Source organism: Phyllobates terribilis, unplaced genomic scaffold, assembly GCF_046119375.1.
Source record: "Phyllobates terribilis strain yellow unplaced genomic scaffold, ASM4611937v1 Scaffold_3__8_contigs__length_932513732, whole genome shotgun sequence".
Classification (NCBI taxonomy): Eukaryota; Metazoa; Chordata; class Amphibia; order Anura; family Dendrobatidae; genus Phyllobates; species Phyllobates terribilis.
In genome coordinates, this window is record NW_027362763.1 from 358,506,895 (window position 1) to 358,651,073 (window position 144,179).

The 144,179-nt window shown below is 47.7% G+C and overlaps 1 long non-coding RNA gene across 1 annotated transcript; it reads right to left on the reverse strand.

The window, feature by feature from the left end:
• Positions 1 to 5,295: 5,295 nt before the first annotated feature.
• LOC141258123 (uncharacterized) lies at positions 5,296 to 67,618 on the reverse strand. The gene is made up of 3 exons (XR_012318205.1): positions 67,174 to 67,618; positions 66,936 to 66,986; positions 5,296 to 5,567 (listed from the first exon to the last, which is right to left on the reverse strand). It is a non-coding gene; the product is annotated as an uncharacterized lncRNA (long non-coding RNA).
• Positions 67,619 to 144,179: the final 76,561 nt, after the last annotated feature.

A 144,179-nucleotide genomic window follows, 5' to 3' on the forward strand; every position in this document is an offset into this window, starting at 1 on the left:
CCTGCCTGCCAGGGACATGCGGAAGTGAAGCGTTCTTCACTTGCATTTCCGCATGCGGTTTGTCAAGCGCTTTCCAAGCAATGTTAGCATCACTTGGAAAGTGCTTGACAACTTGGTCACACTATATAAATGCATGCAAAAGGCATGGATTTATATAGTGTGACCCGAGAGAATGTCAAAAAATAAAAAAATAAAAATATACTTACCCTCCGATGGCCCGCGCTGTCTTGCTTCGCTCGATCCCGGCTGCCGGCAGCGGTAGAGTGAAGGACCTGCCGACGTCAGCGTCGCGTAACCCGTCACATGACTCTGACGTCAGCGCAGGTCCTTCATTCCATCGCGAAGTGCCGGGAAGCAAGGAGGAGCGCAGCGCGGGCCGCCAGAAGGTAAGTATACATTTATTTTTTATTTTATTTTTTTTTTACTGCTTTTTTAATGGTACCTGGGTGTGGATGAGACTCTCCTCTCCTCCACACCCGGGTACCATCCGCACATTAGAACGCGCCAATTACGCAAGTACAGATGCAGTCTTGCGGAATTGGCGCGTTCTAATGCAAGTCAATGGCGGCGAAAATGCAGCACTTCCGCAAAATAATTGGTAGTGCTGCGTTTTTTTCCGCAATGATAATCCGCAGCGGAAATTTCCGCAGCATGTGTACATGCAGATTATCATTGGGGGACATGGCAGGCCTTCTACCATGCGTTTTTAAGCGTTTCTGCAGCGTTTTTGCCGCTGCGGAAACGCTTAAAAAACGCATCGTGGGCACACAGCCTTAGGCTAGCATGAGTTTCAGCATTAGGACACATTTCCGCCCATCACAAGCCCAGATCGACTGCTGAAGGATAGCAATACATATCACTGACTGGAGTGGTCTATCTCGAGGGATTAAAAGTTATCTCTATTTCCCCCAATCACATTTGCTACCTCGAGGTTTGAATTTCGAGCTGCACATGCTGAATACTGGTATCAAGTATTTATAAATTGCCTTTAGATGTAATCCATGATTTTAGAATGTGTTAGAGCATGATATTTCTCTAATCTCATCACTGTGTATCCCTAGCCTCAATGCGCTTTGCCTACCCTATTATTAGTGGACACATCAGGAGACTGACACTGTATTTTAGCACCAGAGTATTTGAAAGAAACTCTGCTAGCCACGAGATGAGCCGTGCACGGTGGCACAAACGCCAAACATCTATAACTAGCAGCCTGACCCCAAAATGATGCGCACCAGATACCGGGTATCAAATTGGGGTATCAAATATGGTTAAGGGAAATAGAGTTATTCCTCCTACAGGCTGCCTGGCAATCCCAGCGTCAGCACCCGGCACACCCGGGCAAATGCCGGGGCCCTGAGCAGGCGGGGGAACCCACTCACCGTCGGGCACCCGGGCGTGCTATGGGACCCCTGAGCAGTGCCGGTGCGGTGCCTGTGCCAGCGCCCACCACCCCCGCTTGCTCAGGGCCCCAGCAACCGACACAATACTTACCTCTCCCCGTGCCTCCGCAGCAGGTCCTGCATCTTCCGTGGCTGCTGCACTGTGACGTCTCAGGTCAGAGGGTGTGGTGATGTCTTTACACCGCGCTCTCTCCTGAGCCGTCACAGCGCAGAGCGGGAAGCCGGCGGCAATGCTGAGCAGTCCAGAGCAGCGGCAGCAGGTGAGAAGTGAGGTGAGTATTTGATTTTTTTTTTTATATATGTATGGAGGCATGGGGCATTATAAGGGGGGGGGACAAGTGACATCCTGCATGGGGCATTATATGGGGGAGGCAAGTGACATCCTGCATGGGGCATTATATGGGAGGGATGCAAGTGATATCCTGCATGGGGCATTATATGGGGGGGAGAGGTGACATCCTGCATGGAGCATTATATGGGAGAGGAAGTGACATCCTGCATGGGGCATTATATGGGGGGAGAGGTGACCTCCTGCATGGGGCATTATATGGGGGAGAGGTGACATCCTGCATGGGGCATTATATGGGGGGGGAAACAAGTGACATCCTGCATGGGGCATTATATGGGGGGAGAGGTGACATCCTGCATGGGGCATTATATGGGGGAGAGGGGCATTATATGGGGGGTGACATCCTGCACGTGGCATCATATGGGGGGGTGGCATCCTGCATGGGGCATTATATGGGGGGAGAGGTGACATCCTGCATGGAGCATTATATGGGGGGGGTGACATCCTGCACGGGGCATTATATGGGGGGGTGACATCCTGCATGGGGCATTATATGGGAGGAGAGGTGACATCCTGCATGGAGCATTATATGGGGGGGTGACATCCTGCATGGGGCATTAAAAGGGGGGGAGAGGTGACATCCTGCATGGGGCATTATATGGGGGGAGAGGTGAAATCCTGCATGGGGAATTATATGGGGGAAGAGGTAAAATCCTGCATGGGGCATTATATGGGGGGGTGATGAACTCCTGCACGGGTCATTATATGGGGGGAGAGGTGACATCCTGCATGGGGCATTATATGGGGGGAGAGGTGACATCCTGCATGGGGCATTACATGGGGGGGTGACATTCTACATGGGGCATTTTAAGAAGGGGGGTTGGCAGTGACACCCTGCATGGGGCATTATATGGGGGGGAGTGACATCCTGCATGGGGCATTATGTGGGGGCCAGAATTCTGTATGGAGCATTATATGGGGGCCAGTATCCTGTATGAAGAGTTATAAGGGGGCCAGTATCCTCTATGGAGCGTTATAAGGGGGCCAGTATCCTTATGGAGCGTTATATGGGTGCCAGTATCCTCTATGGAGCATTATATGGGGGCCACTATCGTCTATGGAGCGTTATATGGGGACCAGTATCCTGTGTGGAGCGTTATATCTGGACCAATATCCTGTATGGAGTGTTATATGGGGACCAGTATCCTGCATGGAGCATAATATGGGGTCCATTATTCTGTATGGAGCAATATATGGGGCCCATAATACTGTATGGAGGACTATGTGGTGCCCATTATACTGTACGGAGGACTTTGTGGGGTCATTATTCTGTATGGAGCAATATATGGAGCCCATAATACTGTATGGAGGACTATATGGGGCCATTATACTGTATAGAGGACTATGTGGGGCCATTATACTGTATGGAGGACTATGTGGGGCCATTATACTGTATGGAGGACTATGTGGGTCCATAATACTGTATGGAAGACTATATTGTCCGGTCTGCACTGTGCACTGCGAGGATTCGCTGATTTCTGAGCTTTTGTAGAATTTACAATCGATATCGCTCATGTAATGTAAAAAGTGAAATCTTTGGCATTGTAATATATATATATATATATATATATATATTTATATATATATTTCTCTGCGGTATCTGTGCATCATGAATCGTGGTATGTTTTAAAGGGGCCCACTGAAACTCTTTCGCCCAGGGCCCACAAAAATCTGGCTCTGCTGCCTGGGTTATATAATTGCAACAATATATCTACAGAAAGAATTTTCGAATTAATATAATAAACTCCCTTGTGCAATATTTGTGTGGCGCCCCTGCGGGTCCAGTTGCCACAGAGGTACTGCATTTCAGCCAGAGGTGTGGTACCCCACTCTCAGGTAAGGTGGGAGCACTACCCGGGACCCAAACACTCACATCCAACACTACACCACTTCTTAAGGGAAGGTCCAGATAGCTCCTAAAGGAGAGCACAGGCCTGGTCCCTGTTAGGAAGGTGGAACTAAGTGGAGGAGGTGAGTGGAGGAAGTAGTTTAGGGGAGCACTGACAGAGGAGTATAAAAGCAAGGGTAGAAACATCTAGAAGGAGTTGAGAGGAGTTCAGTGGAGAGTGAGGAGTAGGGCCCAGTCAGAGAGGCCCAGGAGAAGAGTGAGGAGAGAACACCGGAGCAGTGAGAGGAGCTCCAGAGATAGAAGGGATCCTAGGGGCACGGCGAGTGCGGGATGCCACCGGTGCGCCTGAGATCATGCTGATCATGGAGGGATCAGGCCGCAGAAGGGGACTGGCCCCAGACTAGTGGAGGACTATAAGATTCAGCTAACAAACTGGAGGTTGCGGTATCTTCATGTGCCGTAACCAACAACCACACACATTCGCTGAAAAGGTGGCCATATAGGACAAAAGGGGACAGACCGGACATCGCCCAACAATGCCAGGGGCCACTGTCTCGGGACACTGTGTGTGAGGTGCAGGGCAGGAGAGAGAGAGAGCCAGCGCAGAGAGACGACCTGGGAAGGTACATAAGAAAGGGGTCCCGTTCAAGTGCACCTAAGTTATCTGAGAGTTGGCTGGATCACTTCCCCAGAGGACACAGGACGACATGAGCGATTATAATCTAGCAATTGTAACCTGGAGCCTCTTGATAACTGTGAGTAAATACTTGAAGACTACACCCCGCTGTGTCATTGACTTTATTGCTGCGTCACCGGCCCTGCACTACACTGTCCCTGCCAACAACATCTACCTCATCAAGTCCTATATACTGCCCTTTAGCTTAGCTCTACCCGTGGAGAGCTGAACCATCTTTGCTGCATCACCAACAGCCTCAGTGGATCTGAACAGCAGCGGCGGCCACCTATAGCCGGATACCACGGGTGGCATCACAAACTTTATTCCCCTTTTCTTTATTTCCCAATTGACTTTACATTGATTGACCGCCCTGGGTCACGGACCGGGTCACTGCCGCCGTGACTACCCCAATAGAACCAACCGGCCCGGCTACCGAGTACCCCACAGCCCCAGGGGGCGCGTCAGTTGCACACTGGTAAGGTGGGGACTCATTGAGAAACCATTGCTGCCTTTATCTATGGCCTATAATAGATGCTGCTGATATGGGGAGTTATTATAGAGGGTATTGGTGGCGGTATAATATTTAGTCACAATGATATCCACTATTAACCATATATCTGCTATCGATATACTGCCATATATTATTATCCAGTAGGCAATACCTCACTCTTGGGTGTCAAGTATAGTTGCTGGCTAGACTTGCATACAGCACGGTGGAATTGGAATATACAGTTGAAACCAGAAGTTTACATACACTATATAAAAAGACACATATGCATGTTTTTCTCAATATCTGACATTAAATCGAAATAAACCTTTCCCATTATTAGGTCAATTAGGATTACCATCATTTTTAATATTTGCCAAATGCCAGAATAATGAGAGAGAATGTTTTAAGGCATTTTTATTACTTACTGCAAAGTCAAAAGTTTACACAGATTTCATTAATATTTGGTACCATTGCCCTTAAACTGAATGACTTGGGTCAAACGTTTGGGATATCCTTCCACGAGCTTCTTACAATAGTTGGTCAGAATTTGGGCCCATTCCTCCTGACAAAACTGGTGTAACTGATCCAGGTTTGTAGGTCGCCTTGCTCGCACCTGCCTTTTCAGCTTTGCCCATAAATTTTCAATAGAATTGAGATCCGGGCTTTGTGATGGCCACTCCAAAACATTGACTTTGTTATCTTTAAGCCACTTTGTTACCAATTTTAATATTGTAAATAAAAGTCAGTGATATTTTTTATTTTTTGGTGGATTTCTTGAGTTTTGTAGGTGCTCATTCAGTGACCTAAAATAGTAATTCAACATACTTAATGCTACAAGTTTCCAATAGATGACATCACAAGCAATCATAACAACATGTAAACAAAATCAACTCAAATAGAGAAACCAATCGTCCAACCTCATGAGCATGTAGATAGAAAAATTATACAGGAGAATTATAGAACAGTTTTCACGTTTAATATATCAAATAAATCCAGATACACTGTATATTATGACTTAATAGGCTTTTGCCTATTTATTCCTCCTATGGATTGAGGGAATCTGCACCGTCTAACAAAAACAGAAAGGCTGGAGTGTTGTACTGCACTGTGACAATTATAATAAATGGTTGATTTTAGAATTAGAATTTTAGAATTTGATTGCACCTGAGGGCTGGCTGGCAGGGATGAGTGAACTCGAACTTTAAAGTCTCGAACAGAGACTTTTTACCAGAAGTCCATTTTACTCTTCAGGTTCGGATGCCGAATAAAGTTTGTTAAAAGGCTGCATCGCAGCCAATCAGCAAGCTTTTAGGCTGTGGGCACTTCCAGAGCCATCGCAGCCAAGTATTGGCATGGCTATGATTGGTCGGCGTACCACGTGGACCAGGCCTGTATAACCGCCAGATCACGGACAGTGTTAGATTCTGCGTGTGTGCCAAAAAGTCTCTGTGTGTGAACTCTGCACCCATCTCTGTGGGAGTACCTGTGTGGTTGCACTCTTTGGGAGGCCCCAAAACATTGGAAATGGCAAATAGAATGAACAAACAGTGATGGATTATAACAATGGTTGGGTGCATCTGGTATGATTCTCTATTCAGCCAAATTTACCGACAAGTCCTATGGGATCCATGCCTGGTTAATTTTAATAAATTCTTGCCCATGTCTGCTGTGGACAGGTGGATGTGTTTGTAAGTGATCACGCCACATGCTAAACACACAGGGGTGGACCTACCGCCCGTGCAGCCGGTTCATTGAACGGGGGCCCCCGAGGGAGAGGGGGCCCCTCCAGCAGGGCCGCCATCAGGGCATGACTGCCCTGACTCCAGCATGGGGCCCGGCCAGTCGGGGCCCCCTCGGAGCACCGTTGGGGCCCCCCTCTTGTGCATCTCCTCATGGGGCCCCCCGCAGGACCCCCCATCGTCACATGACCCCCCGCCGTCACATGACCAGAGATGTCCCTGAGCTCAGAATGGGCCCCCGGCCCCATGCTGAGCGCAGGGACATCTCCGGTCATGTGACGGCATCGGCACAATACTTACCCCTCCCCGTGCCTCCGCAGCGTCTTCCGCGTCCTCTGACTGTGACGTCTCAGGTCAGAGGGCGCGGTGATATGTTTACACCGCGCTCGATCTCTCCTGAGCTGTCACAGCGTAGAGCGGGAAGACACTGGAGTCCGGATCAGCATCAGGTGAGAAGTGAGGTGAGTATTTGATTTTTTTTTTTTATGTATGGGGGCATGGGGCATTATATGGTGGTGGTGGTGGTGGGGGGGTGACATCCTGCATGGGGCATTATATGGGGGGGTGACATCCTGCATGGGGCATTATAAGAGGGGAAGGGGGGAAGTGACATCCTGCATGGGGCATTATAAGAGGGGAAGGGGGGAAGTGACATCCTGCATGGGGCATTATAAGAGGGGAAGGGGGGAAGTGACATCCTGCATGGGGCATTATAAGGGAGGGGGTGTGACATCCTGCATGGGGCATTATAAGAGGGGGAGAGGGGAATTGACATCCTGCATGGGGCATTATAAGGAGGGTGGGTGTGTGACATACTGCATGGGGCATTATAAGGGAGGGGGTGGTCTGACATACTGCATGGGGCATTGAAAAGGGGGAAAGTGACATCCTGCAAGGGGCATTATATGGGGGGGAGAGGTGACATCCTGCATGGGGCATTTTATGGGGGGTAGAGGTGACATCCTGCATAGGGCATTAAAAGGGGGTGTCATCCTGCATGGGGCATTATAAGAGGGGAACAGCCTGCATGGAGCGTTACATGGGGGCCAATATTCTGTATTGAGCGTTATATGGGGGTCAGTATTCTTTATGGAGCGTTATATGGGGGACAGTATTCTGTATGGAGCGTTATATGGGGGACAGTATTCTGTATGGAGCGTTATATGGGGGTCAGTATTCTGTATGGAGCGTTATATGGGGGCCAGTATTCTGGATTGAGCGTTATATGGGGGCCAGTATTCTGTATTGAGCGTTATATGGGGGCCAGTATTCTGTATGGAGCGTTATATGGGGGCCAGTATTCTGTATGGAGCGTTATATGGGGGCCAGTATTCTGTATGGAGCGTTATATGGGGGTCAGTATTCTGTATGGAGCATTTTATGGGGGCCAGTATTCAGTATGCAGTGTTATATGGGGACCAGTATCCTGTATGGAGCGTTATATGGGGACCAGTATCCTGTATGGAGCATTATATGGGGACCAGTATCCTGTATGGAGCATTATAAGGGGGTCAGTATCCTGTATGGAGCATTATATGGTGCCCATAATACTGTATGGAGGACTATACTGTCCGGTCTGCACTGTGCGCTGTGAGGATTCGCCGGTTTCTGAGCTATTGAAGAATTTACAATAGATATCTCTCATGTAATGTAGTAAGTGAAATCCTTGGCCTTGTACTATATATATATATTTCTCTGCGGTATCTGTGCATCATGAATCATGGTATGTGTTAAAGGGGCCCACTGAAACTCTGCCGCCCAGGGCCCACAAAAACCAGGAGCCGGCACTGGGGGTAAGTAGTTTTATTTTTTTTAAATACAATTAATTAACTAGGAGTGGGGGGAATCAGAGATGCACGGGGGGATGAGAGATGTGCGGGGGGGGGCCCTTCATGCCCCCTATGAAGGGCGGGGGGAGGGCCCAAAAAAATTCTTGCACAGGGGCCCACTACAGTCTGTGTCCGCCCCTGTAAACACACGTTCCAACAATACACTTGCAGCAGGGCAGGCCAGCACCTCCAAGGCATAAAGGACAAGCTCAGACCATGTGTCCAATTTGGAGACCCAAAAGTTAAATGGGGCAGACCCATCGACCCGTCACTCTTTACGTAAAGACGTGTGGACACATACTCTTGTTAGGGCGAACATTTTGGTATGTTCACTAGCTGCCTGCTCCTGGCCTAATGTATATGATGAAGTGCACGCAATAAAGAATAACATCAGACACACACACAGTCGGATGTAAGCTCTCCTTGATCAGCTATGGCACAGCTCCAAGTGTGTTTATTCAACCCGAACATAGACTTATATAAACACTGCATGTGGGCTTGGTTAGCCCAGAATGTGAGTAACCCGATGTATTGATTGGTTAGTCCAGGGGGCGTGGTCCATGAGGTCACCAGGGGGCGTAGTCCATGAGGTCATCAGGGGGCGTAGTCCATGAGGTCATCAGGGGCGTAGTCCATGAGGTCATCAGGGGGTGTAGTCCATGAAGTCATCAGGGGGTGTAGTCCATGAGGTCATCAGGGGCGTAGTCCATGAGGTCATCAGGGTGGGTTGGTCCACGAGGTCATCAGGGGGGCGTGATCCATGCGATGTGTCGCTCTGTGGTTGGTTAGTCCTTCTATAGAATGCAGCTTCCTCCCAGAACAGAGCATGGTGTGATGAGACAGGAAATGTCAGCCATCTTTTGATCGAAATAACCTTATGTAAGGTGAAATAATACACTTTGTGGGTCTTTTCTTTCAATCTCCTATGTCTTGAGGTTAATTAAGTATTTGAGCCTATGGCTCTCCTCAACAGTCCCCCCTAAATACTTTATTAACCTTTTGTCCCTACTGTGGTTCCCTCACCCATCAGTGCGTGATCACCCCTCTTGCTTGAGTGATTGCGACCTGTTGTGCTCCTACAAATAAGTACAGAATGGCACAACACACAAAATAGAGGATATGTAACATTATGTAGAAGGTTCTGATGGAGGCATAAACTTCTTGCAGTGGGAGGCGTGTATCCACGTTGGTCTTCCTTCAAGTTTGACTGAAGTAGGAGTGGTCAAGAGCACTTGGTAGGGACCCTCAAATCTCAATTCCAGGGATGTATTTCTGGTGAACTTCTTTACCAGCACGTAGTCACCAGGTTGGAAAGTGTGAGTACCTTCACTGAAATCTGGATCTGTTATGGATGACAAAACTCGTGCATGTGTTACTGACAATTCTTTAGTAAGGGCAATGACATAATTTACAAGAGTATCACTTCCTAAGGCTAGATGTTGTGGAAAATATTGACCCAACCTTGGAGGCCCCCCAAAAAGAATCTCATATGGTGTAAGTTTAGTGGGACCCCTCGGAGTGTTTCTGACTGAATATAAGGCAATGGGCAAAATGTCTGTCCACGGAAGTTTGACCTCCTGACTGGCTTTCGGTATTTTGTTTTTCAAGGTGCCATTTAGCCTTTCTACTTTACCACTGCTCTGGGGGTGATACGGAGTATGTAAACCCAAATCGTCCCCTACCAATGTCCATAGTTCCTTAGTCAGTGCTGCAATGAATGCGGGTCCTTGGTCACTCTCAATTACCTCTGGGATTCCATATCTGCACACTACCTCCGTCATCAGTCTCTTAACAGTCACTCTGGCAGTAATATTGGTTACTGGATAGGCTTCAGGCCATCCCGAGAATATGTCAGTCATTAACAGTACATACTTGTACTACCCTACTTTTGGCATTCGAATATGATCGATTTGAATCCTTTGAAAGGGATAGAGTGGTTTAGCCAAATGTTTCTGAGTAACTTTCTGAGGCGGTGCTGGATTGCATGTTGCACACACAAAGCAGGACTTGCAATATTTTTGGGTGACAGTAGAAATCCCATGTGCCATATAAGTCTTCCAAATCAAGTCATTCATCTGATTCTTGCCTCTATGGATGATACTGTGTGCCCATTCTGTCACCGAGGGGTACAGATTATGAGGTAGACAGATCTTTTTGTTCTTCCTCCTGACTCCATCTTCATCTTTTTTAGCTCCTGCTTCTTGCCACGACTTCTTTTCATCATCCAGTGTCTTGTCTTGATGTAAATGGATAAAACTTCATAAGAGAGATTTAAGACCCTTCTTCAGTGTCTTGAGACACGTACACCGCTGCTTTCTCTTTTCTAAATAAATCCTGGTCATGTGTAACCATGGCATATCCCGTATGGAATCTTCCTGTTTCATCTGCAAATCTGGAACCATCGGTGAAGAACGTCAGGTCAGCATGCGGGAGTGAGTCTTCAGACACATTTCTCTTGGAGGCAGCTTCTTCCTGCATCTGTTCGAGACAATCATGATCCTCTGAGTGTGTAAAGGCCTAGAGCACCTAGAGCATCAGTATCATCATTCACATCCCCCCTGGAAAGAAGAAGTAGCGTGGACGGGTTGAGGATGGTGCAGCGGACAAGAGTGACATTATCCAGAATCAAGAGGGAATATTAGAGTCTCATATGACGCTGCAGCGACAGATGTTTAGGTTGAGCTTGGTCAAGAATAGCTTTTATGTCGTGTAGAGCCATTAAGAGAACCGGATGTCCTAAAATGATATCAGAAGTTTTGTCCAGAAGCACATGTGTAGTATGAACGGCTCTGAGGCAAGTCGGGGATGCTTGAGACACCGAGTCCAGGCGGGCAGAGTAATAGCCGATGGGTCTTGTTCTTCCCCCATGTTTCTGTGCTAGGACTCCGGAAGCATGTCCTGATACTTCACTGACAAACAAGTAAAAAGGTAGTTGATAATTTGGGATTCCAAGAGCTGGTGCAGACTATATGTCCTGTTTAAGAGCGTAGAAGGCTTCCACGGATTTGGGACGTAGTGGAAAAGTTGAGTTCTTGAGGTCATCGTACAACTGTTGCATCAGCTTTGAGGCATCTGGAATCCATTGGCGACAATATGTGATACATCCTAAGAAAGCTTGTAATTGCTTAGGTCCTTTTGGTAGAGGAACAGTCTCAATAGCAATTTTCCTTTCACCCGTTAGATGTTTCAGTTTGGGAGAGAGACAGTGGCCTAAAAACACAACTTTGGGCTGACACCACTGGATTTTGTTGACGGACACCTTGCAGTTTTGTTGTGCAAGATGAAGGAGAAGACTGAGACTCGACTCTTCAGCTGTCGCCTGATCTGGACAACATAGTAGGAGGTCATCCACATACTGAAGAAGGACAACTTGATGGTTAGTCTCTCTCCATGGCTGTAAACAAGAGGCAAGCGCCTGAGAGAAATGACTTGGTGAGTTCTGTGCTCCTTGTGGTAAGACCGTCCAGGTGTATTGTGATCCTCTGTAAGTGAAGGCAAACAGGTACCAATCTTCTGGATGCAGTGGTACGCTGAAGAAAGCACTGGCCAGATCGATGACAGTGAAACATTTTGCATCTGATGGTATTTCTGACAACAATGTATGTGGATTGGGCACAATGGGACTTTCTAGTACGGTTGCTGCGTTAACAGCTAGGAGCTTAAGTCGTTGGCAGAACTGAACACCAGAGTCCCATGTGGTGTCACTGACAAGTCAGGCATCATTAAATGCAGTGTCCATAACAGGCCAATATGCATCGCCTGCTTTAACATTTGCCAGGGAAATGAGATCTTGCCATGTGGCAGAGTAATTCCTTTGGATTTGAAGCATGCTTCTATAGAAAGGCATCGGCTGTTTTTCTAGATCTGGGAGTTGGTTCAGCAGAGTAGCAGCTTGCTGGGGTGTAAACTTGACATAAAGGGTGGGCTCCTCAGACGTGGGCGTTGGCACGGTTGGTGGTGGCACCTGAGGTGGGAGTAGAGATGGCACTGTAAGTACAGGTGTAATGACTTGTGTATGAGGAGCAGGAGGAGGTAACAGTCCTGGAATGAGGGGCTCTATTTGGGCAGCTCCTATATCATGGGGTGGAGTCCAGGTGACACAGGCCGTCTTAAAAGCTTTAACAGTCCTGTCCTCATTTCTAATTAGCCTGATTTCAGAGAGGCAGCAAATGCTTGAGGGGCTACACTTGTTCATCATAATTCCAACAATCTCCCTTGCACACGCATGAACAGGGAACCCGAGGAGGCCAACACCAATGGCAGGAATTGTCAAGGTCTCAATCTGCTCACTAATATTCGCTTACTCTAAGATACGAGTTATTGCCGCGCGTAGTTGTCGAGCACTGACATCTGGATGAATAGGGTCAAAAGTAGGGATTAAAGCTATCTGACCACGCGACTCAACAAAGATTCGACTGTCAGTTTGAATAGTCGCCCCTCCTGCTTCCACTATAGGTCTAGCCACACCTCTGTTGTGCTCTAACCGAGGGTTGGCATCATTAACAATAGCGTCAGTTTCCATTGTCGTTATGTCACCCTTACCCACCGCTAACAAGGGTTCCTCAGGAAATTCTTTTTCAAAAATGGGTTGCCAACATTCCCTCCCCTTTGTGCTTCTTGTGATGTTGGTGCCCCCCCCCCCAGATTGAGCCCCTCCTTGATTCAGTGACCACCGTTCCATACAGGTGTGCGCTCGGCTTGGAGAGGGGCTGTGAGGTACTGGGAATAGAGTTAGGTAGACTGCCTGAGAGTGCTGTTGTAGCGGAAGTGTTGGGAGGAGAGGTCGCTGCTTGAAGTAACTCATGTGGACGTGCGGCTGAGTTGCCAGTGGAAGTGACAGAGGAAAGGGTCGGTGCTGGGGATGATCCAGGTGGGAGAATAGCTGGGCTCACGATGGCAGTGTTAGGTGAAAGGGTCGGTGGCCCACTCGACACCGTTGTGACAGGGAACATGGGTAAAGCCTGTTCACTTCCCGAAGGAATATAGTACTGGCCATTAGTGGTCATTACTGGGTAAAAAGGATCTGGTCTTGTGGTGTGTAGCATTTGCCTAGTATGTTCACCTCCGAAAGTCGTGTGCATATTCCTGGATTGTGCCTCACTCGATTTAGCCAGATCTATGTCAGTTACATGATGATATGGCTCAGTTCGTATGATCTGGGGCAACGTTCCAAGATGGACGCCACCGGAGGCAGCACATGTGCCATCCACAAAATTGCCAACGCCAGAAAGAGCACTTTTGCTATCCACAAAATGGCCGCCGCCAGAAAGAGCACTTTTGCCATCCACAAAATGGCTGCCGCCAGAAGGAGCACATTTGCCATCCACAAAATGGCTGCCGCCAGAAACAGCACATTTTCCATCCACAAAATGGCTGCCGTCAGAAACAGCACATTTGCCATCCACAAAATGGCTGCCGCAAGAAGGAGCACATTTGCCATCCTCAAAATGGCTGCCGCCAGAAACAGCACATTTGCCATCCACAAAGTGGCTGCCACCAGAAACAGCACATTTGCCATCCACAAAATCGCTGCCGCCAGAAGGAGCACATTTGCCATCCACAAAATGGCTGCCGCCAGAAACAGCACATTTGCCATCCACAAAATGGCTGCCGCCAGAAACAGCACATGTGCCATCCACAAAATGACTGCCGCCAGAAGGAGCACATGTGCCATCCACAAAATGGCTGCCGCCAGAAGGAGCACATGTGCCATCCACAAAATGGTCACCACCAGAAACAGCACATGGCAATATGCCACCATCACCACCATTATACGGCGGTGGCCGCTCACAGGATACATTTTTATAATACACATAACTCAAAACTCTGTCTTTTTTCCTTTCCTCTTCTACCCAATTTTCTCTATACAAACTTTCAGAGACTCTTTCCCATGCCCTAGCAGTAGACAACAATCCATCATCTTCCACACAACTTCATAAGCTTTTTACATTGTTTAACATGACTTTTCCCTTCACGAGTCGCAACTAATGGACACGGGTCTAACTTGCCATCTGAATTTGGCTTAGTGCCAATACGACAAAACTGCATTAATTTCTCCATCTTTCTCTATATAGACCAAGATAAACACAAAACAAACAATAAGACGGGGGAGAATGACTCAAACCTGAGATTCTAAAGGAAAACTGAGTCTGCAGCACACACTTTCTATCTCTCCATCCTGCCACGTAGTCCCTGTCTGATTTCCATATATATATAAAAATAAATAAATAAATAAAACATCTCATATTAATCCAATTACCAGGCCCCGTACCGAGTCACTCACTCTAGGTTACGTGCCGAAACTCAATTTACTAACCAGGCCCCGTACCGAGTCACTCACTCTAGGTTACGTGCCAAATCTCCAATTACCAGGCCCCGTACCGAGTCACTCACTCTAGGCTACGTGCCGAAACTCAATTTACTAGGCTCCGGGCCGAGTCACTCACTCCAGGCTCCGTGCTGGTACCAGGCTGAGTCACTCACTGTAGGCCACGCCGAGTCACTCACTCTAGGCTAAGAACTCCTACTTTCTGCACCAGAACTGAAAATCGTATCTCAGGCAACAAACGTGAACTGTACCACAGACAATATCCTTTACTTCTCCAAACACCGCTCAAAAACCCACTTGCTCCCTTTAAATACCAGTCAATCTCCCCTCAACATGACACATAATAGGCAACAGGCAACTGAGCACGTGACGGTTCTTCCGCAATTAAATGGCCAGCAGTGGAGAGACCCTTCTGCCGTCTTACAGATACCTTGAAAACCGGACACAGTCAGGCAATCTGCACAGGATACCCCGAGGAACACAGGAAAAGACTACAGATTATAAAAATCAGCAGACTTATCGTGTTTGGTTATGGAGGTGATCAGTCTCCTGGCTCGGGGGAATTCAGTGCGTCCTGCCGTTCCACTCGCCGGTCCTCAGGGTGTAGGGCTTCTCCTTCTGCTGGCCCCACGTTGGGCGCCAAAAATGTTAGGGCGAACATTTTGGTATGTTCACTAGTTGCCTGCTCCTGGCCTAATGTATATGATCAAGTGCATGCAAGAAAGAATAACATCAGACACACACACAGTCGGATGTAAGCTCTCCTTGATCAGCTATGGCACAGCTCCAAGTGTCTTTATTCAACCCGAACATAGACTTATATAAACACTGTATGTGGGCTCGGTTAGCCCAGAATGTGAGTAACCAGATGTATTGATTGGTTAGTCCAGGGGGCATGGTCCATGAGGTCATCAGGGGGCATAGTCCATGAGGTCATCAGGGGGCATAGTTCATGAGGTCATCAGGGTGGGTTGGTCCACGAGGTCATCAGGGGGGTGTGATCCATGCGATGTGTTGCTCTGTGGTTGGTTAGTCCTTCTATAGAATGCAGCTTCCTCCCAGAACAGAGCATTATGTGATGAGACAGGAAATGGCAGCCATCTTTTGATCTAAACAACCTTATGTAAGGTGAAATAATACACTTTGTGGGTCTTTTCTCTCAATCTCCTATGTCTTGAGGTTAATTAAGTATTTGTGCCTATGGCTCTCCTCAACACTCTTCCACCATGTTGTTGAAACGCTGCCTCCTGCTAATACGGACCATATCAGATGCGGATGCTGGATGTTGTGGCTTCAGTGACGGAAGTAAGGATGGTACATTGTTTTTGTAGCGGGGATCCAGCAGGGTGGCCACCCAGTAATCAGCACTGGTAATAATCTGGGCAACTCAGCGGTCGTTGCACAGGCACAGCAGCATGTATTGGCTCATTTGTGCCATAGGCAATGACAAGCTGTCCTCGGTTGGAGGTGTATCTTCTGTGTCCTCTGTATCGTGTGTATCCTCTGTATCCCCCCAGTCACCCTGCAGTGATTATTATTATTATTTATTATTATAGCACCATTTATTCCATGGCGCTTTACATTTGAAAGGGGTATACATAGCAAAAACAATTAAAGTAATTATGAACAATACAAGGAGATCTTTTGAAGATCGGGGGTTGCGTGCAGGTAAGTACAGGGAGACTAGGTCACAGATGTACGGAGGAGACAGGTTGTGGATGGCTTTGTATGCCAAGGTGAAGAAATGGCAGCAGAGAGACCCCGCAGAATCCCAATCTTGCCACCCCCTGTGAAGAAATGGCACCAGAGAGATCCCGCAGAATCCCACCGCTGCCACCACTTGTGAAGAAATGCCCCCCCCCAGAGATCCCACAGAATCCCAAAGCTGCCACCACTTGTGATGGATCCACACCCCACCACCCGCCTGACGTCACAGTTACTTCAGGCGGAACACATGATATTGATCTGCCCCTTGCACAAACGTGATGCCCGTGAGCTGCTTTGAGTGCCACCCTACTGTGAACACGGCTCCTCCTCCCAAACTGACCCCTGACTGGATAGTTGCATACCTGTTCGATGTTGGTACAGTAACCCACCCTCCGAGCAGCAGCAGGGTGAGAATGCTGAAAGTGCTCACAGATGGCCCAGATTTTCTACAGCAGATCTGACATCTCGGGATAATTTTTCAGGAAGCTCTGCACCACCAAATTCAGCACATGTGCCAGGCATGGGATGTGTGTCAAACTGGCTAGGCCGAGAGCTGCTATGAGATTTCGCCCATTATCACACACCATCAGGCCGGGCTTTAGGTCCGGCGGCACCAACCACTCATCGGTCTGTTGTTTGATCCCTGTCCACCGCTTTTGTGCGGTGTGGATTTTTCACCCAAATAGATGAATTTCAGAACAGCCTACTGTTGTTTCCCCCTGGCTATGCTGAAGTTGGTGGTGCAGGTGTTACGCTGACTGGATGAGGAGGCTTTGGAGGAAGCAGAGTAGTAGTAGGAGGTAACATGGACAGAGAAACATCCAGCAATCCTCGGTAGTGGTAGGACATGCTCCAAAACGCTTTTTGCCTCAAGGCCAGCCACCATTACATTTACCCAGTGGCAATAAGCGAGATATAATGTCCCTGCTGGTGCTTACTGGTCCACGTATCGGTGGTTATGTGGACACCAACACTGATGGCGTTGCGCAGTGTGCACCTGATTTTATATGTAACATGTTCGTGCAGAGAAAAATAGTGGCGATTGGGAAACACATACTGTGGTTCCCGTGATCCCAACGTAATGTATTCCTTTCTAAATCACTTGTAAGCGAGAGGAAGAGGCCGAGACCGCAGCAGTAGAAGGAGCAGGAGGAGGCTCAGATTTTCCCTGTTTTCTCAGAGGTCTACTCCACTGCAGCTTATGCTTAGCATTCAGATGCCTCGTCAACATTTATGCCTTGCTTCAGTCTCTGCTGGCATAGCATGCAAATCACCCGTGTCTTGCCAGGGAGCTCCTTTGAGCTGGCTTCGGTGTGCTCAGTTCATTGGCGCGGTGGGCAGTAGCAGCCGATGCACCCTGCTCCCTTTCTTTGCTGTGCAGCTGGGCCAGCATGACCACCTCTTCCTCCAAACTGCCCACATGACTCGGATGGCCTTGACTCCATGTGGGGTCTAGGACCTCATCATCCCCCATCGCATCATTGCACCTCTCCAGTCTGTCCTAAAGGGCGGTTTCACACGTCCGGATATTTCCGGTACCGGAAAAACCCATACTAGAGATATCTGTGTCCCGTGTGTCTGAGTGTCCGTGTGTGGCACACTTGTGGCAACCCGTGTGCCACATCAGGATCACACGTACCGGTGCCTGGGAATCAGTGTACAGTTCGCTGCCTTCATCATTGTCCCTTGCTCACGCTGTGATCAGCACGAGCAAGAGGCAATGTTGGGAGTAGTAGTCTGCTCCCGATGTGTCCCTGTGTAAAAATAAGACTAAAATAATAAAATCCTTATACTCACCTGTCCGGAGATGTCCCCCGCTGTAATCCTCTGACCACTGACGCCGAGGAGCCGCTGAGTGCAGCTCTGGGGCCCATGTCACCACACGTACCGGAGATAATGACATGTGAAAGAGCCCTAACTCTGCTACCCGACTAATCCACCTCTCTCCTCGCTACTCCTCTGCTTCTCCTCTCTGCAAATCCCTTCATTGGCCCCCAATTCCACAACATATCCACTTCAAGCTACTAACACTGACCTTCAAAGCCACCCACAAGTTGTCTCCCCCATATGTGTATGTACTAATCTAATTGTAACGGGGCCGGGTGGTGGAACCTCTGTGCCTTGAAACAAGGAGGGACCCCGAGGGGCAGGTGTTATTCTGGGGATGACCTTGTAATAGAGCAGGTGGCTCCCACGGGTCAGGTAGCTGGGACTGACCGGAGTAGCGGGTGGACACAACAGGTAGGTAGCAGTCTCTGGGTGAGTAGGCGGGTGGTCACGGGAAGTGACGGAAGAGCAGGTAAGAGTCTCTTGGCTGGCAGGCAGGTGGTCACGGCAAGTGATGGCTGAGCGGGTAAGAGTCTCTTGGCTGGCAGGCAGGCGGTCACGGCAAGTGACGGCTGAGAGGGTAAGAGTCTCTTGGCTGGCAGGCAGGCGGTCACGGCAAGTGACGGCTGAGCGGGTAAGAGTCTCTTGGCTGGCAGGCAGATGGTCACGGGAAGTGACGGCAGAACGGGTAAGAGTCTCTTGGCTGGCAGGCAGGTGGTCACGGCAAGTGACGGCGGAGCCTCCAGGTAGGCTAGCAGGCGGGTAGCAGGTGAGCGCTCCCAGGTGAGCGGGCTAGCAGGTACGGCAGGTAGCAGGCAGGTAACTGGCAGGTGCTTCCTGGTCCGCAGGTGGACTTGCCCATAGACAGACTGGCGGATGCAGGAGACAGACTGTCGGGCTGAAGAGAAGACAAGCAGGCAGACAGGACTGGTAGTCAGGCTGGCAACGGGACCTGAGGGCTGAAGCAGAGGTGAGTATGCTTTGCAACAACTTTGCTCGGGCACCTCCATTTTGGAGGAGGTGCCTTATATATGGGAGGTCCTCCGGCTATTGGCCGGGGACTCCTTAGGACGGCGCGCGCGGTCCCTTTAAGAGAGGGGGAGCGCGCGCGCCCTAAGCACAGTGCCCGGGAAGGAGCGCGCGCCGGCAGCAGCGAGGAAAGGAGCGCTGGAGGACGCAGTGCGCTGAACAGGAAGGTGAGAGGGACGGCGTCTCTGCCTTGCAGGAGGCAGAGATGTCGATGCTACAGTCCCCCCCCCCCACTTTAGCCCCCCCCTTTTTTAGGCCAGAGAGAAATTTATCAAGGAGAAGCGGAGCGTTGATGTTCTCCCTGGGTTCCCAAGTTCTTTCCTCAGGACCAAACCCCTTCCAATCCACCAGAAAAATGGTTCTCCCTCTTACCCTCTTGGTGGCCAGGATACTCTCCACTTCAAAGACGTCCTCAGCAGAAACCGGAGTAGGAGGAGTACCTGGATTGTCGGAAAAAGTGTTAAGGACAACGGGTTTGAGGAGGGATACGTGGAAGGAGTTGGGAATGCGTAGGGTGGCCGGGAGTTTTAATTTGTAGGCCACTGGGTTAATTTGCCTGAGGACTTCAAAGGGTCCGATGAATCGAGGACCCAACTTGTAGGAGGGTACTTTGAGCCGCACATGTTTGGAAGAGAGCCAAACCTTGTCTCCCGGAGGGAATTGAAGCGGATCCAGACGTCTCTTATCAGCATATCTCTTCATCCGCTCGGAGGACAGAAGAAGAGCGGACCTGGTACTCTCCCAAATAGTAGAAAATTCGCTGACAAGAGACTCCGTGGCACGGTTGTCCACAGAAGCGGAGACAGGAACTGGAATCCGGGGATGTTGGCCACCGACTATAAAGAACGGGGATTTGGAAGAGGATTCGCTCTCATGATTATTATAAGAGAATTCGGCCCATGGTAGGAGATCCACCCAATCCGAATGGTGGGCATTAACGAAGTGCCGGAGGTAGCTGGTCAGGATCTGATTGATCCGCTCCACTTGACCATTGGACTGTGGGTGGTAAGCGGAGGAGAAATCCAGGGTGACGTCTAGCAGCTTACATGTGGCTCTCCAGAAGCGTGAGGTGAACTGAACCCCACGATCCAACACGATGTGGAGGGGTAGGCCATGGAGACGGAAGATGTGGCGGATAAAGTCTTTAGCCAGCTCGGGTGCAGATGGGAGACCAGGCAGGGGAATGAAGTGGGCCATTTTAGAAAAACGGTCAGCGACCACCCAAATGACTGTACAACCGGCAGAAACAGGAAGATCGGTGATAAAGTCCATAGCAATGTGCTGCCATGGAGCAGCAGGTACGAGAAGGGGCAGGAGATGGCCAGCTGGTAGATGTCTGGGAACTTTGTTACGGGCACAGGATGAACAGGCCGCGACGAAGTCTACAATGTCCTTACACAGGGTAGGCCACCAGTAATGCCGGGTAATGAGCTGGAAGGTCTTCTTTTGGCCAGCATGGCCAGCTAGTTTAGAAGAATGTCCCCAGCGAAGAACCCTCTCCCGATCTGGTACTGCTACAAGCGTCTTACCGGGTGGAAGACGAGTCAGATCCAAGGGGGCCACATTCATCACCTTGGAGTGGTCAATGATGTGCGTAGGCTCCTCCTCTTGATCGGAGGACAGGAAGGACCGAGACAAGGCATCGGCTATGACGTTCTTGTCCGCCGGGCGGAAATGAAGTATGAAGTCGAAGCAGGCAAAAAACAACGACCACCGGGCCTGGCGAGGATTAAGTCTCTGGGCATTTTGGAGATATGCCAGGTTTTTGTGATCCGTGTAGATGATCACCGGGTAAAGAGCCCCTTCAAGCAGATAGCGCCACTCCCCCAGTGCCAATTTGACGCTAGCAATTCACGGCCTCCTATGGAGTAGTTGCGCTCAGACGAGGAGAAGATTTTGGAGAAGAAACCGCAGGTTACCATTCTCCCGGTAGAAGATTTTTGGGTGAGTACCGCTCCGGCTCCGGAGGAGGAGGCATCAACCTCCAGGTAGAATTGTTTATTGCAGTCCGGACGGTGCAGGACGGGGGCAGAGGCGAAGGCTCTCTTTAAGGAAAGGAAGGCCTCCTCGGCTTCAGGCGACCATACCTTGGGATTTGCCCCCTTACGGGTTAGCGCAGATACAGTCATATGAAAAAGTTTGGGCACCCCTATTAATCTTAAGCTTAATGTTCTATAAAAATTGGTGTTTTTGCAACAGCTATTTCAGTTTGATATATGTAATAACTGTAGGATACAGTAATGTTTCTGCCTTGAAATGAGGTTCATTGTACTAACAGAAAATGTGCAATCTGCATGCAAACAAAATTTGACAGGTGCATAAGTATGGGCACCTCACCAGAAAAGTGACATTAATAGTTAGTAGATCCTCCTTTTGCAAAAATAACAGCCTCTAGTCGCTTCCTGTAGCTTTTAATGAGTTCCTGGATCCTGGATGAAGGTATTTTTGACCATTCCTCTTTACAAAACAATTCCAGTTCAGTTAAGTTTGATGGTCGCCAAGCATGGACAGCCCTCTTCAAATGATCCCACAGATGTTCAATGATATTCAGGTCTGGGGACTGGGATGGCCATTCCAGAACATTGTAGTTGTTCCTCTGCATGAATGCCTGAGTAGATTTGGAGCGGTGTTTTGGATCATTGTCTTGCTGAAAGATCCATCCACTTTGTAACTTCATATTTATCACTGATTCTTGAACACTATTGTCAAGAATCTGCTGATACTGAGTGGAATCCATGCGTCCCTCAACTTTAACAAGATTCCCAGTGCCAGCATTGACCACACAGCCCCAAAGCATGATGGAACCTCCACCAAATTTTACTGTGGGTAGCAAGTGTTTTTCTTGGAATGCTGTGTTTTTTTGCCACCATGCATAACGCCTTTTTGTATGACCAAATAACTCAATCTTGATTTCATCAGTCCACAGGACCTTCTTCCAAAAAGAAATTGGCTTCTCCAAATGTGCTTTTGCATACCTCAGCCAACTCTGTTTGTGGCGTGCTTGCAGAAACGGCTTCTTTCGCATCACTCTCCCATACAGCTTCTCCTTGTGCAAAGTGCCTTGTATAGTTGACCGATGCACAGTGACACCATCTGCAGCAAGTTGATGCTGCAGCTCTCTGGAGGTGGTCTGAGGATTGTCCTTGACTGATCTCACCATTCTTCTTCTCTGCCTTTCTGATGTTTTTCTTGGCCTGCCACTTCTGGCCTTAACAAGAACTGTCCCTGTGTTCTTCCATTTCCTTACTATGTTCCTCACAGTGGAAACTGACAGGTTAAATCTCTGAGACAGCTTTTTGTATGCTTCCCCTGAACAACTATGTTGAATAATCTTTGTTTTCAGATCATTTGACAGTTGTTTTGAGGAGCACATGATGCCACTCTTCAGAGGAGATTCAAACAGGAGAACAACTTGCAAGTGGCCACTTTAAGTAGCTTTTCTCATGATTGCATACACCTGGCTATAAAGTTCAAAGCTCCATGAGGTTACAAAACCAAAAAAAGTGCTTTAGTAAGTCAGTAAAAAGTAGGTAGGAGTATTTAAAACAAGAAAATGATAAGGGTGCCCATACTTATGCACCTTTCAAATTTTGTTTGAATGCAGATTGCACATTTTCTGTTAGTACAATAAACCTCATTTCAAGGCAGAAACATTACTGTGTCCAACAGTTATTACATATATCAAACTGAAATAGCTGTTGCAAAAACACCAATTTTTATAAAACATTAAGCTTAAGATTAATAGGGGTGCCCAAACTTTTTCATATGACTGTATTTGAGCAGTCCGGGATTAGAAGTGTGGGATGAAAAGACGATAGTAATTGGCGAAGCCCAGGAATCGCTGTATCGCCTTCAATCCCTCTGGACGGGGCCATTTTAGGACGGTAGAGAGCTTCTCGGGATCCATTTGCAGACCTGTCTGGGAGATAACATAGCCCAAGAATGGAAGGGAGGTCTGGTCGAAGAGGCACTTCTCGTATTTGGCATAGAGGTGGTTCTGCCGAAGCCTAAGCAGGACCTGACGAACATCCCTCCGGTGTGTGGGGAGATCCGGAGAGAAGACCAAGATATCGTCCAGGTATACCACTATGCAGGAGTACAGGAGGTCACGGAAGATGTCGTTGACGAGCTCTTGAAAGACAGCGGGGGCATTACAGAGACCGAAGGGCATCACAAGGTACTCATAGTGACCGTCCCAGGTATTGAATGCTGTCTTCCACTCTCTCCTTGACGGATACGGACCAGGTTATATGCTCCTCGTAGATCCAGCTTGGAGAAGATCCTGGCGCCCTTGAGACGGTCAAACAATTGTGAGATGAGCAGCAGAGGATATTTGTTTTTTACAGTGATTAGATTGAGTCCTCTGTAGTCAATACAGGGACGTAGCGAGCCGTCTTTCTTTTTGACAAAGAAGAATCCGGCTCCAGCCGGGGAGGTAGATTTTCGGATAAATCCCCTAGCCAGATTTTCTTCAATGTATTCAGACATGGCCCGGGTTTCAGCCGCAGACAATGGGTAGATACGCCCACAAGGGAGGAGTGGCGCCAGGTACCAGGTCGATCGGGCAGTCATATGGCCTATGGGGTGGCAACGTCTCTGCTTCCTTTTTACCGAAGACGTCTGCATAGGGTCAGTATGGAGCCGGGAGACCCGGTAGATTAGCTGGAGTAGGCGGAGGGCGAGCTGGGCGGACCGGAACCTGGCTGGTCTTATGGCAGTCTGGACCCCACCGGAGCACTTCACCGGATCGCCAGTGGAGATCTTCTCTGAGTGCAGCATTCCCACCTGCAGAGTTAAGGGTTCAGTGACGAGCAGGATGGGCACTGGAAGGAGTCTACCATCCACGGAGGCAACAGACAAAGGTTCAGTGAGAGGCTTGGTGGGAATACGGTATCTCTCTACCAAGGACTGGGAGATGAGGTTCCCAGCAGCTCCAGAGTCCAGGTGGCGATTTCAAAGTGCTGATCCTCTCCCCAGGAGAAAGAGACAGACAAAGTCAGGGAGGGAGAGGACTTACTTTTGTCTAGGACGACCTCTCCGAGCGATCCTAGACACCGGCGTTTCCCGGCCTCTCTGGGCAGGAACGGATCAGGTGCTCCTTGCTGCTACAATAGAAACAGCTCCCCTCGGCCCGGCGTGACTCCTGGCGGGATTTGTCCAACTTGGTCTGGTCGACCTGCATGGGCTCGGGTGAGTGCGCCCGGGGAGTGACTGAAGAAGAGACAGATCTCTGGAAGTTAGGAGCAAGGCGGGGAAACCTTCTCTCAAGGGTGGTTTCCTTGGTACGTTCCTGGAACCGGATATCAATCCGGGTAGCAAGTGACACCAGGCCGTCCAGGGTGGTAGGGATGTCCCGACCGGCAAGTTCATCTTTAATCCGACCGGAAAGACCCTCCCAGAAGACGGACAGCAGGGCCTCGTTATTCCAGGCAAGCTCAGAAGCGAGGGTATGGAACCGTATGGCATATTGGCCTACTGTGAGACTCCCTTGGGGGAGACGTAGCAGAGAGGAGGCTGACAAGGTCTTTCATCACGGTTCATCGAAGACTTTCCGGAAAGCAGTGAGGAAAGCTGACAAGTTGGATACCAGGGGATCCCCTCTCTCTCATAGGGGATTTAGCCAAGCCAGTGCTTCCCCAGTGAGATGGGACATGATGAAGGCCACTTTGGCCCGGTTGGTGGTAAAGTGATGTGCCAAGAGTTCAAAGTGCAGGGTGCACTGGTTAATGAAGTCTCGAGCCAAGGCGGGATCTCCACCAAAACGAGGCGGTGCAGAGAGCCGGGGACCCGGACCGGGTACCATGGCATTGATGGGCAGCGGTGCTGCCGGGGCGTGAGTTGTACGACTGGAGGCAGGTCCAGGTGGAGCAGTCAGTGTGTCCAGGCGGGAGTTGACATTACGCAGGTGGTTCAGGATGGATTCCTGTTGGGATCTCTGACATGAGACTTCGTGGAACAGGTCAGAGAGCGAGGGAGCTTGGGTGCCACCGGGTTCCATGGCCCGAGCAAACTGTAACGGGGCCGGGTGGTGGAACCTCTGTGCCTTGGAACAAGGAGGGACCCCGAGGGGCAGGTGTTATTCTGGGGACGACCTTGTAATAGAGCAGGTGGCTCCGACGGGTCAGGTAGCTGGGACTGACCGGAGTAGCGGGTGGACACAACAGGTAGGTAGCAGTCTCTGGGTGAGTAGGCGGGTGGTCACGGGAAGTGACGGAAGAGCAGGTAAGAGTCTCTTGGCTGGCAGGCAGGCGGTCACGGCAAGTGACGGCTGAGCGGGTAAGAGTCTCTTGGCTGGCAGGCAGGCGGTCACGGCAAGTGACAGCTGAACGGGTAAGAGTCTCTTGGCTGGCAAGCAGGTGGTCACGGCAAGTGACGGCGGAGCCTCCAGGTAGGCTAGCAGGCGGGTAGCAGGTGAGCGCTCCCAGGTGAGCTGGCTAGCAGGTACGGCAGGTAGCAGGCAGGTAACTGGCAGGTGCTTCCTGGTCCGCAGGTGGACTTGCCCATAGACAGACTGGCGGATGCAGGAGACAGACTGTCGGGCTGAAGAGAAGACAAGCAGGCACACAGGACTGGTAGTCAGGCTGGCAACGGGACCTGAGGGCTGAAGCAGAGGTGAGTATGCTTTGCAACAACTTTGCTCGGGCACCTCCATTTTGGAGGAGGTGCCTTATATATGGGAGGTCCTCAGGCTATTGGCCGGGGACTCCTTAGGACGGCGAGCGCAGGTCCCTTTAAGAGAGGGGGAGCGCGCGTGCCCTAAGCACAGTACCCGGGAAGGAGCGCGCGCCGGCAGCAGCGAGGAAAGGAGCGCTGGAGGACGCCGTGCGCTGAACAGGAAGGTGAGAGGGACGGCGTCTCTGCCTAGCAGGAGGCAGAGACGCCAATGCTACACTAATGATATCTCCCACCACGTTTTCTCCAGTCCTCCCAAGACCTCCTTCACTCCTCCACAATCGTATGTTTCTCATCCAATCACCTGCGAGACTGCTCACGAATATTCCCCATCCTCTGGAATTCTGTGCACCAACCCGTCCGATTCTCCCCTACATTCGGAACTTTCAAGCGGAACTTGAAAACCTATCTCTTCAAAACAGCTTACAGCCTGCAATGACCCCGATGGCACCTCACCACTACCAGAGCTACTGCCTGACCAACCCCGAAGCTGCTGAAACCCCCAAACCTACTGTCTCCTTCACCCTTTATCCTATGTAAGGCTGCAAGGCTAGGGTCCTCTCCACTCTGTACCTGTCTGTCACTATTAGTTTGTTCATTGTAATTTCTATTTGTGTTTTGTAGGTAACCCCTTCTCATGAACAGCACCATGGAATCAATGGTGCTCTAAAAATAAATAATAATAGTCCCCCACATGATCTTTCACCCAGTCCTCACAACTGCCCTCTTTGCCGGTTGGCACACAGCAGAAAGCCGCAGCAGTTGGCACCTGTGTTTCGTCATCATCATCATAATAATCTTTTTATTTATATAGCGCCAACATATTACACAGCGCTTTACAATTCAGACTATATCGGCACTGTCCCCATTGGGGCTCACAATCTACACTGTGTGCAGAATTATTAGGCAAGTTGTATTTTAGAGGATTATTTTTATTATTGATGAGCAACTATGTTCTCAATCAACCCAAAAGACTCATAACTATCCAAGCTTAATATTTTTGGAAGTTGGAGTGGTTTTTTTTAGATTTGGCTATCTTAGGAGGATATCTGTTTGTGCAGGTAACTATTACTGTGCCGAATTATTAGGCAACTTAATAAAAACCAAATATAATCCCATCTCACTTGTTTATTTTCACCAGGTAAACCAATATCAGTGCACAAAATTTAGAAATAAACATTTCTGACATGCAAAAACAAAAACCAAAAAAATTAGTGATCAATATAGCCACATTTCTTTATGATGACACTCAACAGCCTTCCATCCATAGATTCTGTCAGTTGCTTGATCTGTTTTCGATCAACATTGCGTGCAGCAGCCACCACAGCCTCCCAGATAATGTTCCGAGAGGTGTACTGTTTTCCCTCCCTGTAGATCTCACATTTTATGATGGACCACAGGCTCTCTATGGGGTTCAGATAAGGTGAACAAGGGGGCCATGTCATTATTTTTTCTTCTTTTAGACCTTTACTGGCCAGCCATGCTGTGGAGTAGTTGGATGCATGTGATGGTGCATTGTCCTGCATGAAAATCATGTTTTCCTTGAACGATACCGACTTTTTCCTTTACCACTGCTTGAAGAAGTTGTCTTCTAGAAACTGGCAGTAGGTCTGGGAGTTGAGCTTCACTCCATCCTCAACCCAAAAAGGTCCCACAAGTTCATCTTTGATGATACCAGCCCATACCAGTACCCCACCTTCACCTTGCTGGCGTCTGAGTCGGAGTGGAGCTCTCTGCCCTATACTGATCCAGCCTCTGGCCCATCCATCTGGCCCATCAAGAGTCACTCTCATTTCATCAGTCCATAAAACCTTTGAAAAATCAGTCTTAAGATATTTCTTGGCCCATTCTTGATTTATCTTATGTTTCTTGTTCAAAGGTGGTCGTTTTTCAGCCTTCCTTACCTTGGCCATGTCCCTGAGTAGCGCACAACTTCTGCTTTTTGTTACTCCAGTAACGTTGCAGCTATGAAATATGGTAAAACTGGTGGCGAATGGCATCTTGGCAGCTTCACGCTTGATTTTCCTCAATTCATGGGCAGTTATTTTGCGCCTTTTTGTGCCAACACGCTTCTTGCGACCCTATTGGCTATTTGCCATGAAACACTTGATTGTTCGGTGATCACGCTTCAAAAGTTTGGAAATTTCAAGACTGCTGCATCCCTCTGCAAGACATCTCACAATTTTGGTCTTTTCAGAGCCAGTCAAATCTCTCTTCTGACCCATTTTGCCAAAGGAAAGGAAGTTGCCTAATAATTAAGCACATCTTATATAGGGTTTTGATGTCATTAGTCAACACCCCTCCTCATTACAGAAATGCACATCACTAGATTTACTTAATTGGGAGTTGGCTCTCAAGCCTATGCAGCTTGGAGTAGGACAACATGTATAAAAAGTATCATGTGATCAAAATACTCATTTGCTTAATAATTCTGCACACAGTGTAGATTCCCTATTAGTACGTCTTTAGATGTGGGAGGAAACCGGAGAACTCAGAGGAAACCCACACAAACATGGGGAGAACATACAAACTCCTTGCAGATGTTGTCCTTAGTGGGATTTGAACCCAGGACTCCAGCGTTGCAAGGCTGCAGTGCTAACCACTGAGCCACCGTGCTGCCCTCTCATCATCGTCAGAGATGTGCTGTGGTGGTCCACTGACTGTTTGCACTACTCCTCCCACGTACTACTCCTCAAACAGAACAAGTAGCTGGGCATCAGTGCACTCAATCTCTTCCACTTATGGGGTAGGACCAGTTGGATGGCCCAAGGAACCCCAGCCAGCGGAGTCATCAAAAAGCAGAAGTGGCTGCTGCATGACTCAGAACTCAGACTGCTTGGCTGATTTGCAATGGTGAGGTGGAAGACAGATGCCCACGGGCCGCATGTGCCAACTCTGCGCTTTCAGCAGGGGAACGGGTGGAAGGCAAAGCAAAGGAACTGAAGGCACTCTCAGCCATCCAATCTAAAACCAAAATTACTTGTTCTTGCCTTGTCATTTGTATAGTGGTACTTGGGCCTATGAAATTATGCAGAACGTCCTGTCACCTGCGTGCACCAGAGGAAGTTGTTTCATTTGGGCGCTGTAGTGCGGCGGTGTTCACACTGTGCGATAATGAGGCAGTGACTCAGTAAAGTTTAACTCAAATGTCTTTATTTTCCAAAAACTCATAAAGTAAAGGTAAGTGGTATCCTCTAGATCGCAGCCAGGTTGTAACACAGTCCATCTCCAAACTGGTTACCATGGGCGACTGCACCGCCGTTTCGCTGTCACGGGTGAGTCAGAGGTGACAGACAGTCGCCCTGTAGTTGGTTGCAGGAGATCTCTACGTTTGGCATTACAGACATCTTCTTAGAGGCTGTCTCTAGGACCCAGCGGCTATCTCCCTCTGGCTAACTAACACCCTGGCCTGGGTGTATAAATACCTGCTGTGTTTCAGAGGGAGGTGACGGCAATATTCATTACTACTTCTGAAGGCTTTAGCAAGAGCATTGCTTCATCCTCTCTGGAGCTTGAGGATGTGTGCGCATTTGTCTGTAGTCGTCTAAAGCTAAGCTAAGCAATTTCCCCCTGTTTGTTCACCCTTGTTGTCTATAGCGTTTAGTGGAGATCGGCTAGTGCTCATCTCCTCTTTTCCCTAGCCTTAGCCATATGCCAGGGAAAGACAGGGTGAGGCATGCGTATGGCGATTAGTGAAGAACCAATACATGGATGTTAGGGGAGACAGGGTGAAGCTAGATCAACCTAGGAGGTCTCCACTTCCTCCCTTTGCCTAGAGTCTGGGCTCCCCTCTTCCCTTTGTGTTGCACTAAGTCTTTTCCACACCTTGCGTGACAGTCGCACTGAGGTGCAACAGGAGTTTTGCTTTCCTTGTCTCTGTGTTTGCTTCACACAGACCTGTGTTGCAGAGCCACCTGCTCTGCAGCTTGCAGACAAATCACTGACACACCCAAACCTTTGCTGCAGGTTTTTAAATGGAATCTGTGATCACGGCCCACTTGTAAGACCCAGCTGGATGGAGTGAACCGCCCCACTGCCACCTGTAGTTCACTCCCAAAATAAAGCCCATGCCGGGTTTTCTTAAATCCATCTTAGCCAAATAGCTTGACCAAGTTCAAACTTTACTTTTATTTTGCACTGCAACCACAGCTGTTTCTGTGTTAGCAATGCACTCCAGCTGGTTCAATATGCCTCTATGCGCATCCTGGGAGATACATACCATCCCTCACATATGATCCCTCCCACTGCCTCACATAGCCCCCCCCCTCTGTTCAAACTTGTGGGGTTGAACACCTGTCACCATACAGGGTGTCCGTGACAGGGCATCCGCATTTTCCTGTGACTTCCCAGCCTGATGTTCCACCGAAAAATTAACATTTTGTAGGGAGAGGAACCATCTGGTGACTGGAGCATTCCTCTCCTTTGCATTTCTCATCCAGACAAAGGGCGAATGGTCCATTACCAAACGAAACTGTCGCCCGAGCTAATAATAGCGCAGGGACTCCAAGGCCCACTTAATAGCCAAGCACTCCTTCTCCACTACGCTATACAGTTATATGAAAAAGTTTGGGCACCCCTATTAATCTTAAGCTTAATGTTTTATAAAAATTGGTGTTTTTGCAGCAGCTATTTCAGTTTGATATATGTAATAACTGTTGGACACAGTAATGTTTCTGCCTTGAAATGAGGTTTATTGTACTAACAGAAAATGTGCAATCTGCATTCAAACAAAATTTGACAGGTGCATAAGTATGGGCACCTCACCAGAAAAGTGACATTAATATTTAGTAGATCCTCCTTTTGCGATAATAACGGCCTCTAGTCGCTTCCTGTAGCTTTTAATGAGTTCCTGGATCCTGGATGAAGGTATTTTTGACCATTCCTCTTTACAAAACCATTCCAGTTCAGTTAAGTTTGATGGTCGCCGAGCATGGACAGCCCTCTTCAAATGATCCCACAGATGTTCAATGATATTCAGGTCTGGGGACTGGGATGGCCATTCCAGAACATTGTAATTGTTCCTCTGCATGAATGCCTGAGTAGATTTGGAGCGGTGTTTTGGATCATTGTCTTGCTGAAAGATCCATCCCCTGCGTAACTTCAACTTTATCACTGATTCTTGAACATTATTGTCAAGAATCTGCTGATACTGAGTGGAATCCATGCGTCCCTCAACTTTAACAAGATTCCCGGTGCCGGCATTGGCCACACAGCCCCAAAGCATGATGGAACCGCCACCAAATTTTACCGTGGGTAGCAAGTGTTTTTCTTGGAATGCTGTGCTTTTTGCCGCCATGCATAACGCCTTTTTGTATGACCAAATAACTCAATCTTGGTTTCATCAGTCCACAGGACCTTCTTCCAAAAAGAAATTGGCTTCTCCAAATGTGCTTTTGCATACCTCAGCCGACTCTGTTTGTGGCGTGCTTGCAGAAACGGCTTCTTTCGCATCACTCTCCCATACAGCTTCTCCTTGTGCAAGGTGCGTTGTATAGTTGACCGATGCACAGTGACACCATCTACAGCAAGTTGATGCTGCAGCTCTCTGGAGGTGGTCTGAGGATTGTCCTTGACTGATCTCACCATTCTTCTTCTCTGCCTTTCTGATGTTTTTCTTGGCCTGCCACTTCTGGCCTTAACAAGAACTGTCCCTGTGTTCTTCCATTTCCTTACTATGTTCCTCACAGTGGAAACTGACAGGTTAAATCTCTGAGACAGCTTTTGTATCCTTCCCATGAACAACTATGTTGAATAATCTTTGTTTTCAGATCATTTGACAGTTGTTTTGAGGAGCCCATGATGCCACTCTTCAGAGGAGATTCAAACAGGAGAACAACTTGCAGTGGCCACTTTAAGTAGCTTTTCTCATGATTGCATACACCTGGCTCTGAAGTTCAAAGCTCAATGAGGTTACAAAACAAAAAAAAGTGCTTTAGTAAGTCAGTAAAAAGTAGGTAGGAGTATTTAAAACAAGAAAATGATAAGGGTGCCCATACTTATGCACCTGTCAAATTTTGTTTGAATGCAGATTGTACATTTTCTGTTAGTACAATAAACCTCATTTCAAGGCAGAAACATTACTGTGTCCAACAGTTATTACATATATCAAACTGAAATAGCTGTTGCAAAAACACCATTTTTTCTAAAACATTAAGCTTAAGATTAATAGGGGTGCCCAAACTTTTTCATATAACTGTATTTTTTCTCTGCCGGGGTAAGGTTTCTGCTCAAGTAGGTGACTGGATGTTCATCTCCCTTAACCTCTTGCATCAGTACCGCACCTAGGCCTACCTCTGGGGCATCCGTTTGTACGACAAAGTTTTACTTGAAGCTGGGGCTTCATGAACTGGACTGCTTTCATGGACTGGACCGCTTTCCACACTTGAGGGTTTCACCGTACTATAACCGACTTCTTACCATTTAACAGATCGGTTAGGGGTGCCGATCTCCCAGCAAAATTAGGTATAAACCGGCGGTAGTACCCAATGATGCCAAGGAACGTTCTCACCTGTTTTGTACTCAAAGGCCTGGGCCACTTTTAAATGCCCTCAATCTTGTTTATTTGGGGTTTGATAACCCCCCGGCCAATCACGTACCCGAAATACTGGGCTTCCTTGAGTCCTATCGCACATTTTTTTGGGTTCGCTGTTAACCCCGCGACTCTGAGTGAATCAAGCACCGCTTGTACCTGGGACAAGTGGGTATGCAGTAGATACTAAAGATGATGATATCATCTAAATATGCTGACACATACTCCTGATGATGCATTAACACTATGTCCATCAACCTCTGGAAGGTGCCGGAGCCCCATGTAATCCAAAAGGCAAGGCAACATAGTGATAGAGACCCTCTGGCTTTATAAAGGTGGTCTTTTCTTTTGCCGATTCTGTCAGTGGCACCTGCCAGTAACCCTTGGTAAGATTGCGCATGGTGAAGTACTGGGCCTGCCGCAGTCTCTCAATTAGCTTGTCTACCCGAGGCATTGGATAAAGGTCAAATTTTGACACCTCATTCAATTTCCGGAAGTCATTACAGAATCGTAATGACCCGTCTGGCTTCGGAATCAGCACAATGGGGCTAGCCCACTCATTCCTGGATTCCTCGATGACTCCTAACTGGACCATCTGCTTTACTTCAGCTGCGATGGCTAGCCTCCGGGCTTCTAACACACGGTACAATTTCATTTGCACCCTTACCCGAGGCTCGGTGACAATGTCATGTCGGATCACCGAGGTCCGGCCGGGCAGTTCTGAGAATATGTCTGTATTCTGCTGCGCCAGATTCCGAGCCTCCCGTCACTGCTGTTTAGTGAGAGCGTCACTTATCTTAACCTTACCCCTGGCTGCATCCCTGGCCAGAGACAGAGGGTTCCCCGACAGTACGACTGGAGTCGCATCCGTAACCAAACATTCCCGGCTTTTCCAGGCTTTAAGCAGGTTCACATGATACAGTTCCGGTTTTCTCTTTTTTCGGGCTGGTACACTATGTAATTTACTTCCCTCACCTTTCCCCATACTTCATATGGCCCTTGCTACTTGGCCATGGGTTTACTCTCTGCTGTGGGTGACTCGCCCACAGCAGAGAGTAAACCCTTGGTGGTGCAGATCTTTCGATGGGGCTTGGTTCAGGGCCTGTGCATCGGCCCCCACAGAGTCCATAGAGGAGGGCGCCGCCTCCTGGTGGTAGGTGAGAGCAGGGCGCCGGGGGTTTATAGCGCCACTTGTTGCGGGTTCACGGAGCACCCTTATGGCCCTGTCCTTAAATTGGGAAAAGGTCAGATCAGGGTTCTGAAAGAACATGAGGTGCAGCTGGGTCCTGTGGGAGCTAGACAGCAGACCTTCTATGAACTGTTCTGTTAATAGCTTTTCTGTATCCTGCACGCTGCCAGGGTCAGCTTGTTTGATGGCTCTCAAAGCTTCCTGCAAATTTAGGGCATAGTCTGTGATGCAGTCCTGTGCCCGCTGCTTACATCCGTAGAACCGCATTTTAATTTCAGCGGAGGTACGTGTATCAAAGGTACCCCGCAGCCGGGCCAGAATGTCCTTTACAGTCCTTTTCTCCTCAGTGTAACGGGTCTGGGAGGCGGAACCTCTGGGCTACAATACAAGGGGGCGGTCCTTGTAAGGGAGCGGGTGGCGACCAGGCAGGCAGGCCCAGGAGGTGACCTGGACAGTCTCTGAGTGAACGGGACAGTCTCTGAGTGAACGGGACAGTCTCTGAGTGAACGGGGCTGGAGGTCACGGCAAGTGACCGGGGCAGTCTCTAGGTATAGGGTTGGTACGACCTGTGGCGGCTGAAGATAGACAAGAGCTCCCAGGTGAGCAGGCGAGAGTCTCTGGATGCACGGGTGGTCACAGCATGTGACGGCGGAGCCTCCAGGAAGACCAGCGGACAGGCGACAGATGAGCGCTCCCAGGTGAGCGGGCAGAAGTCTCTGGACAGGCGGGAGGTCACAGCACGTGACGGCAGAGCCTCCGGGTAGGCAGACAGACAGGTAGCAGATGAGCGCTCCCAGGTGAGCGGGCAGGAGTCACTGGACAGGCAGGTGGTCACAGCACGTGACGGCGGAGCCTCCAGGTAGCCTAGCAGGCAGATAGCAGATGTGCGCTCCCAGGTGAGCGGGCAAGCTGGTCCATAGACAGACTGACAGGAGTTGGTAGGCAGACCGTCGGACCTCAGGCAGGCAGGCAGGTAGCTGATGTGCGCTCCCAGGTGAGCGGGCAAGAGTCTCTGGAATAGCTGGTGGTCACAGCACGTGACAGCGGAGCCTCCGGGCAGGCAAGCAGGCAGGTAGCAGATGTGCGCTCCCAGGTGAGCGGGCAGGCTGGTCCTTAGACAGACTGGCAGGAATGGTAAGGCAGACCGTCGGACCTCAGGCAAGCAGGCAGGTAGCGGAGAAGCGCTCCCAGGTGAGCGGGCAGGCTGGTCCTTAGACAGACTGACAGGAGTAGTAAGGCAGACCGTCGGACCTCAGACTAGCAGGCAGGTAACAAGTAATCAGGCAGGAATCTGGCAGGTAACTGGCAGGTATCTGGCAACGGGACCTGAGGGCTGAAGCACAGGTGAGACACTGGTGCAAACAACATTGCTCGGGCACCTCCATTTTGGAGGAGGTGCCTTATATATGATGAAGTCCTCCGGCCATTGGCCGGGGACTCCTTAGGACGACGCGCGCGGCCCCTTTAAGAGGAGGGGAGCGCGCGCGCGCGCGCCCTAAGCACAGGGGCCGGGAAGGAGCGCGCGCTGAGAACAGAGCGGGAGGAGGACGCCGGGAAGGAGCGCGCGCTGACAGCAGAGCGGGAGAGGGACGCCGGGCACGGGGCAGAGCGGTGAGGGGAGCAGCGTCCCTGCCTAGCAGAGGGCAGGGACGCCGGCACTACAGTACCCCCCCCTTTAGGCCCCCCCTTTTTTAGGCCAGACAGAAATTTAGCTAGGATGAGAGGGGCATGGATGTTCTCCCGGGGCTCCCACGTTCTCTCCTCAGGACCAAACCCCTTCCAATCTACCAGAAAAAAGGTCTTTCCTCTTACCCTTTTGGTGGCAAGAATGTTCTCTACCTCAAACTCGTCCTCAGCGGAAACCAGAGCAGGAGGCGTACCTGTAGACTTGGAAAAAGAGTTAAGTACCACAGGTTTGAGGAGAGATACATGGAAGGAGTTAGGGATCCGTAAGTTGGCCGGGAGTTTCAATTTATAGGCCACCGGGTTGATCTGACTGGTGACCTCCAGAGGTCCGATGAACCGAGGCCCTAACTTGTAAGAAGGTATCTTGAGTCGAACATATTTAGATGAGAGCCAGACCTTATCTCCTGGACGAAATTGAGGAGGATCCAGGCGTTTTTTGTCAGCGTGTCTTTTCATCCGTTCGGACGACTGAAGGAGTGCGGATTGGGTACTCTCCCAAATGGAGGAAAATTTGCTAACGAGAGATTCCGCAGCCGGGTTGTCCACCGAGGTGGAGACAGGAAAAGGAATCCGAGGATGCTGACCAAAGACTACAAAAAACGGGGATTTGGAGGAGGATTCGCTCTCGTGATTATTGTAAGAGAACTCGGACCATGGTAGGAGATCCACCCAGTCAGAATGGTGGGCATTAACGAAGTGCCGGAGGTAACTGGTCAGGTTCTGATTGATCCGCTCCACTTGACCATTGGACTGTGGGTGGTAAGCGGAAGAGAAGTCCAGGGTGACGTCTAGTAGTTTACAAGTGGCTCTCCAGAAGCGTGAGGTGAACTGTACCCCACGATCCGACACGATGTGGAGGGGCAGGCCATGAAGACGGAAGATGTGACGAATAAAGTCTCTAGCTAGCTCGGGTGCAGACGGGAGGCCTGGTAGGGGAACGAAATGAGCCATCTTGGAGAAGCGGTCAGCGACCACCCAAATGACCGTACAACCGGCAGAGAGTGGGAGGTCAGTTATGAAGTCCATTGCAATATGCTGCCAGGGGGCAGCAGGTACTGGGAGCGGAAGGAGGCGACCGGCTGGCAGATGTCTCGGAACCTTGTTGCGGGCACAGGACACACAGGCAGAAACAAAGTCTATTACATCCTTGTGCAGGGTAGGCCACCAGTAGTGACGGGAAATAAGCTGGAGGGTCTTCTTCTGACCAGCGTGGCCAGCCAGTTTAGACGAGTGACCCCAGTGAAGGATCCTCTCCCGATCGGGTACTGATACGAACGTCTTTCCGGGAGGGAGACGATTTAGACTCACGGGAGCCACCTGCATTACTCTGGCGGGATCGATGATGTGTTTCGGATCTTCCTCGAGATCAGATACCAGAAAGGATCGAGACAAGGCGTCTGCCTTGACGTTTTTGTCAGCCGGGCGAAAATGAAGGACAAAATCAAAACGAGCAAACAACAAGGACCACCGGGCTTGGCGCGGGTTAAGTCTCTGGGCATGCTGGAGGTAAGCCAAGTTCTTGTGGTCAGTGTAAATTATTACCGGGTGAAGAGCCCCCTCAAGCAGGTAACGCCACTCCTCCAATGCCAGTTTGATGGCCAATAACTCTCGATCTCCTATGGAATAATTGCGCTCTGAGGAGGAGAAGAGTTTAGAGAAGAAGCCGCAAGTTACCATCCTCCCGGAAGAAGATTTTTGAGTAAGTACCGCTCCAGCTCCAGAGGAGGAGGCGTCCACTTCCAGGAAGAACTGCTTGTTGCCGTCCGGGCGATGCAGCACCGGGGCGGAAGAGAAGGCCTGTTTTAAGGAAAGAAAGGCTTCTTCTGCTTCGGGCGGCCACTGTTTGGGATTAGTACCCTTACGGGTGAGCGCGGAAATTGGGGCAGTCCGGGAAGAGAAGTGTGGTATGAAGAGGCGGTAGTAGTTGGCGAAGCCCAGGAACCGCTGAATGGCTTTCAACCCCTCCGGTCGGGGCCATTTCTCGATGGCAGACAGTTTCTCTGGATCCATTCGTAGGCCGGTCTGAGAAATAATGTGTAACATACCTGGCGGCGTCCTTGCATGGTGGTCCATCTCCCACTGTGCAAGAGGGCGCACTTGATCTCCTGTCCAGAATGTCTCTCTGGCTTCCCTCCATGCTGTCTGTTTGTGTCTGTTTCTGCTGCTTAAGGGCGGCGCCCGATCACTTCCTGCCTTTTGTACCTGCTGTGGGTCACACCCCTTGTGCGTCCTCAGCCTATTGCTGTCTGTCACTTGGTATATAGCTCAGCAGCTCCCTTCTATCCCTGCCTGAGCATAGTGTTTCCTTCAGTGTGTGCTTGCACTCTGAAGGTGCCAGGTCCCGTCTCTTGTCTCCTGCTTTTTGTATCAGTTCCCGTGTCTGAACTGAGTCCTGTATGTCTCCTGCTTTGCGGTATCAGCTCCCGTGTCTGAACTGAGTCCTTTCTGTGTTCTCTTGTCTGTCCTGTCTGAACACGCTCCTAGCCTGTTCCTCCTGCCTTCTAGGGGCCGATTACCTAGACCCGTTCCTGTATCTTGTCTGACCTGTCTGAACTCGCTCCTAGCCTGTTCCTCTCGCCTTCTAGTGGCCGATTTCCTAGACCCGCTCCTGTGTCTGGTCTGTCCTGTCTGAACACGCTCCTTGCCTGTTCGTTCCGCCTTTTAGTGGCCGATTTCCTAGACCCGCTCCTGTGTCTGGTCTGTCCTGTCTGAACACGCTCCTTGCCTGTTCGTTCCGCCTTCTAGTGGCCGATTTCCTAGACCCGCTCCTTTGTCTGGTCTGTCCTGTCTGAACACGCTCCTTGCCTGTTCGTTCCGCCTCTCTGGGGGCCGTATTCCCAGACCCGCTCCTGTATCCCTCTGCAGTGTCGGTCTCCTCCGTACACTCAGTTCCAGTCTGAACTCTCTCCTGTCCTTTACCTGTTTTGCCTCTATGTCCGTTCCCTTCCTTTTTCTGCAGAGTCTGAACTCGTACCTAACTCCTGCTTGTTGTCTCTGCAAGTACTGTGTGAGTATCTGGCTCTGTCTTTCCCTTCCTGTCTGTTCCGTGTGTACAGAGCCCTGTCCTCCCTTCTCAGCCTTGTCTGCACTCTAGCTGTGCTTGCCTGTAACCCTCTGCCTGTATTGTTCCTGAGTCCCGGTGTGTACTGGGTCCTATCCCGCCTGTGTTCCTACCTGCTAGTGCCTCCCTGTCTGCACTCTAGCTGTGCTTGCCTTTACCCCCCTGCCTGCATACCCGCCTGCCTGCATACCAGTCGTGCCTGCCTATACCCTCCAGTCTGTGTGCCAGCCTACCAGCCTGTTCCTGTATTCCCCTGTGTGGGTCAACAGCCGTGTCCGGGGTCTGTCCTGGAGTAGCACCTGGTCCCTCTGCTCGGTTCCTCCTTGGTGCACTGGCGTCGTATGCCGTCGTGCGACCCTGGTCGGATCGGGTGAATACTTAGTCACGCCCCTCCAGGCATTCACTCTCCGGCACGGTCCAGTGGAATCACTACCAATCACACGCACACGCCGCTTAGCCCGGGCGTGTGCATAACATAATGTAGCCCAAAAACGGAAGCGAGGTCTGCTCAAAGAGGCACTTCTCGTATTTAGCGAAGAGGTGATTCTGCCTGAGCCTGAGCAGGACCTGACGAACGTCCCTCCGGTGAGTCTGGAGATCCGGAGAGAAGACCAAGATGTCGTCCAGGTACACCACTACGCAGGAGTAGAGAAGGTCCCGGAAGATGTCATTGACCAACTCTTGAAAGACGGCAGGAGCGTTACAGAGACCAAAGGGCATTACCAGGTATTCATAGTGGCCGTCCCGGGTGTTGAATGCCGTCTTCCATTCATCCCCCTGACGGATACGAACCAGGTTGTACGCCCCACGGAGGTCTAGTTTGGTGAAGATTCTAGCCCCCCTCAGACGATCAAATAATTCTGGAATGAGCGGAAGGGGGTACTTATTCTTCACCGTGATCTGGTTTAGGCCTCTATAGTCTATACAGGGACGGAGAGAGCCGTCCTTCTTTTTGACGAAAAAGAAGCCTGCTCCCGCCGGGGAGGTAGATTTCCGGATGAATCCCCTGGCCAGATTCTCCTCAATATATTCGGACATCGACCGGGTCTCAGCAGCGGATAGAGGATAAATACGCCCACGGGGAGGAGTAGTACCGGGTAACAGGTCGATGGGACAGTCGTATGGTCGATGAGGGGGTAATGTCTCTGCCTCCTTCTTATTAAAGACATCAGCATAAGACCAATAAGGAATCGGAAGTCCAGGTAGATTAGCTGGGGTAGGAGAGGGACGGACGGGATGGACGGGAACCAGGCAGGTCTTATGACAGTCTTGTCCCCAGCGAAGGACTTCTCCGGTTTGCCAGTCAAGCACGGGTGCATGTTTCTGGAGCCAAGGCAGACCTAGCAAGAGGGCGTGAGAGAGTCCAGGCAGAACATGAAAGGAGATACTTTCAGAATGCAGCATTCCCACCTGCAGAGTAATGGATTCGGTGATGAGTTGGATGGGGCGTGGTAAGAGCCCCCCATCCACGGCAGCCACAGACAGGGGTACAGCCAGAGGTTTGGTGGGGATGCGGTATTTCTCTACCAGGGACTGTGAAATAAGATTCCCGGCTGCTTCAGAGTCCAGTTGGGCTAGTTCGAAATAACGGTTCTCCCCGTAGACGATTGAAACTGACAACAGCAGGGATGGAGAGGATTTATTCTTGTCTAGGTGGACCTCTCTGAGCGAACCTAGACACAGGCGTTTCCCGACCTCTCCGGGCAGGCACGGATCCGGTGCTCCTTACTGCCACAGTAGAAGCAGGTCCCCTCGGCACGGCGTAAGTCCTGACGGGTCTTGACCATCTTGGTCTGGTCGACCTGCATAGGCTCAGGAGGGTGTACCTGGTTAGAGACAGAAGGAGTGACGGGTTTCTGAAAAGTAGGAGCTAGACGTAGTAACCTCCTCTCACGGGTGACCTCTCTGGCACGCTCCTGGAACCGTAGGTCAATCCGGGTGGCAAGAGTTATTAAGTCATCGAGAGTGGTAGGAATGTCCCGACCGGCAAGTTCATCTTTAATACGGCCGGACAGACCCTCCCAGAAGACGGAAACCAGAGCGTCGTTATCCCAGGCCAGCTCCGAGGCAAGGGTACGGAACCGTATGGCATATTGGCCCACGGTGAGGCTTTCCTGACGGAGGCGTAGCAATGATGATGCGGATGAGGTCTTCCGTCCGGGTTCGTCGAAGACTTTCCGGAAAGCCGTGAGAAAAGCAGGCAAGTTGGACACCAGGGGGTCTCCTCTCTCCCATAGAGGATTTAGCCAGGCCAGAGACTCCCCGGTGAGATGGGACATGATGAATGCAATTTTGGCTCGGTCGGAGTTAAACTGGTGGGACAATAGTTCAAAGTGCAGGGTGCACTGATTTATGAAGCCCCGAGCCTGGACGGAGTCGCCTCCGAAGCGAGGAGGTGCAGAAAGCCGGGGTCCGGGGTAGGATACCATGGTATTAGTGGGCAGCGGAGCTGCCGGATTGCGAGACATGGCACTGGCGGAGGTTGTCGGTGGAGCAGTCAGAGTATCCAGGCGAGTATTGACATTCCGCAGGTGACCCAGGATGGACTCCTGTTGGGACCTTTGACGGGACAGTTCATGACACAGGTCCGAGAGCGAGGGAGCTTGGGTGCCACCGGGTTCCATGGCCCGAGCAAACTGTAACGGGTCTGGGAGGCGGAACCTCTGGGCTACAATACAAGGGGGCGGTCCTTGTAAGGGAGCGGGTGGCGACCAGGCAGGCAGTCACAGGAGGTGACCTGGACAGTCTCTGAGTGAACGGGACAGTCTCTGAGTGAACGGGACAGTCTCTGAGTGAACGGGGCTGGAGGTCACGGCAAGTGACCGGGGCAGTCTCTAGGTATAGGGTTGGTACGACCTGTGGCGGCTGAAGATAGACGAGAGCTCCCAGGTGAGCAGGCGAGAGTCTCTGGATGCACGGGTGGTCACAGCATGTGACGGCGGAGCCTCCAGGAAGACCAGCGGACAGGCGACAGATGAGTGCTCCCAGGTGAGCGGGCAGAAGTCTCTGGACAGGCGGGAGGTCACAGCACGTGACGGCAGAGCCTCCGGGTAGGCAGACAGACAGGTAGCAGATGAGCGCTCCCAGGTGAGCGGGCAGGAGTCACTGGACAGGCAGGTGGTCACAGCACGTGACGGCGGAGCCTCCAGGTAGGCTAGCAGGCAGATAGCAGATGTGCGCTCCCAGGTGAGCGGGCAAGCTGGTCCATAGACAGACTGACAGGAGTTGGTAGGCAGACCGTCGGACCTCAGGCAGGCAGGCAGGTAGCTGATGTGCGCTCCCAGGTGAGCGGGCAAGAGTCTCTGGAATAGCTGGTGGTCACAGCACGTGACAGCGGAGCCTCCGGGCAGGCAAGCAGGCAGGTAGCAGATGTGCGCTCCCAGGTGAGCGGGCAGGCTGGTCCTTAGACAGACTGGCAGGAATGGTAAGGCAGACCGTCGGACCTCAGGCAAGCAGGCAGGTAGCGGAGGAGCGCTCCCAGGTGAGCGGGCAGGCTGGTCCTTAGACAGACTGACAGGAGTAGTAAGGCAGACCGTCGGACCTCAGACTAGCAGGCAGGTAACAAGTAATCAGGCAGGAATCTGGCAGGTAACTGGCAGGTATCTGGCAACGGGACCTGAGGGCTGAAGCACAGGTGAGACACTGGTGCAAACAACATTGCTCGGGCACCTCCATTTTGGAGGAGGTGCCTTATATATGATGAAGTCCTCCGGCCATTGGCCGGGGACTCCTTAGGACGACGCGCGCGGCCCCTTTAAGAGGAGGGGAGCGCGCGCGCCCTAAGCACAGGGGCCGGAAAGGAGCGCGCGCTGAGAGCAGAGCGGGAGGAGGACGCCGGGAAGGAGCGCGCGCTGACAGCAGAGCGGGAGAGGGACGCCGGGCACGGGGCAGAGCGGTGAGGGGAGCAGCGTCCCTGCCTAGCAGAGGGCAGGGACGCCGGCACTACACTCAGCGGGCCATGACTTTACCTCCCGCTGGGCTGCGCCAGTTAACTGCCCTGTCAGTATGCTAATCTTCTGTTCCTCTGTCAGGGGGTAAACTTGGAATAAACTGTACAGCCTTTCCTTGAAGTCAAGGCAGGGAGAATGGCATCACCGCTGCTGCAGCTGCGCTGGTGGTAGTGGGCGACTCCGCGTCCGACATCTTCCTCCCCCCTAGTTAAGCGTGGCCTACCTTCCGACGATCCTCTTCTGTAGGCCGCGACTCCGCTGGTGCTGCACCGGACGAGGACCTTGCGTCGCGTCGTGGTGACGTCAGCGTCGCTCTCTCTCCCTTCCAGGACGTTGCGCTGCGTCGGAGCGTAGGGCGGAGCTTCAGGTCTCGCGCGGTTTGGACGTCCACGCCCCTCTTCTTCCCGTGCGGCGTCCTGCAGATGGCGTCCGATGGCGGGAAAACGACTGAAGATGGCGGGAAGCGGCTGAAGATGGCGGGAGATGGCTGAAAATGGTGGGAGACGGCTGAAAATGGCGGGAAACGGCTCCGGATGGAGGGAAACCTCTTTTTAAGGTAAGTGTGAAGTCTTTTTCAGGCACACAATACCCGTTTGTGGCGGGTTGGTCACAATCCTGCCGACTACGCCAAAGCTGACTCACCCCCTGGGCCGTGGGGCACTCGGAGCCAGGCAACAGGGCAATAATGGGGGTAGTAGTGGCAACCCGGTCCGTGACTCAGGGTGGTCAGACCAGTGGCAGTCTTCTATATGTTTTGCAATGTCCGACTACGCCACCCGTGGATTGCGGTCAGGGCTAACCGCCGCTGCAGTGCAGACCGCTGGGGCAGGTGTAAATGTGCAGCACTGAATAGTACAACTCCGCACGGGAGGAGTGTGGCCCCAGGGCAGTATATAATGGATGATGGAGGGGATGATTCCAACAGCAATAGCCAGGAAACGGAGGCCTCTTAAACAGTTCAGGGTCTTTATTAGAACAGGTGAGACGACCCAAAAACAGTCCCGGCTAGAAGGGGGCCTGGATGTCTGAGAACAAGTGGGAAGCTGGCCCTGATCAGGGTCAGGGTGTAGGCCTACCGTGCTCTCTGCGCTCTCTCTGGCTATTTCCCTCCTCGTGATGTAATAGCCCACGTTTCTGAGCTTGCCGTGTCTTCTCGCCCGTATGGCTTGCAACTTGGGTCTCTTTCTACTCCCGGCCTGGTACGGCTTTGCTGGTCCCTTCTGCTGTGGCGGAACTTCCGGGCTTCTTAGGCCAGGGAACATACAATCCCCTGCGGACTGGTTATTTGATGTAGGACTTGGAATCCTCACAGCCTCAGACACCAAAGTCTGGTAGATTAGTTTCTCTATCTGCCAGGACAGGCTCGCTTCGCCTCTTGTCCCTGGCTCGTGGCTCTCCTACTGCCACATGGCCTCTTAGGCTGCAACACAACTGTCTGTCCCTGCTCTGGGACACCTCTTTCTTCAGAGACAGGTTGTCCAGTTCTCTCTAACCCTGCCCCCAGTTCCAGCTTTTATAGGGGCAGCCTGCTCCCCCTACTGACCTGGGACAGGAGCTATTGCATGCTAATGGTCCTTGACCAGAGAACCTCCCCCTTGCTCTCAGACATAGCTTTATTATACATTTGTGGAATCCAGGCCAGGGTGACACATTCCCCCCTAGTAAAATTTAGTACTCCGGGACTAAACAAGAAACAAGAGTAACATGCATGACCACAAAAACATTATAAGGCAGGTAGAAGCAAACGACGCCCAGGTTGAGTTCTTAAGGTCACAGTGTGGTCTGTGACCGGGTGTTCATTTCACCAACAACAACGGGGAGCTCTAACCAGGTGGGGGGTCTGCCGCAGCCCCAAGTCCTTGACAGTCCTTGTTCATTCCGCTGGTTAAGCTCCAAACATATTTACAGGGAAGTCCGGTTACTCACAGTTCATAACCTGTTAGTCCATGTTTTAACTGAAAGAAACTGAGAAAACGCGTAGTTACTGGTCATGCAGTTATATCTTAAACAATTCAACATTTTACAGGTTAGTTACAATTGCTATTACACTCTACACTCTCCAGCGAGCGGGTGTTTGCCCCTTAGTGCTTCGGATTGACCTACGTAACCCACTGTCTGGTGGTGGTCTAACCAGGTTTTTCTCACTAGCGCTCGGGGTGCAATCACTGGCTAGACTTACAGGCAGGGCAGGCAGCTGTCTGCGGGTCCTCTGGCTTACCGCAGGCATGGCAGGCTCACTGTCAGCAGAGGGTTGATTCTCCTGGGCTGCTGGTACAGGCTCTTCTGCCTCGGGAGCTGCTTGTTCTTCTTCACCTTCCTGCTCTGGTGTAGGTTGTTGCTGAATTGGTTGCAGGAAATGCAGGATGGGTACCACTATGGCATCGTTTATTCGAGTCCAGGACTGAGGGAACTCTCCGAGAACGGTGCTGATCATTTCTTCCTTGTCCTCTGCGGGTTCAAGGCCACTTTGATCCTCTTCTGCATTCCGTAGTTGCTCGGGGCACCTTTTTAGATGGTCTCTGGAGACGGTACTAGTGGTTTCTCCTCCATCCTTGGTGATCACGCACACCTTTGGGTTGTCGTGATCAGACTGCAGTACGGTGTAGGGTTCCCTTTCCCACTGGTCCTCCAGCTTGTGTAGCCTTCTCTTTCGCTTCAGGACCTGCTCACCAGGTTCTAGGGGACCAGCAGGGGCATGTTGGTTGAAGAGTCTTTCTTGCCTTTCTCTCACCTGGGCCAGGCTCTTCTCCACACGCTCCTGTACCTTCTTGTACTGCACTCGCCTTTCCGTATCCCAGTCCGCATCTGGGGAGGTGTCCTCGGGTGTTAGGACTCCCATCTCCAGGTCTATGGGCAGCTTACCTGGTCTGGCTCGCATCAGGTAAACCGGGGTGCAGTTTGTAGCATTCACCGGGATATGGTTGTATAAGTCTATCAGGTCCGGCAGTTTTTCTGGCCACAAGCTGCGTTCCTCCAGAGGCAACGTCTTCAGGAGATCAATGACTATATTGTTCATTTTCTCACACATCCCGTTGGTTTGTGGGTGGTAAGGCGTTGTCCGAATCTTCTTACAGCCATAGAGGTTGCAGAACTCTTGAAAGATTTCAGCCTTGAACGCTGGACCCTGGTCTGTCAGGACCTGTTCCGGAAACCCGTGTGGACGGCAGAAGTATTGCTGGAAGGCTCTGGCCATCGTTTGAGCTGTCAAGTCTTTTACAGGGACCACCACTAGAAATCGGGAATAGTGGTCCACGATTGTCAGGGCATAAACGTATCCTGACCGGCTTGGAGCCAATTTGACGTGGTCCAGAGCTACCAGCTCAAGAGGCTGTTGGGTGACGATGGGCCTCAAGGGTGTCTTCTGGCTGGTGCGGTCCTTCCTCCTTAGATTACAAGGGCCACAGTCTCTGCACCACTTCTCTACAGCCCCTCTCATGCCGATCCAGAAGAACCGGCCTCTTATCAGGAACTCCAGTTTCTTCCAGCCGAAGTGCCCCGCCCTGTCATGGTAAGCCTCCAGGACCATAGCTGCATCTCGCCTTGGGACCATGACTTGCCAGGTCAGCTCGTGCGTCCGGTGGTTGAAGAGTCTTCTGCACAGCTTACCTTCATAGAGGAACAGCCTGCTCTTCTCTTTCCATAGCTGCTTGGCTTCCTCTGGAGCATCCGGATCTAGACGGGCGTCTTCTCGGGTCAACAGGTCTTTCACCATGCAGATTGCAGGGTCACTATCTTGGGTCTCGGCCCAGCTGTGGTGAGGTAGGGGATTGATCATGACGGTTGTTAAGTCCTCCTCCTTCACGCGGTGGGAGTATTGAGTGGCTCCATACCGGTGAAACGCAGGGAGTTCTACCTCCTCCAGCTCTTCTGGGTCTTTACCTCCGTCAGGTAAGTGAGGCATTCTTGATAGGGCGTCAGCATTGGCATTGGTTCTGCCTGCCCGGTACTTGATAGTGAAGTCATAATTCGAGAGTCGCGCCATCCACCGCTGCTCTAGGGCACCTAGTCTTGCATTGTCCTGGTGTGTCAACGGGTTGTTGTCCGTGTACACGGTGAACTTTGCGGAGGCCAGGTAATGCTTAAACCGTTCTGTGACGGCCCACACCACCGCCAAGAATTCTAGCTTGAAGGAGCTGTAATTCTCCGGGTTCCTTTCAGTGGGCCTCAGCTTCCGGCTGGCATACGCGATCATCCTTTCTCTGCCCTGTTGGTTTTGCGACAGTACGGCTTCCAGCCCCACATTACTGGCGTCTGTGTGGAGAATAAAAGGCTAGCCATAATCGGGGTAGGCCAGGATCTCATCCCCTGTGAGGGCCATCTTCAATTGGCGGAAGGACTCCTCTTCCGGCTTGTCCCACTTGAAGGGTGACTTTTGGCTTCTGGACTTAGACTGCCATAGGAGGTCCTGCATAGGGGCTGCCATCTTAGTGAACCCGGGGATGAACCTTCGGTAGTAGCCTACCAACCCGAGAAATTGCCTCACTTCTTTGATGTTTGAGGGGCTTGGCCAGCTCTTGATTACTGTGACCTTGTCAGGGTCGGGGGCTACTCCTTCTGCACTTACCACGTGCCCTAGGTACTGGACCTGCGGTTTCAACAGGTGACACTTTGATGGTTTCACCTTCAGGCCATAGCCTGCCAGGGCTTCGAACACCTCTGCCAGGTGTTTTAGATGGTCCTCGTAGGTCTTCGAATAGACGATCACGTCGTCCAGGTAAAGTAGGACCATCTCGAAGTTTCGGTGCCCTAGACAGCATTCCATCAGCCTCTGGAAGGTCCCTGGTGCATTGCAGAGCCCGAAGGGCATACAGGTGAACTCGCTCAGTCCCATCGGGGTGGTGAAGGCGGTCTTCTCCTTGTCAGCCTCTGCCACAGGAACCTGCCAGTACCCGCTAGTAAGGTCCAAAGTAGAAAAGAAGTTAGCTGATTTTAGTGCGGCTAAAGACTCCTCTATTCTAGGCAGCGGATATGCGTCTTTGTGGGTGATACGGTTGATTTGTCTATAGTCCACGCATATTCTCATGGTGCCGTCTTTCTTTTTTACCAGAACCAAGGGGGCTGCCCAGGGGCTACAGCTATCTCTAATGACCCCGGCTTCTTTCATTTCCCTCAGCATGCCCTTTGCGTTCTGATAATGTGCTGGGGGTACAGGTCTGTGCCTCTCCTTTTTGTTGGTGGGTGGCTCCCCGTGGGGATGTGGTGTTCCACTCCCTTTACTCGGCCGAAGTCTAGCGGGTGCTTACTAAAAATTCTCTCGTACTCCTGAACCACCCGGTAGACTCCTTGTTTTTGGTGCAGGGGAGTGGAGTCAGCACCCACATGGAGTTTCTGGCACCAGTCCACCTTTTGTTTCTGGGAGCCATTACCCTCCGCCTGTGGAGATGGAGGCAAAGGCTCCACGGCCCTGATAGCTTTGTGTTCGACAGCAAACAGTTTGGCAAGTGTAGCGTACCTGGGTAAGTGTACCTCCTCTCCCCAATGTTGAGAATGCGAACGGGCACCCTCCCATGACAGACATCAACCACCCCTCGGCCTGCCAAAATGGTGGGCCTGCTGTCTGAGTACACGGGTTCTAGCATGGCTTGGTAATCTCTACCTCTCAACCCGATTGCAGTCCGACACCAGATCATCATTTCACTTTTGGGAGGCATGGAAATGTGGAATGGGTCACTCATTCTTAATCTACCGATCTCACCACCAGACAGTTCTACCTGCTGCCGTCTCATCAGGGCTTTTATCTCTTTGTTGAGGACTCTCTGTTGGCTGGAACTAGCATTCACCGCCACCTGTTGTAGAATTACAATTACCTCTGAAAGACAATTTTCAATCACGTTAGTACCCACAGTTATTTTAGGGTGACTTTCACGACGGTCAATGTCCACAATAATCACTCCCTGTGCCGGTAGTTCAACTTTACCAATCTTAATGGTCATCTCCTTGAACCCCATCTGCGGCACGGGCAAGCCATTGCTGGCGATGATGCTCAAGTCATTGTCTGGATACCGTGTTATATCAGCATCAGTCCAATACTGCTTAAAAAGTACATAAGGGATAGTAGTTACTTGCGACCCGGTATCCAGCAAGGCGCTCATGGGGATACCGTCCAGCACCACGGGTAAAACCGGGCGTCCCCCAACGTACTTATTACGCCAATTGTAAGGGCCTGGTGATCTTATGCCTGGGGGTTGGCCCTCTGCCCCAGGATGGACCCGTTTAAATTACAGTACCTGGAAACGTGTCCGCGCTGGTTGCATCGACGGCAAATGGGCTGTCCATCCTCCGCGTAGCGGTCTGTGGGCCTCCCTCGGAACGACGGGGTCCTCCTCTGTCGACGCCATGGGACATCCTCCGGACTTGAAGCCAACTCGATGGGTCTTGACGGGTCCACTTGAAACGCCTGGACGGTCCTGGTCAACGCCGCGACGCTCCTGGTCAGCTCCTGGACTTGGTGGTGCAGATCTTTCGATGGGGCTTGGTTCAACGCCTGTACATCGGCCCCCACAGAGTCCATAAAGGAGGGTGCCGCCTCCTGATGGTAGGTGAGAGCAGGGCGCCGGGGGTTTATAGCGCCACTTGTTGCGGGTTCACGGAGCACCCTTATGGCCCTGTCCTTAAATTGGGAAAAGGTCTGATCAGGGTTCTGAAAGAACATGAGGCGCAGCTGGGTCCTGTGTGCGCTAGACAGGAGACCTTCTATGAACTGTTCTGTTAAAAGCTTATCTGTATCCTGCACGCTGCCAGGGTCAGCTTGTTTGATGGCTCTCAAAGCTTCCTGCAAATTTAGGGCATAGTCTGTGATGCTGTCCTGTGCCCGCTGCTTACATCCGTAGAACCGCATTTTAATTTCAGCGGTGGTACGTGTATCAAAGGTACCCCGCAGCCGGGCCAGAATGTCCTTTACAGTCCTTTTCTCCTCAGCGGGCCATGACTTTACCTCCCGCTGGGCTGGGCCAGTTAACTGCCCTGTCAGTATGCTAATCTTCTGTTCCTCTGTCAGGGGGTAAACTTGGAATAAACTGTACAGCCTTTCCTTAAAGTCAGTTAGTGCATGGGGCTCCCCTGAATACTTGGGCAGCCAGGCCGCCCCAGGGATGTAAGGCAGGGAGAATGGCATCACCGCTGCTGCAGCTGCTCTGGTGGTAGTGGGCGCCTCCGCGTCCGACATCTTCCTCCCCCCTAGTTAAGCGTGGCCTACCTTCCGACGATCCTCTTCTGTAGGCTGCGGCTCCGCTGGTGCTGCTCCGGACGAGGACCTTGCGTCGCGTCCTGGTGACGTCAACGTCGCTCTCTCTCCCTTCCAGGACCTTGCGCAGCGTCGGAGCGTAGGGCGGAGCTTCAGGTCTCGCGTGGTTTGGACGTCCACGCCCCTCTTCTTCCCGCGCGGCATCCTGCAGATGGCGTCCGATGGCGGGAAAACGGCTGAATATGGCGGGAAGCTGCTGAAGATGGCAGGAGATGGCTGAAAATGGTGGGAGACGGCTGAAAATGGCGGGAAACGGCTCCGGATGGAGGGAAACCTCTTTTTAAGGTAAGTGTGAAGTCTTTTTCAGGCATGCAATACCCGTTTGTGGCGGGTTGGTCACAATCCTGCCGACTACGCCAAAGCTGACTCGCCCCCTGGGCCACGGGGCACTCAGAGCCGGGTAACAGGGCAATAATGGGGGTAGTAGTGGCAACCCGGTCCGTGGTTCAGGGTGGTCAGACCAGTGGCAGTCTTCTATATGTTTTGCAGTGTCCGACTACGACACCCGTGGATTGCGGTCAGGGCTAACCGCGCTGCAGTGCAGACCGCTGGGGCAGATGTAAATGTGCAGCACTGAATAGTACAACTCCCCATGGGAGGAGTATGGCCCCAGGGCAGTATATAATGGATGATGGAGGGGATGATTCCAACAGCAATAGCCAGGAAACGGAGGCCTCTTAAACAGTTCAGGGTCTTTATTATAACAGGTGAGACGACCCAAAAACAGTCCCGGCTAGAAGGGGGCCTGGATGTCTGAGAACAAGTGGGAAGCTGGCCCTGATCAGGGTCAGGGTGTAGGCCTACCGTGCTCTCTGCGCTCTCTCTGGCTATTTCCCTCCTCGTGGTGTAATAGCCCACGTTCCTGAGCTTGCCGTGTCTGCTCGCCCGTATGGCTTGCAACTTGGGTCTCTTTCTACTCCCGGCCTGGTACGGCTTTGCTGGTCCCTTCTGCTGTGGCGGAACCTCCGAGCTTCTTAGGCCAGGGAACATACAATCCCCTGCAGACTGGTTATTTGCTGTAGGACTTGGAATCCTCACAGCCTCAGACACCAAAGTCTGGTAGATTAGTTTCTCTATCTGCCAGGACAGGCTCGCTTCGCCTCTTGTCCCTGGCTCGTGGCTCTCCTACTGCCACACGGCCTCTTAGGCTGCAACACAACTGTCTGTCCCTGCTCTGGGACACCTCTTTCTTCAGAGACAGGTTGTCCAGTTCTCTCTAACCCTGCCCCCAGTTCCAGCTTTTATAGGGGCAGCCTGCTCCCCCTACTGACCTGGGACAGGAGGTATTGCATGCTAATGGACCTTGACCAGAGAACCTCCCCCTTGCTCTCAGACACAGCTTTATTATACATTTGTGGCATCCAGGCCAGGGTGACACATTGGCACAAGCACCAACACCCGATACCTTTCTTTAAAGGACCTGACCGTGGCTCTTTTATTATACATGCAACTCTGCGCTGTCTGGGCATCCATTAGATGCTCTTTTACTAGAGGCATGACCACCGTGATTTGATCCTGCATGCTTGCCACGCGGTCAATTACAATCCTATGCGGAGTTGGCTACTGTTCCCACATCTTCTTGGCTACGTCTCGCAACCCCATAGGATGCCTGCCATACAATAACTCAAAGGAAGAGAAACCTGTGGTACCTCGCGGACAGCGAACATCAAATAGGGCAGTAACATGTCCCAATCCCTCCTGTCCTTGGAGACCACTTTTTTTTTTAATAGATTTAAGTGTCTTATTAAATCTCACCACCAACCCATCGGTCTGTGGGTGGTACACCGATGTGCGCAACTGTTTAATCCGGAGCAGCTTACATAGTTCCCTTGTCACCTTGGACATAAAAGGAGTCCCCTGATCTGTAAGGATCTCCTTTGGTAGCCCAAGGCGGAGAACATTGCAAACAGCTTGCGGGCAATAAGTTTTGCCGAAGTGTGGCGAAGCGGTATTGCCTCTGGGTAACGGATGGCATACTCTACTACCACCAAAATATGTTGGTGGCCAAGGGCGGATTTTACTATAGGCCCCACCAGATCCATCGCAATCTGCTCAAATGGTACCTCTATAATGTATAGAGGTACCAATGGAAATTTGCAGTGGGTGTGGTAAGTAGACACTCGGGACATGACTGACAATACCTCTGCACCTCGGCATAAATCCCGGGCCAAAAGAACCACTGCAGAATACGTTCTTGTGTTTTCTTTACCCCTAAGTGTCCACCCAGCAGGTGTGGGCCATCTCTAGCACCGCCCAACAGTAAGACTGGGGCACTACCAGCTGGTCCACTACTTCATCCGGATTTTAGCAACCATATATAAAAAATCATGGTTGACAGCCATGTGGGGGCAAACCACCTCTGCACCCGGTTGCTGAGGCACCCCATTTATTTCTACCACCCTTTCTCTTGCCGGGCTAGAGTGGATCCTGGAGCTGAGCTGTCCCAAACGTACCAGGGGACACTTCCAGCTCTGGAATCGACGGAGTCTCCTCGACCTCTCCTGTCAACAGGTATCCCTGACTCGGGATCTTCGAGTTTCGCGCCCGGAATGACATTTACCCGGGGAGGGTTAAATTTGTTCTCCAACAGGGGCCAGAACAGGGCAAGTCTCTTTCCAAGACAGTCCCATAAGGAAGGGTCTTCACAACTCCCACCACATATTTCATCTCTCCACATGGGGTGGAAAAAGTAACCTCTGCTGTCGGGTACTCTCGGAGGTCCCCATGTATGGCAACAACACTGACTTTCCAACCATTGGGGCTGTCCTCGGCAGCCAATGACACATTGACAAGTGTCATCAGGCTCCCTGAGTCCAAGATGGCCTCCGTCGGGTACTCGTTGATGTGTACCTGGCACAGTTGGGGTTCACTGCGCCTCGTGTCTGCATTCGCAGTGCAGACTGTCTGGGCATACATGGACACCCGGCGAGAAAAAGCCACAGTCCATGGGTTCTACAGTCAGGAGACAGTTAGCAGGCACATGTCCGGGCCCTTGGCATCGACAGCATGTAATAGTGGAGGCACTGTTAGTCCTTGAGACCATTTTAGGGGAAACAGGTCTCTTGCCACCCTCACTCTGGGGTACCACCTCAGTATGGGCTCAGTGCTGACTGTCTCCGGCAGAGGAATGCGACTCTTTTCCCAGCTCCTGGGCTTGCAGGGTCCAGCGTGACAGCCGCAATGGGGCAGAGTCTCGTATGAAGTCCTGAGTGGCCGTGTACCGCTTGATCAGGCCAACCACCTGGTCTAGAGTGCCCGGGTCCCCGTGCCCCACCCAACGCTGTATAGCAGCTGGCAGACTTCTCACCAGCCGGTCGACCACCACCCTCTTTACCATCTGGGCCAGATTCAAGGTCTCAGGCTGGAGCCACCTTCCTTTTTACTAGCTGCAGCAAATCATATGCCTGAGACCTGGCGGGTCGGGCCTCCACAAAGGTCCATGAAAACACCGGTTGGACTCTCACATATGTACTAACCCCCAGTTGGGCAAGGATCTCGCCATTCAGCTTCCCATAGTCATGGACAACCTCCCTACTGAGGTCAAAGTAGGCCTTCTGCGCGTCTCCCACCAGAAACAGAACCAACACTTCAGCCCACTGGTCGGCTGGCAGGCACTCTCGCTCCACTGTGCATTCGAAGACTGTGAGGAAGGCTTCCATGTCGTCCTCAGGACTCATCTTCCTCAATGCTTCTCTTACTTTGTCCAATGCCTCACGACGGTTCGGTGTTGGTGTTGTCTCCCGTACAGCTGTAATCTGTTGCAGAATAAGATCATTAGTCTTCTGCTGCTGCTGATGCTGTTCCTGCTGTTGCTGCTAGAGATGCAGCTGCTGGGTGAGCACCAACTGCTTCAGTAGCTCCTCCATGTTGTCGGCAGGCCTGAGCCTGAAGTGCAACAGGCGTTTTGCTTTCCATGGCTCTGTGTTTGCTTCACACAGACCTGTGTTGCAGAGCCGCCTGCTCTACAGCTTGCAGACAAAACACTGACAACCCAAAACCTTTGCTGCAGGACTTTGAATGAAATCTGTGGCCATGGGTCACTTGTAAGACCTGGCTGGAGGGAGTGAACCGCCCCTCTGTCACCTGTAGTTCACTTGCAAAATAAAAGCCCATGCCGGTTTTCTTAATCCAATTTAGCCAAATAGCTTGACCAAGTTCAAACGTTACTTTTATTTTGCACTGCAACCACAGCTGTTTCTGTGATAGCAATGCACTCCAGTGGGTTCAATATGCCTCTATGCACATCCTGGGAGATACACTGTCCCTCCATATGATCCCTCTCACTGCCTCACAAGGTGTAGAAGGCACAGATCGACCACGCCCTCTCTCTCCCTGCAGTACCTACACCACCACCCCTAGCAACACGGCCATGTCCCCTATTTGATGCTCTCCTCATTCTTTGCACCCCAAAAAAGTGCAGAGTATTACACAGCCTGTATACAGAGAGAGAGTGGCAAGCAGATTATTACACTGCCTGTATGCAGCGTGCCCCCACAGAGCCTGTTTTCAGAGTACCCCTCAAAAGATAAATTAACAAAAAACACAAAAACAGTGTTGGGTCCCTCCTCCTGCAACTCTTCCACCTACACCTTTTCCTCAACCTACTCCTCCACTTAGACCTCCGCCTGCTGGTTCTAGATTGTTGTTTTTTTAAACTTCTGTTTTTTTAAGTCATTTTCCGATCTAAATTTGTTTGCAGGGCAATTGTCCTGCTCTTACCAACATTTTGCTTTATTTTGCAGCCCCCTTGCCCTTACGATGACCATTTTACAGACATTTTAAAGGGAATCTGTCACCCCCTGGGAGATATTAGACCTCTACTATGGGCATACAGGTTATAAAATGTAAATCTATACATACCTGTATGGCCCATAGTAGAGGTCTACTTGCAGAGAAATGTGTTTTTAAAAAATCTGTTTTCAGATGCTTGGTTTCTGGGGAACACCAAGGAATCCCCGCCTATCTGATTAGGAAGCCCAGAAATCGACACCTATCAGTTTATTTAGCATATTCCCCCCTCCCCTGCATGTCACAGGGCCCGGTGACGTGCACTCGTCTCACTCGCTTCCCGCGCATGCGCACATCGCCGCTATCATCAGGAGTGCTTTTTTTGCTCCCGGCCCCGTTTGTCTCTGCAGTGTTCTAGTGCAAAGGCGCCCGGAAGTCACAGTGACTACCCGTCGCCTATGCAGTAGAACACTGCAGAGAAAACCTGGGCCGGGAGGAAAAAAAAGTGCTCCTGATGATAACGGCGATGTGCGCATGCACGGGAAGTGAATGAGAAGAGTGCACATCACAGGGTCTCATATCTCCCAGGGGGTGACAGATTCCCTTTAAGTTCTCATCTTACACCTGCCTCTTGCCGATATCATACTCTTCTATAGCTCTGCTGCAATTACATTTGATTGACCCCTTGTGTTCTGACCCAGCTTCTGTTCCACATTTACCCTGCTGTTTAAATTTGTTTTCTTTTTTTTACTCTTCTGTTTGACATCTCTCTCTGTTGTATTCCCCTGAACTTGAACTGGGCTATCTACTGAGTACATTTTCAAAGTGCTCACATAGCAATATGTCAGCTTTGACTTCCTGAAGATAAGATATGGGTCTACAAAAAGAACAAAGATAAGAACAGGAAGGCACCAGGCTTTAGAGCATAACAAGCTGAGCAAACTCTTATACATATTTATGGGGAAAGGCTCAGTATAACTAGTAATTTATTCATTTAAACCTTTGATGGCCTTAGGAGTCCAGTGGGTGGTCCTGCAATATATAGGTGTGCATATTTATGCATCCACCATTTTATGATTATGACAAATATCGAATTTCAATTCGTTAAGGCTTCCATACACACTAGATACCTATTGGCCATACAATTGTTCGGCCTACAGCTATCTTTCCCGATTCCGCCATATGCAGGAACGCTTAGCTCAGCTGACTACTTCTGTGTTCTGTATGATAGTGTAACATCCCTGGCGGTGTGCTGGCATGGCCTACCATCTCCCATCATGCAAGACCGCTAACTTACCTGCCAGTCCAGGCTGTGCATTATGCTCCTCTACTTGCTGTGTGCATGTCTCTTGTCTGCTGGCTTAGGGCGGTGGCGCTGGAACTTCCTGATTCTTAAAGTTACAGTGTGCGCAGTCCTAATGCGCCCCCAGCCTATTGCTGTGAGTCACTGGATACTTAAACCTCCTCCACCCAGTGGGAGGTGCCTGAGCAACACTTTCTTACAGTGTGTTCTGTGCAACTGTGAGTTGCCAGGTTCTGTCCTGTATCTTGCCTGTTTCTGCCACCCTGGGGGCTGAGTACACAGGCCTGTACCTGTGTCATCTATCTTTCCTGTTCTGCCACCCTGGGGGATGAGTACCCAGGCCCTTTACCTGTATCTGTGACTTCTAGTCTATTTCTGCCACCCTGGGGGCTGAATGCCCAGGCTGGTTCCTGTCTGAACTGTGTCCTAGCCCGTTACCTGTTTGTCTCTATGTCCGATCCTTCCCTTTTCCTGCAGTGTCTGAACCAGTACCTAACTCCAACTCGTTGTCTCTGTACTTCTGTTTGTGAGTTCTGTGTCCACTCGCTACTTCATAGCAAGTACCTTGTGTGTATCTGGTTCTGCTTGTCCCGTTTCCCTGCCTCCGTATCTACCTCCTGTGTTCTAGCTATCTTCCTGTGTTTTCCCTGTCCCTGTCTGTTCCATGTGAACAAAGCCTTGCTCCTCTTTCTGTCCGCACCTGCGGCTCTGCTCCGCTTCCCCTCCGCACCTGCGGCTCTGCTCTGCCCTGCCCCGCTTCCCCTCCGCACCTGCGGCTCTGCTCAGCCCTGCAGTAATAGCAAAGTGAGGAGGGTTCCACTATTATAATGTAGAAGGATCAGCCTGACACATACAGTTTGTAAGTAATGACCAAAAAAAGGAAAAAGGAAAAAGACTGTATGCATAGGCAGGGATCACTATAAGTCAATATTTATTAGACAACGACCATATAAACAACACCACAATGTATTAAAAACACTTAAAACATGAATGCATTAAAGCATTGGTGCCGTCATATAATAAGTATGGCAAACGCAACTGATAAGATGAAGCATAAGTAGAAGGTCAGAAAATGGTGTAACTGAACCAGAAGGGGAGCCATCATCTATACCTGGGGGGTAAGTAAGCAACCAAAAGCCCCACGTGTATCGCCGCTACACAAGCAGCTTCATCAGGGGAGGCGATTGTGGTTAGTTTGCCTATTGGCCTTATATTTGTCTCAGCTTAATTTTACCTTGGCCTTTGTCTAGTAAATATTGACTTATAGTGATCCTGCCTATGCATACAGTCTTTTTCCTTTTTCCTTATTTTGGTCTGCTCTGCCCTGCTCCGTCTCCCCTCTGCACCTGCGGCTCTGCTCTGCTCTGCCCTGCTCCGCTTCTCCTCCGCACCTGTTGCTCTGCTCTGTTCTGCCCTGCTCCACTTCCCCTCTGCGCCTGCGGCTCTGCTCTCCCCTGCTCCACTTCCCCTCCGCACCTGCGGCTCTGCTCTGCTCCGCTTCCCCTCCGCACCTGCGGCTCTGCTCTGCTCTGCCCTGCTCCGCTTCCCCTCCGCGCCTGTGGCTCTCTTCCTGTATCCCAGTCTGTACTGGTCCCTATCCAGCCTGTTTACCTACCTGACAGTACCCGCCTTTCTGCATACCAGCCGTGCCTGCCAGTACCCGCCTGTCTGCATACCAGCCGTGCCTGTCAGTACCCGCCTGTCTGCATACCAGCCATGCCTGACAGTACCAGCCTGTCTGCATACCAGTCGTGCCTGCCAGTACCCGCCTGTCTGCATACCAGCCAAACCTGCCTGTTCCTGCATTCCCCGGTGTGGGTCAACAGCTGTGTGACCGGGGTCTGACCTGTAGAAGCACCTGGGCCACCTCCCACGTCTCTCCTCGGACCACGGATTAGATTAAGCCGCCGTGTGTCCGTGGTCGGATCTGGCGAGGTCCCTAGTCACGCCCCTCAAGGCATTCCTCACTTCGTGGCCCAGTGGGACCACTAACCATGCTCATGCTAAACAGTCAGGGTGTGAGCGTAACAGTTTGCTCAGGCCATGGTTCCCGTTGGCCCTTCGCTCTCAGAGACATTTGAATCCTTGTCTGGCGACTACATGCTCCAAGAAATTTTTTTTTCACAAGCTGAGGTCCAAGCGATTTACGCACCAGCCCAAATGGAGCTATCAGCACTCGTTCCTGCGGATCCACCATGGTACTATGGGGATCCAAAACAAAGCCGTGCGTTTGTGGAGCAATGCATGCTGCATTTCAAATTCTATGCTCACTATTTTCCCACCGATCGGGTTAAAGTAGTATTTCTGATGTCCTACCTAGCGGGTGATGCCTTGAATTGGATCACCCCACTATGGGAAGCAAGGGATCCTATCATCTCTGACCTACAGGCCTTCCTGGTGGCCTTTCTTATGGTCTTCGATGACCCTGACCCTTCTGCGAATACTTCTTCTCCCAATATCCTGGAGCAGTCTAGATGGGTGATGCGTGAAGTAAGCCCACCTGTTCCCCAGCTTGAAAAGGCAGCTACCCATGCAAAATCCACGGAGGATAACAGTGTTCAGCAGACAAAGCAGAATACTTCCCTTCCCAACTCTAAGAGGCAGTCCAGATGAGCCAGACATAGAGGAAAGCCGTCTTGTCAGGTACTGTCCTCCCAAAGACCCCCTGTTTCCCAGCCTGTAGAGGCAGCTTCCTGTGCAGAATCCATGAAAGTTGACTATGTTCGTCAGGCAAAGCAGAAGCCGGAACTCAGTCATGAAATTGGATTGCGGTATCGCTGCGGTTGTATGGAACACTCTAAAGGTCTTTGTTCTGCGAAGTTTGGGGAGTCCCAAAGTCTCGGGCCAGTAGGAGAGGCTGCCCTTGGCGTTAGTGTTTCCTCTCCACAGATGACTGTGACTGTCTCCGTGGCAAGTGAAGGCCTCGGATTAACCGGAAGTTTAAGGCTGAAAGCCATGAAGAGTCGGTGTCTGATCCCCGTCCGACAACTCCAGAATCCGGTTTGGGCATTGTCAGGGGTAGGACGAGCCCTACTCAGAAGCAGTCAAAACATGTCTGTACAAATTAAGCTCCAGATTGGAGCATTACACATGAAGAAGATCACATTCCAGGTGGTGTCTGTTTTACCCACAGGTCGTCCAGAGCCGAGATCTCTAGTGCCTGCTCAGGTCTGGAGATCCTGCATGGTGTTTCTTGTGGGACTGCTGAGATGCAAGGGGTGTCCGGTTCCCGTACCTTCAGGACAGTCAGCAATGTCTTCTCCTTCTTCACCAGATCTGGTAGTCGCTGACTCGCTGTGCGCTGAAGTCTCCGAAGGAAGGGAAGCGGAGGCGATGTCCCCACACAGTCTCGACGATTGTTCCAATGATCTGGCTTCAGGTACCACCCCGCCTCGTAGATGTGTCATCTCTGAGACCAGACTGAAGATGGTCCCGAAGCAAGGATCTTCCATCTCTAATAAGTCAGGCAAGAAGTCCATCAAGGCGATGGCTACCCCAAAGTCTCTGCACCCCTCCTACCAGACGACAGACCCCCAGTTGCCTCTTGAATCCTCCGGGGTGCTACCTGATGATAAAAAATGGAGACTTTCCTACACCCTGTTCCTGGTACTTCGCCCACTTCATCCAGTAAGCTTGGCAAAGTGTACGTTAAGGCGGTGGTTACCCCCGAGTCTCTGCACCCCTCCAACCTGGTGGAGGATCTCCATTTGTCCCTTGAATCCTTTGGAGTGCTACCCGATAATAACAAATGGAGATAGACTTTCCTATGTCCTGTTCCTGGTACTTCGTCCACTTCATCAGATGCTGAGGATGGCTCAATGGGAGGAAGCATCCTAGTCACCAAATGGTGAGACCTGTCTCGTTCCCTCTAGTAGACAGAAAAGGTAGTCTTCTTGAAGAGAAGTCTTGGGAGTCCATTGAGAAGGATCGGCCTCCAACTTCTCTGCAAAAAATCCTTGATAGCTAGAAGAAGAGGGGGCGTAAAGGCAGGGTACTGTAACATCCCTGGCGGCATGCTGGCATGGCTTACCATCTCCCACCATGCAAGACCGCCAACTTACCTACCAGTCCAGGCTGTGCACTATGCTCCTCTACTTGATGTGTGCATGTCTTTTGTCTGCTGGCTTAGGGCGGCGGCGCTGGAACTTCCTGATTCTTAAAGTTACAGTGTGTGCAGTCCTAATGCGTCCCCAGCCTATTGCTGTGAGTCACTGGATACTTAAACCTCCTCCACCCAGTGGGAGGTGCCTGAGCAATACTTTCTTACAGTGTGTTCTGTGCTACTGTTAGTAGCCCCTTAGTAGCCCCTTACCTGTATCTGTGACTTCTAGTCTATTTCCGCCACCCTGGGGGCTGAATGCCCAGGCTCGTTCCTGTCTCAACTGTGTCCTAGCCTGTTCCCTGTTTGTCTCTATGTCCAATCCTTCCCTTTTCCTGCAGCGTCTGAACCAGTACCTAACTCCAACTCGTTGTCTCTGCACTTCTGTTTGTGAGTTCTGTGTCCACTCGCTACTTCATAGCAAGTACCTTGTGTATATCTGGGTCTGCTTGTCCCGTTTCCCTGCCTCCGTATCTACCTCCTGTGTTCTAGCTATCTTCCTGTATTTCCCTGTCCCTGTCTGTTCTATGTTAACAGAGCCCTGCTCCGCTATCCCTCCGCACCTGCGGCTCTGCTCTGCCCTGCTCCGCTTCTCCTCCGCACCTGCGGCTCTGCTCTACCCTGCTCCGCTTCCCCTCCACACCTACGGCTCTGCTCTACCCTGCTCCGCTTCCCCTCCGCACCTTTAGCTCTGCTCTGCCCTGCTCCGACTCCATTCCGCACCTGCGGCTCTGCTCTGACCTGCTCCGCTTCCCCTCCGCACCTGCGGCTCTGCTCTGCTCTCCCCTGCTCCGCTTCCCCTCTGCACCTGCGGCTCTGCTGTGCCCTGCTCCACTTCCACTCCCAGCCTGTGGCTCTGCTCTGCCCTGCTCCGCTTCTCCTCCACACCTGCGGCTCTGCTCTGCCCTGCTCCTCACCTGTGGCTCTGCTCTGCTTCACTTCCCCTCAGCACCTGTGGCTCTGCTCTGCTCTGCCCTGCTCCGCTTCCCCTCTGAACCTGCGGCTCTGCTCTGTCCTGCTCCGCTTCCCCCCCGCGCCTGTGGCTCTGTTTCTGTATTCCAGTCTGTAATGGTCCCTATCAAGCCTGTTTACCTACCTGCCAGTACCCGCCTGTCTGCATACCAGCCGTGCCTGCCAGTACCCGCCTGTCTGCATACCAGCCGTGCCTGCCAGTACCCGCCTGTCTGCATACCAGCCGTGCCTGCCAGTACCCGCCTGTCTGCATACCAGCTGTGTGACCAGGGTCTAACCTGGAGTAGCACCTGGGCCACCTCTCACGTCCCTCCTCGGACTACGGAGTCGATTAAGCCGTCGTGTGTCCGTGGTCGGATCTGGCGAGGTCCCTAGTCATGCCCCTCTAGGCACTCTTCGGTTCGTGGCCCAGTGGGACCACTAACCACGCTCACGCCAAACAGTCCGGGTGTGAGCGTAACAGATAGATATGCTGAAAAGCTTTTCTGGTGATGGCTTAACTCCAGGAAATTCAATGGGCTGGATCCTTCTCTCTCCAGACATCATCTTTCAGAGAATAGTTGTGAGGCCCCAGCACATATTAGACTGTCACTCTGACTCGCCCCCTGGGCCGTGGGGCACTCGGAGCCGGGCGATAGGGAAACGATGGGGGTAGTGGTGGCAACCCGGTTCCGTAGCTCAGGGTGGTCAGACCAATGGTAGTCTGCTATGTGCTGTTGAAAATGTCCGACTACGCCACCTGTGGATAGCCGTTATTATGAACCGCCGCTGCAAGGTAATCCCCTGAGGCTGATGGTGTGTGCAGCTGAGATTGGATAACTCCCCACGGGAAGAGTGTAGCCCCAGGGCAGTGCAATGGATGGTGGGGGGGATGGTGCAGGGAGTCCCAGTTCCGGTAGTGCAGGAGGAGCGAGAAAGTACACAGACAACGTACTGCAGTCCAATGTCTTTTACTCACAGTTCATGTGCTCCGGGTCACTTCGGCACCAGTAGTGACCGCCCGAGCCGTGCTGCGTCCACCAGGTGTGGGGCTCGGTCAACTCCCAGGCAATTCAGGAGTCTGGCTCAGGACCCCCTTTTATCCTTTCTCTGGCCTGCCTCACCAGTGACCCACTTTTGTCCAGCTGCCGCGGATCTGCGCGGGTAAACGTGGGCCCCGTTCCCCGCTGTCCTATATGGTGCCTTCCTAGCAGGTTTGATGAGGTGTCGCACCAATAAATGATCACGACCTCCGGTCTTTGGCTGAGGGTTGTTTCTCCTCCACCAACTTGGGATCCGGTACCCTTAATCTGCCTGACCCTTCACCCTGTATTCTCATGGGATCTTAGGGTCCCTTCCACCTTCTTGTTTCTGAGCCTTTCCACACTTTGGATACTTCTCTTTCTGTTTCTGTTCCTTTCTGTTCCTTTCTTCTACTCCGGCCTTCACTCTAGGCCTGTCTCATGGAGCTGGGCCGAGGCTGAGCCACAGCTACCTGTCACATCTCCACTCTGCTTCTTCTCTGACTGAACTGACTTCTTCCACTCCCAGAACTAAGATGGTGCCCACCTTATATACCCTTCCCTAGTGTGTGAGCTCAGGTGACCAGCAACCAATGAGCTCCTTCCTATGCTCAGAAACCAACCCCTATCTGCTCCTACACCACTGGGTATTCCTCCCCCCTCCCCACTCCAGTCAGGGACATGGTCTGTCGTGCCTGCATTTCTGTCTAATGGGAGCACCGTTGAACTGTCCCTCGGAAATGGGGTGAGTGTGCTGTATGCAGCTAACTGAGCCCTGGTCCACACTCCATCCTTATCTGGGAGTGGAATATCACACCTCTGGCAGAGGTGCAATACCCCTGTAGCTGCCGAGCCCTCGGGGCGCTACATTCCCCCCTGGTAAACCACAGCACGTCCTCGGGCTGGAACAGAGCAAAACAATTAAATACAGGACATGCAAACTTTTTCAAAACTTTTCACATTAGGAAACAGACAACGCAGTTCAATTCCCTTCAGGGGAAACACTTTCTTCACTTGTTACACTATTATAAAACACTTTACTAACACTTCTGGAACTCTTTTGACATATAAACATTATAGAAAACAGTCACAGTACTATTTAGCAGCATATAAAACTTAGACGTTGCAGTCTTGTTATAAAACCAGTAGGGGGGGCTTTAGGAAGCGCAACTATTTACAGGGGATTGGCCGTTCCCAGTCCTCGGCCGGTTGGAAAGGGGAATGGCTGCTCTCAGTCCTCAGCCAAGTTAGGGATGTGGGGGGGGGGGTAACGTTCACACAGTCAACAGTTTCACAACAGTTCTTGTACCCTGATGGGTAACTATTTACACAGGTACTTTGCCACTCACTAGTAGCGGTGTCCTCCAGATGGTCCTTCCTCCTCCTCATACTGTTCTTCAGACCCGTCTGGGTCCTCTTGGCTTTCCTCTTAGCCATAGTGCTGCAGCTCCTCCTCTGTAAGCCGATGGACATGGAGGGCGTACGGTCCTTTTGCGCCCTCGTGTCGGGTAAAGGTGACCACATCACCTGGGTAAAGGTCACGTCCACGGTGTCCCTCGGGTAGATGACTTTCAACGTCCCTGCGGGTTACAAAGACGTCGCCGACGGTGTCTGGATCTCTTATAAAGCCCCAGCCGTTCTCCATGTGGAACTAGATCACGGTCCCGGTGGCTCGGGGACCGCGGGCGGCCCTGGGGTCTTGACGGGCTTTGCGCTTTTGCTCAGCGCTTCGGGCCTGGAGCCGCTCCTCCCTAGCGCGCCTCTCTCGCCGTTCCCTTTCGAAGGTCGCCAGCTGCTGTTGACAAGCCTCTAGCCGACGGACCGTGTCCGCCCGGGTCTCCTGAGTGAACCCCATTAAGTTCTCACCGGCGGGGTCCCACTCAAATTGAGAGTCTTCTAGTGGGAGCGGGGTGACCTCTACGGGCTCCGGAGCCGGTATCAGAGGCTCGCGCGGGGGCTGGGTTTCCCATGGCTGACCGCTGGTCAGTTCCGCTGGCCACTCCAGCGGCAGTCCATCCGGACCAGTATGATGGGCAAACAGGTCCGCGCCCAGCGGTGGTATAGTGGATGGACCCGGTTTGGGAGCAGCGCCCGGGGGCACTCGGCCCTGCAACCAGGCCGGGGGTCTTTTGGTTAGATCCGGTGGCAGCCCAGTCTGGGAAGGGGGCGCTGGTTGGGTAACGGCGCCCGGGTTAACTAGGCCTTGCGACCGGGCCGATGACGCTTCCTTCTTTATGGCACCCGGGGTCAAGAGGCGTGGCGCCGGGTGGGGCGTGGCCGCGGCGCTCGCCGCTTGAGGCCTAGCTGGGAGCAGTGGCGGCGCGGCAACAGGTGCGGTGAGTGGGGCTTCGGGTTCTGCAACGGAAGGCTGGGGCAGGCTTGCAGCTGCTGGGCCTGGGGTGGTAACGTCCCCTGTACTTGCCTCAGTCCTCGTGGCTCCCTCCGCGGCGTCGTCTCCGGCCCTCACTCCTCCTGCACCGTCCTCAGAGGCAGGCAAACTCCGGGGTGCGGGTGAGGCCTGTCGCTGGTGGGTTCCAGCCTGCCGGGCCAGTTCCTCCCTCCACTCGATGAGCGCACCCCGCTGCGCCCGGACCATCCTCCGCTCCAGGTTCTCCAGTGCAGCTTGCGCACGCTCCGGGTCTCTAAGGAGCTGGGCTAGGACCTCTGCCAGGCTGCAGGGGGGTTCAGCCTGCAGCAGGCTCCAGGCCAAAAGGTTGGTGTGGCTGAATGCGTCCATTCCCGGGTGCGGTCTGTCCAGACTGATCCAGACCGCGCCCTGCCCCACAGTTTTCTTCTCTTCCCACCCCCATTGGGGGTGGTCCCGGGGCAACTTGGTGACAATCACTTTCAGGGGCAGCCCCCCCACGTTGATAGACATTTCCACAGCCCCACTCATGGCTGTTGGGGGCGGGCTCCTTCTTTGGCGCCATTCTGGGACCTGGCCCACGATGGGAGGTGGCTTCCTGTGGTCTTTTGGCGCGCACATTATGGCGCTCGTTCTTCTGGGGCGGGCGCCATCTTTAACACAGTGAAACAGTCTCTTTTCAGGCATGCAATACCCGTTTGTGGCGGGTTGGTTACTATCCTGCTGACTACGCCAAAGCTGACTCGCCCCCTGGGCCGTGGGGCACTCGGAGCCGGGCAATAGGGAAACGATGGGGGTAGTGGTGGCAACCCGGTTCCGTGGCTCAGGGTGGTCAGACCAATGGTTGTCTGCTATGTGCTGTTGATAATGTCCGACTACGCCACCCGTGGATCGCGGTTATTATGAACCGCCGCTGCAAGGTAATCCCCTGAGGCGCCTTCCTATGCTCAGAAACCAACCCCTATCTGCTCCTACACCACTGGGTATTCCTCCCCCCTCCCCACTCCAGCCAGGGACATGGTCTGTCGTGCCTGCATTTCTGTCTAATGGGAGCACCGTTGAACTGTCCCTCGGAAATGGGGTGAGTGTGCTGTATGCAGCTAACTGAGCCCTGGTCCACACTCCATCCTTATCCGGGAGTGGAATATCACACCTCTGGCAGAGGTGCAATACCCCTGTAGCGGCCGAGCCCTCGGGGCGCTACAACTCAATCCCGCCTATGTCTGCAGGTTTGTCTAAGATATATAGAACAATGAAAACAATGTGGAACATGAAGCCCTGGCCTAGAGATTTTTCAGTTTTATATACTCCAAAGCTTATTCAGCGAATAATAAAAGGTTCTGCAACTTGTTTTCTTCTAAATATATTACTCAGGAATCGGATCTAATGAATATGGACTATTCTACCAAGAAAGGTTGTTGGCATTGTTGTCAATTTTAGGCTTCTTTTCTTGAGTGTAGGTTGAATATAAGTGTTAGTCTGGGTTGTTATTGACAACATTGACACTTTTCATTAGAACACTATTCCTGCAATTACCTCCTTTGTGTTGTAATTCCTCCCCACTTTAAAGTTATTTGCCCATAGTGAATGTAAACATTGCTTATATTAAGGGAACCTGTAGGCAGGTTTTAAAACCACAAAGTAATGTTATCATAGTAAAGTACCTGTAACGATAAATACTTCCATACCTTTATATTACAGATCTGTGTCTCTGTCTTATACTGTAATCCAGAGAATTCTTTTGTAAATGAGCTCACAAGTGCATGCGCTCAGCCTGAATTTACACCTCACCAGCCTCTCTTCCTCTTTTTCCTACCATGGCTAACCTCCTTTCACTGATTGACATGTCACTGGTCTCTGTGACTGGCTCCCCCGGAGCAACATCTGCCATCACTCAAGGGGAGGCACATGCGCAGATGGATATTCCAGCTTTCGCAACGTCATTAGGATGTTACTGCACCTGCACCCCAGAATGAGAGTGCCTGCCCAATATGTTGGCCGGAAGAGCAGGTTACAGAGACGAATGCCCTGTCAATCACTGACTGGAGGGCGAGGACAGGGGGGATAAAGAGGCCAAAGTAGCCTGAGAGCAATTAGTGCAGACATAGCCCCTGCACTTGTGAGCTAATTTGCATACAAATTAGCTGATGGATTATGAATCAACGGAGACACAGACTAATAATATAAAAGTTTGTAAGTAGTTATCATTATAGCTACTATACTGTGATGATGTTACTTTGAGATCGAAAACCTACTGATATATTCCCTTTAAGAGGCAGAAAACACATGGCTGCTGATGCTACTATTCATGCTACTACTCTACTACCATTACTTTTGCAAACCCGTGACTGTTAGATATAATCATGAATATTTAGCATCTGAATTTAAACAAGAATGTTTCATTCAAGGTTTACAGCAGGGGCAGTTGTGTAGATCCCACCGCTGCCAACAGTTTGTCAGGGAGACGCAAGTCTGCTGCCTCCAATCATCAGAACAATTATGCAATTGGCTGACGAGTGATGGACGAGGCCGTGGCTGCTTCCATTTCTAGGCCCGTTATTGGGGAATTCACAGTGAGCGTATATGGTATATACACCTCCGAATCCAACTCATGGAATATATATATGTACCCTGGTACAGTCACTACCAGCTGTACAATAACAGATGTAACCACTACCTGCCACCACCAATCATTTATGCAGGCCGATTGGACACCCATTCAAGGTAGCATATGGCTTCAGGGGTGCGGTTTAGAGAGCAAGAGGAACAGAACTATTACATTTTATATATTTAATCTTGAAAAGGTAGGCAGTGTTTATAAAAAATATAGAAAGATTTTACAAAATGGGAGCAAGCAATTAGGTATATACAATTACATGAAATAAAAAGGAATAATGAAAGATAAGCACTAAACCTGATATGAATGCCAACGTTTCGGCTTACATCAGGCCTTTGTCAAGGCAATCTGTACAAAATCACAAAAGATATAAACATATCAGATAAACAAAAAAGAAACATCTCATAAACAGGCAATTTATCTCCGAGACATAGTATGATCTGTCCATTACTACTATAGAACCCCTATTCTGTCCCCATGGCTGTGCTGTAAATATATGGCTCTGTGAGACGCTGTCTCTTCAACCTGTACTTACAATGGTGATGGTCGCAGATAGGTTAACTCAGCTGCAGGCACACACGTTGTGAAGAATCCAGAAGAAGGTTTATTTTTCTTGCATGAATCTTGTGAGAATGCATACATAGCAGCAGGTAAAAAGGAACTTTCCTTAGACAGATTGAGAGCACATGAGCGTCTGACGGTGCCAAGATGGTGAAAGAGGAAATACAGGGAAAAAGAAGGGAGGGGTTAGCTACAACACAGTCACATTAGAGAGAGACAAGGAGAGAGAAGAAACAAACTTAAGGACGGTGAACCTTACAGCCATACAATAACCAGCAATACATGAAAACTGCAAGAAGTCCAAACATAGTCCATAAATTTCCCATTCATGGAATATAACAATCTTTAGATTTCACAATGACTTATTTGTGATGTTTCAATGGTGTCAAACGTCGACCTAAAAGACAAAAAATAAACATACAGGTATGCAACAATAACAATTGTAGTCCAATTGGTGTAGTTCAATTTTCAGTTTGAGGCTTGAAGTCCTCAACGACAGGATAGTCCGAGTCCATAATGAAAACCCATCTTCAGATTGGGGAAGCCGCAACATGCAAACACTTCCACCAACCCAACAATCCACTGGAGAAAGTTCAAATGTTCCAACACAGATGAAGGTACAGTATGTGGCGGTAGACTCCCCGCCGTTAGCTGTTTCCAGAAGCGATTTCCTTCATGTGATGGGTTCTCCCATGAAGCACTTGGCGGTATACGTCAGGTGAATACCAGCCTGCACAACTGGTGACCAGCTCAAGATGCGTCCAGAGGGATGAGGCCTCAGCTTATTTGTGAAAAAAAAAGAAATTTATCAGGTGCTTCACAGGAATTTTTGGAATGTGGAAGAAAAAAATGAACATTTATTTTTTTTCACAAAAATGTTACTTTAGACCCCAATTTTTATATTTTCGCAAGGGTATCATCAAAAAATGAACCCCAAAATTTGTTGTGCAATTTCTCCTGAGTAAGCAGATACCCCACATGTGGGGAAAAAACACTGTTTGGGCGCACGGCAGGGTTCGGAAGAGAAGGAGCGCCATTTGACTTTTTGAATGTAAAATTTGCTTGAATAATTAGCGGATGCCATGTTGCGTTTGGAGAGCCCCTGATGTGCCTAAACAATGGAAACCCCCCACAAGTGACACCATTTTGGAAACTAGATACCTCAGGGAACTTATCTAGATGTGTGGTGAGCACCCTGAACCCCCAGGTGCTTCACAGAAGTTTATAACATTTAGCCGTAAAACCACAACCACAACCCTAGCACAACCCTAACTTTAACCCTAGCACAACCCTAACCCTAGCACAACCCTAACCCTAGCACAACCCTAACCCTAACCTTAGCACAGCCCTAACCCTAGCACAACCCTAACCCTAACCCTAGAGTTTATTTTTTACCCCGTTCCTCATGCGGTATAAGTGATTAGATGACTTTATTCTTCGGGTCGGTGTGATTACAGTGATACCAGATTTATAGCGGGTTTTTATTATTGACAGCTGTCACACACTAAAAGATTTTTTTTTGCAAAGACTAGTTTTGGCATCGCCATATTTTGAGAGCTATAATTTTTCCATATTTCAGCCAACCGAGTCATGTGACTGCTTGTTTTTTGTGGGACAAGTTGATGTTTTTATTGGTACCATTTTCAGGCATGTGACATTTTTTGATCGCTTTCTATTCCGATTTTTGGGAGGCAGAATAAACAAAAAATAACAATTCAGGAATTGTTTTTTTTTTTTAAATTTTATGCCTTTGCACGTGTGGTAAAATTTATAAGGCAGCTTTATTCTTCGGGTCAGTACGTTTACATCGGTACCACATTTATTTTGTTTTTCTATGCGTTGGCGCTTTTACACAATAAAAGCTATTTTATAGAAAAAAGAATATATTTTGCATCGCTTTATATTGAGAGCTGTAACTTTTTTTATTTTTCAGCTGATGGAGGTGTATGGCACCTTGTTTTTTGTGGGACAAGATGACGTTTTCAGCGGTACCATTTTTATTTATATTCGTCTTTTTTATCGCGTTTTATTAGATTTTTTGTTTGGCGGTATGATGATAAAACATCGTTTTTTGCGACTTCGATGGCAGCATTCCGGGGTTAATGTGCCGGGAGTGGTGTGGCACCGCTCCTAGCACATAGTACCGGGTGTCAGCTGTGACAATCAACTGACACCCGGCGGTGATCACGCCCGCACAGCCTGTGTAAGGGCGCAATCGCCAGGGCGTATTAATATGTACCTGGCTCTTAAAGCCCAGTCCGCAGATACGTATTAGTACGCCTTGGGCTGTAAAAGGGTTAATGTCCCAGAGCAGACCAAGGCTGTGTTGCATAGAGGGAATGTTGGAACCCAGATCAAGATCCTTTAAGCTTGTTGTACGGTCCTCAGATGGAAATGCCTTCATTACCTCCTGGATGCTGGAGATGGTCTTGTGAGGTCTGAAGTTTGCTAACAACATTTCCTGTGCTTCAGAGAGCGGATCAATTGTCTCTTTACTTGTGGGTAGAGATTTAAGCACATCATCTACATAGAAATTCTTCTCCACTTCAGATCCATACTCTCTCTCACCTTCCTGGGCTGTCTGTCTCAGTCCACAGATTGCTGCAGCAGGTGAGGGGTTGTTCTCGAAGACATGTACCTTCGTCCGGTAGTCTATGACCTCGTTGTGGATGTCATTGTCCTTGTGTTGTAGGAACCTGAGGTAGTCTCCACTCTCTTCTCTTGCAGGTAGCAGCCTGTTATCTTCACTTGTTGAATTGAACACTGCTGACCCGAGGCTGCCATCACAGGACAGGAACATGTTCGTGTTGTCAGGGGTTTCTTGCTGCCACTTACTGTTACTCGGCTTCTCTTTCACCCAGTAATGATGTGGGCATGGCTGAAAGTAAGTGCTGTGACCATTTGGCGAGACATGAGTCTTAAATGAGAAGATTCTTGCAGGTCTCTTCGTCCGTTCCACACAGACATCACCAAAGATAACCCAACCTAGATCAAATCATTGAGCAAATGGAGCATCATGTGGCCCGTTGATTAGCTGATGTGCCTTGTGTAGCCGCAGAATGTCTCTGCCAAGCAGAATCAAGATATTCGCACTGTTGTCAAGAGCTGGAATCTTGTTGGCTATAGTCTTTAGATGGGGGTGACAAAGAGCAGCATCTGGAGTAGGGATTTTGTCTCTGTTGGATGGTATCTGGTTGCACTCGACAAAAGTGGGTAGGGGTATCTTCACATTGTTCTCAAGAGAAGATACTATGAGACTATTGGCTCTTCTCCCAGAGACCTCTATAACACCACTACAGGTGCCCAGAGTGTAGGGGTGAGCATTTCCCTTTAAGTGAAATAGATCAAAGAGTTCTGACCTTGCAAGGGATCGGTTGCTCTGATCGTCCAGAACGGCGCACATTTTTATGGTTTTCTCTGGATGGTCCTTAGGATGCACGTTCACCAGACATATCTTCACACGTGACTTGTCACACAGGTCTTCTGCGCAGACTTCTGTACATGAAGAAGATATTGTGGTAGGACTTGCTGGTTGCTCTGCATTCTCCCCGCCATGCCTTGTGGTGGGGGAAGGTGCAAGCGGTGCAGAGTCAGGTTGGGATGGATGGAGCGCTTGTACGTGGTCCTCACTGTTGCACTCAAAACACTTAATAGAGATTTTACAGTCTTTAGCAAAGTGTTCAGTAGACTCACAACATCTGTAACATACCCCAAACTTCTTTAGAAGCTCCTTGTGTTCCTGGAGGGGTTTCTTTCTGAAGCCGATGCAATTCTTTAGTGGATGTGGCAACTTACGAACGGGACACATACGATTAGGATTTTCAACCTTTTCACATACCTCACTCTTGTCTGGAGCTGGTGAAGGTGTGCGAAGAACATCAGTCTTCTTTGCTGACACTGGACTGCTGCTTTTTCTGTTGCTTGAACGTGGACTTTCATACTTGGGAGGGGATGAACCAGGGCCGTGGGGTTCTCCATGGAAAAAGCTGGGTTCAGTCTTACACTCTGCAATATTTTCGATAAACTTACAGAAGTAAGAAAATGGAGGAAAAGAGACTTGGTTTTCCCTGTTGTACTTTGATCCAAGTAATCTGAACACAGTTTTGCAAGGGCTCCCTCTGGTGGTAGTTTGAGAGAAGCAGGCTGAGACAAGCTGTCCATGTGACTCAGCAGTTTTTGCCATGAGTCTGCTATAAGGCTGTGTGCCCACGATGCGTTTTTTAAGCGTTTCCGCAGCGGCAAAAACGCAGCAGAAACGCTTAAAAAACGCATGGTAGAAGGCCTGCCATGTTCCCCAATGATAATCCGCATGTGCTGTGCACATGCTGCGGAAATTTCCGCTGTGGATTATCATTGCGGAAAAAAACGCAGCACTACCAATTATTTTGCGGAAGTGCTGCGTTTTCGCCGCCATTGACTTGCATTAGAACGCATGGATTACGCATCACTGCATATGTAGATGCGCATTCCACGCGTTCCGATGTGCAGATGGTACCCAGGTCTAGAGCAGGTAAGGGGCTGTTCTTCAAGACATGTACCTTCGTCCGGTAGTCTATGACCTCGTTGTGGATGTCATTGTCCTTGTGTTGTAGGAACCTGAGGTAGTCTCCACTGTCTTCTCTTGCAGGTAGAAGCCTGTTATCTTCACTTGTAGAATTGAACACTGTTGACCCGAGGCTACCATCACAGGACACGAACATGTTCGTGTTGTCATAAATATGATACTTACCTTCTGACGACTCCTGGTGCGCTCGTCCTCACTTGCCACAAATCGCGATGGACTGAAGGACCTTTGCTGACGTCATAGTCATGTGATGGGTCACGCGATGCTGACATCGGCAGGTCCTTCAGTGCAGTGTACCGCGATCTGCCGGCAGTCAGCACCGAGCGAAGCAAGACTGCGGGGGCCATCAAAAGGTAAGTATAGATTTATTTTTTATTTTTTTACATTCCATCGGGTCACACTATATAAATCCATGCCGTTTGCAAGGATTTATATAGTGTGACCAAGTTGACAAGCACTTTCCAAGTGATGCTAAAATCGTTTGGAAAGCGCTTGTCAACCCGCATGCGGAAATGCTTGTGAAGAACGCATGCGTTTTTTTCTGCCAGGGAGATGCAGAAACGCTCAGGAAAAATCCGGAGCAGTTCTGCATCGTGGGCCTAACACAGGAAAGTTCATGTTTACTGGTTTCAAGGTTCTCTCTAACCTTCCATGTAGGTTTTGTGGGGCACTTAGCCTTCTCACTAGATGGTGGATCAAGTATTATGCATTCTTCATCTGACAATGGGTCTGGCAGAGACCGTGTAGACATTCCTTCAGCCATCTTAATTCACAGGGAGAAGAAACACTGTCTGGTCTCTTATATGCTGAGAGCAGATGCTCTGCTGAACGTTCTGTAGCTCTATATAAGCTGTGGCTGGCTTTACAGATGAATCTGGGAAGTCTCTTTTTACTATTCTGTCCCCATGGCTGTGCTGTAAATAGATGGCTCTGTGAGACGCTGTCTCTTCAACCTGTACTTACAATGGCGATGGTCGTAGATGGCTTAACTCAGCTGCAGGCACACACGTTGTGAAGAATCCAGAAGAAGGTTTATTTTTCTTGCACGAATCTTGTGAAAATGCATACATAGCAGTAGGTAAAAAGGAACTTTCCTCAGACAGGCTGAGAGCACATGAGCTTTTGACGGTGCCAAGATGGTGAAAGAGGAAAGACGGAAAAAGAAGGGAGGGGTTAGCTACAACACAGTCACATGAGAGGGAGACAAGGAGAAAGAAGGAACAAACTTAAGGAAGGTGAAACTTACAGCAGTATAATAACCAGCAATACATGAAAACTGCAAGAAGTCCAAACATAGTCCATAAATTTCCCATTCATGGGACATAACAACCCCCCTTGTCTGCTGGTTTTATAATGATCTTCTTATTTTTCCTTAAATTTCTTACCGTTTTACGTTCAATTTCAGTAAAGTTATGTTTGACCCCTAAATTGCCACTGTGGATCTGTTATAACTATGCTTTAATATCCCTCTTAACAAGAGAGATGTATGTTTCCAATGGATGATGGGAATGTGGAGGATTGAACCTACTTGGAGTACGAAGTTGTAATTGTTTCAATGTAAAGATATCGTGAGGGACAGCAATATCTTGTGATTGTCTTGAAATTCATTACAAAGGAGAAGACTGTATGCACTATGCTGTTATAATAGAGTGTACCATGTCTATTCTAATATGCCTGTTTATGAGATGTTTCTTTTTTGTTTATCTGATATGTTTATATCTTTTGTGATTTTGTAAAGATTGCCTTGACAAAGGCCTGATGTAGCCCGAAACGTTGGCATTTGTTTGTTTCACAGGCTAATATAATAAAACGAATATTCATATTTTATTTATCAGTACATGAGGTTTACTTTCTTTTGGATTGATTGATATTTCCTTATTGGCACAAAGATTCACAGGCTTCTTTATCCTCTTTGACTAAACCTGATGTGGCAGGAATGGTTCTTATCTTTATGGAGGGAAGCACTCCAATTAGGAAAATGGAACACTCTCACAGAGAACTGCGTCTTCCAAAAATGAACAATGACAGAAACCCAACCTATGATTTTTATTAGATCAAAGTTATGTCCACATAGCTCCCCTTGGTGAGCTCATAAGTGGGCTGGTCGTGGGATGTGCTAGGTCTTTTAGAATTTTATGAGATCCCCAACTTTCAGGATATCTTCACCTCTGGAGGTCCCAGGTGGGTGATATTGATGTCATGTTTCCTATCGCATTTTTAACTTTCTATAGAGATGAAACATGTCTTGGATGGCATCATCCATTGGGCTGATATTAAGTAGGAGATGTTAGAATGGCCTTACAGTGATGTGAATGAATCTGTTATGTTTGTCCCTTTGCTACAAATATATCGCCCATAAATATCAGATTAATGCAAACCCCAATATTCATCACTGACCACTGGCTCCAAAAATTCTGGGACCTGTGCCTTGAACAGAGGAACCTCTTGTCTCAGAAGTGTAATTCTCCGCCTCTGAATAAACTAATCCCAGTCTTGATGGCTGGTTCTCAGAGCAGATCTATGCTCCAATTACCTGTGAACTGCAGGAGGTCCCTACTTCAATTGAGATGTCAGCTCTTTCTCACGTCATAATTAATACCATTTGTTCAATGTGAGGTCCTACTTCAATGGAGATTGAAGTGTCAGCTCTTTTTCACTTCCCCAGTTGTAATTAATCCCATATGTTCAATGTGAGGGTGATATATCCCCTCTCTGGAGATGTCTTAATAAATTTTAATTTTTCTCTATCACAGTTTCCATCAATTGAAAGCAAGCAGAGATTTTGAATACTATGGCAAATTAAAGCAGATTTACAAAATAAACACCTTACAATAAATAGACAATGCCAAAAGAAGTCTTCAACATGGTGTTCACAGCTCTTTTTCAGAATTCCCCTAGACTATTAATTACTGGAGATTATTATAATTATTTTCATTGCGTTCTGGCTGCTGCTGACCTGACTAATTTACCTTTTAAATCCTTGGTGTCCGCATTTACCGTTCATGATGTGATTTTCCTACTTTATTTTGCTTCTCCTGGGATTATAGGTTTCGGTATAAATGAGTCAGGTAAACTCATTACTAGATTTGAATTTTTTCTATGGGAAGAAAATAGAAAGTGATGCAATATTTTAGTTTGTCACGTGTGTAATAAATATTCTGCTGTAAGAAAAGTCACATTGACTTGTTGATTAGATGCATATGGTTTATAAACGACCATTTGCTGGGGCGACATAGAAATACCTGGCTTGTTAAGAAGATAGGTCAGAAGTTAGAATCCATGAAGAAATCAAAAATGAAGACAGAAGGAACCACAAATGGAATCTTCCTGCCCTTAGTTATGATCCTGTTATCACAAGGTGAGACATTTATAGAACTAAGAATAACATGATGTTATCCAGGAACATGAGTACCTGGAATTCTGAAATTTGAATAAGTACTTCCTTGTAAGAAGGTGTGAGCCCAATTAAAGAGACTACATTAGACTACATTCTTGCCATGAGCTTTTACTGAGTTTTTTGTGTTGCAGATCTTCTGTATCCATTAAGTAAATTAAGCTACTTGCGGGGTTTTTTATTGAGTTTTTGAGTGGTTTTTTTTACATGCGTTTTCATTGCGTTTTTGACTCTGCGGTTTTTGTCTCTTGTCGGTGCGTCATGTTTTAAACAGCTGCTTTGTTTTTGATGCTTCCTGGTATTTGGCTTTAACAACTTTGTTGATACAGTTATGTACGGCAGATTACATGCATTTCCACTGCAGAAACGCACTAAAAACGCTTTTCACCTGTGTATTTTCCTCATCTAATGCAAGTTTACGACATATTGACATGTTGCGGATTTGAAACACGCACCGCAGGTCAGTTTACGCTGAGTTAAAAAAAAAAAAGCACAGTGGGCATGAGATTGCTATAAATCCCATCCACTTTGCTGGAACTGTAAGACGCTGCGTTTTTGATGCAGCTAAAATTCACAGCATCAAAAAACGTGCCAAAAACTTGTCTTGGGCACACAGCCTTGGGGCTCGTGCAGACGACCTTATTTTCGGTCCCAGTGCGATCCGACAAAACATTGGATCGAGCTCGGACCAATGTTAATCTATAGGACTGTGCAGATGTCAGATTTGTTCCTTGTACCGAGTCTGTCCGAGGAAAAAATCGCAGTATGCATGATTTGCATAGATGAATTGGATCTCACTCGGCCATGCAAATCAATGGGTCCGTCAAAAAATTCACACTGCACATATGAGTGCAGTTCGATTTTCACAGACAGAATGGAGAAGATGGGGAAATTTTGCTACCCCTATATTTTAAAATGTTACTCTTATATTTTAGTGATACAGTTATATGAAAAAGTTTGGGCACCCCTATTAATCTTAAGCTAAATGTTTTATAAAAACTGGTGTTTTTGCAACAGCTATTTCAGTTTGATATATGTAATAACTGTTAGACACAGTAATGTTTCTGCCTTGAAATGAGGTTTATTGTACTAACAGAAAATGTGCAATCTGCATTCAAACAAAATTTGACAGGTGCATAAGTATGGGCACCCTTATCATTTTCTTGTTTTAAATACCCCTACCTACTTTTTACTGACTTACTAAAACACTTTTTTTGGTTTTGTAACCTCATTGAGCTTTGAACTTCATAGCCAGGTGTATGCAATCATGAGAAAAGCTACTTAAAGTGGCCACTTGCAAGTTGTTCTCCTGTTTGAATCTCCTCTGAAGAGTGGCATCATGGGCTCCTCAAAACAACTGTCAAATGATCTGAAAACAAAGATTATTCAACATAGTTGTTCAGGGGAAGGATACAAAAAGCTGTCTCAGAGATTTAACCTGTCAGTTTCCACTGTGAGGAACATAGTAAGGAAATGGAAGAACACAGGGACAGTTCTTGTTAAGGCCAGATGTGGCAGGCCAAGAAAAACATCAGAAAGGCAGAGAAGAAGAATGGTGAGATCAGTCAAGGACAATCCTCAGACCACCTCCAGAGAGCTGCAGCATCAACTTGCTGCAGATGGTGTCACTGTGCATCGGTCAACTATACAACGCACTTTGCACAAGGAGAAGCTGTATGGGAGAGTGATGCGAAAGAAGCCGTTTCTGCAAGCACGCCATAAACAGTGTCGGCTGAGGTATGCAAAAGCACATTTAGAGAAGCCAATTTCTTTTTGGAAGAAGGTCCTGTGGACTGATGAAACCAAGATTGAGTTGTTTGGTCATGCAAAAAGGCGTTATGCATGGCGGCAAAAAAACACAGCATTCCAAGAAAAACACTTGCTACCCACAGTAAAATTTGGTGGAGGTTCCATCATGCTTTGGGGCTGTGTGGCCAATGCCGGCACCGGGAATCTTGTTAAAGTTGAGGGACGCATGGATTCCACTCAGTATCAGCAGATTCTTGACAATAATGTTCAAGAATCTGTGAAAAAGTTGAAGTTACGCAGGGGATGGATCTTTCAGCAAGACAATGATCCAAACACCGCTCCAAATCTACTCAGGCATTCATGCAGAGGAACAATTGCAATGTTCTGGAATGGCCATCCCAGTCCCCAGACCTGAATATCATTGAACATCTGTGGGATCATTTGAAGAGGGCTGTCCATGCTCAGCGACCATCAAACTTAACTGAACTGGAATTGTTTTGTATAGAGGAATGGTCAAAAATACCTTCATCCAGGATCCAGGAAATCATTAAAAGCTACAGGTAGAGACTACATGCTGTTATTTTTGCAAAAGGAGGATCTACTAAATATTAATGTCACTTTTCTGGTGAGGTGCCCATACTTATGCACCTGTCAAATTTTGTTTGAATGCAGATTGCACATTTTCTGTTAGTACAATAAACCTCATTTCAAGGCAGAAACATTACTGTGTCCAACAGTTATTACATATATCAACCTGAAATAGCTGTTGCTAAAACACCAATTTTTATAAAACATTAAGCTTAAGATTAATAGGGGTGCCCAAACTTTTTCATATAACTGTAAGTGGTGAATGTACTGTGCTTGGTGCAATATCCCCTTTTATATTTCCAGTAGTCACATTATATACAGGGTGGGCCATTTATATGGATACACCTAAATTAAATGGGAATGGTTGGTGATATCAACTTCCTGTTTGTGGCACATTAGTATATGGGAGGGGGAAAACTTTTCCAGATGGGTGGTGACCATGGCGGCCATTTTGAAGTTGGCCATTTTGGATCCAACTTTATTTTTTTCAATGGGAAGAGGGTCCCACCCTTTAAATTAATTAATATATTAATGATATATTTTGGTGATTGTGTCTCTACCCATCTTCCTAAATTCACGTTCTTTTTATGCCGTGTGACATATTCAATGTCAATATATGATATTTTATTATATACTTGTTTATTGAACTTTTCTCTTTGTAGAAGTTAATTCACTACATTGCGTGTTGTCTTAGGCTTTGATGCATTTGTGAGAACACAGCTTGTAGTTGGATTACCATTTGATTAAAGCATTATTCCACATTTGCTAAGATAGATGGAGTAGTTTACTCCAAATTTATTGCAAGTGTCTTCTAATACATTTAGAACAGTCAAAGAAAACCTGTCAGCAGGTGAAACGATTCAAGTTTATGTTCTTATTTTATTCCCTCTGCTTCCTTGAGTATTCCATTTTTTTCTGTTAGTGCTAGTGTGAAGGTTTCACCAATTTAAGATACACTAGGTAACTGCTCTCCTCCAAATTAAAGATGTCCGAGTACATGCAGAGAGGCTAATTAACCAAATCTGCTAATCTGGTTGAAAAACTTCACTCAGAGACTGAACCACGCAAATGGCATACTTTATTACGTAGACATGGGGTTAAATGGCATTCTCCTTCTAGGTGGGATTAGTAAAATCTATTGCTCTTTTCTGATAACTCGGCACGCTGTAATTTGTTTATCTATATATATTTTGGTCTGAGTAACACCTTAGGAATTACGATGGGAGGGGGTGAGTTCGTCTCTCAGCGCCATCTTTGCCAACTCGACATGAATCTCTCTGTTATCAGCCATGCACATGCATACGTCATTCTCAGGAAATCATTTAGTTGTTCGTATCTACAATAAGAATAGAAGCTATTAGTTATATATTCATTAACTATTAACATAATCCATGTGCATATACACATTTGCATACATACATACACATAGATTATTCCATCATCTCTATATTGATTCATACTGATTAGGTAATCTATTAAAAGAAACTAATTGATTTTCTATAATATATATATTTTACCTTGACAGACCCCCCTAAAATCAATTATTTGCTTTTAATATCCATATGCTAAAAATCAGAGGGGGAGAAGAATTGACCATATGTTAAGGCTATTCTGGAACCCTACGATGTGACGGGCGCCCCGTCCCTTTTAGACGGACCCACCGACGTTCCTAAATCTAGCTCATACGAAGACCTACAGGAAAGGGATGGAGACCCTAAAAGATCTAGTGACTGAGTAATCGAGGGCCACTCCTAACACAGAAATATGGATATTAACTTTACAAACTCATTTACTTCCGGTAATCTCTCTGGTACAACACTTTTGTTCTAAGGGGAACTGTTTGTTCATAGATTTTGAGAGCCTTAGTAACTTTCCCTGTGGGGCCGGTATTGTCTGGGATATAAGTACAACAATGCTCACCTATCATTTTGCATACCCCTCCTTTTCTGCAATTAACATATCCAGAGCTATTCTGTTTTGGAAAACCATGGTAGATGTGGGTGCTAGTTGGTCAGCTATCCCTTGTAAGGCATCTTTAGTGTAATTGATAAATCTTTGTTGGTAATAATATATGTAATTTATCCAATCTACGTTCTTGTTAATGGTTATTATGGGTATTATGGGCTCAAATCCCGCCTTCACTTGGTCTCGGGCCTTGAATTTGTCTGGCACCCCCCTAAGCACTCTGAGAACATTAATATATATGTGTGGGTCAAACTGCCTTTGGGGTTAACTTCTCTCTTGGCCCTGTATGTGAGTGCAAATGCAGCCTTTATTTCCTTTTTGGATTCCTGGGACTCAGATATAAGGTAAATAGACATTATTGCTTTAGTTAAGGCACATTCCCCAGTCCATTTGCCCTCCAATCTAATCCTAATCTTCATGTCACCAAATTCAAGGAAGTGTTGTATTAAAAAACTGGAATATCATTCTCTTTAGTAATAATTGTTTGGAATGCATATGTTACCGTAACAAAGGCTTCCCCCCCAGCTACTGTCATCAGACAAAGGAACATCAGGTTTGTGGGTCTGAGACCTCCTTCTTTCAATGGGATGTGTGGACCCATGATGTTCGGCCTTCGACCTTCACAGCTGTAGGTGATGAAAGCAACACTTGGTAGGGCCCTTCAAATCTGGCATCCAGTGTGCCTTGCACGTGATTCTTTATCCAGACAAAATCTCCAGGCTGGATGCTGTGAGTACCTGGTTCAAGATCTGAGTCTGGAATAGAAGACTACACTGGAGCATGTGTTAGTTTTAACTCTTTAGCAAGTCCGACAACAAAATTCACAAGCTTATCATTCCCTGAACTAAGCTGCCGTGGGTAATATCGACCCATTCTTGGTGGCCCCCAAACAAGATCTCATATGGTGTGAGCCCTGTGGGTTGTCCCTGGGTATTTCGGACTGAGTATAGGGAAATAGTCAGCACCTCCGGCCATGGAAGTGACAATTCTTTACTGGCTTTAAGATTTTTTTTTTTTTAAAAATGCCATTCATTCTTTCAACTTTGCCGTTACTTTGAGGATAATAAGGAGTATGCAGGCCAACATCCGCCCCAATCATCTCCCAGGTTGATTTGGTAACTTCTGCAGGGAAGGCGGGTCCTTGATCACTTTCAATCACTTCTGGAATCCTGAATCTGCAGGTAAGTTCTGCCAGAAGCCTTTTGCACTGTAGTTCTAGCAGTCATGTTGGCTGCTAGGTGTGCTTATGTCCAGCCGGAAAACATATCCACCACCACCAGAACATATTCATATCTTCCACTCTTGGGCAATTGCATATGATCAATTTGGATTCTCTGGAAAGGATACTGTGACTTTGTCAGTTTCTTCTTTGGCACATGTTCTGTTCTTCCGGGATTACAAGTGTTACAAATCTCACAGCTCCTAGTATAGTTTGTAGCAAGAACTGAGATCTTGGGTACAATATAGAGTTTATTGATAGCTGAAATCATCTGATTCTTCCCTCTATGTACCTTTCCATGAGCCCACTGAGCCACTGCAGGATACAGTGCTCTTGGCAGATATATTCTTCTTCCCACTCTCCAGATTCCGTCATTACAAAATGTTCCTCCCCGTCTGATCCATCCTTCTTCCGTTACCGCATCCGTTAAGTCCTGTGTGTCGGATTCTCTTCCCGTCTTTGCTCCTCTTCATCTTCCTCCTCTTCTTCTTCCAACCCCAAATTTCTCATTCCCGTTTCTTCCTCATCCCCTCGTTGTCTCTGACTTCTGGTAAGCACAAACACCTCCGTACCCACCGACACCTCTGCTTCCTCTGAAAATATTGGTTCCATAGCTGCTGCTTTTGCTGTAATGTTAGCCCTTGGCTTCCTCTGAATTCAGTTTCCCATGAGTCTTAATTTTGATCACAGCCACTTGCCTAGGTAACTTCAGAGCTTCTAGCAGACTTCTCACTGCTGCTGCATTCTGGATTGGAGCTCCACTGGCTGTCTTGTAGCCCCTCTGGGCCCATATCAGGCCAAAGTCGTGGACAATCCCGAATCCGTACCTCGAGTCCATGTAGATATTGGCCACTCGACTCTCTGCGCACTTGCAGGCTTCGGTCAGAGCATAAAGTTTGGCCTCTTGAGCTGACATATAAGATGGCAGTGGTCCAGCAGAAACAACCGTTGGTGGGGACACCACCGCATATCCGGTATGGTGAGTTCCATATTCATCTGCGTATCTGGACCGGTCAGTATGCAGCATCAGATCCGCTTCAGGCAGTGGCTGCTCAGAGACAGTAGGTAGGTGAGAGGGTTCTGCCTTCATGACCTCAAGGCAATCATGGTCACTCGAATCAGGGTATTCATGGTCTTCTGAGGACCCCCCTAAGTCTTCAGAGCAGTCCCCCCTTGACAGAGGAAGCAGAGTGGAGGGGTTCAAGACAGTACATCGCCAAAGAGCTATATTTTCTGGTAAAAGGAGCTCACATTGGATTCTGACACAACGTTGCATATATAGATGGTTGTGCTGGGTTTGTGCAAGGATAACTTTCAAATCATGAGGGGCCAGTATAGTTGTAGGAAGGCCAAGTACAACATCTGCTGTTCTGCGGAGGAGTTCTGTAGCTGCCAGCACTGCTTTGAGACATGTTGGAGCTGTTTGCGCCACTGGATCCAATTTACTGGAATAATATCCGATGGGTCTCATGTGGCCTCCATGCTTTTGTGCCAGAACTCCTGAGGCATGGCCACACGCTTCAGAGGCAAATAGAAAGAATGGAAATTCATAGTTGGGAATCCCCAGTGCAGGAGCTGAAATGATAAGTTCTTTCAACTGGTCCATTCAGCATCTTCAGCTTCTTGGTCAAAATGCAGGTCAATCAGAAGAGTGGACCCATCATATAGAGGTTGAATGAGAGCTGACGTGTTAGGGATCCACTGCCTGCAATATGTGACCATTCCCAGGAAAGCTTGGAGTTGTTTGACAGTTCTCCGGTAAGGGATGTCACGGATGGCAGTTTTCCGCTCTTCAGTGAGATGCTTGGTACCTTGGGATATTGTCACGCTGTCTCAGTATACTGGAGGTAGGGGGCCTAAGCTGACCCTAAGCTGGGGCCCTGACTAATCCCTCAACCTGGAGGTACTGTTAAAGGTACAGAGGTCCAGGCCGCCAGCGTAACCCCTACCTCCTGAGGATCCCTGCACCTAAGTAATCTAGTCCTGAGAAGGACCCCGATCACAACAAAAGGGGACAAGAAATAATATGCCCACACACAGTACTTAGACGAACGAGACAGTACAAGGGAAAAACCAAAACCACCTTGCATACAACAACTACACAACTACAACAGAGGGAACACCAACGGGAAAGGAGATAAATGATAAAGCGAGGAAGGGAAAATACACTCCAAGTACACTTATCTCAGAAACTCCAAACACCACGATCCGCTCTGTAAGTCTGAATGAAAAGCTTTCACCGACACTTCCCAAACAGACCAGCAGGCATTTGAAGGAGTCTCACTACAGAAGTATTGATTGCAGCTGGGCGAGGCTGGACCTCGTCTAGCACAGAGAGAGAGAGAATTAACTCCCTCACTGCCGAAAAACACAAAGCACAAACAAGTCAGCTGCGAGAAGTCAGGCTGTGTACTCGTGACGATCTTCGTGGCGACACACCCGTGACAGTACCCCCCCTTCTACGAGGGGCCTCCGGACCCTCAGGGCCAGGTTTATCCGGGTGAGTCGTGTGGAAGGCTCAAACTAATCGGTCTGCGTTAATATCCGACGCAGGAACCCACATCCTCTCCTCAGGACCATACCCTTTCCAATGAACCAGGTACTGAAGGGACCGGCGATTAAAGCGTGAATCGATGACCCTCGATACCTGGAACTCCAAGTTACCATTGACCACCACTGGAGGGGTGTAACATACCTGGCGGCGTCCTTGCATGGTGGTCCATCTCCCACTGTGCAAGAGGGCGCACTTGATCTCCTGTCCAGAATGTCTCTCTGGCTTCCCTCCATGCTGTCTGTTTGTGTCTGTTTCTGCTGCTTAAGGGCGGCGCCCGATCACTTCCTGCCTTTTGTACCTGCTGTGGGTCACACCCCTTGTGCGTCCTCAGCCTATTGCTGTCTGTCACTTGGCATATAGCTCAGCAGCTCCCTTCTATCCCTGCCTGAGCATAGTGTTTCCTTCAGTGTGTGCTTGCACTCTGAAGGTGCCAGGTCCCGTCTCTTGTCTCCTGCTTTTTGTATCAGTTCCCGTGTCTGAACTGAGTCCTGTATGTCTCCTGCTTTGCGGTATCAGCTCCCGTGTCTGAACTGAGTCCTGTATGTCTCCTGCTTTGCGGTATCAGCTCCCGTGTCTGAACTGAGTCCTGTATGTCTCCTGCTTTGCGGTTTCAGCTCCCGTGTCTGAACTGACTCCTTTCTGTGTTCTCTTGTCTGTCCTGTCTGAACACGCTCCTAGCCTGTTCCTCTCGCCTTCTAGTGGCCGATTTCCTAGACCCGCTCCTGTGTCTGGTCTGTCCTGTCTGAACACGCTCCTTGCCTGTTCGTTCCGCCTTCTAGTGGCCGATTTCCTAGACCCGCTCCTGCGTCTGGTCTGTCCTGTCTGAACACGCTCCTTGCCTGTTCGTTCCGCCTCTCTGGGGGCCGTATTCCCAGACCCGCTCCTGTATCCCTCTGCAGTGTCGGTCTCCTCCGTACACTCAGTTCCAGTCTGAACTCTCTCCTGTCCTTTACCTGTTTTGCCTCTATGTCCGTTCCCTTCCTTTTTCTGCAGAGTCTGAACTCGTACCTAACTCCTGCTTATTGTCTCTGCAAGTACTGTGTGAGTATCTGGCTCTGTCTTTCCCTTCCTGTCTGTTCCGTGTGAACAGAGCCCTGTCCTCCCTGCTCAGCCTTGTCGGCACTCTAGCTGTGCTTGCCTGTAACCCTCTGCCTGTATTGTTCCTGAGTCCCGGTGTGTACTGGGTCCTATCCCGCCTGTGTTCCTACCTGCTAGTGCCTCCCTGTCTGCACTCTAGCTGTGCTTGCCTTTACCCCCCTGCCTGCATACCCGCCTGCCTGCATACCAGTCTGTGTGCCAGCCTACCAGCCTGTTCCTGTATTCCCCTGTGTGGGTCAACAGCCGTGTCCGGGGTCTGTCCTGGAGTAGCACCTGGTCCCTCTGCTCGGTTCCTCCTTGGTGCACTGGCGTCGTATGCCGTCGTGCGACCCTGGTCGGATCGGGTGAATACTTAGTCACGCCCCTCCAGGCATTCACTCTCCGGCACGGTCCAGTGGAATCACTACCAATCCCACGCACACGCCGCTTAGCCCGGGCGTGTGCATAACAGCATGCTCAGGCCATGGTTCCCGTTGAGCCCCACGGCCTTCGCTCTTTGAGAAGTTTTTCCAGCGAATACATGCATTAAAATAAAATAAATAATTTTTTTTCCCCCTTTAGCTGAGTTCCAGGCGGGTTACGCACCCGTCCAGATGGATCTATCAGCCCTCGTTCCTGCGGATCCGCCACGTTACTATGGGGATCCAAGACAGTGTCGTGCATTTGTGGAGCAATGCATGCTACACTTTAAGGCCTACCCTCTCTATTTTCCTTCCGATTGGGCTAAAGTGGCCTTTATGATTGACTACCTAGCGGGTGATGCCTTGAAATGGGTCACCCCCCTATGGGAAGCATGGGATCCTGTCATCCTTGACCTGCAGGCCTTCCTGGTGGCCTTTCGTATGGTCTTCGAGGACCCTAACTCTGAAGTCCCTGCTGAAGCTTCACTTCCCAATATCCCGGAGCAGCCCCGACGGGTAATGTGTGTGGGTAGCGCAATAGTCCTCCAGCCCAATGAGACTACTGCCCACCCAGAATCCTCACAGGGTGACTACGCTTTCCGGAATACTTCTCTCAACCTCAAGAGGCAGTCCAGACGTGCTAGACTTAGAGGCAAGCCGTCACGCCAGGGTCTGTCCTCCCTGAGACCTCCTGACCCCAACCTTGAAGTCCCTACTGAAGCTTCATCTCCCTGTATCCCGGAGAAACCCCAATGGGTAATGTGCGTGGGTAGTGCACCAGTTCTCCTGGCCGAAGAGACTTCTGCCCATCCAGACTCCACACAGGAGAACTTCCTGCACCCGGCATCAGATGCTTCTTTCTCTTTAACCGGTGTGCATGTCCAAGGATGCTCCAAAGCTGTGGTTACCTCAGAGTCTGTGCACCTCTACTACCTGGCGGAGGATCCCCTGTTGCCTCCTGAACCCTCCGGGATACCACTCGATGACAAATGGAGAGAGACTTCTCTACACCCGGTACTCAATACTTTGTCCGCTTCGTCCTGTGAGCCTGACAATGGGTACCCCAAAGTGGTAGTTACCTCCGAGTCTCTACACCCCTCCGACCAGGCGGAGGATCTCCAGTTGTCTCCTGAACCCTTCGGGGTGCTACCTGGTAGCGAAAGGACAGAGACTCTCCTATACTCTGTACCTGATACCTCGCTCGCTTCGTCCAGTGAGTCCAACTTAGTGTACTCCGAAGCAGAGGTTACTCCTGAGTCTCTACACCCCTCCGACCAGGCGGAGGACCTCCAGTTGTGTTCAGAATCCTTCGGGGTGCCACCTGGTGGTGAATGGACAGAGACTTTCCTATATCCTGGATCTGATACCTCGCTTGCTTCGTCCAGTGAGTCCGACCTAGTGTACTCTGAAGCAGAGGTTACCCGTGAGTCTCTACACCCCTCTGACCAGGCGGAGGACCGCCAGCTGTCTCCAGAACCCTTCGGGGTGCCACCTGGTGGTGAATGGACAGAGACTTTCCTATACTCGGTACCCGATACCTCGCCTGCTTCCTCCAGTGAGTCCGACCTAGTGTACTCTGAAGCAGTTGTTTTCTCTGAGCCTCTGCACTCTTCTGACCCGGCGGAGGACCTCCAGTTGTTTCCTGAATCCTCCGGGATACCACCAGATAACAAAGAGACAGTGACTTTTCCTCATTATGTACGTGATAACCCGTCTATTTCTTCCTGTGAGCTTGACAAGATGTACCTCGAAGCAGAGATTACCCTTAAGTCTCTGTCCCCCTCCAACCCAGTGAACGACTGGCCCTCGAATTCCCTGCGGAAGATTCTGGCAGGCCTGAAGAAGAGGGGGCGTAAGGGGGGAGGTACTGTAACATACCTGGCGGCGTCCTTGCATGGTGGTCCATCTCCCACTGTGCAAGAGGGCGCACTTGATCTCCTGTCCAGAATGTCTCTCTGGCTTCCCTCCATGCTGTCTGTTTGTGTCTGTTTCTGCTGCTTAAGGGCGGCGCCCGATCACTTCCTGCCTTTTGTACCTGCTGTGGGTCACACCCCTTGTGCGTCCTCAGCCTATTGCTGTCTGTCACTTGGTATATAGCTCAGCAGCTCCCTTCTATCCCTGCCTGAGCATAGTGTTTCCTTCAGTGTGTGCTTGCACTCTGAAGGTGCCAGGTCCCGTCTCTTGTCTCCTGCTTTTTGTATCAGTTCCCGTGTCTGAACTGAGTCCTGTATGTCTCCTGCTTTGCGGTATCAGCTCCCGTGTCTGAACTGAGTCCTGTATGTCTCCTGCTTTGCGGTATCAGCTCCCGTGTCTGAACTGAGTCCTGTATGTCTCCTGCTTTGCGGTTTCAGCTCCCGTGTCTGAACTGACTCCTTTCTGTGTTCTCTTGTCTGTCCTGTCTGAACACGCTCCTAGCCTGTTCCTCTCGCCTTCTAGTGGCCGATTTCCTAGACCCGCTCCTGTGTCTGGTCTGTCCTGTCTGAACACGCTCCTTGCCTGTTCGTTCCGCCTTCTAGTGGCCGATTTCCTAGACCCGCTCCTGCGTCTGGTCTGTCCTGTCTGAACACGCTCCTTGCCTGTTCGTTCCGCCTCTCTGGGGGCCGTATTCCCAGACCCGCTCCTGTATCCCTCTGCAGTGTCGGTCTCCTCCGTACACTCAGTTCCAGTCTGAACTCTCTCCTGTCCTTTACCTGTTTTGCCTCTATGTCCGTTCCCTTCCTTTTTCTGCAGAGTCTGAACTCGTACCTAACTCCTGCTTATTGTCTCTGCAAGTACTGTGTGAGTATCTGGCTCTGTCTTTCCCTTCCTGTCTGTTCCGTGTGAACAGAGCCCTGTCCTCCCTGCTCAGCCTTGTCGGCACTCTAGCTGTGCTTGCCTGTAACCCTCTGCCTGTAGTATTCCTGAGTCCCGGTGTGTACTGGGTCCTATCCCGCCTGTGTTCCTACCTGCTAGTGCCTCCCTGTCTGCACTCTAGCTGTGCTTGCCTTTACCCCCCTGCCTGCATGCCCGCCTGCCTGCATACCAGTCTGTGTGCCAGCCTACCAGCCTGTTCCTGTATTCCCCTGTGTGGGTCAACAGCCGTGTCCGGGGTCTGTCCTGGAGTAGCACCTGGTCCCTCTGCTCGGTTCCTCCTTGGTGCACTGGCGTCGTATGCCGTCGTGCGACCCTGGTCGGATCGGGTGAATACTTAGTCACGCCCCTCCAGGCATTCACTCTCCGGCACGGTCCAGTGGAATCACTACCAATCCCACGCACACGCCGCTTAGCCCGGGCGTGTGCATAACAAGGGGGAGGTAAAGGTGACGGTACCACCGGCGCCACATACCTCTTAAGCAATGATCTGTGGAACACGTTGTGAATTTTAAACGTAGGGGGGAGGTCAAGACGGAATGCCACCGGATTAATAATAGAACTGATTCTGTACGGCCCGATGAACCTGGGACCCAGTTTCCAGGAGGGAACCTTAAGTTTAATATTCCTGGTAGACAACCATACCCGATCGTTCACACTTAGGTCCGGACCAGACACTCTCCTCCTATCAGCCATACGTTTGTATCGGTTCCCCATAGTATTCAGATTCTTCAGCACCCCTCTCCATACTGAAGCGAGTGATGAGGAAAATCGTTCCTCCTCAGGAACCCCCGAAGAGCCCCCCCTACTGAAAGTACAAAACTGGGGGTGAAAACCATATGCCCCAAAAAACGGGGACTTATCAGTGGACTCGCTCCGCCTATTATTAAGAGCAAACTCTGCCAGAGGTAAGAAAGAAGCCCAGTCCTCCTGGTTCTCTGACACAAAACACCGGAGATATGTCTCCAAGCTCTGGTTCATACGTTCCGTCTGACCATTGGTCTGAGGATGAAAAGCCGATGAGAATGACAAATGCATCCCCCGCCGTGCACAAAACGCCTTCCAGAACTTGGACACAAACTGAGACCCCCGATCAGACACCACCTCGGAGGGTACCCCGTGAAGCCTCACAATCTCCCCAATGAACACCTGCGCAAGAGTTTTAGCATTAGGGAGAGCCGGAAGAGCGATAAAATGTGCCATCTTGCTGAACCTGTCCACTACAACGAGTATGACCGTTTTACCCGAAGACGGAGGGAGGTCCGTAATAAAGTCCATAGACAGATGAGTCCAAGGACGCTCCGGGATCTTCAAAGGTAAGAGGGCCCCAGACGGACGGGTATGTGAGGTCTTAGAGCGCGCACAAACCCCACAGGACGCGACAAAAGTTACCACCTCCTTATGTAAGTTAGGCCACCAAAACCGACGCGAGAGGAGATCCACAGTTGCTTTACTCCCCGGGTGTCCTGCAAAAACTGAGTTATGGTGTGCCTCGATCACCTTTTGTCGCAACTGATCTGGAACAAACAGTCTCCCCGGAGGTCCAACAGGGGCGTCCCCCTGAGCCTCCAATACCTCCTCCTCCAGCTCAGAGCATACTGCCGAAACCACCACCCCCTCCTGAAGGATAGGAACCGGGTCGTCCGTATTCCCGGCCCCAGGGAAACTACGAGATAAGGCATCCGCCTTTACATTTTTTGACCCAGGACGATATGTAACGACAAAATTAAACCTGGTAAAAAACAATGACCACCTAGCTTGTCTGGGATTCAGACGTTTCGCGGACTCCAGATATAGCAGGTTCTTGTGATCGGTGATGACGGTGACCGGATGGACTGCCCCCTCCAAAAAATGGCGCCACTCCTCAAAAGCTAACTTAATGGCCAAGAGTTCCCTATTGCCGACATCGTAATTCCTCTCAGCGGACGACAATTTTTTAGAGAAAAAGGCGCACGGATGCCACTTACCAGGGGACGAACCCTGTGACAATACTGCTCCCACCCCTACCTCGGAAGCGTCTACCTCTACAATGAATGGCTGTGACGCATCAGGTTGAATGAGCATGGGTGCCGAGGCAAAACATTTTTTCAAGGAGGAGAATGCTTGACAAGCCTTGTCAGACCACCTAGAAAAATCCGTCCCCTTTTTAGTCATGTCTGTGAGAGGCTTAACCATGGACGAGAAATTACGAATGAACTTCCGGTAATAATTAGCAAACCCCAGGAAACGTTGTAGTGCCTTAAGATTCTCTGGCCGATCCCACTCAAGAACTGCCCGCACTTTCCCAGGGTCCATACGAAAACCGGACGCTGAAACCAGGAAGCCTAAAAACTGGAGTTCCTGTACGGCGAACACACACTTTTCCCATTTGGCATACAGTTTATTATCCCGCAAGATCTGTAACACCTGCCTAACGTGCTCCTGATGAGACACCAGATCCGGCGAGTAAATTAAGATATCATCCAGATATATGACAACAAACTGTCCCACCAGGCGGCGAAAAATGTCATTAACAAAGTGTTGGAACACCGCCGGGGCATTAGTCAGACCGAATGGCATGACAAGGTTCTCATAATGCCCCTCCGGAGTGTTAAACGCCGTCTTCCACTCATCCCCCTCCTTCATCCTAATCAGATTGTACGCCCCCCTGAGATCCAACTTAGAGAACCATTTGGCGCCCACGATCTGATTAAAGAGATCGGGAATAAGTGGGAGCGGATACGGATCTCGGACCGTAATCCGATTAAGTTCACGGAAATCCAGGCAAGGGCGTAGGCCTCCATCTTTCTTCTTAACAAAGAAGAACCCCGCAGCCACCGGTGAAGATGAAGGTCTAATATGCCCCTTAGCCAGACTTTCTGAAATATAATCCTTCATGGCCTGCCTCTCAGGACCAGAAAGGTTATACAACCTAGCTTTAGGTAACTTGGCCTCAGGGAGCAGTTTTACAGAACAGTCATACTCACGATGAGGAGGTAGTTCCTGACACCCTTTCTCCGAGAATACATCCTCAAAGTCCGCCAGAAATGGAGGTAAGACCCAAGGAGTAACCGCACCGATGACCGTGTTCATGCAGTTTTTATTACAGAATTTACTCCATTGGCTTATCTCTCTGGTTTGCCAATTAATAACCGGGTTATGCTTAGCTAACCAGAGAAGGCCCAACACTATAGGAGTGGGAAGACCCTCCAACACGTAGCAAGACAACAGTTCTTTATGTATCGCCCCCACTTGAAGTTTTACGTCATGCACAGCTTGCAAAAAACTTCCCTGACCGAGAGGCCTGGCATCGATCGAGAATATGGGGATGGGTTTAGCCAACTCACTCAATCGCATACCTTGAACCCGGGCAAACCGAGCATCAACCAGATTAGCCCCGGCCCCACTATCCAGAAGAACAGATATCCTCTCAGTTCTCGTACCCACCACCACCTCCGCCGGTACGAGAAACTGAGACGAACCTAGGGACGAAATACCTACTCCCAGATTGCCGTCCACCACACAACCTGGGATCAACAGTTTTCCGACGACTCTTCACTCTGCAAGGGACGGGATGGACACCCCCCAATAAAATGTCCCTTTCTCCCGCAGAAGAAACACCTTCCTGTCTTATGGCGCACCACCGGTCCCCTCCCCCGAAATGATGTCCCTCCTAATTGCATAGGCTCCTCTGGACTGACCAGGGGAACCACCATATGAGGGGACCTTGTAGGAGGTGGAGTCATCACAGGGGGTAGAGTTATCCCGCACCTCTCCCGAAGCCGTCTGTCAACGCGAATAGCAAGGGCCATAGCGGCTTCCAGTGACGCGGGAGAGTCATACTGTGCCAACACATCCTGTAATTTGTCGGATAAACCATGACAAAACTGGCTCCTAAGAGCCGGGTCATTCCACTGGGTGTCCGTGGCCCACCTACGGAACTCCGAACAGAATTCCTCCGCCGGACGATCTCCCTGCTGGATCCTACGTAACTTAGACTCAGCAAGGGAGATCCGATCTGGGTCATCATATACGAGTCCCAGAGCAGCGAAAAACCTATCCACTGACTGGAGAGCCGGGGAGCCCGGGGGAAGAGAGAACGCCCAAGATTGTGGGTCCCCTAGTAGGAGCGAGATGACAATTCCCACCCTTTGTTCTTCACTCCCCGATGACCGAGGACGCAGCCGAAAGTACAACTTGCATGCCTCTCGGAAAACAAAAAACTTGTCCCGCCCCCCAGTGAACCTGTCAGGGAGAGCTACTTTAGGTTCTGGTCCGGCTTGCTCCTGAGGATGCAAAACCTTGGACCTAACGTCCGCCAGCTCCATGGACAAACTCTGCAACTGCCGAGCTAGACCGGCTACTGGATCCATGGTAGCTGGAGAAAAACTAAGTGGGTCGGTGAAAATGTCACGCTGTCTCAGTATACTGGAGGTAGGGGGCCTAAGCTGACCCTAAGCTGGGGCCCTGACTAATCCCTCAACCTGGAGGTACTGTTAAAGGTACAGAGGTCCAGGCCGCCAGCGTAACCCCTACCTCCTGAGGAACCCTGCACCTAAGTAATCTAGTCCTGAGAAGGACCCCGATCACAACAAAAGGGGACAAGAAATAATATGCCCACACACAGTACTTAGACGAACGAGACAGTACAAGGGAAAAACCAAAACCACCTTGCATACAACAACTACACAACTACAACAGAGGGAACACCAACGGAAAAGGAGATAAATGATAAAGCGAGGAAGGGAAAATACACTCCAAGTACACTTATCTCAGAAACTCCAAACACCACGATCCGCTCTGTAAGTCTGAATGAAAAGCTTTCACCGACACTTCCCAAACAGACCAGCAGGCATTTGAAGGAGTCTCACTACAGAAGTATTGATTGCAGCTGGGCGAGGCTGGACCTCGTCTAGCACAGAGAGAGAGAGAATTAACTCCCTCACTGCCGAAAAACACAAAGCACAAACAAGTCAGCTGCGAGAAGTCAGGCTGTGTACTCATGACGATCTTCGTGGCGACACACCCGTGACAGATATGCAATGACCCAAAAACACAACTCTGGTACAACAACATTGTAGCTTCCGTAGAGTAACTTTGCATCCGATGTTGGCCAGAAATTGGAGCAAAGAATAGCTGAACCTGTGGCAAGTTTGGTCGTCGGGACAATAGAGGAGTAGATCATCGACATATTGTATCAATGTGACTTCAGGGTTCTCACTCTTCCAGGGTTGGAGACAGGTAGTTTAGGCCAGTGTGAAGTGATGAGGAGAGTTCTGAGCTCCTTGAGGCATAACGGTCCAGGTGTACTGTACTCCTCTGTGTGTAAAAGCAAAAAGATACTGACAGTCAGGATGCAGAGGCACACTGAAGAAGGCGTTTGCCAAGTCGATTACTGTAAAATGCGTTGCCTCAGGGGGAATGTCACTGAGTAATGTATGTGAATTTGGCACCACTGGGGTCTCCAGGATTGTAACTGCATTCACAGCTCTCAGATCTTGCACCATCCTGAATTTATCCGGTTCTCCTCTTGCAGTTTTCTTCTTCACTGGAAACAATGGAGTATTAGCAGGAGAAACACAGGAAATTAATGCTCATTTCTTGAGTAATTCTTGGATCTGGGCATCTAATGACGCTTTTTGGGCTGCTTTCAGTGGGCACTGTGGGAGTCTGGGAATCTGTGCACCTTCTTTCAGGAAAACTTGGACTGGCGGGACAGGCAGCCGGCCTATATCATCAGCAGCTTGAGACCAGAGTTCAGGTGGTATGCCATCAAGATAATGCTGTGGTATGGCGATTGTTGCAAATTGGATGACACACAATGGGAGGGCATGTACCTTTGCTTGTTCCTCTAATGATAACGGAGTAGAGACATCTAGATGCATTCCATTCTCATCATATGATATCTGAGCATTTAACTTCTGGAGTAGATCTGCTCCCAACAAATTAAGCGGGCAGGTGTCTGAAACGAGCAATCTGGCCAGCGGCTTCTGTTCTTTCCCAATAGGCAATGGAAATGTTAGTCGGGATGAGTGTGGTTTTCCATCCACTCCCACACATGAAAGGAAATAATCAGATATAAGCGATTCATAGAGAAAATCTCTTGACTGTATTACTGATCAGGCTGCACCCGTGTCTACTAGGAAAGGTAAAGTTCTGTCCTTTACATCAATCTTGACAGTAGAAATCAGTCCAGATTTAGTGGGGGCGTTTTCAACTGAGGTCAAGGTGAGCACGGGTTTGTCACTGTCCTATGAGGGGTAATTCTGATCTTCCCCTGCAAATCGGCGTGGTGGGTCCCTGTTATTTTGTTACATCTGTTGCGGTGGCTGGTCTCTGTAATTCTGCACAGGTTCTCTTGGCGTTGTCTCATACTCTCTCTGTGGTGGCTGCCGTGATTGCTGTCTATACTCTTGGCGGGAGTACAGTGGATTTCCTTGGTAGCGTGGAGAATCTCTTCTTTTAAATTGCGGGTTGTAGGAGAGTGGCGTCGAGCCATAGAAAGGATTCCCTCGTTTCTCTGGACATCCTCTTCTGAAATGACCCGGTTGGTTACAACGGTAACAGATTGGTTCCCTTAGTGTTAAACTCGGTCCTCTGTACATTTGTTGAGGACCCATCCATCGTGGGGGTGAGCGGTATAGTTGTTGTGGGTATCCTGGGGGATATGGCAACTGTTCTTGTTGATTATCTGCAGCTTGATAGACAGCTAGATCAGCTGGAGTAGGAGCAGGAACAGGAGTCGGTGTAGGTGCTGGAGTAGGAGCAGGAACAGGAGTCGGTGTAGGTGCTGGAGTAGGCTCTGGAGCAGGCCTTGATACAGCATCTAATTGTTTCTCTATAGCTTTAGCAATGAGGAGTACCTTTCGTGGGGACATGTCCACATATTCTGGTCTGGAGTCTGTAAGCATCGCTGAGATTTCCTCTCTGAGTCCCCTAACAAATGAAGTGACTAGCAGATTCTGTTGGATCCTCTGACCTTCATTGAACCCTTGATCCTTGAACAAAGTATAGATTCTGGTGTAAAAAATGTTGACATTCTCCCCTGATTCTTGAGTACAGTCCGATACACTGGTAGATGAGTCTGTGAGCAGCTCCTTGGCCCATTGCTGAAGTTGTTGACAAAAAACTCCTCCTGATTGGTAAGTCTCCTTGTCTGTCACTTGGCAGTCATTCAGAGCTACTTGAACTATTGGCCAGAAGGCATCTCTCGCTCATCAAGAGAATGCCAAGAGTGTGCAAAGCAGTCATCAAAGCAAAAGGTGGCTACTTTGAAGAACCTAGAATATAAGACATATTTTCAGTTGTTTCACACTTTTTTTTTTAACTATATAATTCCACATGTGTTAATTCATAGCTTTGATGCCTTCAGTGTGAATGTACAATTTTCATAGTCATGAAAATACAGGAAAATATTTAAATGAGAAGGTGTGTCCAAACTTTTGGTCTGTACTTTAGGTATAACAGATGAGGATGGGGCACTAGGAGTGGCTTGGGTAGTAGCAAGGGGTGGGCCTCCTGGACGGGGCGTGTGACATGTAACACAATAATCTGCTGACAATGGATTCTGCTGGCCACAATTAGAACACCCCCAACAATTCATTGAGACGCCATTATAGGGCGGTGGCGGAGGCATGGTGAGGAGGGGAGGAACAGTGTGAGGTCTGGGACGTGGTGCCCCGCATGCAAGAGAAGTATCTCTATTATCAGGATTCTGCTGACTGCAATTTCTACAGGTCCATCCCCCCCGTCCGCCATTATCGGGCGGTGGCTGGAGAGCAGTATCTTTGTAATACACATAACATGGCGTCTTTCCCTTATTGTCTGTATTTTCTTCCTCCACCTACCCTTCTTTTGACAAATTATCTGTTGTTCTATACCAAGCCAAGGCTGTTTGTAACAATCCTTTATCTTCTAGCTTGCCCTTTTTCTTTTTCATAATTTCTTGCCATTCTAGCAGCTGTAACCGGCCCTTATCTAGTAGCTTGCATATTTTAGTTAACTGTTTAAGTTTCTGTACATACTTTTTCCCTTCTTTCGATAAACTCAGCACAGCCTTTTTCCACATGTGTTCACTTTGCAACGACCCATTATCCAGTTCAGTTTTCCCCTGTTTTCACAAATTGCTGCATTCAACATCTCTTATTGTAATCTACCCCCTGGGTACAACCCACACAATGACATTACTTTTTCAGTTTTCTGTACATATTTCCTTCCTTCTCTTCTAGCAACTATATCTTTCGGGTCCTGTCGTTCCTGATCGAGCGACATCCTGCGACACAAACAATGTCTTTAGTTTTTTCATGATTTTGGCTCCAGGTGTCCCGTCCCCTTAGACTTATGATCAGACCAGGCTGCTGATACACAAGTAGAATTGTAACAAGTCTCTACACTCCCTAGCAAGCACTAAATTGATTCTTTTACGACTTAATGAAGCACTGAACACCCCGCGCACCCCCATCCTAGTGACGTCTTAATATACGACTTAACGATGCAGTTGGCTCCCCGCGTATTCCACGTCTTAATAGAGGATTGGTTAACCCCGCGTGCCCGCGTCCTAATGACGTCTTAATACATGACTTATCAGTAACTTCACTCCCCGCGTGTCCCAGGACTTAATACACGACTTAATAGAGGATTGGTCTGCCCCGCGCGCCCGCGTCCTAATGACGACTTAATACACGACTTATCAGCAACAACGTTACTCCCCGCGTGCCCGCGTTATAAACAAAGAAATTTTCCTAAATTCTCAAGTGTATAAGTGTACGCCCCTGCGTACAAAGATCGTTCTAATGGGACTGGACTCCTGATTTACCACAGATCAGTAGTTAGCCAGGAGCGACTACACACCAGAGTTCTTGGAATCACACAGCGGAACCCGCCCAGTCGCACGGGGCTGTCCCTAAGGGCCAATCTAGACACCACAAACTCACCAGAGGCCGCTCAAAATACGAGTAAGTACTACGGATTCATTAAATCTGCAGACTTACCGTATTCAGTGATGAGAGTTGATCAGGCTCTCGCTTTGAGCAGTGCCGGCTCGTCCGTAGGTGGTCCGGTGATGGGCACCCCGAGACCTAGAGTTCCCCTTGAGTGTGTTCCGAGTCTCAGCACCATTTGACTTCCTGTCACAACTCTGACAGGACTCCAACTGACACCTTCTGGAAAATTCTCCAGAAGTTACCTAGGATGCCCCGCCCCCTGCAGCAGTTAATTCCTCACTGTCATTCTGGTAGTTAATTCCTCACTACCAGCTGTGCCCGATAGTGGCATCTTGTAGCCGATTAAAAGTACTACAGCCCCACAAGGAAATATGTCAAACTAAACCCCAGATATACTCCACGCCTGACAGAGACACTGCGTTCCCCCCTCTACTCTACTGACTGTACCACTGAAGCTAACCCCTTAACTTGACCTAACAGCAGTTCAGAGAGCTCTAACTATGGGAACATGTCATTTTAACTACTTCAGTGCCAGGGGAAGGTTACACCCTTCCTCACTATTACATTTGCATATGTGTGCATATATATGTGTGTATGTGCATATATGTGTATGCATACACTACAGACTAAAAGTTTTGACACACCTTCTCATTTAAAGATTTTTCTGTATTTTCATGACTATGAAAATTGTACATTCACACTGAAGGCATCAAAACTATGAATTAACACGTGGAATTATATACTTAACAAAAAAGTGTGAAACAACTGAAAATATGTCTTATATTCTAGGTTCTTCAAAGTAGCCACCTTTTGCTTTGATGACTGCTTTGTACACTCTTGGCATTCTCTTGATGAGCTTCAAGAGGTAGTCACCGGAAATGGTTTTCACTTCACAGGTGTGCCCTGTCAGGTTTAATAAGTGGGATTTCTTGCCTTATTAATGGGGTTGGGATCATCAGTTGTGTTGTGCAGAAGTCTGGTGGATACACAGCTGATAGTCCTACTGAATAGAATTTGTATTATGGCAAGAAAAAAAGCAGCTAAGTAAAGAAAAACGAGTGGCCATCATTACTTTAAGAAATGAAGGTCAGTCGGTGCGAAAAATTGGGAAAACTTTGAAAGTGTCCCCAAGTGCAGTTGCAAAAACCATCAAGCGCTACAAAGAAACTGGCTCACATGAGGACCGCCCCAGGAAAGGAAGACCAAGAGTCACCTCTGCTTCTGAGGATAACTTTATCCGAGTCACCAGCCTCAGAAATCGCAGGTTAACAGCAGCTCAGATTAGAGACCAGGTCAATGCCACACAGAGTTCTAGCAGTAGACACATCTCTTCAACAACTGTTAAGAGGAGACTTTGTGCAGCAGGCCTTCATGGTAAAATAGCTGCTAGGAAACCACTGCTAAGGACAGGCAACAAGCAGAAGAGACTTGTTTGGGCTAAAGAATACAAGGAATGGACATTAGACCAGTGGAAATCTGTGCTTTGGTCTGATGAGTCCAAATTTGAGATCTTTGGTTCCAACCACCGTGTCTTTGTGCGACGCAGAAAAGGTGAACGGATGGACTCTACATGCCTGGTTCCCACCGTGAAGCATGGAGGAGGAGGTGTGATGGTGTGGGGGTGCTTTGCTGGTGACACTGTTGGGGATTTATTCAAAATTGAAGGCATACTGAACCAGCATGGCTACCACAGCATCTTGCAGCGGCATGCTATTCCATCCTGTTTGCGTTTAGTTGGACCACCATTTATTTTTCAACAGGACAATGACCCCAAACACACCTCCAGGCTGTGTAAGGGCTATTTGAGCAACAAGGAGAGTGATGGGGTTCTACGCCAGATGACCTGGCCTCCTCAGTCACCAGACCTGAACCCAATCGAGATGGTTTGGGGTGAGCTGGACTGCAGAGTGAAGGCAAAAGGGCCCACAAGTGCTAAACATCTCTGGGAACTCCTTCAAGATTGTTGGAAGACCATTTCCGGTGACTACCTCTTGAAGCTCATCAAGACAATGCCAAGAGTGTGCAAAGCAGTCATCAAAGCAAAAGGTGGCTACTTTGAAGAACCTAGAATATAAGACATATTTTCAGTTGTTTCACACTTTTTTGTTAAGTATATAATTCCACATGTGTTAATTCATAGTTTTGATGCCTTCAGTGTGAATGTACAATTTTCATAGTCATGAAAATACAGAAAAATCTTTAAATGAGAAGGTGTGTCCAAACTTTTGGTCTGTACTGTATGTGTGTGTGTATATATATATATATATATATATATTGTGGCAAGACAACACCCTTGGCTCTCCGGAGGCAGACACAGGACACACGGTTTGGGTAAGCCTCCTGCGGGTTTATTGTGTGGCATAAACTTCAGCAGTGTCCCAATAAAATAAACAGTCCATCTTGGGGTTAACGGGGAAACAAAAGATGAAAATATAACAGAGTCCTCTTAGCCAGCAAGGCCTTTGCCAGCTGCAGGTAGTCCTGTGAAGTGTCCGCAACACCAGTCCTCTGGTGTTGCTCTCTGGTGTCAGCCACACACAGCCTGGAGACCTTAATCTCCAGACCACACACCCCACTCAAGAAACAAACTGACTGAACACTTATACCCTGTTCAGTCACACCCTGAGGGGAGATATGGGGAATGACGTCCCTCCCATCTCTACGTCATTCCCATAAAACCACACCATTTTAAAGAGGTAACCCCCAGCATATAATATGCTGGCAGACAATCTATTGGTTTCAATTCACACAGGCCAGCAACCTGTGTGACACATACCTCCCCCCGCATATAATACCAGTGACTCTGTCACAATATATATATATATATGTGTGTGTGCATATATGCAGTGGTGTACCGCCAATGGCGGCAGGCCACGCAACTGCTATGGGAACCGTGAGCCGCACAGCACTGGGCCCCGCTTCCGCCCGTTAGCACCCACACTGCCCGGCCGATCCCCCACATAGAATGATGGGAATGAAATCGTCTCCTGATGCTCCCTCCTCCATCATCATTGCTCACGCTGACGGCCGGAGGGGGAGCCCACTGCGAGCAATGATGATGGAAGAGGGAGCATTGGAAGACGTTTCCATCACCATCATTCTTACTCGATGTATAATGTCATTACAGAGTGATCGCTGCACTGAGATGTCCGGCACTTCACACTGCACGCTTAGGAGACTACTGCATCAGCTGAAACCAGGAGAGGTGAGTATTGTATTTATTTTTTTAAAATCAGTGACTGGTGGCCATAATGCAGTATGAGTAGTGCATTATACTGCATGGAGGACCATGGGGGTGCATTATACTGCATGGAGGACCACATGGATGTATTATACTGCATGGAGGACCATGTGGGTGTATTATACTGCATGGAGAACCATGGGGGTGCATTATACTACATGGAGGACCATGATGCTGCATTATACTGCATGGAGGACCATGGGGGTGCATTATACTGCATTGAGAACTATGGGGAGTGTAGTATACTATATGGAGGACTATGGGGAGTACAGTATACTGTATGGAGGACTATGTGGAGTGCAGTATACTGTATGGAGGGCTATGGGGAATGCAGTATACTGTATGTAGAATTATGGGGAGTGCAGTATACTGTACGGAGGACCATGGGGAGTGCATTATAGTGTATGGAGGACCATGGGGAGTGCATTATACTGTACGGAGGACCACAGGGGAGCATTATACTGCATGGAGAACCACGAGGGTGCATTATACTGCATGGAGGACCACGGGGTGCATTATACTGTATGGAGGACCATGGGGGTGCATTATACTGTATGGAGGACCACGGGAGTGCATTATACTGTATGGAGGACCATGGGGGTGCATTATACTGTGTGGAAGACCATAGTGGGCACATTATACTGTATGGAGGACCATAGTGGGCACATTATACTGTGTGGAGGACCATGGGGGTGCATTATACTGTATAGAGGATCATGGCGCGCACATTATATTGCATGGAGGACCATGGGGAGTGCATTATATTCAATGGAGGACCATGGGGAGTGCATTATATGCTATGGAGGATTATGGGGAGTGCATTATACTATATCGAGGATTATGCTATATCGAGGATTATGCGGGTGCATTATACTATATGGAGGATTATGGGGAGTGCATTATACTATATGGTGGATTATGGGGGGTGCATTATACTATATGGAAGGTGTTATGCACATGCCCGGACTGACTGGCGTGTGCGTGATTAGTGATCCCACTGTACCATGAACCGAGGAGTGCCTGGAGGGGCGTAACTAAGTATCAACCCAATCTGAGGTCGCACGGCGGCTTAGTCGACTCCGTGAACCAAGGAGGAACCGAGCAGAGGGACCAGGTGCTACTCCAGGTCAGACCCCTGTCACAGTTGTTGACCCACACCAGGGAATGCAGGAACAGGCAGGTTAGACTGGCATACAGGCAGGTGGGTATTGGCAGGCACGGCTGGTATGCAGACAGGTGGGTACTGGTAAGCACGGCCGGTATGCAGACAGGTGGGTACTGGCAAGTATGGCTGGTATGCAGACAGGTGGGCACTCGCAAGCACGGCTGGTATGCAGACAGGTGGGCACTGGCAAGCACGGCTGGTATGCAGACAGGTGGGCACTGGCAAGCACGGCTGGAGTGCAGACAGGGAGGTACTAGCAGGTTGGAGCGCAGGCTGGATAGGGTCCAGTACAGACTGGGAGACAGGTTCAGAGCCGCAGATGCGGTAGTCAAGCAGAGTAAAGTGAAACCGCCGGAGCGAGGACAAGGCAGAGCAGAGAGGAACTGCTGGTGCGGTGAGCAAGCAGAGCGGAGCGAAAACCACAGGTGCGGTGGGCAAGGCAGAGCAGAGCGAAACCGCAGGTGCGGTGGACGAGGCAGAGCGAAACCGCAGGTGCGGTGGACAAGGCAGAGCAGAGCGAAACCGCAGGTGCGGTGGACAAGGCAGAGCGGAGCGAAACCGCAGGTGCGGTGGACAAGGCAGAGCAGAGCGGAAACTCTGGAGCGGTGGGCAAGGCAGAGCTGAGAGAAACCGCTGGCGTGGTGAGCAAGTCAGAGCAGAGAGAAGCCGCCGGAGCGGTGGGTAAGGCAGAGCAGAGGGAAGCCGCCGGAGCGGTGGGCAAGTCAGAGCAGAGAGAAACCGCTGGCGCGATGAGCAAGTCAGAGCAGAGAGAAGCCGCCGGAGTGGTGGGCAAGGCAGAGCAGAGGGAAGCCGCCGGAGCGGTGGGCAAGGCAGAGCAGAGAGAAACCACTGGCGCGGTGAGCAAGCAGAGCCAAACAGGGCTGAAGGTGCAGGCAGAGAGGACAGGGCTCTGTTCACATGGAACAGACTGGAAAACACAGGAAGATGGCTAGAACACAGGAGGAAGATATGGAGGAAGGGAAAGAGGACAAGCAGAACCAGATACACCCAAGGTACTTACTATGAAGTAGCGAGTGGACACAAAACTCACAAACAGAAGTACAGAGACAACGAGTAGGAGTTAGGTGCAGGTTCAGATACTGCAGGAAAAGGGAAGGTATGGACATAGAGACAAACAGGTAACGGGCTAGGATACAGTTCAGACAGGAACTGCTACTGCAATGAGATACAAGAACGAGCCTGGGTATACAGCCCCCAGAGTGGCGGAAACTGACTAGAAGTCACAGGTAACAGGCCTGGGTATACAGCCCCCAGAGTGACGGAAACAGACTAGAAGTCAGAGATAACAGTTCTGGGTATGCAGCCCCCAGAGTGGCGGAAACAGACCAGATACAGGACAGGACCTGGCAATTCAGTTGCAAGGACAAACTGAGTGAAGGTTGTGCTCAGGCACCTCCCTCTGGGTGGAGGGGGTTTAAATATCCAGTGACTCACAGCAATAGGCTGGAGACGCATTAGGGGTGCTCCTACAGCAGCTATAAGAATCAGGAAGTAACCGGGCCGCCGCCCTAAGCAGTCAGTCAAGAGACATGCACATAGCATGAACTGGAGCAAGGTTTGCAGGCTGGACTGACAGGTAAGATTGCGGTCTTGCATAGTGGGAGGTGGTGCACTATGCAAGCACGCCACCAGGGATTTTACAGAAGGCTATGTGGGGCCATTATAATATTGTGGGGGTCCATTGTACTGTATGCAAGCAATTATACAGTGTAAAGGTTTGTGTGGGGTCCTTCATACTGTGTGGGGGCGATTATACTGTTTGGAGGGCTGTGTGGGGGCCATTATGCTGTTTGGAGGGCTTGTGCGGGCCATTATACTGTATGGTGAGGGGTGGGGGCCATACATATACTGTATGTAGGCTCATTATGCTGCATGGAGGGCTGTGTGGGGGTCACAGTTGGGGGATCATACTGTGTTGGGGTCACCATACTTTGCCTTGGGAGTTGAGGTGGGGTACAGTAGGGTCATTATACTGTGCATGTGGTGGAATTCACCATGGGGGTATCATACTGTGTTTGGGGGGCACTTTTGTTTGCATAATACTTCATGAGGGCACTGAAAGAGGAATCTAGGACTTCAGCAGGAGGAAAATTACTATGTAAAGGATGGAATGTTGTGAGATATGCTCTTCTGTGACCCCGTCAATTATTTATTTTTTTTAGCGGTGGGGGGCCCAATTAGAACTTCTGCTATGGGACCCCATGATTTCTATGTACGCCCCTGCTCACCACACTGTATAATGGCCCCCACTAGCCCTCCAAACAGTATAATGGCCCCCACACAGCCCTCCACACAATATGATGGACCCCACACAAACCTTCACACTGTATAATTGCTTGCATACAGTATAATAGCCCCCACATAGCCCTCCATAAAGTATAAAGGCTGCCAAATAGCCATCCAAATATTATAATGGCCCCCACATAGCCCTCCAAATATTATAATAGCCCCCACATAGCCCTCCATATAGTATAATGGGCCCCATAGTCCTCCATATAGTAAACCCGATTTCTCAAGCGATGCTCTAGAAGTGCCAAAGGCCTATGGAGGAAAACTCACACACTAGAAAACTTTATCCACTATAAATTTATGTTAAAAACCTATAACTCTGCGATTCACCTCGCCAAACAGACCTACTTCACCACCCTGATCTCCTCACTATCCAACAACCCAAAAAAACTCTTCTTCACCTTTCACTACATCCTCAGTCCTAAAGCCCAGGTCCCCATCACGGACATTTGTGCTGAGGACTTGGCTTCCTACTTCACAGAGAAAATAGACACCATCCATCAGGAAATCAGCTCCCAGCCCCCAAGTGCCATGACTCCCAACCCTCCCCACATCCCATCTGGATCACTCTCCACATTTGACCCAGTCACAGAAGAAGTCTCCAGGCTCCTCTCTTCTTCTCATCCCACTACATGCACCACTGACCCCATCCCCTCACATCTACTCCAGTCTCTTTCTTCAGTCATCAATACTCACCTAACATCTTCAACCTCTCCCTCTCTTCTGGTATCTTCCAATCCTCCTTCAAACACTCCATCATTAAAAAAACCCTTCCTTGACCCTTCCTGCACAAACAACTACAGATCTGTCTCCAATCTCCCCTTCATCTCTAAACTCTTGGAGCGCCTGGTCTACTCCCGCCTTACCAGTTACCTCTCCACTCACGCTCTTCTAGACCCATCACAGTCCGGCTTCCGCCCCCTACATTCCACAGAAACTGCACTCATCAAAGTTACCAATGACCTTCTGACAGCAAAATGTAATGGTGACTACTCTCTGCTCATTCTACTTGACCTCTCTGCAGCTTTTGACACCATTGACCACCACGTCCTACTCTCTATGGTCCACTCAATCGGCATAAAGGACATTGCTCTCTCCTGGTTCTCCTCCTAGCTATCTGACCTCTCTTTCAGTGTATCGTTCGCTGGCTCCACTTCTTCCCCCCCTCCTCTCACTATTGGGGTTCCTCAGGGTTCAGTCCTTGGCCCTCTTCTCTTCTCTCTCTACACAGCCCCAATTGGACAGACCATCAGCAAATATGGCTTTCAGTACCATCTTTATGCTGATGACACACAACTATACACCTCATCCCCTGACCTTACCCCCACTGTACTACAGAACACCAGTGACTGTCTGGCCACAGTTTCTAACATCATGTCCGCTCTCTATCTGAAACTCAACCTTTCCAAAACTGAACTTTTTCTGCTCCCGCCGTCTATTCACCTCCCTAAATCTGACATCTCTCTCTCCGTGTGTGGCACCACAATAACGCCGAGCCAGCAGGCGCGTTGTCTGGGCGTTGTGTTTGACACCTATCTCTCCTTCACCTTCCATATACAATCTCTTGCCTGCTCTTGTCGCTTGCACCTGAAGAACACCTTTAGAATCCGCCTCTTTCTCACCTTGGAAACAACAAAAACCCTCACTGTTGCCCTGATCCACTCCCTCCTTGACTACTGTAACTCTCTATTAATTGGCCTCCCCCTCACTCGACTTTCCCCTCTCCAGTGCATCCTTAATGCTGCAGCCAGGGTCATCTATTTGGCTAACCGTTACTCAGACTTCTCCGCTCTGTGCCAGTCATTGCACTGGCTGCCCATGAATTATAGGATCCAATTTAAATTGCTTGTTTTCACCCACAAAGCTCTCCACAGTGTGGCACCCCCCTACATCTCTTCCCTCACTACCCGTTCTCTACGCTCTGCAAGCGACTTTTGACTAACATCCACACTAATCCGTACCTCCCACTCCCGGCTTCTGCTACACCTATTCTTTGGAATGTTCTACCCCAAGAAATTAGGTCGAACCACAACTTACTCAGTTTTAGGCGCTCCCTAAAAGCACACCTGTTTAGAGCGGCCTATCACGTTCCCTAATCAAAGTCCTCTTATATTCTTATGGTCCATCCCTTATTTCTCCAAACCAAACATAAGCCTCCACCGAACCCAAAAGCACTACAGATACTGGCTGGTGATGAGCTCATGTAGCCTTTATCTATCCCTCATCCCCTCAAGATGTTAATAAGCCATTATACTTTGTGTCACCCCCACCTCATTGTAGATTGCAAGCTCTTACGAGCAGGGTCGTCATTATTTTTGCTTTAATTATTGTAGTATCTTTAGCTATGTTACTTATGACTGTTGTCCTCTGAATTGTAAAGCGCTGCGGAATATTTTGGCGCTATATGAATAAAGATTATTATTATTATCATACTGCACCCCATAATCCTCCATATAGTATAATGCACTCTCCACAGTTCTCCGTATAGTATAATGCACTCCCCATAGTTCTGCAAATAGTATAATGCACTCCCCATAGTCCTCCATATAGTATAATGCGCTTCCCATAGTCCTCCATATAGTATAATGCACTCCCCATATTCCTCCATATAGTATAATGCACTCCCCATAGTCCTCTATATAGTATAATGCACCCTCCATAGTCATCCATACAGTATAATACACTCTCCATATTCATCCTTATAGTAAAATGCATTACCCATAGTCCTCCATATATTATAATGCACTCCACGTAGTGCTCCAAACAGTATAAAACACTCCCCATAGTCCTCTATATAGTATAATGCACCCCATAGTCCTCCATACAGTATTAGGGCCACCACAATGTACTAACTGATTAAAAAAAAATAATACTCACCTCTCCTCATTCCCCTGCTGCTTCGATCTCTGCAGCGAGTGTTCTGAAGCGTTCTGAAGTAGTGACGTCATTGCGCCCACTACACTGAGACGTCAGACGCCGAGGGAGAATGATGGAGGAGGGATCATCAGCTGACGCTCGCTCCTTCATCATTGCTTTCAACCGTATCTGCATCCAAGAACCTGATACAGTTGAACGTGTGATGACTGGGGGGAGGAGTCTGGTGCCTGCGCTGGCACCTAGCCTCCCAATGATCACAGGCCCCATAGCAGCCGTGTGGCCTGCCGACATAGCAGTACGCCACTGATCACATGTTATACATATGGTTCGGTACATACAGTATATAATACGCACAGTCAGGGCCGAAGGTGCTGACACCCTTGAAATTGTTCCATAAATTTAAGTATTTCTCCCAGAAAATTATTGTAATTACACATGTTTTGTTATACACATATTTATTTCCTTTGCGTGTATTGGAACGACGCAAAAAGGTGAAAAAAAAAAAAGGCAAATTGGACATAATTTCACACAGAACCGCAAAAATGGGCTGAACAAAATTGTTGGCACCCTCAACTTAATATTTCGTTCCACAAACTTTGGCATAAATAACTGCAATAAATCGCTTCCTATAACCATCAACAAGCTTCTTACACCTCTCAACTGGAAATTTGGACCACTTTTCTTTTGCAAACTGCTCCAGGTCTCTCATATTTGAAGGGTGCTTTCTCCCAACAGCAGTTTTAAAATTTCTCCACAGGTGTTCAATGGAATTTAGATCCGGACTCATTGGTGGCCACTTTAGAACTCTCCAGTGCTTTGTTTCCATCTATTTCTGGGTGCTTCTTGAAGTATGTTTGGGGTCATTGTCCTGCTGGAAGACCCATGACCTAGGACGCAAACCCAGCTTTCTGACACTGGACACTACATTGTGACCCAAAATTCTTTGGTAATCTTCAGATTTCATGATGCCTTGCACACAGTCAAGGAAATCAATGCCAGAGGCAGCAAAACAACCCCAAAACATCTTTGAATCTACACCATATTTGACTGTAGGTACTGTGTTATGTACATTTTCGAAAACTGCAGTCTATTTTTTATGTCTCTGTGTTAGCAGTGGGGTCCTCCTAGGTCTCCTGCAATAGCCATTCATTTAATTCAAATGTTGACGGATTGTTCGCACTGACACTGATGCACCCTGAGCCTGCAGGACAGCTTGAACTACTTTGGAACTTGATTGGGGCTACCTATCCACCATCCGGACTATCCTGCGTTGCAACCTTTTACCAATTTTTGTTGTCCACATCCTGAGAGAATAGCTACAGTACCTGGAACAGTGGAGGAAACAAAATACCCACAGTCAGTCCTGCTCTTCCTCCACTATAGCCCCCAGTGTGCTGTGCGACCCGGGTCCCTTGACTACATGTGAGCACTCACTATTGGGACACGCCATACAGAGGCTGCAGTGCTCTCATCAGTCCGCTGGGGAAAGTGTTCATTGACCAGCTCTCTCTTCCTGTATGACATGCCCCCTTTTTGAATTCCTGCAGCACTCTGCGCACCGCTCTCTCCCCGACTCTGGGTCAGAATGATTATGGGTGGGAGTGAGAGGGTCCCCGTGCTACTTGACAACGGGCTCCTCTCACTCCCGCCCGTAATCTTGACTGAGTGGCCCTATATGTCCTGCATAGTCTGCCGCTATGGACAGTACGCTCCTGCCTGCAAGTGCTACCCTCCACCTCCGGGCCCCTGTGAAGTTGAACCAGCAATATGTCCGCCCCTGATGCTCCCAGACCTTAGGATATTAAATTTTATCTGGTCTATTTGACAGGACCAGATCCAGCAAATTATATCCTCTGGTTGGTTCATCTACCTACTGACAGAGGAAATTGTTTTGAGCTGCGGATAAGAACTTGCAGCTTTTAGCACAATCAGAAGACTCTATGTCCCATTGAATGTCTGGATAGTTAAAATTCCCCATAATAAGGACCCTATTATTATTTGCTGCCTTTTTAATTTGTTGCAGCATTTCATCCTCTATCTGTTCAGCTATATTAGGAGGCTTGTAGCAAACTCCAATTAGAAGCTTTCCATTATTGCTGTCCCCATGTGCATCTACCCATACTGACTTTACATTGTCGCAACTCCCCCCAATGTCGTCATTGAGCAGATTTAATGAAAATACACCCCCATCCACCTTTTTTGTCTTTCCTGTCCTTTCTGAATATAATGTAACCCTCTGCGCTTGTCGTCCCGTCACGGCATTCGTCCAGTCAAGTTTCCGTAATGCCCACCATATCCTAATCTGTGGTTGATTTAAGAGTCTCCAATTCATTCATTTTGTCTTCCATATTCCAGCAGACATTAATACTATTAGTACATTTATTACTCCTACTCACCTCTCTATTTTCCTTGTATGTTCCAGCCCCCCCTAAATCCTCATTGACCCCTACTGTCTCACTCTCTATCTACTCTATTTATCCCCTTATTTGCACAACTACCCTCCATCCCCCAGATCCTAGTCTCCTCCATTCATCTGACCATTTTTTTCCTCCAGCACAGCTGCACCCTCCCCATTGAGATACAGCTCGTCCCTACTGTAGATCCTTTTGCCGACAGAGAAGTCGGTCCAATTCTCCATGAACCCACACTCTTCCTTCCTGCACTAATTTATCTCCCTAAGCGCCTGCTGTTTTTTTAGTGATGCTCGTGGCACCAGTGGTATTTCTGAAAACACACCACCTTGGAGGTCCTGGACTTCAGCTTCTCTCCTAGTGTCCTGTAATCATTTTTAAGGACCTTTTACTTCCCTTTAACTTTGTCATTGGTACCAATTTGCGTTTTCCCCAGCCCCACCCAAGGAATCTGTCAATCCGATCCTTATGCTGAACCCGAGCACCCGGCAAACAACACACTGTTCGGCATTCACGGTTTCTGCGGCAGATGACCCTGTCTGTCCGCCTAATTATAGAGTCCCCTACCACCATCTGTATGGCCTTTGCTGCACTCTGGGTTTTCTGACACTTTTCCCCCTTCCCCATTCTTTTGTTACCCAGCTACCTACATCTGGGTCCTGATGTTCTCCACCTGCACCCTCCTCCATATCACTGGCCCCAGCTCAGTGTTGTTTTCATTTTTCCTAATTTCCATAAGTCCACGACTTTTCCTTTGTAGTATTGCAATTTCAATGTTGAGGAGTGTTTTGCAATCTTTATGACACTATTACACATTTTGTTTGATGTGGCCTGTTCTGTTCTGTTGGCATTATGGCTGGAGTCATTATACAGCAGACTTATTTTTGTACCATATTATTCTATTATTTGTAACTGTATGGCAGTTTTACATGAGGTCTGTAGATATTACTATTTTGCCGATCAAGCCCACATAAACTTTTAGGCTGTGTGCACAAGATGAGTTTTTGGTGAATTTTTGACGCTGTGTATTTTCACTGCATCAAAAACATAGCATCTTACAGTTCCACCAAAGTGGTTGGGATTTATAGAAATCTCATCGACACTGTGCTTTTTTTCACTCAGTGTAAACTGACCTGTGGTGTATGTTTCAAATCCACAGCATGTCAATTTCTCTTGTGAGCACGCTGAATTTTCTGTGCAGATTTCGCCCACAGATGCATTAGATGATGCAGTTGCATTAGATGCTGAAGGTAAAATACTGATATGTGTTTTTAGTGCGTTTTCGCTGTGGAAATATGTAATCCGCATATTACTGTATTAATAAGGTTTTGTCAAAGCAAAATACCAGGAAGTATCATAATCAAAGCAGTTTTATTTAAAGCATGACACGCCAAAAAGAGACAAAAACTGCAGTCAAAAATATAATAAAATTGCATGTAAAAAAAATGCACTCAAAAACGCAATGAAAAAAACTCAAGTAAGCTAATTTACATGATAGGTGCCGAAATTGTGCAGAGAATTTGCAACATCACAAACGCAGCAAATTCTGATCGTGGGAACAAAGCTTTATGGTATTAGCTGAATGATTGTTCTGCCAACAGCTATCCCTTCTGCTTTCACCATGCGCACTCCGCTCGGCTAAGTGTGCATGTGTTTTGAATAGGGAAAGTAGAGTTGGACACCTTTAGCGATGTCAGACCTCCTTTAAGAAAAAAAATGATTAGGCTTTTAAAAATCTAGCTGCTGTTCCTCTTGCCCACGACATCTGAAAAAGGAAGAGTCAGGAGGCCATCATACACATAAGGTGTTCGGCTGGTCCCCGGTTTGGCCGTTATTAATGTAATGTGTATGGCCACATAAATAGTTCCATTATTTCAATTTTATGTGACACTTTGTTAAAGGATATTTGTCAGCAGGTTTTTGCTATTTAATCTGAGTGCAGCATAATGCACTCAGATTATCACTGCTGGACTAGGTCGAGTGCAAACCAGTCCAGCTAACCTACGCAATCCTGACCCTACTACTGATTGGCAGCTTTTTGACAATAAACAGTGTACAGAGAAAGCTGCCAATCAGGAGTGTGTGCGGGGTTATACAGGGCTCAGCAGTCTGACCACTGCTACATCTACAGCAGAGAAAACTATGATTTTATCAAGACTGCAGCACACAGACCAGTAAAAGTGATGGAATTAGGGTTTCTTTCCCAATATTATGCTGCTCTTAGATTCCATCACAAAACCTGTTGACAGATTCCCATTAAATTCTCTATTCTTTAATTCTAAGTTCAGCCACATTATATCTTTTGTCTGATGGAACACTTTTAAGCTCAGGATGGTTTGGCTTTTACTATTTGTATACTTCCGACTTCTCCTATGAAACTCCAGACACCTAATGAATATGTAATGCCATATAGATTTACATGATTCATAGATGTACCAAATGTCAGTTACTCATCAACTGATGAGATCGGAGAATATATTGCTTGGGCGTGGAGAAGAATGGTGATGGTCAGTGAGATAAAATTAAGTTTGAGTAATAAAATGACTCAATGTTTTCCTAGACTGTAATTACTGTATTTGAACTTAAGCTGTTTGCTTTATTACCTTGGCTCTATTATCTGGTCTAAATTTGTGTAAGAAAATTCTGCAGCATTGACACTTTTGTAAATTCAGATATTTTTACATAGGTCGCTATAATTAATTTTTGTGCACTAGTGATATGACTACAAAGTGAGATTTACAAATAATAAATTAAAACCAGAAGAAATGAAGTGGAGTGTAGGTTGGTTGGTAAGTTGTGCATGTTGACACTAGCCATTAAACAGACTGCCAACTCCACAATAACAAAATGAACTACTAGCTGCCACCACCAATAATTTATACAGGCCGATTGGACACCCGTTACAGGTAGCGTATGTCTTCAGGGGTGGGGTTTACAGAGCAAAAGGAACCGCAATGATGCACGGACCACTTAGGCTACGTTCTGTTAGGGTGAACACTTTGGTATGTTCACTAGTTGCCTGCTCCTGGCCTAATGGGTATGATCAAGTGCATGCAAGAAAGAATAACATCAGACACACACACAGTCGGATGTAAGCTCTCCTTGATCAGCTATGGCACAGCTCCAAGTGTCTTTATTCATCCCGAAGATAGACTTATATAAACTTTGTAAAGGGGCTCAGTTAGCCCTAGAATGGGAGTAACCAGATGTATTCATTGGTTAATGGATTGGGGAATGGGCAAGTCCATGGGCAGATCCATGAGATCATCAGGGTTGGTCCATGAGGTCATCAGGGGGCGTGGTCTCGATCGGGTGTCTCCAAGCGATGTGTCGCTCTGTGATTGGTTAGTCCTTCCATAGAATTCAGCTTCCTCCCGGAACTTCCTTGTACGACAGGGTGTAGTCATAAATAAAGTCTCCACCTTTGTCACATGTACAACAGTATGTAGTCATAGGTCCAGTCGCCATCTTGCATACCAGAGCATGGTGTGATGATGCAGGAAATGGCAGCCATCTTTTGATCTAAACAAGCTTATGTAAGGTAAAATAACACACTTTATGGGTCTTTTCTCTCAATCTCCTATGTCTAGAGGTTAATTAAGTATTTGATCCTATGGCTCTCTTCAACAATTCACCGGTTCAGTATTTAGTCAGTATTTTACATCAGTATTTGTAAGTCAAAACCAGGAGTGGGAGAAAAATGTGGTGACGTGTTTCTATTATACTTTTCCTCTGATTGCTCCAATCCTGGTTTTGGCTTACAAATACTGATGTAAAATACTGACCAAAAACTGAACGTGAGAATGTGGCATTTGTCCGAGAAAAAAATCTGACATGTAAACGGCCCCATAGACTGTCATAGGTAACAGTGCTATTCGTGAAAAACATGGATAGCAATTATATGAGAAAAACTGACGTGTGAATGAGGCCTTACAAATTGTTTTTTATTTCAATACTAACTTCATTTATGGGGAATCCTATTGTTGTCTACCAGGTACTGAAGTTGTGGGTCTGTTTCATTGTGTCGATGGCTCTGCAGAAGCCTTCCATGATTCATTCCAGCAAGTGTTTTTAAAGAAAGCTTTCCGTCCATCTGGAGATGCTAATTACCCAACATCAGTAAACATTTCCATCACACTGTATGCAGTCTTAGGAGTGGTATGTATGACATGTGTAAATATTTGCAGTTCTATTTTACGATACCTGATATATGGCCTGATAAAAGTGGCTGGGATGGTCTGTATTAAGATACTGCATACACAGCCTTGTCTGCAGAGGCCATGACATCTTGGGGCACATGTATCAAAAGAATCTTTGTACCAATCAGTTTTTCATTAGTAAAAATTGATCAAAGTCAATTTAATTTTTGCAGGTTTGGATTTGATGCATGATCAATAAAAATTAAAAATGTGGCATAAGTGTTGCAACATTGACTTCAAAGTGTGCACTGGACAAAGAATGACCAAATTCATTAAGAGTCATGTGCCTGTTAATGAATTTGGCAAAATCCTGAGCTGATGCACGCCATCTCAAGAAGTGAACTAGTACATTTCTGTTTTCTTTTATGCCAGGTTTTGTTTTTTTCTTTTTTAAATTTTGATAAATTTGTCAGTGGCACTTGGCCACACCCTCACCAAGCTAAGCTCCGCCCACTTGTCAAAAAGTTGTTGGCATAAAGCTATGCAATATGGCAGGCTCTCAACGGCTAGTGATAGGGTGCTCAATAGTAGGGAAAAACCCAAAGAATATAGAAAGGGGAACCAAGGAACTCCAAATTCCATTGAAATTTTTTTTATTTAGATATATTCATCAGCAAATAGATTTAGGATGTATACAGATGGGGAAACATTTTGGTCCTATTCAGACCTTGATCATGGCCTACAAAATATACAGTACAGACCAAAAGTTTGGACACACCTCATTTAAAGATTTTTCTGAATTTTCATGACTATGAAAATTGTACATTCACACTGAAGGCATCAAAACTATGAATTAACACATGTGGAATTATATACTTAACAAAAAAGTGTGAAACAACTGAAAATATGTCTTATATTCTAGGTTCTTCAAAGTAGCCACCTTTTGCTTTGATGACTGCTTTGCACACTCTTGGCATTCTCTTGATGAGCTTCAAGTGGTAGTCACCGGAAATGGTCTTCCAACAATCTTGAAGGAGTTCCCAGAGATGCTTAGCACTTGTTGGCCCTTTTGCCTTCACTCTGCGGTCCAGCTCACCCCAAACCATCTCAATTGGGTTCAGGTCTGGTGACTGTGGAGGCCAGGTCATCTGGCGTATCACCCCATCACTCTCCTTCTTGGTTAAATAGCCGTTACACAGTAAAGCAGCCCCACACCATCACACCTCCTCCTCCATGCTTCACGGTGGGAACCAGGCATGTAGAATCCATCAGTTCACCTTTTCTGCGTCGCACAAAGACACGGTGGTTGGAGCCAAAGATCTCAAATTTGGACTCATCAGACCAAAGCACAGATTTCCACTGGTCTAATGTCCATTCCTTGTGTTCTTTAACCCAAACAAGTCTCTTCTGCTTGTTGCCTGTCCTTACCAGTGGTTTCCTAGCAGCTATTTTACCATGAAGGCCGGCTGCACAAAGTCTCCTCTTAACAGTTGTTGAAGAGATGTTTCTGCTGCTAGAACTCTGTGTGGCATTGACCTGGTCTCTAATCTGAGCTGCTGTTAACCTGCGATTTCTGAGGCTGGTGACTTGGATTAAACTTATCCTTAGAAGCAGAGGTGACTCTTGGTCTTCCTTTCCTGGGGCGGTCCTCATGTGAGCCAGTTTCTTTGTAGCGCTTGATAGTTTTTGCAACTGCACTTGGGGACACTTTCAAAGTTTTCCCAATTTTTCAGACTGACTGACCTTCATTTTTTAAAGCAATGATGGGCACTCGCTTTTCTTTACTTAGCTGCTTTTTTCTTGCCATAATACAAATTCTAACAGTTTATTCAGTAGGACTATCAGCTGTGTATCCACCAGACTTCTGCACAACACAACTGATGGTCCCAACCCCATTTATAAGGCAAGAAATCCCACTTATTAAACCTGACAGGGCATTTTTAAAAATTTCCCATCCTTCCTGGACATTTTTGTCCTTAAGGACAATGGCTGGATGTCCTTAAGGACAAAAATGTCCAGGAAGGATGGGAAATTTTTAAAAATGAGATTCTCAAAGCACAATCGTTAACAATCCCGAAAAGTAGGAAGAATGGGAAGCATTTAAGGAAACCAGGATGGATGAACACAGAACTTAAACACATGCTAAAAAGAAAGAAAGAAATGTTTATTAAATGGAAAGAGGGAGGCATATCTAAAGAAGATTATAATGCAGTCTGCAGATCCTGCAGGGCATGTATCAGGTTAGCTAAAGCTGACAATGAATTAAGGCTTGCAAGAGATGTCAAAAGCAATAAAAAAGGATTTTGGGGGTATGTCAAAAGTAAAAGAAAAGTCAAAGATGCTATAGGATTTTTACAGGCTGAAAATGGAGAAATGGTAAGAGAGGATGTTGAGAAGGCCAAACTTTTTAATTCCTATTTTGCATCTGTTTTCTCTCAGAAAGAAAATGTAACATCAACTGATCTTCACTGTCCTTTTAAAGGAATAGAAGAATCCAAGTTATCTGTAAACAGAAAGATTGTGAGGGAATATTTAGCTAACATAAATGAGTTCAAGTCTCCAGGTCCAGATGAATTACACCCCAGAGTACTGAAGGAGATCGTAGAAGAAATTTTAGAACCACTCTCCATAATCTTTGAAAATTCTTGGAGAACAGGAGAAGTCCCAGAAGACTGGAGAAGAGCAAATGTTGTTCCTATCTTCAAAAAGGGGAAGAAGGTGGACCCAGGGAACTATAGGCCGGTGAGTCTGACTTCTATACCAGGAAAGATCTTTGAAAAAATTATTAAACAACATGTATGTAAGTACCTGGATAAGAATGAAGTGATTAACCAGAGTCAGCATGGGTTTATAACTAACAAGTCATGTCAGACTAACTTAATTTCCTTCTATGACAGAATCACTGACTGGGTGGATCAGGAAAATGCTGTAGATATAGTATATCTTGACTTCAGCAAAGCATTTGACAAAGTATCTCACACCATCCTTATTGAAAAAATGACCAAGTATGCAATGGACCAGGCAACTGTTAGGTGGATTCATAACTGGCTTAGTGATCGGACTCAAAGGGTGATTGTAAATGGCTTCACATCCAGCTGGATGAATGTCTCAAGTGGGGTACCACAGGGCTCCGTCCTGGGACCTGTATTGTTCAACATCTTTATCAATGATTTAGATGAAGGAATTGAGGGTAAACTGATTAAATTTGCTGATGACACAAAGCTAGGAGGGATAGCTAATACTAGAGAAGAGAGAGAGAGGATTCAAAAAGACCTAAATAAACTGGAGCAGTGGGCAGCAACCAACAGAATGGTTTTTAACAGGGAAAAATGCAAAGTACTACATCTGGGCAATAAAAATGAAAAAAGCATATACAGAATGGGAGGAATAGAGCTAAGCAACAGTACATGTGAAAAAGACTTAGGTATACTAATAGATCATAGACTGAACATGAGTCAACAGTGTGATGCAGCAGCAAAAAAGGCAAATACAATTCTGGGATGTATTAACAGAAGCATACAGTCTAGATCACGTGAAGTCATTATTGGTCTTTACTCCTCTTTGGTCAGACCTCATCTGGAATACTGTGTACAGTTTTGGGCACCACATTTTAAAAAAGACATAGACAAACTGGAGCAAGTTCAGAGAAGAGCGACCAGAATGGTGACTGGTCTGCAAACCATGTCCTATGAGGAACGGTTGCAGGATTTGGGAATGTTTAGCTTGCAAAAAAGAAGACTGAGAGGAGACTTAATAGCTGTCTACAAATATGTCAAGGGCTGTCACATTGTAGAAGGATCATCTTTATTCTCATTTGCACAAGGAAAGACTAGAAGCAATGGGATGAAACTAAATGGGAGGAGACACAGATTAGATATTAGAAAAAACTTTTTGACAGTTAGGGTGATTAATGAGTGGAACAGGCTGCCACGAGAGGTGGTGAGTTCCCCTTCAATGGACGTCTTCAAACAGAGGCTGGACAGACATCTGTCTGAGATGATCTAGTGAATCCTGCTTTCAGCAGGGGGTTGGACCAGATGACCCAGGAGGTCCCTTCCAACTCTACCATTCTATTCTATGATTCTATGATTCTATGAAACCTGTGAAGTGAAAATCATTTCCGGTGACTACCACTTGAAGCTCATCAAGAGAATGCCAAGAGTGTGCAAAGCAGTCATCAAAGCAAAGGTGGCTACTTTGAAGTACCTAGAATGTAAGACACATTTTCAGTTGTTTCACACTTTTTTAAGTATATAATTTCACATGTGTTAATTCATAGTTTTGATGCCTTCAGTGTGAATTTACAATTTTCATAGTCATGAAAATTCAGAGAAATATTTAAATGAGAAGGTGTGTCCAAACTTTTGGTCTGTACTGTATATATATATATATATATATATATATATATATATATATATACACACACACACACATACACATATATACACTAGCTGTACCCAGCCACGCATTGCTGTGGCTCAGTCTGGTTAAAAAGAAAGAAAGAAAAGAGAAAGCGCACGTTTCTAAAATATTTAATTTCACAATGTTTGTGGGTATATAACATTTTTTGTTGGGGTATAGCGTGTGTTGCTTTTACATCCAACAGCTGGTATATAAAAACATAGTAGGTATATAAAAAACATGCGTGTATTCGAATGCAACATTGTGTCAAAATTTCAAAGCAATCGGTGAAGAACTTTCCGAGATTTAAGATTTTGAACAAACGAACATTTACATTTTTATTTAAATAGAAGATATACACACACATACATAAGTAGAATTATGAACAGAAAATAATTAATACACGATAATAGAGAATTAATACTTGATGAAAAGCACATGCTTATGATGCGCATAATTGATCATAAGGAATATACATGATTATAATGATTGATTATATCAAATAAAGTCTGCAGAAAAGTAACTGATCAGAAAGAAATAGAAAGGAAATTATAATTTTTTTTCTCATAATTATCCTGAATTGGAGTGCCTTGCTCCCTCTTTCTATAGGACTGGTGCAAAGACACCAAAAGTCACAAAAGTTTTGCCCAAGTACAATTATCACAAAAAAATTGTGACATTTCAAGCATGTCTACACCAGTTTTTACCAAACTGGCAAAAATGTCTTGATGAGGGGGGCAATTATGGTTTCATCTGCCTGTTCTGACCTGACTTAGGCTATCTGACAATTGTACTGCAGTGTAATCTCAAACTCGGTTTATAAACTTTGAACATGCTTGTGACAAAGTGATATTACGGAAACCTTTCAAAATAGGCGGGCAGGTATTTTCTAAACAGATTATCATTATTTTTATCATTAGATTTTCCCATAAAAGCTGTCTGTGATAGTTTACATATGACCTGTTTAGTGGCGGAAATAGAGTTGATAGACCCTTATTGCAAATATTAAGATAAGGCCACCATTCTGGTGCTTAGCTCAGGGCTATACAGAGTTGTAAAATTTGTGGTTGTATTGATGCAGAAGATTTTCAAATCCAGAGCGTGCCCCATCACTTGCAGATTTTTGCAGGTGATTTCATCATTGCTATGCCAGAATTCTCACCCACATCCAAATCATCAATGGCCACAACAAAGTCAACACATAAAAAATGCTTATTTTCATTGTAGATGTCTTATGCTTATCTATTATACGCTGCATGTGTGATCCCAGCCCTGACCGCTCTGTAAGGCTACATTCATACGACCATATTTTTGGTCCGAGTGCTATTCGTGGAAATTACAGACAGCACTTGGACCAGTGTTATTGAATAGGGCTGTTCAGATGACCACCTTCTTTTATCATGGACTATACGGTCACATGAAAAAAAAATCGCAGCATGCCCTTTTAAATTTCAGATGAGACTTGCCTATTCAAGTCTGTAGATGCAGCAAAAAAAATCGGATCCCATACATCAACAGTATTGCATCTGTTTCTTTATGGATACATTGCAATTTTTAACACCGTAAACCATTTATGATCTTTTAAATTTTATTCATTGCTGATGTATAAAGACGAATGCCATCTGGATGCCATACAAATAGCATGCAGCTAGCATTCGGATGACAATACAGATAAAAAATCATCCTTTTTTTTCTGGAAGTTAATTGAACTGTTAGCCACGTTATGATGAGCCTATGTAAAATTGTCTGGTTTCTAGCCACAAAAAAATTATAATTTTTCATCCATATTGTCATCCGTATGCAGTCTGTGTGTCTGTTTTTTATATTCGTATGGCATCCGCCTTTTACATGAATAATTTAATAAATAATAAAAGTTCAAATACAGTTTCATATCTTAAAGGGAATCTGTCACCAGGTTTTTTCTTCCTCATCTGACAGCTGCACGATGTAGGCAAAGAGACCCTGACTCCAACGATGTATCACTTAGTTTATTGGGTGCAGCAGTTATGACACAATCAGAGCTTTTAGATTTATCATGAAGCTGAGCGGAGAAAGCTAACTTTACCCACTCAAGGCTCTATGCATATTGTCTATTGACAGTAAGCTGCTTATCAGAGGAGAGAGTGGAGTCGGAGCAGTTCTCACGTGGCCAGCTAGTCACAGCTGATAATGTCCTATTGATAAAACCTTCATTGTAAGTAAACAACACCGCACAGCTTGATATGTGACACATTATTGAAATCTGTGTTTCAGCCTCTATCTCCTGCTGTCTTCAGATTGCATAACAAAAATCTGCTGACATATGCCATTTAAGGCCACGTTCACACGTTCAGTATTTGGTCAGTATTTTACATCAATATTTGTAAGCCAAAACCAGTGAGTAAAAAATTCAGAGGTGGTGACGTGTTTCTATTATACTTTTCCTCTGATTGTTCCACTCCAAAAATACTGATGTAAAATACTGACCAAATACTGAACATGGCCTAATAATTGTAATGGATCTGTGAAAAACACTTGACATACGCATGGTATGTGAACCATTTGTTGCACACCCATTGACTTATAATGGTCGTGTCTGAACCAGAATAGTACTGAATGTAGTAGTGCATGCTGTAATTATTTACATGCAGTCCATCAGTCCGTGTGTAAAAATGTTCATGTGGACTACCATATAAACTTACATTGGTCAATGTGCTGCCCGTATGCAAGTAGTTTTGCACACAGACAGATTACATGCTCGTCTAAGCAAGCCAGTAAACACATGAAGCTCCTTGTCACAAGGGATTTATCCGATGCAGAATTCCTGGAGTAGAAAATCTGCAGTGAAATGTGCAGAAGCAACCATCTCTGGACATTTTGTTGTAGAAATGCTGCAGATTTGCCACGCATTATACATTTTTTCTGCAACTGAAAATTGGTTCCTTTTATCTGAATGGGGTTGTTTCAGATGGAAACTACAAAATTACAACTTTCTGCAACAAATTATGCAGCAAATATGCAATGTGTAAACTTACCCTTGCATTTCAAAAGCTGAAATCCACTGTGAAGTCAACAGAATAAATTGCCATGCTGCGGATTTACATTTTCAGAATTTATTGGAGATTCACAATGTTGCTACTGTAGTACGCAGAAGATTTTCCATTCGGAAAATTTGGATGAAAAATCCTCTGTCTAGACTACCAGTATACACATATCCTAATAATTAGAAACATTTCCAGTCATCACTAGAAATATTGAGCACGTCTCTCATGTGCAGATTATCTCATACTAAAACTATTTTATTTTATTTTTTTTAGAATGAGAAAGAACAACTACTGACAACCTTTGTATCAATACGTATGGTGAGTGAGCAGAAAAGTCTTTTAAGGGACTCGGTCACCCCGAAAACGTTAAACTACTTATACAGTCCTATAGGGGACTTAGCCGCTATAAAACTAATTCCTGCAAAATAAATTTCTATTGTTTGTATAGAAAAACTGTTTTATTACATATGCTCTGCGGTGAACCCTTGGTGTGGCCAAGGGTTTAGTGCACCATTATGTCCCCTCAATCAACATGCTATGCACCTTCCCTTAGCTTTATTGAGAGGGATCGATTGTGTAGCAAGAGCTGCCTGATTTAGATCCCAAAACCTGTACTCCGCACTGGCACTGCTGGATCCGAACAGAAGCACACACAGTCTCAATGCTAGTGTGCTCTCTTCCCTATCACCTGTCTAGTGTCTACTCGCAGCACACAGGATCACACAGCCGTTGCTCGCTACTGTGTGATCCTGTCTCTAAGGCTGGGGTTAGACGGCCGTATGTCCTCTCATGCAAGAGAATCGGGCCGATTATGCTAATGACACTCGACTCTAACGCTGTCAGATTTTAAGCCGAGTGTCATCTGAGTGTGTCCTGATTCTCTCACATGAGAGAATGGCAGCACAGGTGCTGGGAAGATGGAGAACTTAATTTCACCTTCATCTCCATTGTCTCTGTGAGAGTTGTGAGGGGAATCATATAGGAGGGTCGCTACAAGTCCCCAGCATGTGCATAGAAACATACTAAACCCGCTGGAGAGCATTGTAATTACAGCCACAGCTGTGGCTACAACGCAAAATAAAAGTGAGTGTGGACTGGGTCAAGCTATTTGACCAAGTCAGTCAGATTTAGGAAAACCAAACATTGGCTTTTATTTTTGGAGAGATCTGTAGGTAGGTAGTGGGACAGATTTCATCCTCCACTCAGGGCCTTTTAAGTGGCTCATAGCTATGATTCCCATTTAATCCTGCAAGTAAGGGTTGGATGTGTCAGTTTTTGGTTTGCCCCTCCCCCCAAAAAAAAAATAAACATATTTGTCTGTGTCACAGAAGAGCAGATCTCACAACTTTCCAGCCTTTACATAGTAATTTTCCTCCTGCTGAAGTCCTAGATTCCTCTTTCATTGTCCCATAAAGTTTGATGCCAATAAAAGTGCCCCCAAACACAGTATGATACCCCCATGGTGCATTCCTCCACATTAGCCTCCACATGCACAGTATAATAACCCTATTGTACCCCACTTCAACTCCCAAGGCAAAGTATGGTGACCCTAACACAGTAAAATCCCTTAACTGTGACTCCCACACAGCCCTCCATACAGTATAATAGCCTGCACTAGCCCTCCAAACAGTATGATGGCCCCCACACAAACCTTCACACCGTATAATTGCTTTCATACAGTATAATGGCCCTCCACATAACCCTCAAAATATTATAATAGCACCACATAGCCTTCCATATAGTATAATACGCCACCCATAATCCTCCATATAGTATAATGCGCCCCCCATAATCCTCCATATAGTATAATGAACTTCCCATGGTCCTCCATAGAATATAATGCACTCCCCATAGTCCTCCATACAGTATATTACACACCCCATAGGGTAAAATTAAGCCCCCATATAGTATAATGCACCCCACAGTTCTGCAGTATTATGGGCACCACCTACTCACTGATTTAAAAATACCGTATATTTTACATAAGCCGACCCGAGTATAAGCCTAATTTTACCACAAAAACTGGGAAAACGTATTGACTTGAGTATAAGCCTAGGGTGGGAAATGCAGCAGCTACTGGTAAATTTCCCATCCTGGTATGTATGGCACCCCTCATCCCCCAATCGTGGTACGTATGGCACCCCTCATCCCCCAATCCTGGTACGTATGGCACCCCTCATCCCCCAATCCTGGTATGCATGGCACCCTTCATCCCCCAAACCTGTATGCATGGCCTCCTCATCCCCCAATCCTGGTATGCATGGCCCCCTCATCCCCCAAACCTGGTATGAATGGCCCCCTCATCCCCTAATCCTGGTATGCATGGTCTCCTCAACCCCCAAACCTGATATGCATGGTCCCCTCATCCCTCAATCCCCAATCCTGGTATGCATGGCCTCCTCATCCCCCAATCCTGGTATGCATGGCTCCCTCATCCCCCAATCCTGGTATGCATGGCCTCCTCATCCACCAATCCTGGTATGCATGGCCCCCTCATCCCCCAATCCTGGTATGCATGGGCTCCTCACGTCCCAATCCTGGTATGCATGGCCCCCTCATCCCCCAAACCTGGTATGAATGGCCCCCTCGTCCCCCAATCCTGTTATGCATGGCCTCCTCATCCCCCAATCCTGGTATGCATGGCCCTCTCATCCCCCAATCCCCAATCCTGGAATGAATGGCCTCCTCATCCCCTAATCCTGGTATGCATGGCTCTCTCATCCCCCAATCCTGGTATGCAAGGCCTCCTCATCCCCCAATCCTGGTATGCATGGCCCCCTCATCCCCCAATCCCCAATCCTGGTATGCATGGCCTCCTCATCCCCCAATCCTGGTATGCATGGCTCCCTCATCCCCCCAATCCTGGTATGCATGACCCCCTCATCCCCAATCCTGGTATGCATGGCCCCCTCCTCCCCAATCCTGGTATGCATGGCCTCTTCATCCCCTAATCCTGGTATGCATGGCCCCCTCATCCCCCAATCCTGGTATGCATGGCCCCCTCATCCACACAATCATGGTATGTGTGGCCCCCCTCATCCCCCAATCCTGGTATGCATGGCCTACTCATCCACCAATCCTGGTATGCATGGCCTCCTCATCCACCAATCCTGGTATGCATGGCCTCCTCATCCACCAATCCTGGTATGCATGGACCCCTCATCCCCAATGCTGGTATGCATGGCCTACTCATCCCCCGAATCCTGGTATGCATGGCCTCTTCATCCCCCAATCCTGGTATGCATGGCCTCCTCATCCACCAATCCTGGTATGTGTGGCCCCCGTCATCACCCAAACCTGATATGCGTGGCCCCCTCATCCCCCAATCCTGGTATGTATGGCCTCCTCATCCCCCAATCCTGGTATGCATGGCTCCCTCATCCCCCAATCCTGGTATGCATGGCCTCCTCATCCACCAATCCTGGTATGCATGGCCCCCTCATCCCCCAATCCTGGTATGCATGGGCTCCTCACGTCCCAATCCTGGTATGCATGGCCCCCTCATCCCCCAAACCTGGTATGAATGGCCCCCTCGTCCCCCAATCCTGTTATGCATGGCCTCCTCATCCCCCAATCCTGGTATGCATGGCCCTCTCATCCCCCAATCCCCAATCCTGGAATGAATGGCCTCCTCATCCCCTAATCCTGGTATGCATGGCTCTCTCATCCCCCAATCCTGGTATGCAAGGCCTCCTCATCCCCCAATCCTGGTATGCATGGCCCCCTCATCCCCCAATCCCCAATCCTGGTATGCATGGCCTCCTCATCCCCCAATCCTGGTATGCATGGCTCCCTCATCCCCCCAATCCTGGTATGCATGACCCCCTCATCCCCAATCCTGGTATGCATGGCCCCCTCCTCCCCAATCCTGGTATGCATGGCCTCTTCATCCCCTAATCCTGGTATGCATGGCCCCCTCATCCCCCAATCCTGGTATGCATGGCCCCCTCATCCACACAATCATGGTATGTGTGGCCCCCCTCATCCCCCAATCCTGGTATGCATGGCCTACTCATCCACCAATCCTGGTATGCATGGCCTCCTCATCCACCAATCCTGGTATGCATGGCCTCCTCATCCACCAATCCTGGTATGCATGGACCCCTCATCCCCAATGCTGGTATGCATGGCCTACTCATCCCCCGAATCCTGGTATGCATGGCCTCTTCATCCCCCAATCCTGGTATGCATGGCCTCCTCATCCACCAATCCTGGTATGTGTGGCCCCCGTCATCACCCAAACCTGATATGCGTGGCCCCCTCATCCCCCAATCCTGGTATGTATGGCCTCCTCATCCCCCAGTCCTGGTATGTGTGGCCCCCGTCATCACCCAAACCTGATATGCGTGGCCCCCTCATCCCCCAATCCTGGTATGTATGACTTACTCATCCCCCAATCCTGGTATATGTGTCCCAATCACTTTACACATAAAAAAACACCTATACTCACCTTCCTTCCTCACCTCTGCTCCAGCGCTGCTGCGTCCTGTCTGCCAGCAGCTCATGTCGGCATCTGAGCAGCGCGCACTCTCAGACGCCGAGGTGAGCGCTACTGCAGCCAACACATTCACTCTTCTCCACGCTGGGACTATGGGCGTGGAGAAGCGTGAATATGCATTCTCTTTAGCAGCGGGCACTGTCAGCAGGAGCCGCGGCTCAGCGCTCCTCTGTGCCCGCTATTAAAAAAATGAATATTCCCTCTTCTCCACACCCATGGGAGTTTAGAAGAGGGAATATTCATGTCCCTTTAGCAGCGGGCACAGGTGGCAGCTGTAGCAGTGGCTACTGCATGTGCACCGCTCCTCCGCCACCGCAACCTCTCTCCCCCAAATACTCACATATCCTCCTTGTTCCCCTGCTGCTTCGGGGCCCCCCCGGCTCACGGGACCCATAGCAGTGGCGTGGCCTGCCGCCATTGGCAGTACGCCACTGGTCTTCACCCAGGCGCAGGAGCAGCTGTTTTAGCAGCAACAGCAGCAGTTTCAGCAACAACAGCAGGAGCCACTACAGCAGCAACAGACTAACAGCCTGATTCTACAACAAATTGCGGCCATGCGAGAGACACCCCCAACCTCAACCCCGGTTCGTCCTGAGGCCCGGGACAAAGTCAGGTCAGCACTGAGGAAGATGAGTCCGGAGGCCGACCTGGAAGCCTACCTCACAATGTTCGAAAGAACCGCAGAGCAGGAAAATGTGCCAGCCGACCAATGGACTGAAGTGGTGGCCCCATTCCTGGTTGAGGCATATGTCGACCTCAATCAAGAGGATGCCAGGAACTATGGGAAACTCAGAGGTGAGATCCTTACTCAAATGAGGGTTAATACATATATATGGGAGCAAAGAGTGTACCAATGGTTCTTTGTGGAGGCCCGACCCGCTAGGTCTCAGGCATATTATGACTTGTTGCATCTAGTATCACAGGTGTGTCAGATGTAGCAGACAGTCGTTCTTCAGCTGGTTGCAGAAGGTCATCTCGTTTGGCATTACAGACGCCTTCTTAAATCTGTCTTGCTCTAGGACCTAGCAGCTACCTCCCTCCTGCTCTGATTGACACCCTGGCCTGGGTGTTTAAATACTTTCAGTTTGCTACAGGGAGGTGCCAGTGATATTCACATGTTCCCTTGTGAAGGCTTGGAGTTATCGCAGTCTGCTTACTCTCTGGTGCTTGGAGAATGTTGGGTGTAATCTCTCTGAAGTCGGCTCAAGCTAAGTTGCTTCGCCCTGTGTTTGTCTCCCTTGTTGTCTTTAGTTGTTAGTGGGGACTGACTAGTGCTCACCCACCCCCTTCCCTATCCAGGGCCTAGCTCTAGGGAGGTACACGGCTTAAGTTTCCTGTTCGGCGATTGGTGAGCAACCAATATAGGGACGGTAGGGGAGACAGGGTGATATTAGATCAGTGTAGGAGGTCTCCACCCCCCCTTCCCTTTCCCTAGTGTCTGGGCTCCCTTTTCTTGTTCCATTCGTGTTGCACTTTGTCTTTCCTACACTGTGCGTGACAATTAGTAAAAAATTGGCTCCAGCCTGAGACCTTGACTCCAGCCCAGATAGTAGAGAGGGTAGCAGTCGACCGGTTGGTACGAACTCTGCCAGTAACCATACAGCGCTGGGTGGGGCAAAGGGACCTGGGAAATTTAGATCAGGTGTTAGCCTGAGAGAAATTTATATGGCCACCCAGGACTTGGTACAGGACTCTGTCCTACTGCGCCCTTCAAACCCAGGAGCCTGGAAATGAGATATGACCCTCTGCTAGGGCCAGCCAGAACCAAGCCAATAATGAGGGGGTTCCCCTAAATGAGGGTGGCAGGAGACCAGTTCCCCTAAACAGGACCCACGGGCTAGTGGTGGCGCCGCTATAATGTGCTGGCGGGGCAAAGGGTCAGGACATGTGGTTGTCAACTGCCCCCTGACTGTTTTGTGAGTCATGCCCAGAGTCTCAGCTGACCACACCCACCGCAAGTTTCTGTAGTCCACTGGTTCCTCTGCCTATTATAGAGGTAAGTTCTGAGCGGATTGCTATGGATCTGGTAGGGCCCACAGTAAAGTCAGCCAGTAGCCACCAACACATATTAGTGGTAGTAGACTATGTTACTCTTTACCCAGAGGCAATTCCGCTTCATCACATCTCGGCTAAACTTATTGCCTGAGAGCTGTTTGCCATGTTCTGCGGCCTTGGGCTACCTAAGGAGATCCTTACTGATCAGGGGAGTCATTTTATGTCAAAGGTGACAAAGAAATTGTGTAAAATGCACCAGATCCAACAATTGCGCACACCGGTGTACCACCCACAGACAGATGATCTAGTGGAAAGATTTAACAAAACCCTTAAATCTATGTTAAAAAAGTGATCTCTAAAAGATGGGAGGAATTGGGATATGTTACTGCCCTATCTAATGTTTGCCATCCGAGAGTTACCACAGTTTTCAGCGTGGTTCTCTCCATTCAAGCTATCCCAGGGGTCTGCTGGACAAAGAGACGTAGGAACAGTAGCCTACTCCTCATCAAAGCGTAATAGAGCACATTGTGAGTATGCAGGACCGGATCGCGGCGGTGATGCCTATAGTAAAGGAACAACTTGTGGAAGCCCAGGCAGCACAGAGCCGAGCGAATAATAGAAAGGTCACAGTCAGGTCCTTTAAAAAAGGGGATCAGGTATTAGTCTTAATACCCACTGCAGAAAGTGAGCTCATAGCCAAGTGGCAATGCCATATGAAGTCTGGGAAAAGGTTGGGGAGGTGAATTACAGGGTATATCAGCCTGGGAAGAGGAAATATGAGCAACTATATCATGTAAATCTGTTAAAAGCATGGAAAGACTGGGAATGTATGGTTACAGACGCGACTCCGGTCGTATCATCTGTGGACCCTCCGACACCGGCCCAGGGTTGAGATAAAGATAAACGACGCTCTCTCTAAACAGCAGCGATGGGAGGCTTGGAAATGAGTGCAGCAGAATATAGACGTACTCTCGGAACTGCCCAGCAGTACATCTGTAATGCACCATGACATTGTCACCGAGCCTCAGGCAAGGGTACAAATGAAACCGTACCGTGGACTGGAGGCAAGCCATAGCGGCTGAGGTGAAACAAATGCTCCAGCTAGGAGTTATTGAGGAGTCCAGGAGTGCGTGGGCTAGTCCCATTCTACTGATTCCAAAGCCGGACAGATCATTCAATTTTTGGAAATTGTTAAAAAATCGTAACGAAGTGTCAAAATTTGATCTTTATTTAATGCCCCAGGTAGATGAGCTGATTGAGAGACTGGGGCAGGCCCAGTACTTCACAAAGCTCAAACTAATCAAGGATTACTGTCAGAATCCTCTGACAGAGTTGGCGAAAGAAAAGACCGCCTTCATTACCCCAGAGGCTGATAGACATAGTTTTAGAGCCCCATCAGAAGTATTTTTTCAGAGTACTTCGATTATATTATCATCTATAGTACTGACTGGCATACCCACTTGTCCCAGTTGCAAGCAGTTGTAGATTTGCTAAGAGCCACGGGCTTAATGGCGAACCCCAAAAAATGTGCAATAAGGCTTGAGGAAGCCCGGTACTTGGGGTATGTGATTGGCCGTGGGGTTATTAAACCCCAAATAAACAAAATCGAGACCATTCAAAACTTGCCCTGGCCGCTTACTATGAAACAGGTAAGAGCCTTCCTCGGCATCATTGGGTATTACCTACGATTTATACCTAATTTTGCTGGGAGATTGTCACCTTTGACTGATCTCTTACAGGCAAGAAAATCAGTAATGGTTCGGTGGAACCCTTAGGCAGAGGAAGCATTCCAGTCCACGAAGTTGGCGTTGTGCGGACAGCCCGTCCTCACCAGCCCGAACTTCAAGAAAAGCTTTATCGTGCAAACCAATGCCTCTGAGGTAGGCCTAGGAGCGGTTCTGTCACAGAAGGTGAACGGTCACCTACCTGAGTAGGAAACTTACCACAGCAGAGAAAAATTATAGCGTAGTGGAGAAGTAGTGCTTTGCCATTAAGTGGGCCTTGGAGTCCCTACATTATTATTTACTCGGGTGACAGTTTCGCTTGGTAACGAACCATTCACCCTTGGTCTAGATGAGAAATGCCAAGGATAGGAATCCTTGAGTCACCAGATGGTTTTCGTCTTTAGAATACTTTAGCTTCTCGGTGGAGCATTGAGCTGGGAGGTTGCAAGGGAATGCGGATGCCCTGTCATGACCACTCTATATGGTAACAGGTGTTCAATCTCCCAAGTTTCAGCAGTGGGGGGGTATGTGAGACAGTGAGGGGAATCTCCATCTTCACTATCTGACTCCGGAGGGTGTGGACATGCCTGTCTGCCTCTCTGCTAGATTGTGGAGACAATACGGCGCCGGACTACTGGCAGCCCATTGCAGCAGCAGAAGCTTCTACTTTATTTCAGTTACAGTTTTGTTACAGTTATTTTATTATTTTATTACCTTCTCTGGATTGCAACGTTCCTGTATACTCGTCTATTGGGGATGGAAGATACAACACTTCCCACACTATCAACTGCTGCTGGGCACACAGCACGAGATCTGCACCTGGATCTTCTTCCACCACTTACAAGTCTCCTGCAGGTACAGACACTCTGGGGCACGCAATACGGACCATCTCAGCTAATGCTACTGAAGGATGCATGCTGCTACCCACAGCCTGTGACAGGGATACAGCCATATGTGAGCGGTGGAGGTCACTGCATACGATTTGCCATGGAGAGGACTGGTGTGACGGGTGGAAACAATGACGGGATGGTGGACCCTAGGTCTGTTGCTAAACGAGCAGTGTATTCTAGGGATCGTCTTCTGGAAGTGCGCAGGATAAAGTCTTCTCCAGCAGTGGCAATACGGAATGTTCCACGGGAAATAAGGAGACCTTTCAGAGGCTGCAGAGCAGGCAAGAAGATCAAGTCCTGGAGGAGAAGGTTTAAACCAGTGGTCCCATCCATTATCATGGGTAACGTACGATCGCTGGGAAATAAGTCGGATGAACTGCTGGCTCTGAGTAAGACCCAGAAGGAGTTTAGGGAATGCAGTCTCATGTGCTTTACAGAAACCTGGCTGCATGAGGAGGTCCCAGATTCATGTGTCTCGGTACCAGGGTTTCAAATGGTTCGGGCTGATAGAGAGAGAGTTAGATGCGGCAAGAAAAAAGGTGGAGGAGTGATACTCTACATTAACAACAGATGGTGCAATCAGGGGCATGTAACTGTTAAGGAGAAACATTGCTGTCCAAATATTGAACTGTTAGCAGTGGGCCTCAGGCCTTACTATCTGCCTAGAGAATTCACTCTTGTTATTGTAGTTGTGATGTATATACCACCATCTGTGAACCCAGAGGCTGCTGGGGATGTGTTGTCAGGGGTGATGGCCCGGCTTCAGACTAAACACCCAAACTCTCTAACTGTAATTTCTGGGGATTTCAATCGAGTAAAGATCTCATCTGCAATACCAAAGTTCTATCAATATGTCAAATGTCCTACACGGGACAACAACACACTGGATCTCCTCTTTGCTAATGTTAAGAATGCTTATTCATCGGCTGCATTACCCCCCCTGGGGAAATCTGACTACAACCTCATACTATTGTCTCCTGCTTACCAACCAGACGTCCGCAAACAACCAGTGACAATTAAAAAGATAAGGAAGTGGTGTCCAGCAGCAGAGGAGGCGTTACAAGACTGCTTTGATTGTACAGACTGGGAGGTGTTGTGTACCATGAAAGAGAATTGTGATGTTAATGAGATTACTGGCAGAGTTACTGATTACATCAACTTCTGTATGGACATTGTAGTACCTGTTCAAGAGATTCGGTGTTATGAAAACAATAAGCCATGGGTTACAAAAGAGTTGAAACATTTACTAAACATGAAAACACTGGCTTTTAAAAGGAAGGACAAGGAGGCATTGAAAATTATACAGCGAGACCTAAAGGGGAAAATTAAGATTGCCCGTGAGGCATTCAGAGTTAAATTAGAAAATCAATTTGCACAAAAAAGCTCCAGAGAGGTGTGGGCTGGAATGAAGCTAGTGACTGGGTTTAAGGCAAGGTCGGAGCAGGGGGGTGGTGGACTTAGAATGGCTAATGAAATGAATGAGTTCTTCAATAGATTCAGCAATAAAGGTGCGGTAGCAGCAGGGAAGGGGGAGGAGGCCGGGGAACAACTAGCTAAATTAACAGGGGGTGAAATAGATCATTTCTTGGTCTCCAAAAATGATGTGAGGGACCAGTTTAGTAAGCTGGCCATTGGCAAAGCAGCAGGGCCTGACGGTCTCAGTCCACGTGTCCTCAGAGTGTGTGCAAATGAGTTGTGTACTGTCTTCCAGCATCTCTTTAACCAGAGCTTACAATCAAAGAGAGTACCAGTGCTATGGAAGACTTCCTGCCTGGTGCCGGTTCCCAAGACTACCTTCCCGGCTTCCCCGGGGGACTATAGACCGGTGGCCTTAACATCGCATGCGATGAAGTCCTTGGAGAGAATAGTACTTGCTCACTTGTGTCCGAGGGTGATGGCGCATACTGATGCTCTTCAGTTTGCGTACCGGCAGGGACTGGGGTGGACGATGCTGTAGCGTATCTGCTACAAACAGTACATTCCTTTTTGGACAATGATGGAACCACAGTGCGTGCTTTGTTCTTTGATTTCTCTAGTGCGTTCAACACATTACAGCCACTCTTACTGCGTGGAAAGTTGATTAAAATGGCGGTGGATGAGGGACTTGTGAATTGGATAATTGACTACCTGTCGGATAGGCCACAGTTTGTTAGGTGGGGGATGGCTACATCAGATAGTGTACTGAGCAGTGTCGGAGCCCCGCAGGGAACAGTGCTGTCGCCATTCCTCTTTACATTGTACACAGCTGACTTTCAGTATAAATCAGACCGTTGTCACCTCCAGAAGTACTCGGATGACTCTGTGATAGTTGGCGGTATTGGGAAGGACCAGGATGAAGAGGAATATAGAAGGGTGGTTGCGGACTTTGTAGTATGGTGCCAGGCTAACCATCTAGAACTAAATGTTAAGAAAACCAGGGAGTTGGTGATGAGCTATGGAAGGTGCAAGAAGGTATGCCTACCTGTTACCATTGACGGTCAGGATGTGGAGATGGTGGACAGTTTCAAATATTTGGGGGTTTACCTGGATAGCAAGCTAGACTGGAAGTGCCACATGGAGAAGGTCTACAAGAAGGGGATGAGTAGATTGTACTTCCTAAGGAAGTTAAGGTTGTTTAATGTGTGTGGCAAAATGCTTGAGGTGTTCTACCAATCCATTGTGGCTAGTGCCACCTTTGCGGCAATAATTTGCTGGGGTAACAGTGTGCGTGTTGCTGACGCCAACAAGCTCAACAAACTTATAAAGAAGGCTAGCGCGACGGTGGGCCTACAGCTTGGGACTAAGGATTAAGAAGAAGTGCAGAGCTATAATGGGCAACAACACACACCCGCTTTATGAACTGTTTGCGAAACAGAAGAGCACATTCAGCAATCGCCTAATACAACTAAGGTGTAAAAAGGAAAAATACAGGAGATCGTTTGTTCCAACAGCTATGGGGGTGTTTAACAAATGTCTGAAAAGCAATGTCTAAAGCATTCCAAATGTTATGTTATTATATGTGTCATGTTCGAGATCTGTGTTTTGCTGCTGTGATACCGCAATTTCCTCCGGGATAAAAATAAAGTATATCTTATCTTATATCTTATATACAAGGGTCGTTACATGTCCCCCAGGATGTGCATAGAAACATACTGAACCCACTGGATAGCATTGTAATTACAGCCACAACTAGGTTTACAACACAAAATAGTGAGTGTGGACTAGGTTAAGCTATTTGACCAAGTCAGATTTAGAAAAACCAGACATTAGCTTTTATTTTTGGAGAGATCTGTAGGAAGGTAGTGGGATGGATCTCTCCCTCCACTCAGGGTCTTGCAAGTTGCCCATGGCCACGATTAATCCTGCAAATAAGAGTTGGGTGTTGGGCTCTGTATTTGCCTGTCTGTGTGAGACTGAGTACAGACCAGAGCTAGAGAGAGCAAAGCCATTAGGGCACCCACGACTTATATGGTGGTGCAGTTAGCAACGGACTGATAGGAATGTTCCAGCTGCGAACGGGATGATAAAGTTTGGGTTTATTTTGTAAGTTGGCAAATAAAGACATTTAAGTTGAACTTTCTTGGGTCACTGCCTTATTACCGCATGGATGTGAAAGCTGTTGCCTTACAGTGTACATCGGACTGCACTGGGTTGACATTTGAGTGCAGTCCGATGTTTCACAAGCATCCATAGACTTGTACGAATATCGGATGCACTCATGCATCTAATGTTTTCTCATGCCGAATCGGCATGAGAGAAAAATCGCAGACCTGTACTGATACATAGTATAACTTGGGGCCAAGTGCTATCTGATAAAATATCGGATAGCACTCGGCCGTGTTATACGCTACTGTGAGCGAGCCCTAATGCTCACTCGCAGCGCACAGGATCACATGGAAGCTGCTCACTCTTGTGTGATCCTTCCTGTCGGTAATGCACACTCGCAGCACACAAGATCACATAGCGGTTGCTCGCTACAGTGTGATACAATTTTCAAGTATAATAAAGTATCTGGTAATATTAAAGAAGTATTTCCATATATGCCTTATACGTGAAAGTCCCTAACAACTGTATTCGCCATTCACTACAATCAAGAGGTATTCTTGCAGTCAATCCTGCCTCAGCAAAGACATACTAATTCCTAGTTCATTACCCAAACCCAGTGTTTAGCCTTATCAAAAAATTAATCCTTTGAGATTTTTATCTACCATCGCCTAACAATATATTATACATTTTTCAGCTGTGGTTTAATGATTTTGCAAAATGGGATCCAGAAGAGTGTGGCGGTATAAAGGACATCTCAGTTCCCATTGAAAAGATGTGGGTTCCAGATATATTTATCCAGCAGTTGTGAGTATCCAAAGTATAAAGCTGAGAGTTCTTGGACGAATATTACTCAGAAATCTTAGATTTTAAGACAACAGAATAAATGTTAATTGTGTAACTTATGCCTCACAATATGTAATATTGAATACCATAAATCACTCATTATAAATTTACTTACATTTGGTATATTTTAATATCATTATTCACAGAGTTTAACCCCTTAAGGATAATCTATTTTGGGCCTTCAGAAATCAGCAATGTTTACACACACATGTTGTGTTTTTCAAATACATAATTTTTGGTCATGTTTGTGATAATATTAAATGTGTAGATTTTAAAGTGTTTTAGAAACCGTGAACAATTAAAGTTTATATATATACAGTACAGACCAAAAGTTTGGACACACCTTCTCATTTAAAGATTTTTCTGTATTTTCATGACTATGAAAATTGTACATTCACACTGAAGGCATCAAAACTATGAATTAACACATGTGGAATTATATACTTAACAAAAAAGTGTGAAACAACTGAAATTATGTCTTATATTCTAGGTTCTTCAAAGTAGCCACCTTTTGCTTTGATGACTGCTTTGCACACTCTTGGCATTCTCTTGATGAGCTTCAAGAGGTAGTCACCGGAAATGGTTTTCACTTCACAGGTATGCCCTGTCAGGTTTAATAAGTGGGATTTATTGCCTTATAAATGGGGTTGGGACCATCAGTTGTGTTGTGCAGAAGTCTGGTGGATACACAGCTGATAGTCCTACAGAATAGACTGTTAGAATTTGTATTATGGCAAGAAAAAAGCAGCTAAGTAAAGAAAAGCGAGTGGCCATCATTACTTTAAGAAATGAAGGTCAGTCAGTCCGAAAAATTGGGCAAACTTTGAAAGTGTCCCCAAGTGCAGTTGCAAAAACCATCAAGCGCTACAAAGAAACTGGCTCACATGAGGATCGCCCCAGGAAAGGAAGACCAAGAGTCACCTCTGCTTCTGAGGATAAGTTTATCCGAGTCACCAGCCTCAGAAATCGCAGGTTAACAGCAGCTCAGATTAGAGACCAGGTCAATGCCACACAGAGCTCAAGCAGCAGACACATCTCTTCAACAACTGTTAAGAGGAGACTTTGTGCAGCAGGCCTTCATGGTAAAATAGCTGCTAGGAAACCACTGCTAAGGACAGGCAACAAGCAGAAGAGACTTGTTTGGGCTAAAGAACACAAGGAATGGACATTAGACCAGTGGAAATCTGTGCTTTGGTCTGATGAGTCTAAATTTGAGATCTTTGGTTCCAACCACAGTGTCTTTGTGCGACGCAGAAAAGGTGAACGGAGGGACTCTACATGCTTCACACTTTTTTGTTAAGTATATAATTCCACATGTGTTAATTCATAGTTTTGATGCCTTCAGTGTGAATGTACAATTTTCATAGTCATGAAAATACAGAAAAATCTTTAAATGAGAAGGTGTGTCCAAACTTTTGGTCTGTACTGTATATACATTATTTTGCCACATTCTGAGAGCTATACTTTTCATTTTTAAATTGACATAATCGTATACAGACTTTTGGTTTGCTTATTGATTGACTTTCATTTACTTATTTATTTTTTGGGGGGAAGAGAATGGGAAGAAAATACTAGATACCTCATAAGGCTAGAGTCACATGAGAGTATAAAAAACAGCCCCATTCTCATCTAGGAGAGTGGTATGATTTCTCTCACTTGTCATCCGTGTGCTGTCCGTATACCATCCGTTTTTTACTCAGCAGCTATTAATCTTTTACAGAACCATTTACATTTACAGTTTCCCATCTTACAGAATTGTAATGTATGCGTAAAAATCGAATGCCAAACTGATGGTCCATATGGCATCCGATTTTTTTCTCGCACTGTCCGATTTCAGAGTAACATGCTGCAATTTCTTGCTCACACCGAATACAGCTGAAACAAAATATTCAGATCTGCAATGCCTCATTGAATAATATTGGTCTGAGTGCAATACCTTTTTTATTGGATTGCAGTCTTCCAGTTCATACGCTCATGTGAGCGAACCCTAAATGGAATTCCAGGAGGACTTTGTTAAGCCCATGACTGCCATGACAACTCCTATCTAACCCATAAGTCCCTATTGACTGTGGCATTTCAGACGTTTTACCACTCGCACTTGGGTATAAATTGGATGACTGCAATGCGAGAAAAATAGGTATTGCACTTAAACCAATGTTATTCAATGAGGCAGTGCAGATCTGCGTATTTTTTCTCGGCTGTATTCGGCGTGCTGCAATTTCACTCCAAAATCTGATGGATGTGAAAAAAAAAATTGGATGCCATAAGGACCATCAGTACAGCATCCGATTTTTACAGATACATTACAGTTCTGTAGCATAGGAAACATATTGTATACGGACAGCACAAGGATGACAAGAAAGAAAAAAATCCTCCCACTCTCCTGGATGAGAATGGGACCGACTTCTTTTATACGCAAGTGTGAGCGAACCTTAAATTAGAGGAAAACCATTTACAGCATATGATACATATCCTTTTTATGTCCTACAATATTATCCTTAATTGCCCTCCTGATATTTTCATCTTTCAGTGTTGATGAAGACAGATATGAACACCTCTCTTATCTGACAGTGGATCACACAGGACTGGTTAGATTCTTGAAGCCAATGAGAGTTGTTAGTTCTTGTAATCTTAGCATATTTCAGTTTCCCTTTGATATTCAAAATTGTTCCTTGACATTTGGATCATCATTGAACACAGGTGTGTAGAATTTGACAGACAAGTCCATCCTTTGGTAAGGCTACGTTCACACTCCACAAGTCCGTATTTTCGGTCAGAGTGCTGTTCGTGGAGAAACTGACATTACGCGGAAAGCACTAGGAACAATTTTGTTCAATGGGGCTGTTCAGATGGTTGTAGCATGCACTGGTGTCTTCCATATTTTGGATGTGACTCGCCTATTCAAGTCTATGGGTGTGAAAACAAAATCGTATCCCAAACGTATTAAACATATAGCATCCTAATTTATAATGCCATTACTTAACAAAGGAAACTAAGTCTTGTAAATTTTATTTGCTGCTAATATGTAAAAATGAATGTCATGGAGATGCCATAAGGATTGCATATACTGTATGTACTGTATATATGGATGACAACACCAATGAAAAATCGACCATTTTTTCTGGATGAAAATCGGATCATCCATCTACGCTCATGTAAACTAGGCCTAACAATCACATATATATGCAATCTGTGTACAATTCTGGCATAGTTTTATTTACTTGCGTATCTGCTGGTCTATTTAATATGCCAATACTAATATACTAATATTAAGGATATTTAATAACAATATTCCTTTTTCCAAGCAATTGTAGAACACTAAGTTCTCCTCACTCTCGGCACTGACTGACATTATAAGCACCAGAAGAAGAGAAGAGCTGTACAGTAATGACATTTCATACCTGGGATAGATCCAGAATGTGGAATCTGGGAAAAATACCCCTTTACCAGGAATAGACCCAGAGCATTATATTTGACAAATGCTGCTCACACAATCATCTACACCACTGCTCACCATTGCAGCTCTTTTCGTCTCCAGAGGCTGTCTAGAGGGAAAGAAGAGATGCTGCAGTGCATTTAAAAGTCTTTAATATGGCAGGTATCCGTCTTGACAGCCATCATTATTACAATGTATTTCATAGGCAATCTAGCAGGTCTCCTAGCATGATTAATTAAAAGAGTAAAAAACATTTAAAAATAATTATAAAAGTTTTAAAAGAAAAAAAAAATGCTATTTTTCAGTCACTACACGTCCCTCAAAAAATGCAATTAAAAGTGATCAAAACAATATATCCACTGGCAAAATGGTATTAATAAAAACTATAGCTAATCATGCAATAAGCAAGCCCTCTTCCTACAGAAAAAAAGTTAAAAATGACAGGTCTTAAAAAAATGGTGACAGCAACCACATATTTATTTAAACTTGCACATTTTATTTAACCACTAAATATATGTATAAAAAAAACTATATGTTTGGTATCAATGTAATTGTACTGACCTGAAAGAATCATGCTGCCAGGTCATTATTATCGCACAATAAATACCGTAAAACAAAACTCCGAAACCTATGGCAGAATTGCAGGTTTTTTTCACCATTTCACCACACTTGCAATTTGTTTTTCTGTACATTATGGTGTAATTTAAAACTGTAACCAGTCCCGAAAAAAAAAGCTTAAATACAGTAATGTCAACAAAATAGTGAAAAAACATTATAGCTCTTGGAAGAAGGGGAGAAAAGAAACAAAAATGCAAAAATTAATAACTGACAGACTTTGAAGAGCTTGTATAGATTTGGCACAAAAGTCTGCAGTCACTATGTGTGACTGCAGACTTGTGAATCCTCACATCTCGCATAGCGTGCTCTGTCAGGATTCTCCAGCGCCAGCTTCCTAGACAATAAATTGTGCTCCATTGTATTCCAATGAGGCATTTCAGAGCCCCATTCTCTGGTTCAGAAAGTTAGTACCTATCCTTTCCAGCTTCCCAAGTTGTTCCAATACTAGGAAAACATTATTCAAATGCAAACCTCTTATACAGTATAGCATTGTCAGTAGTGACCACAGCATCTAAGTGATTAAAAAGAGGAGGTGGGGCCCTGTGTTGTCCCATGGTTTACCTTCCAGCACGATAGCGGCATGCTTATTGGTGGAAATGAAGACTCCTGAATCTGCCATCTTTTTTCTCATAGGAAGGGCTTTCACCAAGCTTCATAAGAGATTGCTAAATTTACAATACACTAATACAGAAGTATTTTTAGCATTTTTCAAGTACTATATAGATTAGCATAGAAAAAAATACCATGCCTAGAGTATACTGTATTTTACAAAAAAAACATTAATCACAATAAAAAAAAAATGATTTGTATGTAGTGTGTTTAAAGGGAACCTGCCATGTTAATAAACGCTATAAACCTGCAGATGTGGGGTTAATCTGCCGATTGATAGTGTTCTGAAGCCTTGTGGCCTCCGCACTGAGAGCCCAGCTACTGGGAGGAAATTAACTTTGCTCCTCCCAGTAGCATCCAGCTTTCAGTCATAGAGGTGCGGCTTCAGTCACCGCTCTGTATGTAGTCAGCAATGGCTGTAACCGCGTCCCCGGCACTGACTGACAGTCGGCTCTATTGTGTATTAGTGCACAGCCGGCTGTCAGTCAGTGCTGTGGCATGGTTACAGCCACTGCTCACTGAGTACTGAGCGTTGACCGAAGCCGCGCCTCTATGACTGAAAGCCAGAGGCTGCTGGGGGGAGTAAAGTTAATTTCCTCCGATAGCTGGGCTTTTAGCGCAGCGGCCGCACAGCTTTAAAATGCTATTAAGCTGCAGATTTACCCCCATATCTACAGGTTAATAGCGTTTTGGGGCATGATAACTTCCCTTCAACATGTTAAAATACACTACTAACCACAGTTTTGCTAGCCTAATCCGCAACATGGCCTATATTTCTGAAGAACACTCTGAGTGGAACCAGCTGTAATCAGAAAAGTGTTATTAGATGATAATGAGTAAGTATATTTCCTGAATTAATATGACATAATATCAATGCATTATTATGCTCTGTAAATTACAAATTAGTGAGTCTAAAATCATAAATCCATGAAGTTCAATTTATTGTAAAAACTCAGGGGAGGCAGAGGACGGTAAATAAGTGCACCCCATAATGAAGACCATAAGCTGCCTCTGCACTGTGAACAAAGTACATCTATTATCACTTTCCCAACCATTTGTATCTTGAATTTCTTATATTCACAGCTCAACACATTAAACTTGGTCTTCTGAAGACAAATGGCAGCACTGAGCAAATTTCTTCAAAGGATGAGGGTCCACAGGGTGAGTGGGAACTGGTCCAGATAGCACCTTCTGATCCTGGAAATATGCAGAACATGGTGGCATTTAATGTAAGTAAAACATTTAAGGATTCCCCCGCTGTTAAAGGGAACGTGATAGCTGATGCATGCTGCCCTTTCCATAGGTAGCATGTATCAGGCCGTGGCTGCAAGATTTCAGCAACATATGTTTAACTCTGAAACGCTGCAGCTATCATCATATACTGTGGTGTACAATAAAACACAGCACAAGAACTGTGCAAATACCTCATAGATGCATGTCATATACCCCTGGGGTTCAGGTTCACATACCACAATTTCAGAATCTAGGAGATAAGTATTAATAGTGGGAAAAAACATTGATTTTCCATTTTATTGGTAATTAAAGTAGTATTATTACCTCAGATTATTATCAAACGACGGCCAGCCTTGTATGTGGTCAATCTGCTGCTTCCTAGTGCCTTCCTGATGTTAATAGATATCTTCAGTTTCAACCTTCCACCACACGGTATGGACCGAGCCACCTTCAAAATGACCTTGCTGTTGGGATATATGGTATTTATTCTAATCATAAATGATTTGCTGCCTTCTACATCCAGTGGAACACCTCTTATAGGTAAGAGCTATAATAATTGTCATTTTTTTACCTTTGTAGCATTTTTCATGTGTAACCTTTTTTCGACTGAAACATGTTTAACCTGTCAGTTTATTCATGTCAACAAAAAAACGGCAAGCATGAAGCAGACTGCTTTATTGCCACAGTGTATGTTTTACTCTTAAAGGTAATCTGTCAGTAGGATCAACCCTCCTAAGTCGTCTATATGGGCATGCAGGTCCTAGGAAGCTGAATAAAATGATATCTTGATATCTTCCATCTGATGTCTTATTCCAGAGTAATCCACATTTTTCTCAATATATAAATTAGCTTTTAAGATCTATGAGTGGGACATAGATCTCCCTGAGAATCTGCCTCAAAAGCGTATTATAAGTGAAAGGGGGAATTACTAGTGTGAGACATGTAATGACTGACAGTCCGCTCTCCTGATCTACATGTCTCACACTGGTAACGCCCCTTTTCATTTAAAATAAGCTCTGGAGGCAGATTCTCAGTGAAACCTGTGTCCCACCTAAAGATATTAACATCTACATATTAAGAAAAACATGGATTTCTTTGGAATAAGACATCAGATCGCAGATATCAATGTATCATTTTATTCAACTTTTTATAACCTACTGACAGATTGCCTATAACCCCTTTCCCAGAGCCATAACTTTTTTGTTTTTCCTGTTATATAGCCATGTTATGTCTTGTTTTTGTGGGACAAGTTGTACTTTTGAATGACACCTTTGGTTTTACCATATCGTGTACTGGAAAACGGGAAAAAAGAATTCCAAGTGCAGTGAAATTGCAAAAAAAGTGCAATTCCACAATTTTTTTGTACGTTTTTTTTTTACCATGTTCACTAAATGCTAAAACTGACCTGCTATTATGATTCTCCAGGTCATTACGAGTTTGTGGATACCAAACATGTATAGGTTCTTTTTATTTAAGTGGTGAAACAAAAAATCCGAAGTTTGTAAAAAAATAAATAAATAAAAGGGCACCATTTTCCGAGACACATAGTGTATCCATTTTTCGGGATCTGTGGCTGGGTGAGGGCTTATTTTTTGTGTGCCGAGCTGACATTTTTATTGATACCATTTTCGGGTAGATACTATGTTTTGATCGCCTGTTATTGCTTATTATTGCTTGTTAAAAAGTAATTCTGGCGTTTTGATTTTTTTGCTTGCTACGTCGTTTAATTATTTTTATATTTTGGTATATTGGGCGTTACTGAACTCGGCGATACCAAATATATATATTTTTTATTTATTGCTTTATTTCGAATGGGGCAAAAGAGGGGTGATTTGAACTTTTATATATTTTTTTTTTTTTATTAAAATTTTGAAAACACTTTTTTTTTTTTACTTTTCACTTGCTTGAATAGTCTCCACCATCGGCTGTTAGAGGCAAATGACAGCTGATCAGATCAACTGTCATGTGCCTGAAAAGATGCGGGCTCAGCGCCTGAGCCCACATCAAAAAGGGAGAGGCGACCTATGACATACCTATGCGTCATGAGTCGTAAAGGGGTTAAATTCTACAGCATTTCCAAGAAAATACAGTACAGACCAAAAGTTTGGACACACCTTCTCATTTAAAGATTTTTCTGTATTTTCATGACTTTGAAAATTGTACATTCACACTGAAGGCATCAAAACTATGAATTACCACATGTGGAATTATATACTTAACAAAAAAGTGTGAAACAACTAAAAATATATCTTATACTCTAGGTTCTTCAAAGTAGCCACCTTTTGCTTTGATGACTGCTTTGCACACTCTTGGCATTCTCTTGATGAGCTTCAAGAGGTAGTCACCGGAAATGGTTTTCACTTCACAGGTGTGCCCTGTAAGGTTTAATAAGTGGGATTTCTTGCCTTATAAATGGGGTTGGGACCATCAGTTGTGGTGTGCAGAAGTCAGGTTGATACACAGCTGATAGTCCTACTGAATAGACTGTTAGAATTTGTATTATGGCAAGAAAAAAGCAGCTAAGTAAAGAAAAATGAGTGGCCATCATTACTTGAAGAAATGAAGGTCAGTCAGTCCGAAAAATTGGGCCAACTTTGAATGTGTCCCCAAGTGCAGTTGCAAAAACCATCAAGCGCTACAAAGAAACTGGCTCACATGAGGACAACCCCAGGAAAGGAAGACCAAGAGTCACCTCTGCTTCTGAGGATAAGTTTATCCGAGTCACCAGCCTCAGAAATCGCAAGTTAACAGCAGCTCAGATTAGAGACCAGGTCAATGCCACACAGAGTTCTAGCAGCAGACACATCTCTACAACAACTGTTAAGAGGAGACTTTGTGCAGCAGGCCTTCATGGTAAAATAGCTGCTAGGAAACCACTGCTAAGGACAGTCAACAAGCAGAAGAGACTTGTTTGAGCTAAAGAACACAAGGAATGGACATTAGACCAGTAGAAATCTGTGCTTTGGTCTGATGAGTCCAAATTTGAGATCTTTGGTTCCAACCACCGTGTCTTTGTGCGACGCAGAAAAGGTGAACGATGGACTCTACATGCCTGGTTCCCACCGTGAAGCATGGAGGAGGAGGTGTGATGGTGTGGGGGGTGCTTTGCTGGTGACACTGTTGGGGATTTATTCAAAATTGAAGGCATACTGAACCAGCATGGCTACCACAGCATCTTGCAGCGGCATGCTATTCCATCCGGTTTGCGTTTAGTTGGACCATCATTTATTTTTCAACAGGACAATGACCGCAAACACACCTCCAGGCTGTGTAAGGGCTATTTGACCAAGAGGGAGAGTGATGGGGTGCTACGCCAGATGACCTGGCCTCCACAGTCACCAGACTTGAACCCAATCGAGATGGTTTGGGGTGAGCTGGACCGCAGAGTGAAGGCAAAAGGGCCAACAAGTGCTAAGCATCTCTGGGAACTCCTTCAAGATTGTAGGAAGACCATTTCCGGTGACTACCTCTTGAAGCTCATCAAAAGAATGCCAAGAGTGTGCAAAGCAGTCATCAAAGAAAAGGTGGCTTCTTTGAAGAACCTAGAATATAAGAAATATTTTCATATGTTTCGCACTTTTTTGTTAAGTATATAATTCCACATGTGTTAATTCATAGTTTTGATGCCTTCAGTGTAAATGTACAATTTTCATAGTCATGAAAATACATAAAAATCTTTAAATGAGAAGGTGTGTCCAAACTTTTGGTCTGTACTGTATACTCTGAGAAACCAAATGGAGACTGTGCCTCTTGGATTACTAGTGTGGGGCAGGTCCCCACCGGCTACTCTTCACTCTACTTTCTCATGACTGACATGTCTCTCTTTATACACAAACTCATAGGGAGAGACCTGTCACTTATGGGAAGAGGGCCAGGGAGTCATCTGAGAGGCATAGTCTGCGGTCAGCTTTTTTTTTCTAAAATACGTTTATCAAAACAAGACAATATATGGATCTGTGTACATTTCCCTATATATTTCGGCACATATTAGATGCAAGGAACACATTCAAATGAAAGGGCGAGGAAACAGAACCTTCAATCCAACATAGGACTTTCTTATGAACTGGCCTCAACCAACTCTATATTCTGGTTGTACAGACAAAGGAATTAAGTTAAAAAGTAAAAAGAAAACCCTTGGCCACTTGTTAAACACAATAGCTATGTTACTGTTAAGTCTAGTAATATTGCTTAACACATTAACTGATACACATTTGGTGGAATTTGTTAGCAGCTTTGTGGCACTATTTTGGCATATGTCATATTTATTCTAAGTTTTGCTACATTTTTTTGCCTGTTGCAAATTTTGAAAATAAGAAAGGTGATTGGAGTTACCCAGGAGGGATTGTGGATCCATCCTCAGTCAGACAGAGTTATTACTATTTACTAAAGAAATTATCACAAATTATAGCATAAAAGATTAGCCAAATTTAACAAGAGGTGTGTCCCTCATAAGAAATATGAAACATTTTACAACTTACAAGGTGCATGAAAAGGCAGTCTTAATAAATCTGCTCTGTCATTAATACCAGTCATCATAACTCCTACAGGTTAGCGTCACCTATTCTTCCATTCACTCCTAATTAGGCTTAACTGACAGCCCAAGACAAGGACTATCCGGAAGATGGAGTGTGTCCTTCTCTTCCAACTCTAGTAAGGCTAGATTACAGTGCCTTACTGTACCGAAAAATCAGCACTTGAATTGATATGAAAGGAGGCTGAAGATCTATTGTAGATATGAA